Here is a 144,179-nt window from a genome sequence, read left to right on the forward strand (position 1 = left end):
CACTTTTATTCAACATAGCATTGGAAGCCCTAGCCATAGCAATCAGACAAGGATAATAAATAAAAGGAATCCAAACTGGAAAGGAAGAAGTAAAACTGCCACTGTTTGTAGATGGCATGATTCTATATAGAGAAAGTCCTAAAAAAAAAAAAAAGCCACCAAAAAATCTATTAGAACTCAGCAGAACTCAGAAAATCCTAAAGATGCCACAAAAAACTACTAGATCTCATCGATAAATTTGCTAAACTTGCAGGATAAAAAATGATATACAGGGCTGGGCGGGAAGATGGCGGAAGAGTAAGACGTGGAGATCGCCTTCCTCCTCACGGATACACCAGAAATACATATACACGTGGAACAACTCCTACCGAACACCTACTGAAGGCTGGCAGAAGACCTCAGAGCTCCCAAAAGGCAAGAAACTCCCCACGTACCTGGGTAGGGCAAAAGAAAAAAGAAAAAACAGAGACAAAAGAATAAGGACGGCACCTGCACCAGTGGGAGGGAGCTGTAAAGGAGGAAAAGTTTCCACACACTAGGAAGCCCCTCCGCGGGCGGAGACTGCGGGAGGCGGAGGGGGGAGCTTCGGGACCGCGGAGTGGAGCACAGCGACGGGTGCGGAGGGCAAAGCGGGGGGATTCCTGCACAGACGATCGGTGCCGACCGGCACTCACCAACCCGAGAGGCTTGTCTGCTTACCCGCCGGGGCGGGCGGGGCTGCGAGCTGAGGCTCGGGTTTCGGTTTTGGACGGAGCGCGGGGAGAGGACTGGGGTTGGCGGCTTGAGCATAGCCTGGAGGGGTTGGTGCGCCACGACTAGCCGGGAGGGAGTTCGGGGAAAAGCCTGCACCGGCCGAAGAGGCAAGAGACTTTTTCTTCCCTCTTTGTTTCCTGGCGCGCGAGGAGAGGGGTTTAAGAGCGCTGCTTAAAGGAACTCCAGAGAAGGGCGCGAGCCGCGGCTAAAAAGCGCAAACCCCAGAGACGGGCGCGAGCCTCGGCTGAGGGCGCGAGCCCCCGAGAAGGGCGCGAGCCGCGGCGGGAAGCGCGAGCCCCCGAGACGGGCGCGAGCCGCGGCGGGAAGCGCGAGCCCCAGAGACGGGCGCGAGCCGCGGCTGAAACTGCGGAGCCCAGAGACGGGCGGGAGACGCTGGGGCTGCTGCTGCCGCCACCAGGGGGGCTGTGTGCGAGCACAGGTCACTCTCCGCGCCCCTCTTCCGCGGAGCCTGTGCAGGCCGCCACTGCCGGGTTCCCGGGATCTGGGGACAGCTTCCCGCACGGCGGGTCTAAGGCTGGTGCAGCGTCACGCCGGCCTCTGCCGCAGCGTCACGCCGCCTCTGCCGCCGCAGGCCCGCCCCGCACGCAGTGCCCCGCCTTCCCCCATCCCCCAACCCCCGGCCTGAGTGAGCCGGAGCTCCCGAATCAGCGGCTCCTTTAACCCCGTCCTGTCTGAGCAAAAAAAACAGACGCCCTCCAGCGATCAGCGCGCAGGGGCAGGGCCGGGTACAAAGCTGAGCTCCTGTGAGCTGTGAGAGCAGGGAGGAGAGGGGGAGGTCTCTCCCGGCAGCCGCGGAGGCGGCGGATTGAAGCTCCACAATCAACTTGATGTGCCCTGCATTGTGGAATACCTGAATAGACAGGGAGTGAGCCCAAATTGAAGAGGGGGAATTTAGGAGCGAGATCGGTGATTTTTTTCCCTTTTCCTCTTTTTGTGAATGTGGGCATGTATGCTTCTGTGTGAGATTTTGTCTGTATACTCTTGTTTCCACCATTTGTCCTAGGGCTCTATCCGTCCATGGGTTTTTTTTTTTAAAAAAAAAAAAAATTTTTTTTTAATAATTAATTTTAATTGTAATAACTTTATTGAACTTTACCTTCGTTCTTTCTTTCTTTCTTTCCTTCCTTCCTTCCCTCCTTTAGACAACTAATCACCCCAAATTGAGGAGGTGGTCTCTGGGAGCAGGATTTATGATTTTTCCCCCTTTGCCTCTCTTTGTGAACGTGTAGGTGTATGCTTCTGTGTAAGATTTTCTCTGTATAGCTTTGCTCCCAATAGTTGTCCTAGGGCTCTATCCTTCCATGGTTTTTTAAAAAAAAAAAAAAATTTTTTTCTTTCTTAATAATTAATTTTAATTGCAATAACTTTATTGTACTTTACCTTCGTTCTTTCTTTCTTTCTTTCCTTCCTTCCTTCCCTCCTTTAGACAGCAAATCACCCCAGGTTGAGGAGGTGGTCTCTGGGAGCAGGATTTAGGATTTTTCCCCCTTTGCCTCTCTTTGTGAACGTGTATGTGTATGCTTCTGTGTAAGATTTTCTCTGTATAGCTTTGCTTCCAACATTTGTCCTAGGGCTCTATCCGTCCATGGTTTTTTTTTTAAAAAAAAAAAAAAAATTTTTTTTTCTTTCTTAATAATTAATTTTAATTGCAATAACTTTATTGTACTTTACCTTCGTTCTTTCTTTCTTTCTTTCCTTCCTTCCTTCCCTCCTTTAGACAGCAAATCACCCCAGGTTGAGGAGGTGGTCTCTGGGAGCAGGATTTAGGATTTTTCCCCCTTTGCCTCTCTTTGTGAACGTGTATGTGTATGCTTCTGTGTAAGATTTTCTCTGTATAGCTTTGCTTCCAACATTTGTCCTAGGGCTCTATCCGTCCATGTTTTTTTTTTTAAAAAAAAAAAAAAATTTTTTTTCTTAATAATTAATTTTAATTGTAATAACTTTATTGTACTTTACCTTCGTTCTTTCTTTCTTTCCTTCCTTCCTTCCCTCCTTTAGACAGCGAATCACCCCAGGTTGAGGAGGTGGTCTCTGGGAGCAGGATTTATGATTTTTCCCACTTTGCCTCTCTTTGTGAACACGTATGTGTATGCTTCTGTGTAAGATTTTCTCTGTATAGCTTTGTTTCCAGCATTTGTCCTAGGGTTCTATCTGTTCTTTTTTTTTTTTTTTTTTTTCTTTTTCTTTTTTTTTTTTTGTTGTTGTTCTAAATATTTTTTAGTACAATAACTATATTATACTTTATTTTATTTTTACTGTATCTTCTTTCTTTCTGTCTTTTTTCCTTCTTTCCTTCCTTCCTTCCTCCCTTCCTCCCTCCCCCCCTCCTTTCTTTCCTTCTTTGCTTCTTTCTTCCTTCCTTCCTTTCCTCCTTTCCTCCTTTCCTTCTTTCTTTCCTCAAACTTCTACTAATTCTCTCTACATTTTCTCCTTCTTTCCCTCCTACCTTCCTTCCTTCCTCCCTCCCTCCCTCCTTTCTTTCCTTCTTTGCTTCTTTCTTCCTTCCTTCCTTTCCTCCTTTCCTTCTCTCTTTCCTCAAACTTCTACTAATTCTCTCTACATTTTCTCCTTCTTTCCCTCCTTCTTTCCTTCCTTCCTCCCTCCCTCCCTCCCTCCTTTCTTTCCTTCTTTGCTTCTTTCTTCCTTCCTTCCTTTCCTCCTTTCCCTCTTTCTTTCCTCAAACTTCTAATAATTCTCTCTACATTTTCCCCTTCTTTCCCTCCTTCCTTCCTTCCTTCCTCCCTCCCTCCCTCCTTTCTTTCCTTCTTTGCTTCTTTCTTCCTTCCTTCCTTTCCTCCTTTCCTTCTTTCTTTCCTCATACTTCTAATAATTCTCTCTACTTTTCCTCCCTTTTATTCTGAGCCGTGTGGATGAAAGGCTCTTGGTGCTCCAGCCCAGGAGGCAGGGCTCTGCCTCTGAGGTAGGAGAGCCAACTTCAGGAAACTGATCAACAAGAGACCTCCCAGCTCCACATAATATTAAACGGTGGACATCTCCCAGAGACCTCCATCTTAACACCAGCACCCAGCTTCACTCAACGACCAGCAAGCCACAGTGCTGGACAACCTATGCCAAACAACTAGCAAAACAGGAACACAACCCCACCCATTAGCAGAGAGGCTGCCTAAAATCATAACAAGGCCACAGACACCCCAAAACACACCACCAGACGTGAATCTGCCCACTAGAGAGACAAGACCGAGCCTCATCCAGCACAACACAGGCACTAGTCCCCTCCACCAGGAAGCCTACACAACCCGCTGAAACAACCTTAGCCACTGGAGACAGACATCAAAAACAACGGGAACTACGAGCGTGCAGCCTGCAAAAAGGAGACCCCAAACACAGTAAGATAAGCAAAATGAGAAGACAGAAAAACACACAGCAGATGAAGGAGCAAGATAAAAACCCACCAGACCTAACAAATGAAGAGGAACTAGGCAATCTACCTGAAAAAGAATTCAGAATAATGATAGTAAGGATGATCCGAAATCTTGGAAGTAGAATAGACAAAATGCAAGAAACAGTTAACAAGGACCTAGAAGACATAAAGATGAAACAAGCAACGATGAACAACGCAATAAATGAAATTAAAAGTACTCTAGATAGGATCAATAGCAGAATAACTGAGGCAGAAGAACGGATAAGTGACCTGGAAGATAAAGTAGTGGAAATAACTACTGCAGAGCAGAATAAAGAAAAAAGAATGAAAAGAACTGAGGACAGTCTCAGAGAGCTCTGGGACAACATTAAACGCACCAACATTCGAATTATAGGGGTTCCAGAAGAAGAAGAAAAAAAGAAAGGGACTGAGAAAATATTTGAAGAGATTATAGTTGAAAACTTCCCTAATATGGGAAAGGAAATAGTTAATCAAGTCCAGGAAGCACAGAGAGTCCCATACAGGATAAATACAAGGAGAAATACGCCAAGACACATATTAATCAAACTATCAAAAATTAAATACAAAGAAAGCATATTAAAAGCAGCAAGGGAAAAACAACAAATAACACACAAGGGAATCCCCATAAGGTTAACAGCTGATCTCTCAGCAGAAACCCTACAAGCCAGAAGGGAGTGGCAGGACATACTGAAAGTGATGAAGGAGAAAAACCTGCAACCAAGACTACTCTACCCAGCAAGGATCTCATTCAGATTTGATGGAGAAATTAAAACCTTTACAGACAAGCAAAAGCTGAGAGAGTTCAGCACCACCAAACCAGCTTTACAACAAATGCTAAAGGAACTCCTCTAGATAAGAAATGCAAAAGAAGGAAACGACCTATAATAACGAACCCAAAACAATATAGAAAATGGGAATAGGAACATACATATCGATAATTACCTTAAATGTAAATGGACTAAATGCTCCCACCAAAAGACACAGATTGGCTGAATGGATACAAAAACAAGACCCTTATATATGCTGTCTACAAGAGACCCACCTCAGACCTAGAGACACATACAGACTGAAAGTAAGGGGATGGAAAAAGATATTCCATGCAAATGGAAACCAAAAGAAAGCTGGAGTAGCAATTCTCATATCAGACAAAATAGACTTTAAAATAAGGACTATTAAAAGGGATAAAGAAGGACACTACATAATGATCAAGGGATCGATCCAAGAAGAAGATATAACAATTGTAAATATTTATGCACCCAACATAGGAGCACCTCAATACGTAAGGCAAATACTAACAGCCATAAAAGGGGAAATAGACAGTAACACATTCATAGTAGGGGACTTTAACACCCCACTTTCACCCATGGACAGATCATCCAAAATGAAAATAAATAAGGAAACACAAGCTTTAAATGATACATTAAACAAGATGGACTTAATTGATATTTATAGGACACTACATCCAAAAACAACAGATTACACATTTTTCTCAAGTGCTCATGGAACATTCTCCAGGATAGATCATATCTTGGGTCACAAATCAAGCCTTGGTAAATTTAAGAAAATTGAAATTGTATCAAGTATCTTTTCTGACCACAACGCCATGAGACTAGATATCAATTACAGGAAAAGATCTGTAAAATATACAAGCACATGGAGGCTAAACAATACACTACTTAATAATGAAGTGATCACTGAAGAAATTAAAGAGGAAATAAAAAAATACCTAGAAACAAATGACAATGGAGACACAACGACCCAAAACCTATGGGATGCAGCAAAAGCAGTTCTAAGGGGGAAGTTTATAGCAATACAAGCCCACCTTAAGAAGCAGGAAACATCTCGAATAAACAACCTAACCTTGCACCTCAAGCAATTAGAGAAAGAAGAACAAAAAAGCCCCAAAGCTAGCAGAAGGAAAGAAATCATAAAAATCAGATCAGAAATAAATGAAAAAGAAATGAAGGAAACGATAGCAAAGATCAATAAAACTAAAAGCTGGTTCTTTGAGAAGATAAACAAAATAGATAAACCACTAGCTAGACTCATCAAGAAAAAAAGGGAGAAGACTCAAATCAATAGAATTAGAAATGAGAAAGGAGAAATAACAACTGACACTGCAGAAATAAAAAAAATCATGAGAGATTACTACAAGCAACTCTATGCCAATAAAATGGACAATCTGGAAGAAATGGACAAATTCTTAGAAATGCACAACCTGCCAAGACTGAATCAGGAAGAAATAGAAAATATGAACAGACCAATCACATGCACTGAAATTGAAAGTGTGATTAAAAATCTTCCAACAAACAAAAGCCCAGGACCAGATGGCTTCACAGGTGAATTCTATCAAACGTTTAGAGAAGAGCTAACACCTATCCTTCTCGAACTCTTCCAAAATATAGCAGAGGGAGGAACACTCCCAAATTCCTTCTACGAGGCCACCATCACCTTGATACCAAAACCAGACAAGGATGTCACAAAGAAAGAAAACTACAGGCCAATATCACTGATGAACATAGATGCAAAAATCCTCAACAAAATACTAGCAAACAGAATCCAACAGCACATTAAAAGGATCATACACCATGATCAAGTGGGGTTTATTCCAGGAATGCAAGGATTCTTCAATATACGCAAATCTATCAATGTGATAAACCATATTAACAAATTGAAGGAGAAAAACCATATGATCATCTCAATAGATGCAGAGAAAGCTTTTGACAAAATTCAACACCCATTTATGATAAAAACCCTCCAGAAAGTGGGCATAGAGGGAACTTTCCTCAACATAATAAAGGCCATATATGACAAGCCCACAGCAAACATCATCCTCAATGGTGAAAAACTGAAAGCATTTCCACTAAGATCAGGAACAAGACAAGGTTGCCCACTCTCACCACTCTTATTCAACATAGTTTTGGAAGTTTTAGCCACAGCAATCAGAGAAGAAAAGGAAATAAAAGGAATCCACATCGGAAAAGAAGAAGTAAAGCTGTCACTGTTTGCAGATGACATGATACTATACATAGAGAATCCTAAAGATGCTACCAGAAAACTACTAGAGCTAATCAATGAATTTGGTAAAGTAGCAGGATACAAAATTAATGCACAGAAATCTCTGGCATTCCTATATACTAATGATGAAAAATCTGAAAGTGAAATCAAGAAAACACTCCCATTTACCATTGCAACAAAACGAATAAAATATCTAGGAATAAACCTACCTAAGGATACGAAAGACCTGTATGCAGAAAATTATAAGACACTGATGAAAGAAATTAAAGATGATACAAATAGATGGAGAGATATACCATGTTCTTGGATGGGAAGAATCAACATTGTGAAAATGACTCTACTACCCAAAGCAATCTACAGATTCAATGCAATCCCTATTAAACTACCACTGGCATTTTTCACAGAACTAGAACAAAAAATTTCGCAATTTGTATGGAAACACAAAAGACCCCGAATAGCCAAAGCAATTTTGAGAACGAAAAAAGGAGCTGGAGGAATCAGGCTCCCTGACTTCAGACTATACTACAAAGCAACAGTAATCAAGACAGTATGGTACTGGCACAAAAACAGAAAGATAGATCAGTGGAACAGGATAGAAAGCCCAGAGATAAACCCATGCACATATGGACACCTTATCTTTGATAAAGGAGGCAGGAATGTGCAGTGGAGAAAGGACAGCCTCTTCAATAAATGGTGCTGGGAAAACTGGACAGGTACATGTAAAAGTATGAGATTAGATCACTCCCTAACACCATACACAAAAATAAGCTCAAAATGGATTAAAGACCTAAATGTAAGGCCAGAAACTATCAAACTCTTAGAGGAAAACATAGGAAGAACACTCTATGACATAAATCACAGCAAGATCCTTTCTGACCCACCTCCTAGAGTAATGGAAATAAAAACAAAAATAAACAAATGGGACCTAATGAAACTTCAAAGCTTTTGCACAGCAAAGGAAACCATAATCAAGACCAAAAGACAACCCTCAGAATGGGAGAAAACATTTGCAAATGAAGCAACTGACAAAGGATTAATCTCCAAAATTTACAAGCAGCTCATGCAGCTCAATAACAAAAAAACAAACAACCCCATCCAAAAATGGGCAGAAGACCTAAACAGACATTTCTCCAAAGAAGATATACAGAATGCCAACAAACACATGAAAGAATGCTCAACATCATTAATCATTAGAGAAATGCAAATCAAAACTACAATGAGATATCATCTCACACCAGTCAGAATGGCCATCATCAAAAAATCTAGAAACAATAAATGCTGGAGAGGGTGTGGAGAAAAGGGGACACTCTTGCACTGCTGGTGGGAATGTGAATTGGTTCAGCCGCTATGGAGAACAGTATGGAGGTTCCTTAAAAAACTACAAATAGAACTACCATATGACCCAGCAATCCCACTACTGGGCATATACCCTGAGAAAACCAAAATTCAAAAGGAGTCATGTACCAAAATGTTCATTGCAGCTCTATTTACAATAGCCCGGAGATGGAAAGAACCTAAGCGCCCATCATCGGACGAATGGATAAAGAAGATGTGGCACATATACACAATGGAATATTACTCAGCCTTAAAAAGAAATGAAATTGAGATATTTGTAATGAGATGGATAGACCTAGAGTCTGTCATACAGAGTGAAGTAAGTCAGAAAGACAAAGACAGATACCGTATGCTAACACATATATATGGAATTTGAGGGGAAAAAAATGTCATGAAGAACCTAGGGATAAGACAGGAATGGAGGCGCAGACCTACTGGAGAGCGGACTTGGGGATATGGGGAGGGGGAAGGGTGAGTTTTGACAGGGCGAGAGAGAGTCATGGACATATACACACTAACAAACGTGGTGGGGTGGATAGCTGGGGGGAAGCAGCCGCAAGGCACAGGGATATTAGCTCGGGGCTTTGGGACAGCCTGGAGGGGTGGGAGGGGGAGAGTGGGAGGGAGGGAGATGCAGGAGGGAAGACACATGGGAGCACATGTATATGTATAGCTGATTCACTTTGTTATAAATCAGAAACTAACACACCATTGTAAAGCAATTATACCCCAATAAAGATGTTAAAAAAAAAATAAATAAATAAATAAAGTATGAGGAAAAAAAAAAAAAAAAAAAAATGATATACAGAAATCTAAACTCTAACGACAAACTGTCAGGAAGAAATTAAGAAAACAATCCCATTTACAACCACATGAAAAAGAATAAAATACCTAGGAATAAACCTAATTAAGGATGTAAAAGACCCATACTCAGAAAACTATAAGACACTGATGAAAGAAACTGAAGGCAACACATACAGATGCAAAGATATACAGTGCTCATGGACTGGAAGAATTAATATTGTTAAAATGCCCATACTACCCAAGGCCATCTATCAATACATATTCAATGTACTCCTTATCAGAATACCAATGGCATTTTTAACAGAACTAGAACAAATAATTCTAAAACTTGTCTGGAAACACAAAAGACCCCAAATCAATCTTGAGGAAGAAGAACAAAGCTGGCGATATCAAGCTCCCTGACTTCTAACACTACAAAACTACAGTAATCAAAATAGTACTGGCGCAAAAACAGGCACACAGATCAATGGAACAGAATAGAGAGCCCAGAAATAGAGACACATAGATCAATGGAATACTTATATGGGCAAATAATGTATGACAAAGGAGGCAGGAATATACAATGGAAAAAAGATAGCTTCTTCAATAACTGGTGTTGGGAAAACTGGACAGCTACATGCAAAAGAATCAAACTGGACTACTTTCTCACACCACATATAAAAATACAATCAAGATCGATTAAAAACTTAAATGAAAGTTGCAAAACCATAAAACTTCTAGAAGAAAACATTGGAAGTACACTCTTTGAAATCAGTCTTAGCAAAAATATTTTGGACCTGACTTCAAAGGCAAGGGAAACAAAAGCAAAAATAAACAAATGGGATTGTATCAAAATAAAAAGGCTTTGCTTAGTGATGGAAACTATCAACAAAACAAAAAAGCCTGCCTACTAAATGGGAGAATAAGTTTGCAAATGATATATCCTATATCAGGTTAATAGCCAAAAGTATACCAAAACTTGTACAACTCAACTTCAAAAACACAAACTACCTTATTAAACAAATAGGCAGAGGATATGAATAAACATTTTTCCAAAGAAGACATATAGCTGGGGAAGAGGCACATGAAAAGATGTGCAATATCACTAATCATGAGGGAAATACCAATCAAAACAATAATGCGATATATCACCTTACACCTGTCAGAGTGACTATTTTTAAAAAGATAAGAGGTAATAAGTATTGATGAGGATGTGGTGAAAAGGGAACACTTGGGCACTGTTGGTGGGAATGTAAATTGGTTCAGCCACTGTGGAAGACAGTATGGGAATTCCTCAAAAAATTAAAAATAGAATTACCATATGACCTAGCAATTCCACTTCTGGGTGTTTATCCAAAGAAAACAAAAACACTAATTAGAAAAGGTATATGCATCCCTATGTTCATTGCAGCATTATTCACAATAGCCAAGATTTGGAAGAAATCTAAATGCCCATCAATAGATGAATGGATAAAGATGTGGCATATATATACAAACATAACAAATTAGAAACAGAGTCATAGATACAGAGAACAAATAGGTGGTTGCCAGAGAGTAGGGAGATGCGGGGAGGAGAGATATAGGTGAGGGACATTAAAACCTACCAATTTCCAGTTGCAAAATAAATGAGTCACGGGTATGAAATGTACAGTGTGGGGGGAATATAGCCAATAATTATGTAATATATTTATATGGTGATGGATGTAACTAGACTTATCATGGTGATCATTTTGAAATGTATAGAAATACTGAATCACTATGCTGTGTAATAGGAACTAATGTAGGTCATTTACTCTTCAAAAGGAAACCAACACAAACAAAGAAACACATAGAAAAGAGATCAGATGTGTGCTCCCCAGAGGTAGGGGGGTAGGTGGCAGAGGAATTGGAAGAACGTAAACAAAAGGTACAAACTTCCAGTTATAGTATAAATAAGTACTGGGGTATAATGTACAACATGATAAATATAATTAACACTGCTATATGTCATAAATGAAAGTTATTAAGAGATCAATCTGGAAATCTCACCACAAGGAAACAATACATGTTTAAAAATTTCTTAAATTTTTAAATTTAAAATTTTTTTAACATTCATATGTGAGAAGAGAGATTCCTAGTTTTGAAAGAATGGAGTGTTTACCATTCACTTCTCTCAAAAGTCCATTGTAGTAAGTGTACATTCAAAATTTACTTTGTGGAAAACAAAATAGATGGTATTTAAAGATAATTTATAACAGCAGAAACCACAACTCCATAAATACACTAAAGAAGGTTATGGTGAATTTGAGAGCATTTATTCCTGTGTAAGCTCTGAGAGGATCTAAATTTAGAACAGGCAAAAGAGAGGGAGTGGGCAATAAATCTGTTGGCAAGATAATATTAAATTTATGAGTTGCCTATACATACCATTATTTTACCAGTTTACCCATGCACCACAGCATCTGTCAACTATACTCTGAGTTTTTCTAAACAAAATTAATATTTGTCTTTGGACAATATTCAGTTTTTTATTGGAGGTAAAGCATAAAGAAGATAAAAGCTAGAGATAACTTTGGTCATTCATAATGAAAATATGGAATGCGGGAGAAAAAGTAGTTCTATTCAGATATAAAGACCATTAAAGTACTCTATAACCAGAAAATAAAAGTTTCTTCTTTTTAAAAATGTCAGGTCATAAATGTAAATATAATCTATGACAGCTACCTATGTACTAATTGATAATACATTCTTAATTTGTAAGTGTGAATTTAGACTCGGCTCATACTTGAGAAAACCATTAGATACAAATAGAAAGAAAATTATTGAAAAATAAATCAATCAAATAAAAGTGCTAACCCTACAGATGAAAGAAACACAATACAAAGAATCATATATAATTCGCTAACCCTGCAGATGAAAGAAACACAATACAAGGAATCATATATAATTAGAACATAAATTTAGTTACTTAGAAAGAGTCTAGAGTATATTGCCTACAAAAACAAGAATGAGTTGCTGTGAAATAAGCACTATTAGAGAATAAAAGATTTAATTGTCAATGTATAATATATTTACATATGTAGTTATAGGACAAGTGAAGACAATCTTACCAGGACTTTTTGCAATGAGAAGCCCAATTTAGATACTAATATTCCAAATGTGTCAAGAACAGATCTACCAAGCCTCAAAAATCTTAAATTCTAAACTGTTTATACCAGCACAAGGAAACAGAAAAACTTCAACTTGTACATATACAACTTAATTTAGAGACACTCATAGTTGGTTCCAGGGTCTAAAATTATTCTTTTTTAATGAAGGTGATATAATTCATCTTATTATGAAACAAAAGAACAACAAAAGTAAGTATGTAGTTTTATTCATTCAAAAAAATGTATTGAGCAGAATACCTGAACTTGAGGTAATAAGGGAACTAGGGGGAAAAAATCTCTGCTTAGTTAGGTACACTTAAATTACATGCAAAAAATATTGAAAAACTGTAACTGTTATTTGTAATCATATTGTATTTGGTGATATAAAAGCATAATCTGAGAAATGTTAACCTAATGATAGAGATGAGGAAGTTAGAGCAAAAACCAGAAGAGGAGAAATTCATTAGATAAAGGAAGAGAAACATTCTAGAAAGAGGAAACAGCATATGTAAAGGCACTTACAGTGAGATTGGATGTATGAGGAACAGGTAGAAAAGGCAGGAAGTGGCCAGATCATGCAAAGCCATCCACCATATTAATGATTTGTCTTTTTGTCCTGGGAGCATAGCAAACTTATTGAGGTACTTCAATCAGGTATAAAGGTCATGGGCACTGGTGTCAGCAATATAACCATACTTATATTTCTATAACATAACTCTGCCTGCTTTTAGGTGACTGTATTAAGGGTAGGCATGAATTGGCATCCTATTGCATTGCCAGCCTAGGGTCCTGGAGATGGGGATGCCTGGCCGTCTGAAACCATCCTTCCTTGACATATTCACTAGCTGTGCATGAAGGAGGAATCAAAGCCTTAGATCACTAAAATTATTAGTCATATTATAACTTAGTATGTACTACAAATATGTTCACTTATATTAATCAGAAAATGAAAAAATAATGTACCAATGAGGACAATATCAAAAACTCTTACACTTTTATCATTGATGAATAACTGTTTTACTTGAGAGTGATTCTGAAGAATGTTCAATTAGATCTGTCTGTGTGATCAAATATTATCCTTCCTTTTCCAGAAAAAAATCTCCCTGTCAGGTCACTGTTTTCCGTAGCTTGGATAAAAGCTTAGTTCCTGATTTGATGCTCAGATTCATTAAATTCAAACTCTAACTATATAGCTTCTTCCTTTCAATTAGGAAACTGACATATTTTCAAGTATTATCCTTCGGAGTGGGGATAACTTGGCTGGTAAAAACTTTTAGGTTCTTGGAAAATCCTGAATGCAAACATAATGTTGGCAATTCCTATACAAAACTGGAAAAAGCAAAGATCAAAAACCAAAAACATATCTGGGGAAAATTACTCCCAGAACTAATTTTATAACAGAGATAATATTTTATTAAATGATCTCAAAGAATTTGAGATTTTAGAACTCATAAAATATGTTAATGATTCATAACCAGATAAAAGAGCTTGATTGATCTCTTCAATCTCCATTATCCACTTTACTAGCTGTATTTAGATTTTAGGCATGAGAGTAGAAGATTGAGTTGCTCCCAAAACTTCAGAGGCTGAGAATGTTATAAAGCAATTCTGACATAATTTTCTCCACTTGTCCCTTATTCACTCTTTTTAGATAATAGATAGGCAAGCTATAGAGCAAGCTTATGAGAGAAATTTGAGTAATATCCCTGAGGACACATGTGCTCATTGTATACCAGTATATTCCATATCATGCACTTAATACCATCTATAAGAAAGTAATGGCAGTGACAATTTCCCCAGAGATGATACAGGTGCCTGCTGAGATGGATCCTCAACGGGCTGGTGTTTGGCCTATGCTATGATCCCACAGGGTGGCTGACGAACAACAAACTGCTCCTAATGCCACAAGTAGCATCCCCCTGCACTAACAGTGATCCCTCCTACTGCTGTGTACAAGCACAGCTGAAGAAGCTTTTGCTGTTCCTACGGCAGCCAGCAGTTTGAGTTTCAACTTTTTTCAAAATTTTATTTTGTCTTTCACTCATAGTTAGGAAGCTATTTTGAAATCCTAGGCAAGAAAGGGGAAGGTCACGCTGTGGCTTTTGTGGCAGCCATAAGCACTAAACTAAATCCAAAAGGCCTTTTGAGCCTGAGGGATGCATTGCAGCATATGGGCTTCTTCCTGTCATTGCTTCTTTTTTTTTTTTTTAACATCTTTATTGGAGTATAATTGCTTTACAATGGTGTGTTAGTGTCTGCTTTATAACAAAGTAAATCAGCTATACATATACATATATCCCCATATCTCTTCCCTCTTGCGTCTCCCTCCCTCCCACCCTCCCTATCCCACCCCTCTAAGTAGTCACAAACCACCGAGCTGATCTCCCTGTGCTATGTGGCTGCTTCCCACTAGCTATCTACCATCAGGCAGCTTTTCTAGGTCAGGCTCAGGCAGCTTTCTAGAGGATGCTGATTAAGAGCATGTTTCATTCTGGTATCTGGATTTTACTGGCAGCCTGTGTTCCATAGATACATACTTTTCTTTGTACCTTTATTTGATGTCAAGTGTATTCATAATTAAGCCACTTTTTTGTACACTCCTTAAACATTCCATTTCAAATCACATTTTGGTAACTAAAATTTTAATGGTAATGAAAAGCTTCTGCTGTGGCAAAGCTATTGTGCTATTGGGTAAAAATCTATAATAGCAAAATTATACAGCATCATCTAGAAAACTAAGATTCAAGTCTGAGCAAACTACCAACCAAGGACAAATTAATAACTATATCCTCACCTAAAACATTTATATAATTTACTTGCACTTGTACAAAAAGACTGATAATAATTTTATAAAGAAATTTGACTTTATAAGAGAGAGAGATCCTATTGATTCTATTTCGCTGGAGAAATATACATTCTCTCTTCTCCACCCTAGTCTCTATCCCAGGAGACTGACCCATGTGAACTTCATCAAAAGGCTCCCTTTCACTCTGGCTTCTGACAGAGCTCAGCTAACTAGGGGACTTGTCAAGAGATTGAAGGAAAGGAGGAGAGTGAGGTTAGGTATGCCTCCCTTTGGCTCTCTTCCTGCTGAGTAGCCACTGTATAACAGTGTCCCTTTACTGAAGGTCACTTCTTTCCGAATGCCCCTCTGTATATGACTCTCTCTTGGTTTCCAGGAACCACTTCCACCTCTCATTCTTTCTAGCCCCAGGTTGGTTACAATTCCACTAAAGCACAATGGCACTGATCTATTCTCTGTAGCACCCCTATAATGGGTCTACACTTTGGTATAATAGTCCTTTTATTAAAATCTCTCTTTAGTTTGCCTTTGTTGAGTGTGCCCCTGGCTTTGGGTGGGACCCCACTGATACACATGGTAACAGAAACCCTCTTAAGTTGCTCTCTTTGTTTTGTCTATATTATTTTATTAATGATGATGGGGCCATTTAGAGATCATCCTTTCTTAAGTGATATAGGAAATAGTCTTCTCCATATTTTACATGAGTAATCTCCTTAATAAAAGGAGGTTAAGAAAATAACTTTTGCCCTAGATAGTAGAAGATCATTTTCTACACATTTCCTAGTTAAAATTATAATGATATCAAATTTCAAAGGACTTATATGTGATTTCATTTGGTTTTCAGGGGGAAAAAAAGCTATCAAGAGATCCTTAGAATGTACCCGACTTTCATTACTTATTATAAATAACACAAATTTAATGAATAATTAAATTATATTTCCCAAGGAATAATGAATGAGATAGTGATACTAAAGGGATTAAATGTGTCTCAATATTCAATAGTTTCAGCCTCCAGCTACTCTTTAATATGTCAAAAATACAAATACATGTATATGCCACATGAATTTATAGAGTAATATAAAAGGCAATTCTAGTGTAACTTTGGAGTTTATTTCATAATTAAAACACATCCATTTTTCTATTCTTGCTATGGAATTTTACTTTCTGTTCTATATTCATATAAATTCTCTAATTTATGAAATTACTGAAGTTTTTCTGATACTGCCTTACTATTTATGGCTTTCATTTAACTGCTTAGATTTAAATAAATATTTTTTTCACTTCTGGTAGAAGCTGTACATTTTAAGTTTTAGTCAATTTTGTTTTCTGATAATATATTCTTCTTACTTGTATTTCACTAATTCCTTTAAGGAAAATGTAGAGCCCTTATAATAAAACATGACATCTTAAAAATAATTGCTATGGGGACTTCGCTGGTGGCACAGTGGTTAGGAACCTGTCTGCCAATGCAGGGGACACAGGTTTGATCCCTGATCCAGGAAGATCCCACATGCCACGGAGCAACTAAGTCAGTACACCACAACTAATGAGCCTGTGCTCTAGAGCCCACAAGCCACAACTACTGAGCCTGCGTGCTACAACTACTGGAGCCCGTGCTCCGCAACAAGAGAAGCCACCCAATGAGAAGCCCACTCACCACAACAAAGAGTAACCCCTGCTCGCCACAACTAGAGAAAGCCCGCGCACAGCAATGAAGACCCAATGCAGCCAAAACTAAATAAATAAATAAAATAAATTAAAAATAAATAAATAAATAAAAATATTTGCTATGCCTTAGTTTGTATACTTTCCTTTTTTGTAGTTCCTGACACAGTTTGAAAATAGTGATTATGCTCCTTGAAATAATGGGTATAATTATGTAATTTAATGTACTATATTATAATATTTATATATATATATTATATATTTATATTATAATAATTATAAAGTATTTGATTGGATTTAAAATCAACATTTTCTGAATTCACACACTGCATTTAGTATCAAGTTAATATGTTGATTTTCTTTTACTTCAATTCTCCTAATTTTATCTGGTTTTAAAAGTGAATTCCCATTCACCAGCTTTGTTGTTTGAAACACTTTCCCCCAACTAATATTCTCTATTCCTCTGATCTTTTTTCCATTCAATTGCTATAATCATTCTCTTTTTGTTTTGAAAAAAAAATCTTCAAAGAAACTATCCATTATATCTATATCCAATGATATTTTGTCTTCTTTATTTTTTCATTAGTTTTTTTTTTTTGGTAAGTTCTGCATATTGTTTTTTCCCTAGTACAGTATATACTGCTTTTTCTATTTCATTTTTCACTTTAGATTTCAATTATACTGAGAATCATAATTTCTCCATTTTATAATGGAAATCAGCAGAGAATTTAACAGAGAATTCACCAAATAAGGAATAGCAGATTTTTTTCTAAGTTTTCACGTATGTGAATATGGCCAAAAAGGAAATGGCTCTATTATAATATTGAAGCCATTTAATATTGGTTTTAATAGATTCTATGGACTGAATTGTGTCCCTCAAAATTCATATGTTGAAGCCATAAGTCCCAATGTAACTGTATTTAGAGATAAGACCTTTAGGAGATTATTAAGGTTAAATGAGGTTCTAAGGGCATACACCTAATCCAATAGAATTGGTAGCCTTAAAAGAATAAGAAGAGAGATCTGTGCCATGTGAGGACAAAGAGAAAAGGCAGTGTATGCAAACCAGGAAAAGAGATTTCACCAGGAATCAAATCGGCTTGTACTTTGATCTTGAACTTCCCAGCATCTAGTACTGTGATAAAAAATTCATTTCTGTTGTTTAAGCTACCCAATTTATGGTATTTGTTATGCCAGTCCAATATGACGAATACTACAGATAAAGAACATAGAAAAAATTTTGTATATTTATATGTATTTTTTTTTCCTAAGCCAAAGAAGTTTATTAAGTTGTCAGATGGAATGACTCAAGTCCTATACAAAGTATTATGCAAAAATTTTTAAATATCTTTATTGGAGTATAATTGCTTTAAAATGTTGTGTTAGTTTCTGCTGTCCAACAAAGTGAATCACCTATATGTATACATGTATCCCATATCCCCTCCCTCTTGAGACTCCCTCCCACCCTCCCTATCCCACCCCTCTAGAACGTCACAAAGCATCTAACTGATCTCCCTGTGCTATGCAGCAACTTCCCACTAGCCATCCATTTTATATTTGATAGTGTATATATGTCAATGTTACTCTCTCACTTCATCCCAGCTTCCCCTTTCCCCGCTGTGTCCTCAAGACCGTTCTCTACTTCTGCATCTTTATTCCTGCCCTGCCACTAGGTTCATCAGTACCATTTATTTTAGATTCCATATATGTGTGTTAGCATATGGTATTTGTTTTTCTCTTTCTGACTTACTTCACTCTGTATGACAGACTCTAGGTCCATCCACCTCATTACAAATAACTCAGTTTCATTCCTTTTTATGGCTGAGTAATATTCCATTATATATATGTGCCACATCTTCTTTATCCATTCATCTGTTGATGGACACTTAGGTTGCTTCCATGTCCTGCCTATTGTAAATAGTGTGGCAAACAACATTGTGGTACAAGTATCTTTTTGAATTATGGTTTTCTCAGGGTATATGCCCAGTAGTGGGATTGCTAGGTCATATGGTAGCTCTATTTTTAATTCTTTAAGGAACCTCCATACTGTTCTCCATAGTGGCTGTATCAATTTACATTCCCACCAACAGTGCAGGAAGGTTCCCTTTTCTCCACATCCTCTCCAGCATTTATTGTTTGTAGATTTTTTGATGATGGCCATTCTGACCAGTGTGAGGTGATACCTCATTCTGGTTTTGATTTGCATTTTTCTAATAATTAGGATGCTGAGCAACTTTTCATGTGTTTGTTGGCAATCTGTATATCTACTTTGGAGAAATGTCTTTTTAGGTCTTCCACCCATTTTTGGATTGTGTTGTTTTTTTTTTTTTTATATTGAGCTGCATAAGCTGCTTGTACATTTTGGAGATTAATCCTTTTATATGTATTTTTTAAGTGAAGAATACACAATATGAAGTGTTTGTGACAACCTGTAATTTAAATTTCTGAAATGTTATATTAGGATAAGATTTCTCTCTTATACATTGTTAACAATGAACTAAAGGTTAGTTTTCATTGAAATTTTATGTGAAAAGAACAATTTTATCATTACAAATAGTTGATCTTATCTGAATATGCATCTAGTGGAAGTATTGCCATTTTGAGTATGAAAAGAGCTATTCCTTAAACTTTGACTGGGTGTCATATAGATTGAAATGTAATATTATCAGAAAATATTGTTTTCTAAAATGCACCCTTATCTTTTTAAAAAATATAAAACTGATTTAAAATGAAACTAAATGGTATAGGATTATTTCTTGTGTATTTTATGAAAGCCACCAACAGCAATTTAAATAAACTGAGTATTCACTGACTAAGTTTCCAAAAGGAGAATGGTAAATATTGTGCTCCCTTTACTAGAAAATAAGAACATAAGACACCCAGTGTTTCTAGCTGGAGTTTTTGGCTGAGGTAGTGCTAGACTGCCATCTGGAGACTGCTTAACCCAGATGCATCTTGAATGACTTTATTAATTTTTACATGCTTAGGGCTTTGTTGTTATTGTTTGTGTCTTTATTTTTGTTTTTTTGCGGTACACGGGTCTCTCACTGTTGTGGCCTCTCCCCTTGCGGAGCAACAGGCTCCGGACGCGCAGGCTCAGCGGCCATGGCTCACAGGCCCAGCCGCTCCGCGGCATGTGGGATCTTCCCAGACCGGGGCACGAACCCGTGTCCCCTGCATCGGCAGGCGGACTCTCAACCAGTGCACCACCAGGGAAGCCCTGTGTCTTTATTTTTAAATGGGGTTTGTTATGTGTCTATCATATTTTGCTGATCACACTTGGTGATTTGTATTTGGCTTTATTAAAAACAAACATGGAAATGAAGAGATTTAAGCATTATAAAATATTTGAAATATTAGTTCCAAACTGATACATAAACATAAACAACACTATTGCCTGTGATAACATTTAATTCTACAGTCAATGTAATGGCCATACACAATGTGTTATGGTATAATTTGTTTCAATTGTTGAGTAATTTAAATATATATTTTTGAGATAGAGAAAATCTTTCACATATATGTTATTTTCTAAAGTACACACTTTTAAAGTAATTCTTTCTCTGGTAATAATAATCAAGTTCAGTCTTTTTTTTTAAGATTAATTATATTTATTTAGCACCATCAAATATAATTCCTAACGTCAAGATGCTCATGGTTTATTGACGACATAACGTGAATCAATGTATGCTCTGTAAAAGGCAAGTAGTTGCCTTTTTGTTGTTTATGAACATTTTTGTCTGAAATTCTTAATTATGATCTAGTTAAATTGATCTATCTTTTCCTTTATGCTTTGTGCTGCTTTAATAAATCTTCACTACACTGATGTATTGGAGATCTGATCAATTCCAAAATTAAGAGTAAAAAATTATTTCATTTAAAAAAAATTTTAAAGAGTGACTCCAGGATCACCAGAAAGGATGGAGAATCAGAGACGTTCTAAAATGTTCCTAGCATCTTCCGTGGGTTTCAAAATAAAAGGTATGTTTTTATTTTACCTAATTTTTATGGTGGCCATTCTCTTTGACAAAATTCATCACTCAATCCAACATTATTTCTCCCTATTTTTGGCTGTGCTACAAGGAAGCAGAGCTGAGTGGTGGCCACAACTTCCAATCCATCTGGATTATCTCCTGATAGAAGTATTCCATTTTTGGATTTTCAATGCTCCAAAAAGCAGATCCCAGAGTAACAAAGAAGATTGTCAGAAATGTTGAGTATGAGCAAAGTTTATTTTTCCCTTTTTTTATTGGAACATGGAGTATATATTTTCCATGGTATGAAAAGCAGTATATACTGGTGAATGTTTCAGAGAATATTTTGCAATCATTAGAATAGCACCTCAAACTTTCAAGATCTTTTCTCTGGACCATAGCTATAATGAACTTTAATAGGTCATTATAGCCTTCTATATAGCCATTGCTGGGAGACTGAGGGAACATAAAAGCTATGGGTCTTAATCAATTATCTTCACATTTAATTGGAAAATAATTTCTTTGTACAGAAGATTATATGAGAAGCAATAATGATCAAAATATTCAGAAAATCCAAGAATGGCACTGCTGATGATGTAGGCATGTTTGCAGATAAAGAAAATGAAAATCTAAATGTCTATTCCAGTGGAGACAGATATATGATCTTTCCATAATGAAAAGTGTCCAGTGTAACCAACATTTAACCAATTGGTTAGCTAGTTCTCCTGGAAGATATTACCATATTAGAGTGCAGGAGTGGATTTGCTGCTTATTAAAGGGAATGTCCACAGTACAGTGGTTTTGTTCATGTTGGGTAGTCATTTGTTGTCCTTGTATGCCATTCTCTCTCTCTCTCAGAGCCATATATCATGTCAAAATTATTTCTCAAAAATAATACATTTACTTGCCTAAAAGGACTGGAATCTCCACTATACTTGTCTTATTAGGACTTGCCTCAGGTTCTATGTACTTTCTCACTAGCTACAGCCATGTCAAGCACCATTGATTCTCTAGATAATAAGCTTGCTCTGTAGCCTACATTAGATTAAGAGACATTTCTTCTCCTTAAGAGTTGACAGGTTTTGAGTCAATTGTGCCGTAGGTTTGAATGGTTTTCATAAATATCACATATGAACATGAATACTGGAGGGCATGGATGGCTGGGGACCAGCTACCAGACTAAGTTACCAGACTAGCTATCAATGCTTAAATGACTTTTTCCTTTTGATTTTATCCTTATCCCCCAGTGATATGTTGAAATTCTGACTTTAGTTAGAAATCTACAGATGACAGATAGTTTTATGGTACATGAAAACAATTGAATATGTGAACTCAAAGGGAATTTTTAAGGCAATGAAACTATTCTGCTTATATATAATGGTGGATGCATGACACTATGGCTTTTTCAAAATCAGCTGAACTTTACAACACAGAAAATGAAGCTTAATGTATGCAAATTAAATAAAAATCATTTAAGAGATATGAGGTTCCCAGGAGGAAATAAAGTCTGTGACAAAGAATGTAAGTAGTTTTACAGAGAATGAAATAACCTCACTGAAGGAGGTAAAAGAAAAAGGTGCTGACCAAAATAAATTTGGAACTGAGTGAAGAATGTAACACTAAAGGCAAAGGGAACTGGATATAAGCACTGTGTTCTAGTTGATAAAGTTGTTTTCCACAGTATAATGATTAATAATTCTGAAACCATTATACATGCATATTGAAACTGAACCATTAGTAAGTGGATAGAAGATGGAGGAAGCCAAGTTTCATACTTTTAGAGTGACAAGCAATGCAAAAAATAAAAGCCTAAAATGATTTGTGTTGTAATAAATTAGAGTTGAAAACAGTAAAAAGATTGTACTTTCTACCTGATTGAACTCCATTTATGAAGCTATCCCAGAAGTCCAACAGAATATTTTTAATCATATCTCACGCATAAATTTATTTACATGACTGTACTTAGCTGCAAGAAAGTCTTGCATATGTGTTTAGCTGAAAGCTTTGCCATCCTTATATAAATTCAGGGTTCTCTTACTGAGGAAGAAAGCTACAATTTAACTGAGTGATACCAAATACTCTCTACCATAGATGCCTTCCTCAGTCATAAAAAACAAACAAACAAAAAAACAACAAAAAAACCCTCTAAATTGTTTGAAGGTATAATTATTTTTTTAAAAAAAGAAAAAAATATGCATAACTGTTTTTCTAATTTAGGATTGGTCACATACTTTTATGTGTAAGATAAGGAATTTTTATAAAACAAAGGCTGATAAATGTACTTACATAAAATTTCAAGCTTATTTATGCCCCCCAAATATTTAAAATTAGTAGTAAACACATATTAGAAAATACTTGCAACATATATTAAATATGTTCAATTTAATTCAGTATTCAATATGTCAAAAGCCCTTAAGAGTTACTAAAGAAAAATATCTATAGAGTCTATTCCACAAGCATTGGACCTTTCCTAAAGTTTTAGAGATGCTATAGCATGGCACCTGACATCATAGCACTCATCAGATTCATTATGAAATATTTTAAAATACAAAGAATTACCAAATGAATGCCAAATTCCTCACTTACTATTAGTAGTTCCTCTTTTGTTACAAAAACATGTTGTCATTCATTTATTTATGGCCAGTGAGAATTTATTGGATGTCTACTATATGGTTTGAAATTTTGGGTAGATTGGGAAAGGAAAAGTTGAGGAATTAATCATACTAAAAATGGATTAAGAAATTCTAGTAATATGAAGTTACAGTTTCTCCCAATGTTAGAAGAAGGAAAAAAAAAAAAGAACACAGATCATTAGAGAACTGAGATTTAGGATTAAAAAATTTTCCCGGGGCTTCCCTGGTGGCGCAGTGGTTGAGAGTCCGCCTGACGATGCAGGGGACACGGGTTCGTGCCCCAGTCTGGGAAGACCCCACGTGCCGCGGAGGGGCTGGGCCCGTGAGCCATGGCCGCTGAGCCTGCGCGTCCGGAGCCTCTGCTCTGCAACGGGAGAGGCCACAACAGTGAGAGGCCCGCGTACTGCAAAAAAAAAAGTCCCACTTTTCATGTTATATTAATATATGGTCATATTATATTTGATGCTCTTGAATTACTTCATATATCTAAGTTATTTCTCTTATCTGGATTTCTTAACTTTCACTCTTCAAAATCAGAGCCTCTAATTTCTTTTGTTCAATTGCTTTCACATGCCCTGATTCCTAACTTGTCATATTTTCTCCACTTTTGCTTTCCACTATCCTTCAAAATTGGTAAAGGCATAGTTTGTACTGAACTTTCATTAAGTGACTTTATTACCTTTCCTTCTTAAAGCAAAGAACTACAAGCTAAAAACTGTAATTTCTTAAAGCAGATATTTTGCCTATCACACAATTTAATAAGGATATCTTTGGAGTAAGATCAATGGCCAAGATTACATCCTGGAAGAAAAAGTTTTACTTATCAACTTGGTTTCCTTTCATTAAAAAAAAAAGAAAAATTCTCTTCAGGAACTTTCGGGTCTTCAGTGAGAAACCCAGCATCACAGAACATTATGTCTTTTATAGATTTGTGTAACAGTTGGATAAAATGTCATTTTTTGATGTAAGAATATTATATTAATACATTTTGTTTATATTTAAATGATTACATTTGTTAGTGCTGTGATAGAAAAATAAAGAATCCAAATTATGTAGTAAAAATAGGCTTTGGGGATGGTAATACCTCTCACAATAAAAACATACAAGAATTTATCTCACAGCTAAAGTAAATGACAATCTTCAGCTGAAGGTAATACTATTAGGGTACTTTAGATCAACTATGTGCTAGAATCAAGGAAGCAAGGGCATTACTATAAAGCAAGCAGCAAAGAGCTGTTGACTTTTTCCAGAACTATGCAAACATAGCAGTTTTTTGTGTTTTTTTAAATAAATTTATTTATTAATTAATTTAATTTTTGGCTGCACTGGGCCTTCGCTGCTGCACACGGGTTTTCTCTAGTTGCTGAGAGCGGGAGTTACTCTTTGCTGCAGTGCACGGCTTCTCATTGCTGTGGCTTCTCCTGCTGCAGAGCACGGGCTCTAGGCGCGCGGGCTTCAGTAGTTGTAGCTTGCGGGCTTTAGAGCTCAGGCTCAGTAGTTGTGGCGCACGGGCTTAGTTGCTCCGCGGCATGTGGGATCTTCCTGGACCGGGGCTCGAACCCGTGTCCCCTGCATTAGCAGGCAGATTCTTAACCACTGCACCACCACGGAAGTGTAAGAAGTTAATTTTCCTTTGTGAATTAGAAAAAATAAAACCACTAGATCAAGAAACTGCATAAATCAAAAGCAGCCCCAAATAAAAAAAGCCATCAGAGGAAATGAAATAAGGCATTCTTACAGGTGTACCATGTATAAAAAGAATAATTATGTAACATACATGTTAATGACCAAACTAATAAATAAAGGTAAATGTTTTAGTCATTGAAACAATTTACTGTATTTAAGCACTTAAGAACTGTGTTGTCACCAAGTTTCTGTTTCAAAATATACAGTAATACAATTAACCTAACACCTAAGACTGCATACTTTTAAGTGTTTGTTCTTCTAGGATATTAAAAAGGAACTGTGTAACAAACATTATCTGAATATAAATGATCAACACCAAACATAATATAGTTCTTATTTAACCCCCATTTGGTGTAGGCACAGTGGAAATGTTGTAAAAACTGGCGTGGGGGGATAAAAAGATTGGTCAGAATTTAAATTTCAGGCTAATCCCTAAGAATGTAGAACAGAAAAAAAATTAACAAAATAGTTGTAACTTGATATACTTTCCATTGGATTTAGTAGGCTATCATGAAGCAAACTCTAAACAAAACTATTACCTCAAAGTAAAAAGAAGAAAATGTAAATATCTTTGAGTCTTAGTTGAAGTTTATGTTCTGAAAGAAGGCTGATATTAGCTAGAACTGCAACACTATTTTAAAAAATTCTTGGTTTTTGCTTCATATGTGTATTTTAGTTATTAATAAGAGATAAGAGAGAAAATAATAGTAAATTATGAAGCCATGGGTAAGTATGTATGGCTGTTCATGAAATAAATTAAACTAAATGAATCAGTTGGATCAAGAATTTCCTACCACACTGTTTTTATCTGTAGCTAGCCATTGTCCAGTAATTCAGAAGATGTCTACCATTACCATGGACAGCACTTTTATAGTATATTAATTTTTTTCTATCTACTTTCCCCCTTACCACATAAATAATCATCTGACAAAAAATTTTATTTTGTAAATGATTTGTTTTAATTACTGAAGACGTGATTTAAAATTTAAGTAGATGCATCTGCTAAACCTGAGTTAATAGTGGTGGTGATGATGATGACTAGGGTAGTGAAAGCAGGAATGGTGATACTGATGAGAAAATTAAACCCAGATGGTTACATTTTTTCTGTTTTGTGCTTTTGTTTTTGTTTTTTTGAAGACGGTTGGTAAAATGAAAAGAATAGCCAAAATCATTGGAACAAAGCCTGAGTTCCAAGAAACTGCTTCCTCTACTGTTATAAGCTGCTATAGATTTGTTCCTTCTCTGATTGCTACAAATGAGAGGTGTGCACCTAAAATGAAAAATATAAAACATATAATAAAAGTCACCTTGTTTTTAAAAATTAAAATTTTCTGTGTGGATAAAATTTCAAATAAGACTACAGTGTTTTCCACCTTGGAAAAAAAATCACTAAATGTTCAAATCCCTACAAATTTATTTCCATGTATAGAACTCAGTATTTCACAATCACCTCTTAAGGATAATAAATTTTAAAACCCAAGAAAAGTTTCTAGAGAACAATTTTACAGCATTTATCACAGAACTTAAACAAATGTGCCCTGATCCAGCAATTTCAACTTTAGAAAATACTGATGTATATAAGTAGAGATCTAGTTTCAAGAATGCTTAACAAAGCATTATTATAGTAAGAAATCTGGAAACAATCTATCCCAAAACAATTTGAATAAGTTGTCTTTCATCCTTGATAGAATATACCTGAAATAAGAAAGAAGTAGTAGAAGATGTATTGACATGGAAAAATATTCAAAATATGAGTAAAATAGCTTATACAGCTTATACAAGACTAAGCAAGGAATGATCACATTTCATTAAAACTCAAAACTAATTAGAAAAAAATACTTTAAGGCTGAAGTTAACTGTCTCCAGCTAAATTCACCTGTAAAATGAGGAACTAGAAACAAACAAAAAACTTTCTTCTGATCCCATGAGCATACTGTTTTACAAAATTCAAAATTACCCACGCAGATGTAATTTTCAAGATTGTCAATTTTTAACTAGCAATAGACAAGTTATTTCAATTATTTTTTCAAGAAGATCAATTTCCATAAGTATTAACTGAAATTTTAAACTAATTCAGCAGACACTCAACATATGAGAAAAACCTGCTCTTTTTACTGGTATCTAAACAATTGAACTTAAACTGGAAGGAAAAGCAGAAAACTGTTACTAGAGAATCACTGAAATTCATGATACTGTATATAAATGAATCTTTGTGTCCACTGATTAACTGCAAAATTAAGTGCAATCTCCTTAAAAGTAAGAATTTTTGTTGATCCTTGCTTCTTCCACAATAAATGTTGCTTTCAATGAAATGTAAAATTGGGACCAATTCTCTACTGAAAATTAAAGTTCAATATTTCAGTATTTGAAGAGATAACAAAGGAGAAAATTAGTTATAAAAAGGCACCTTGATTTTTTTTTCCCTTCACCAGGAAAGACTGGAGTTTAAAAATCTTACTTAGTCCTGTATAATTAAAATAATACCCAGCAGAAAGTGCTCTTCTTTAAAGAGGTAAAACAAAAATATCTAAATCAACACAATCCAAAAGAAACTTCTGAGCATCTGTTTATGCAGTCCATGAACCATGACCCCAAATTATATATGATGGGGTACATCTGCAAGGAGTACCCAACCAAGCCTACATATGTAGGAGCTCTAACACAGCCTGAGTTGGGGGCCTCACCTAGAAAAATGTCAATTAAATGAAACAAAACAAAACAAAAAACCCTTTCAATGGCACAAGAGATATAATCACAGGCAATGTAATAAACTAATTTGGCAGATACAGTGTTATTCTCAAAATATAATGTAATCAAGATGTTCTCTTTTATGGTCAACTGGCTGTCACCACTTCACTGCTTTCTCTGCTAAGTATTTGTACACAACTTGTCCCTGAATTAAATAGAAGAGAAGAGGCACCAAGTCCAAAATATCACTAAGCTGAGAAAATCTTTCATACACCCAAAAGATGAAGAAGCTGCACAGAAAAAAATGGACACCAATATAAAGCACGACATTCTTGCTGACCCAGATTCTGTCCAGGCTACCTTCAGGTGTTCCACTGCCCAGCACCACAGGATGCCATGTCCTGCTGCCTGATCCCCCGCCACACACACACACACACACACTATTTCTTTATTCCAGTGAAGTAAATGGTCCTAGAGTTTCCTCCTACTTTGGACAAAATGTATTCCTAGCTTTGTACACTCTATCATACCAAGCCAAAAACAGCATGAGACATGGTAGATAGGCCACAGAAGGCTATCTAGTCAAGTATAGACAAGTTAAAGCCTTGCTTCAGAGTTCTGGGCCTAATACGCAACCAATATTTAAGTTTTTTTCTTTTTCTGGGCATTTTTCCTAAGTGCACACAACTTTGAGATAAAGAAAGCTGATTACCGGCAGGATCTAGGGGTCGTGGTTGCCATAATTACAGGTTCCTTCTCTTATATCTGACATAGTTTAACCGGGCAACTAATATTAATATACCCAAGGAGTTGAGAACTTAAAGAGGCTCCTAGGGCAATAATTCTCAATCCAGATGACAGAATATCTTTCGGAGAAACTTTTCAAACTATTCTCAAATCTAAATTCATATGCATTCTCTCACAACATTATTTTCTTCTCTATTAATGTTTCTTTTAACTGTGTTTACCAGACTTTTCTGAAGGAAATATGGTGCTTGGATTTAGAAAAATGGTTAGAACTCACTTTTTAATGTTTCAGGTTCTGCCTCAAGTAGACCTGGTGGGTATTTATTAATTTAATAAACACATATTTATTTAGCACTAATATTTCCCTAACACTGCTCTAATAGGTTTAGGTTATTAATTCAGTTAACCTTATAATAATCATAACTAATTACCACTTTTTCATTTTGCAGGTGAAAAATAAGGGATATTAGGATAAAGAAATTACCCAATGTCACACAGCTGGTAAATGATTGAGATGTATTTGAACTCAGTCTAAATCCCTGTGTCCATGCTCTTAACCCCAAACTTTGTTTGCAGTGTCCTGAATGCAGAAAGAAAGGTCTCTCATTAACAGTTGGAAAGAGCAGCATCGTCTAGACCCTCCGACAGTGACATGGTAGTCACCAGCAACGTGTGGCTATCTAAATTTAAATGCATAATCAAAATAATATAAAAATTTCTATGGACATCATACTATCCATATATCAAGTGTTTGATAAGCTACATGTTTTCAATGGTTAACATAATGGAAAGCACAAATAACGAACTTCTGTATCATCACAGAAAGTTCTACTGAACAGTGTTGAGTACCTCAGAACTTAGTTTATCAGCATTTGTTGTAGGAAAGTCCCACATCATAGGCATTGTTTCTACACTGGCAGAAAATCTGGTATACCAGTGCTTTTCAAGCTTCAGTGTGTATTTAAATCACTTGAAAATTTTGTTTAAATCCAGATTTTGGTTTACTAGGTCTAGGGTGGGGCCTGAGAATCTGTACTCTTAAAAAAAGAAAAGGTGTTGCCAATGCTACTGATCCATGGATAACACTATGAGTTGCGAGATAATAGTCAGAATCTTATCATGAGCCATAACGGATTACTTCTTCTTTTCTTTTTTTTTTTTTTTTGGTCTAAGGATCATTTTCCTTGGCTATCTCAGATTGCAGAAATATCATTGCTTCTAGAGGTCAGAGCCACTTTGGGAAAAGTAAAAAGTATCTCCAGCATCACCTCTGGTGGCTATTAATCCAGAAACAATGCTAGTCTTATCTAGGACCAGGACAATATGCCCCGACCACAAACAGAGATGGATACTCCATCTTTGCACCACTGAGACTGTGCACTTGTAGAGGTCATAGTGTTTTTGTACTAGCACACCTTTCCTTAGTTTCTTCTCTTCTCAATCAGGGCTTAGGAACTAATATAAAGAAGTATTAGTAGTGGGAAAAAATAAAAGAATTAGATTTTGTTTTTCTACCTCTGGAGAAAAGAAGTTTATCCAAAGCCCAGTGAATTTATAGTTAGATAAAAGTGAGCTTTAAGAGGAGTTTGAATTGCAGCAATAAGGATGTAACTAGAGATTATCATGCTAAATGAAGTAAATTAGAAAGAGAAAGACAAATACCGTATGATATCACTTATATGTGGAATCTAAAATATGGCAAATTGAACCTATCTACAAAACAGAAACAGACTCATAGACATAGAGAACAGACTTGTGGTTGCCAAGGGGGAGGGGAGGAGGGAGAGGGATAGACTGGGAGTTTGGGGTTGGTAGATTCAAACTATTACATTTAGAATGGATAAACAACAAGATCCTAATGTATAGCACAGGGCACTGTATTCAATATCCTGTGATAAACCATAATGGAAAAGAATATTAAAAAAGAATGTCTCTATGTGTATAACTGAATCACTTTGCTGTGCAGCAGAGATTGGCACAGCATTGTAAATCGACTACACTTCAATTAAAAGAAAAAAAAGGAGTTTGGTGAGAGGTAATGTGTTGTACACTTTGATTTGGGGTCAAAGACCAAGTTGTTGCTCTGCTCACCATTTTCTTGCAGAATACCATCCCCTCATAGGCCTCAAGAAGCAGGATTGCTCATCAGGTCAGATTCAGATATTCCTGTGTCCCCTGGCCCAAACTATGCTAATATTAGTCATTATCTCCAGTAATTACTTTTCTTAGTGAAGTATGATTGATTTACAACATTATATTAGTTTCAGGTGTACAACACACTGATTCAATATTTTTATGGATTACACTCCATTTAAAGTAATTATAAAATACTGGTTATATTCCCTGTGCTGTATAATATTTCCTTATAGCTTATTTATTTTATACACAGTAATTTGTATCTCCTAATCCCATACCCCCATTTTGCCCCTCCCTGCTTTCTTCTTCCCACTGGTAACCACTAGCTTGTTCTTTGTATCAGTAAGTCTGTTTCTATTTTGTAACATTCATTTGTTTGTTTCATTTTATTAGATTCCATATATAAGTGATAACACAGTGTTTGTCTTTCTCTGTCTGATTTATTTCACTAAGCATAATACCCTCCAGGTCCATCCATGTTGTTTCAACTGGAAAAAAATTCATTCTTTTTTATGGCTGAATAATATTTTATATATATACATATATATATATATATATATATATATATATATATATATATATACCCATGTGTGTGTGTGTGTATATCTATATATCTATATATCTATATATCTATATATATACCCGTGTGTGTGTATGTGTGTATATATATATATATATATATATATATATATATATATATATCCCATATCTTCATTCCTTTCTATGGCTGAGTAATATTCCATTGTATGGCATCTTCTTTATCCATTCATCTGCTGATGAACACTTAGGTTGCTTCCATATCTTGGCTATTGTAATTAATGCTGCTATGAGCATTAGGGTGCATGTATCTCTTCAAATTAGTGTTTTCATTTTCTTCTAATACTGCATATACCCAGGAGTGGAATCACTGGATCATACTGTAGTTCTACTTTTAGTTTTTTGAGGCAACTCCATACTATGTTCCATAGTGGCTGCACCAATTTACATTCTAACAACAGTGTACTAGGGTTCCCTTTTCTCCACATCCTCACCAACATTGTTGTTTTTGTCTTTTTGGTGACAACCATTATGATAGGTGTGAGGTGATATCTCATTGTGTTTCTGATTTACATTTCTCTGATGATTAGTGATGCTGAACATCTTTTCATGTCCCTGTTGGCCATCTGTATGTCTTCTTTGAAAAAAAAATCTCTTCAGGTCTTCTGCGTATTTTTTTAATCTGTATGTTTGTTTGCTTGATATTGAGTTGTATGAGCAGTTTATGTATTTTGAATATTAACTCCTTATCTGTCATATCATTTGCAAATCCTATACTATGAAAATTATAAACACTGATGAAGGCGATTGAAGATGATATAAAGAAATGGAAATACATTCCATACTCTTGGATTGGAAGAATTTAAAATGACCATACTACCCAAAGTTATCTACAGATTTAATGCAATCCCTGTCAAAATACCAAGGGCATTTTTCGCAATACCAAATTTTGCAATACCAAATTTCTCAATACCAAGGGCATTTTTCACAATCCTAAATTTTAGGATTTCAAATAATCCTAAAATTTATATGAAACCACAAAAGACCCCAAATTGCCAAAGTAATCTTGAGAAAAAAGAACAAAGCTGGTGGTATCATATTGCCTGACTTCAGACTATACTATAAAGCTACAGTAATCAAAACAGTATGGTACTGCACAAACACAGACACACAGATCAATGGAACAGAATAGAGAGCTCAGAAATAAAACCATGCACTTAAATGAGCAATTAATCTATGACAAAGGAAGCAAGATACATGGGGAAAATACACTCTCTTTAATAAATGGTGTGGGGAAAACTGGACAGGTACATATAAAAGAATGAAATTAGAACATTTTCTCACACCATGTACAAAAATAAACTCAAAATGGACTAAAGACCTAAACATAAGACCGGAAACCATAAAACTCCTAGAAGAAAATGTAGGCAGAATGCTTTTTGCCATAAATAGTAGCAATGTTTTTATGGATCTGTCTCCTAAGACAAAGGAAACAATAGCAAAAATAAACAAATGAGAACTAATTAAACTTAAAAGCTTTTGCAAAGCAAAGGAAACCATCAACAAAATGAAAAGACAATCTCCAACAATTATTAGTTAGGAATATACAATTTTATTGTGTGTGCGTGTGGGTGTGCATAGCTGTGTATAATATGTATAATATGTATAAAATAATATATATTTATATAAATAGTTTCACTTGTGTAAAAGTTTGATAAAATTGTTGTATTTGTAGAAAATATTAAATTGTCTTTTCCAAATAAAAGTATCCTCTATCTAAAGAAATGGGCTAATTATTTAGATACAATGTGTGCATTTTAATAGCTATATGTAGCAAATATTTAATTGTGATAGCCTAAATCTGAGTTCTGAGAAGGTTTATGAAAAGTCTGACGTATGAAAAAAATGTATAAAAGCCATCCCTAAAATCCTCTCATTTTCTCATTCTGGCAGTAAAAATAGGTAGTAATTTGCATCTCTGAAAAGGCTACAACAGTGCTAAGGCTTTCACTGTGATTATCATAAGCAAAGAAATATTATATTCCAATTACATACTCTTCCCTTAGAGGAAATTTGGATCTTGCATGTAAAAATAATTGTAGTTTGAGGTGACAACATTTTTGAAAAATTAGAGCTACCCAGTGTTTTCTGGGATCAATATCTATTGCTTAAGGCTAATTGCATCCTTTTCAGGATGATCACATATAGTAGTGACTTCCACACAAACATTATTTTTCTCTTGCAGGCTTATTTACCAGCTGTTGTTCACCTGGTCTTAAACGGATTTAGCTGATACTGAATGAGAGCAGCTGGACTTCACTCTATGCCAAATATTGGGTTCAAGTCAATTTCATTCCTTGCCACATTCTGGGACCAGTAGCTAGCTTGGCATGCTCTTCTCATGGTGGAAGACAGGATTGCAAGAGGTCAAACTAACCCACATGAGCACATACAAAGCCTTTGTTCACACAAAGTAAGTCACATGGATAAACATGTGGGATAAACTTTCAGTAGGAAAGTACACTCCTTCCATGGAAGGTGGAGGAGAAAGTTAATGTTTGCTGAGTATTAATATATTCTACTACACACGGTCTCTGACTTATGATTGTTCAATTTAGGATTGAACAACTTTACAAGATAAGAAAGCAAACACACTCAGTATAAACTCTGCTTTGAATTTTGAATTTTGATCTTCTCCCAGGCTAACAATATGTGGTAAGGACTCTTTCCTGGTGCTGGGCAGTGAGCCTCAGCTCCCAGTCAGCCCCACAATCATAAAAATAAACAACCAATACACTTACAACCATTCTGTACCTATTCAACCATTCTGTTTTTCACTTTCAGTCCAGTATTCAATAAATTACATGAGATACTCAGCACTTTATTATAAAATAAGCTTTGTGTTAGATGGTTTTGCCCAAGTGTAGGCTAATGTAAGTGTTCTGAGCACGTTTAAGGCAGGTGAGGCTAAGCTATGATATTCAGCAGGTTAGGTGTATTAAATGTATTTTCTAAAGATATTTTTGATTTACAAAGGATTTATTGGGTTGTAACTGCATCATAAGTCAAAGAAAATCTGTATGTTTACTGACTGTCACACTTTTTAAAGGTTGAAGGCACCCTCACTGCTGCCAAACTTGAGGTAATGAGTGTCAAGAACTGTGAAGGATCTGATATATTTATTCTGGTTGTAAGCTGGCGACTTAGCCTGCCACAGTTTCATAGAAGCTGGCAAAATAGGCAAGACTCCTGGATCAGCTGCCAAAGGCTTTATCATTCACAGTACAGCAAGCAGAATGAGCTTCATTTTTCTCATATGTTCCACTGTTCCCCTAAAGTCATACTGGGGAGATGAGATGGGCAGTCCAGGCAGATGCAGCACACAGAGTGGGTTTATGTTATAGCTAATGAACTCTGAGTTTAGGGAAACCCCAGTCTTTTAAGGGAACTACTAGCCAACCTGCCCAAGGTTTCCCTGAGAGGAAGACATTATCTTTATTATCCTACTCAGGAAATAAATCTGCTCTTCTTCTCCAAAAAAGGCACTATATCTTCCAAGAATTGTTTGTTATATAAATATCCTTGAATAAATATTCCAGAACAAAAACTGATACAAAACATGCATAAAGAACATGGAGAACTGTCTCTCAACAAGGAAACTGAAAGGTCTCTTACTTTCATGCCTTATATGCATGTCCTTAGAAATGTGATACCAGTTTATTATCATAGTAATAATATATAATATTGACTGTGAATTTATTTAATGCCAGGTATGACTTAAAGTACTTTTCATTAAGTTAGTGCTCACTATAACCCTATGTAGATGTACTGTCGTTATAATTTAATCAATAACAAAATTGAGTCAACAAACAATTAAGTAAACTCACCAGAGAAGCACAGTTTTAAAGTGATGGGTTGGGCTATGAACCTAGTTTGGCTCCAGGGTCATAGTCATTATGCTTCAAAATGGGATTACTTCCTCTTCTCCAGAGTTTGTTCAATAATGAACAACACAATAAAAGAAATTAAAAACAGAAGGAATCAATAGCAGAATAACTGAGGCAGAAGAATGGATAAGTAACCTGGAAGATAGAACTAGAAATAACTGCCAAAGAGCAGAATAAAGAAAAATGAATGAAAAGAATTGAGGACCGTCTCAGAGACTTCTGGGACAACATTAAACACATGAACATTTGACTATAGGGGTCCCAGAAGAAGAGAAAAAGAAAGGGTCTGAGAAAATATTTGAAGAGATTATAGTAGAAAACTGCCCTAACATGGGAAAGAAAATAGTCAATCAAGTCCAGGAAGCACAGACAGTCTCATACATGATAAATCCAAGGAGAAACACACCAAGACACATATTAATCAAACTATCAAAAATTAAACTCAAAGAAAAAATATTAAAAGCAACAAGGGAAAAGCAACAAATAACATACAAGGGAATCCCCATAAGGTTAACAGCTGATCTTTCAGCAGAAACTCTGCAAGCCAGAAGGGACTGGCAGGACATATTTAAAGTGATTACTTTACCCAGAGGGGATCTCATTCAGATTCAACAGAAAAATTAAAACCTTTACAGACAAGCAAAAGTTAAGAGAATTCAGCACCACCAAACCAGCTTTACAACAAATGTTAAAAGAAATTCAATAGGCAGGAAACACAAGAGAAGGAAAAGACCTATGAAAACAAACACAAAACAATTAAGAAAATGGTAATAGGAACATACATATCGATAATTACCTTAAATGTAAATGGATTAAATGCTCTAACCAAAAGACACCTGGCTGAATGTGTAAAAAAAACAAGACCAGTATATATGCTGTCTAAAAGTCACCCACTTCAGACCTAGGGACACACACAGACTGAAAGTGAGGGCACGGAAAAAGATATTCCATGCAAATGAAGATCAAAAGAATGCTGGAGAAGCAATACTCATATAAATAAAATAGACTTTAAAATAGAGATTATTACAGGAGACAAAGAAGGACATTACATAATGATCAAAGTATCAATTGAAGAAGAAGATATAACAATTGTAAAAATTTATGCACCCAACATAGGAGCACCCCAATATATGAGGCAAATGCTAACAGCCATAAAGGGGGAAATCGACAGTAACACAACCATAGTAGGGGACTTCACACCCCACTTTCACCAATGGACCGATCATCTGAAATGAAAATAAATGAGGAAACACAAGCTTTTAATGACACATTAGACCAGATGGACTTAGTTGATATTTATAAGACATTCCATCCAAAAATAACTGAATACACTTTCTTCTCAAGTGCTCATGGAACATTCTTCAGGATAGATCATATCTTGGGTCACAAATCAAGCCTCGGTAAATTTAAGAAAATTGAAATTGTGTCAAGTATCTTTTCCAAACAGCGCTATGACACTAGGTATCAATTACAGAAACAATTTGTATCTGTAAAAAATACAAACACATGGAGGGTAAACAATATGCTACTAAATAACCAAGAGCTCATTGAAGAAATCAAAGAGGAAATCAAAAAATACCTAGAAACAAATGATAATGAAAACACGACGACCCAAAACCTATGGAACGCAGCAAAAGCAGCCCTAAAAGGGAAGTTTACAGCAATACAATCCTACCTCAAGAAACAAGAAAAACCTCAAATAAATAAACCTAACCTCACACCCAAAGCAACTAGAAAAACAAGAACAAAAAAACCCCGAAGTTAGTAGAAGGAAAGAAATCATAAAAGTCAGGCCAGAAATAAATGAAGGAAACAATAGCAAAAATCAATAAAACTGAAAGCTTGTTCTTTGAGAATATAAACAAAATTGATAAACCATTAGCCAGATTCATCAAGAAAGAAAAGAAGACTCAAATCAACAGAATTAGAAATGAAAAAGGAGTAGTTACAACCGACACGGCAGAAATACAAAGGATCATGAGAGATTACTACAAGCAACTGTATGCCAATACAATGGACAACCTGGAAGAAATGGACAAATTCTTACAAGTGCACAACCTTCCAAGACTGAAGCAAGAAGAAGTAGAAAATATGAACAGACCAATCATAAGCACTGAAATTGAAACTGTGATTAAAAATCTTCCAGCAAACAAAAGCCCAGGACCAGATGGCTTCCCAGGTGAATTCTATCAAACATTTAGAGAAGAGCTAACACGCATTTTTCTCAAACTCTTCCAAACTTTACCAGAGGGAGGAACATGCCCAAACTCATTCTATGAGGCCACCCTCAACCTGACACCAAAACCAGACAAAGATGTAACAATAAAAAGAAAATACAGTCCAATATCACTGATAAACATAGATGCAAGAATCCTCAACAAAATACTAGCAATCAAAATCCAACAGCACATTAAAAATATCAAACATCATGATCAAGTGGGGTCTTTCCCAGTAGAGCAAAGATTTTCAATATATGCAAATCAATCAATGTGATACATCATATTAACAAACTGAAGGAAAAAAACCCTAGGATAATCTCAACAGGTGCACAAAAAGCTTTTGACAAAATTCAACACGCATTTATGATAAAAACTCTCCAGATTTAAGGCATAGAAGGAACTTTCCTCAACATAATAAAAGCCATTTGTGACAAGCCCACAGCCCACGTCATTCTCAATGGTGAAAAACTGAAACCATTTCCTCTAAGATCAGGAGCAAGACAAGATTGCCCACTCTCACCACTGTTATTCAACATAGTTTTGGAAATTTTAGCCATAGCAATCAGAGAAGAAAAAGAAATAAAAGGAATACAAATTGGAAAAGAAGAAGAAAACTGTCACTGTTTGCAGATGACATGATACTATACATAGAGAATCCTAAAGATGCTACCAGAAAAGTACTAGAGCTAATCAATGAATTTGGTAAAGTAGCAGGATACAGAATTAACGCACAGAAATCTCTTGCATTCCTACATACTAACAATGAAAATTATGAAAGAGAAATTAAGGAAAACTCCCATTTACCTTTGCAAAAAAAAGGAATAAAATACCTAGGAATAATGCTACCTAAGGAGACAAAAGACCTGTATGCAGAAAACTATAAGACCCTGATTAAAGAAATTAAAGATGATAGAAATAGATGGAGAGATATACCATGTACTTGGATTAGAAGAATCAACACTGCGAAAATGACTATACTACTCAAAGCAATCTACAGATTCAATGCAATCCCTATCAAACTACCAATGGCATTTTTCACAGAACTAGAACAAAAAATTTCACAATTTGTATGGAAACACAAAGACCCCAAATACAAAGCAATCTTGAGAAAGAAAAACGGAGGTGGAGGAATCAGGCTCCCGGACTTCAGATTCTACTACAAAGTTATCAAGTAATCTACTTGATTACTACAGTAATCAAGACAATATAGTACTGACACAAAAGCAGAAATATAGATCAATGGAACAGGATAGAAAGCCCAGAGTTAACTCACATATATATGGTCACCTTATCTTTGATAAAGGAGGCAAGAATATACAATGGAGAAAAGGCAGCCTCTTCAGTAAGTGGTGCTGGGGAAACTGGACAGCTACAAAGACACTATAAAACTCTGAGAGGAAAACATAGGCAGAACAGTCTATGACATAAATCACAGCAAGATCCTTTTTTGACCCACCTCCTAGAGAAATGGAAATAAAAACAAAAATAAACAAGTGGGACCTAATGAAACTTAATAGCTTTTGCACAGTAAAGGAAACCATAAAGAAGACAAAAAGACAACCCTCAGAAGGGGAGAAAATATTTGCAAACAAAGCAACTGACAAAGGATTAAACTCCAAAATATACAAGTTTAAACAATAAAGTTTAATCAATAAACAATAAAACAAACAACCGAATCCAAAAATGGGTGGAAGACCTAAATAGAACTTTCTCCAAAGAAGATATACAGATTGCCAACAAACACATGAAAGGATGCTCAACATCACTAATCATGAGAGAAATGCAACTCAAAACTACAATGAGATATCATCTCACACTGGTCAGAATGGCCATCATCAAAAAATCTACAAACAATAAATGCTGGAAAGGGTGTGGAGAAAAGGGAACCCTCTTGCACTGTTGGGGGAATGAAAATTGATATAGCCAGTATGGAGAACAGTATGGAGATTCCTTAAAAATCTAAAAATAGAACTACCATATTACCCTGCAATCCCACTACTGGGCATATACCCTGAGACCATAATTCCAAAAGAGACCTGTACCACAATGTTCATTGCAGCACTATTTACAATAGCCAGGACATGGAAGCAACCTAAGTATCCATCTACAGATGAATGGATAAAGAAGATGTGGCATGTATATACAATGGAATATTACTCGGCCATAAAAGGAAACGAAATTGATTTATTTGTAGTGAGGTGCATGGACCTAGAGTCTGTCATACAGAGTGAAGTAATTCAGAAAGAGAAAAACAAATACCATATGCTAACACATATATATGGAGTCTAAAATAAAATGGTTCTGAAGAACATAGGGGCAGAAGAAGAATAAAGATGCAGACATAGAGAATTTACTTGAGGACACAGGGAGGGGGAAGGTTAAGCTAGGATGAAGTGAGAGAGTGGCATGGATATCTATACACTCCAAAATGTAAAATAGATAGCTTGTGGGAAGTAGCTGCACAGCACAGGGAGGTCAGCTCAGTGCTTTGTGACCACTTAGAGGAGTGTGATAAGGAGGGTGGGTGGGAGGCACAACAGGGAGGGGATTTGGGGATATATGTATACATATAGCTGATTCACTTTGTTATACAGCGAAAGTAACACAACATTGTAAAGTAATTATACTCCAATAAAGATGTAAAAAAAAAAAACTCCTGCCCATCAAAAGTTGGATTTTTTTAGATTGCATTTTCATGTTTCCTATCTTGGTACTGTATATGTTTCTTTTTCTTTCTGTTCTCTTTGAAAATAGTTCATCAACTTAAACCATACATTTTACCAGAAGTTTAATTTACAAGATGTTTGTATCTAATTATTTTTTAGATTCTTTACTTGTTACAGATACAATATTCTTATTAATATCATTAAGAATATCTTGGGGTTTTTATGTTTCTCTGAAGATTTTATTTTGTTTATTTTGGACTATATGTTCTGTATTCCAAGTTTTCCTCAAATACCTTGCGATTCTACGTTACTTAAGAATGAGTCAACAAATATGGTTGCAAATGGGATTTTGTAGGGCTGGTCTAGAGATCTTCACTTTGGGGCAATTGGTCAAAAAATGGCCATTGCATTGGAAACTCTTAATGTCAAAATGCTGAGGTTTTTGTAAGAGGCTATTATTTTTTCCCTGACTGCAAAGTGTACTTCTAAGGTACTAGGAATATAACAGTCTGTTATTTTACATATTAACTTCCAACTGATTCTCTATTCTTAATCTTCCATCTCAATTCCACATTCCATATTGCCTGTTCATCCTCTCAAAGTTCTGAGTACTATCAATGGGGCCCATATACCACTGATTTCTTTCTGACATATAGCACCCATTTTTTACTCTCAACTAAAGACTCAGTCTTATTTCCACCTTATGAATCCTTTTCAATGGAAGTGTCTGCTGATGGTGTGGCCCTCTGTTACATTCTTAAGAGCTTAAACCATTTAAAATATTTCCTTGCTCTTTGTGATCTTTAGAGAATTTCCTGCCATTTTGAACATGAAGTTAATTTTTAATTTTTAAATGGAAAAATTTCCTTGCAAAAAGGAAAAAAAGCCATAATTACGGAAGTAAATAATTTTATGATCACACTGTCCAATCTACTATTTATACTTTCATTCAAAAATATTAATAAATATTAATGTCTACACACTCAATATTCCTGGTTACTACTACTATTTTTAATTATTCATATCTCATCAACTTCTTTGGATCCTATATGCTTAAAACATTTAATGTCAATAATATGTCTCAGCACATCTTAATGGCTAAAAAATGTATTTATATAAAAAGGCAAAAAGTATCTGGAAAAAAACACATCTGGTCTAGGCGGTCTATTTTATGAAAATTTCTAAGTAACAAAAGCTTTAAATTACTGAATATTTTTTGAATATGCTTAGTCAGACATGTTTAGTGTTTTACATTGATTATCTCACTTTAATATCTTTAGTAGAACTGATACTAGAAAGTATTATTCTTATTTAAAGATGTAAAATCTTAGTCTTAGGTTAAAAAACATGTTCCAGGCTACAAAGCAGATAAAGATCAAAGCAAAAACTGGAACTCAAGATAACAGTTTCTGCAACTTCTGTTCATATCACATTATATTAAAATGTATTCAATTCATATAACAACCTTTAAATAAGTTTATCATTAGTTTTATAAACCAATAAAAAACATAATTCCTAAGTAGTATACAATAAAATGTATTTTAAAAATAAGTTAGCAATATATAAAGCACTTTTAAATAGCTTTTTATCTTCTAATTTAAAGGATATCCTTACATTTAATAATACTGATTATGAATCTCAGTTGTCAGTCTTTCTATCATCTGACCACTTTCAAACAAATAACAATGAACAATATAAATATACAGCAATCAAAATGTTTTATATAAAAATTAGACATCTATAAAGATACCAAACATGGAAAAATACATGTCTCTATTACCACAAGAAAAGATAATATGTGATTAAAATAAAGTCACAAAAAAATTAGAAATGTATTCACAAACTTTCATAGTAAAGCCATCAGTTCTTATTCATTAAAACTAAGATATAATGGAAAACATTTTACTGTAGCTTGTGCCAAAAATATTCACAGTAAAGCAATTTGTTCTTGGAATTGTAAATACATGCATAGGAAAATAAGGTAATCGGGTAGAGCAGTAACTTGGTGCAGAACACAGTCATGTTGGCATTTTTGAATGCACAATTCCTGAAGTGATGCTATAGAGAATAAACTTTTCTGCAAGTGATGTGTCATGTGGTAAAAAGAAAGCTCCCACTGAAAAATGCTCATCCTTTTCTGCATTCATTATATCCTGAGATTGTTTAATTTTCAGGGCATATTTTTTCCTATTTCCACTCAAACTATGCTCTTTTTTGTAGTGCAGCCACATTAGCAGACACAGCTTCAGACTCTTCATGCTGACAGGGATGTTGAAAATACTGTTGCTAAGCAACTGGATGCTGCACATTGGAACTCCATTTTTTCTGATGAAAGTGACAGGAGAAAGATAGTGACATCAATGGCTTTCCGATTTTTTTTAACTTAACAGCTGCAGTGAAAAGAGAAGATGATGGGCACAATGAAAGAAAAAAGTCAAAAGACTGAAAAAGAGGAAGTTTGGACATCAAGAAAAGAACTGTGAAAGGAATGTTAAAAGAAGATTCGATTCATAGAAAGGAACAGAAAAGTATTAGAAACCAATCCAAAAAACAAATGAGAACTGTGTATGTAGAAACTGTCTTTGTAAATTAGATGGTCTACTAAGAAAACCAAAAATGAAATACAAAGTCTTGATCCTGAAGTTGAATGAATTAGTGCATCGAAACTTCCCCTAGCCCTTCCAGATTCCACCTCTTTTCTTTTATTATGCTTCCAGGTATAAATTTTATCTCTGAATCAGAAAACATGTCTGCAGTGAACATTTTTGGCCTTTGAAATTTACCAGATGGTACAAAGGAGATTCTGAAAAATAATAAAAAGTTAATAGGGATAGATAGCTTTGAATCTCTCCAAGAAATTGAAAATCTGCACTCTTATTCATCCTAATGAAGAAAGATCATCTAAGTAGTAATGACTTAGAAAGAGAGAAAAGAAAAGCCTTTGAATGGTTTTCAGTGCAATTGGACATGTACTGAACTGTGGATAACAAAGCTGTGATAGTCACGATAGATAGATGACTCTTCTTCCATTTCAACTTGAATGACTATAACATCAAACCAAAGTTGCAAAAAAAAAAGATTAAAAAATCACAAATACCATTAACAGTAAGCTAAAAATGATCTGTTTGAGATATTTTAGATATGTATTTGTTCCTGATTTTAAAACTTTCTATGTGTTATTTAACTTCTCTCAACTTCAGTTTATGCCTCTGTAATATGGCAATGACACCTAATTTTTAGGGTTTGAGTTGTAAATGAAATAATATGCCAAGCACCTACCACATGCCCTGACTTCTTTCACCAAGAAGTGCAATATATTCACTAATGCTTATAGTATATAATGAAGTATTGAATATGTGATGTGCTACATTTTATTAATTTTGTCCATTAATATTGTTGCATACTCTACCACTGTTGGTTGAGCTGTGCAGCTAAGAAATACTATTCATTGATAACCTAAAGTTACAATTTCTAGTGAAAAAGTTCATCCTATTCTTCACTGGGAAAAATGCAGAAAAAATGCAGTGCTAAAATTTTAATTTATGAAATACTACATTCCCAGCTCTTCAATTCTTAAATATCTGGACTGTAAATTTGGTTCAGGAACTTTATCTCTTCTGGTTGGTCCAGCTCTGCCTTGAAACAGTGACTGGTCCATGTTCATGATAAATTGAAAGAAAATTAGAGACTTAGGAAGACAAATAGCAAACTATTGATTTCATTCTAATTATCTTTGTAACAGTTCGTTCCTGGCTTGGGTTAGTATTAATTACTCCTTGCAAACATATGGTATGTTATGTTCCTGGGACATGGCTCTCACCACCCTAAAGAAGGTGCATAGAATTAGGGTATCTGATTCTGGAAGCTAGATCCTTTGAATGGAGGCTTCTAAGTTACTGTAAATTTAAAAATTGCCTATCTCTTCAAGTCAAGGATGAGACTTGACTGTAGATGGCATTTAACATTTTTCAAAGTTATTTATAATTATTTAATTCATTTTTGCTAGTAACCTAGAGATATAAGCTATTTTCTATATTAACTATAAGTAAAGAAAGAAATATACGGAGTAGACTCTGTTTTCTGCAAACCTTTATTTTTCTGTGTTCTAAATCTGCATTGTTTTAGCTGTCTAAATCTACTTTGATTTTGATAGCTTTGGGGTCTTTGTTTTCCTCTACTCAAGATGCAAGTGTAATTTTTTTCATCAATCAACACACCTTTCATTTCGCTAATCAAAATCACTGTTTTCAACTCATTTAATCCTCATATCACCCCCAGAAATAGTAATTATTATTATTGTCAATGAATAGATAAGTAACTGAGAAAGCAACTTCTCCAAAGTAACAGGGAAAATAAAAAGCAAACTCATATAGCCTGCTCCCCCCAAAAAACCATGTATTTAATTAACTATGCTAAATAGCAAGTTAAGCAGTTGCCATGATTGACTTCTATTCATTTTGACATCATAATATATTCAAGAGGTTGAGTTTGTTTTTACCAATACCAGAAGTTATTTTCTTCTTGTGTAAGTAACTGTAACTTCTTTCTGTTAATTATTAAGGTCGATGAGTGATATGGTAGCAAGTGAAAGTCCCTGGCTCTACCCCTACTTGCACTCTTTATTCCTGTTTTCCTCAAGTACACTTAATCAAGTGCTTCTTCTGCATAATTTGCACACATCTTTGGGAATATGAAGATAAATGTGAATTAGAATGTGACCCTAATTTTGAGGAGCTCCCCAGATTGTTAGGGGCAATAAATTTGAAAGCAAATGAGTATAAGAGAGTGATACTGAGTTACAAGCATTGAATATATGGATGTGATGATTAAATTTGTCAACCTGACTGAGACACAGAATGCCCAGATATTTGTTTAAATATCATTTTGGTGTGTCTGTGAGGGTATTTCTGGATGAGATTAACATTTGAATCAACAGACTCAGTAAATCAGATTGCCCTCCTCAGTGTGGGGTGTGGGCCTCATCAAATCTGTGGGAAGCCTAAAGTGAACAAAGGAAAGGTAAGGGAAAATTCTCTCTCTGCCTGACAACTTAAGCTGGGATATGGGTCTTCTTCTGTCCTCAGACTGGAACATACATCATCAAAGTTCTTGGTTCTCAGCCTTTCAGACTACGACTGGCTTTCCTGGGTCTCCAGCCTGCAGATGGCATATTATGGGATTCCTCAGCTTCTATACTTGCATAAGCCCATTCCTTATAATGAATCATGTATGTTTTGTATTTATATAAATATATATATATAAATATATATATATATATATATATATATATATATATATATATATATATGTATATATATTTCTCCTATTGGTTCAGTTTCTCTGGAGAACCCTGACTAATACAACTGAAAAGTAAGAACACAGACATAGGGAGGGTCAGTTCCAAATCTGGGAGAAAGAAGGAAAATGATGAGGGCAGTTTTTATAAAGGAGGCCAAAAATGAATTAAATTTTATAGTGAAGTATTCATTACCAGAATTCCTTTTTTTCATACTTGTCTTTTTACCTTTCTTTTTTCTTTCTTCCTCCATTTCTTCACTTCTTTTCCCTTCCTTTCCATTGACACTTCCTTTGAGGTTTTGGTATATCACACCGTAGTGGATAAACCCTAAGGTGACTCCATTCAGTTCTATAAGCTTATGTAATATTTCCCCCTGAGTGAAAACTGAACCTGCAATCTTCTTCTAGCCAATAAAATATGGTAAAAAGTGAAGGCATTTTGAAGACATAATCAAGATTCCAAATCAGTTCATTTTGAGATCATAAAAAGGAAGACTGTCCTGAGTGGGCCTACCTTAATCAGGTGAAAAATTCTTAAGAGAGACTGAGGCCTTATCTGAGGTCAGAGAGTCTCAAAAAATACAAAGAAGTCTTAATTCACACAGGAAACCATGTGAATTGACACTTACTTCAAAAAATAAAGCAAAGAATATTTATTTTCACTTCTAAGTTTTAAGTTAATTTTATATATTACTATATGACTTAAAATCTAATTTGCATTTTAGTACTATTGATCTATATCCTATTTTAAAATATAAATGGGAAGGAGTTAAGATACAAATATCAAAATTCTCATGAGTCTTAAAATCAAATCCTTTTCTGAACCTAGCATACACCCAACACAAATAAGAAAATGCACTCTATCATAACTGGACATATAATTGGTAACTAAATAAACAAAATACATATTTCATTTATTCCAATAAAAAGAATCACCAATAAAGGGCCATAGGTCCCCCGGGGAAAGACCGGAAGAGGGATTAATTGTATAAATATGTGTCGGTATTGCAGGTTTCTTTTTTAAGGGATCATGTCTTCCTCTTTATTCAAGGAATTCTGGGTCTTGAACTAACTCTAGTTTGAGAATTTATTGGAACTTTGACACTGTTATCTGGTGACTCAAGTCAGAATTCACTAGGTCTAGAGCTTTTCTTTTAAACAGATCAATTTGGACTGTAGCAGACTGCTCAGTTCTCAGGACACCATTATCAACTAGCCAAAGCCAAAGGTCTGTGAGAGTCAAATTATTTTAAACTGCTTTCCTTTGTGGAAATAAAGGAACACCAACCAAATGACAATGGCAGCGTCTATTTATTGAGTGCTTGCTAGAGCAAGAGAGCCACCCATCATCAATTATCTTTTGGCAGGGACTCAAAGGTAGGCAGGGGAGTGGGACAGCTTTATAGTGGAAAAAAAAGGGAAGGTTTTGTGTATGCCCTGATTGGAGACCGTTGGCATGGGCTGGAGGTGGGCTAATTAGAAGTAGAGTATTCTATGTGATTGGTTAGGAGTATGTACTTGACTTTCTCTGGTTGGTGCTAAGTTGGAAGCAGGGCCAAAAATTAGGGAAGCTGTCAGTCTTTAATAAAGTCCTCACCATTTGGGGGCCAATTGCTACAGAAGTTATTGTTTACCCTCCTGGATTGTTACTACAGACAGAAATCTGCAATTATGATTTACATCATGTTGGTTCCTAGGTTGTTTATTGTATATAACGGGTTGGTTTCCTGGGTAGATTGCTGCACAACTTCAGGTTATGGGTCATAGGTCTATTTATATATATATATATATATATATATGATTTGACCATTGTCCATTTGTATATTCAGCCTCTCAGCTTCACTCTCCTTTATGGTAAGTAAGCCCATATTTTCCCTGGTGATTAGTGTGGACCCTGCTACCCCAGGATTCTAAAATTTCCATTGAATATAGGGATCTCAGTATGATGGAAGCAGATCTCACTGTGGCCTACAGAGAAAAGTCACCACAGATATTCAAGGGTGCTGGGGCTCCCCTCATGAATTTCTTGCAGCTTTGATGAAGTAAATGCTCTCTGGACTTTCCCAGAGGATATAGTAAAGGGAAAAGTAGAGCAGGTCTTGCATGATAAATCTACTCAAGTATTCCAACAACCCTAAGCCTTTGGATACCTTTCTAAATATCTTCTGACATTTTAATTTATTGTAGGTAACTCTTGGGTTGATAATTCAGTCACCCAACCAAGCAAACTACTAGAGCCATTACCAGCTTCTCAAGCCTAGCCATGAATTCAGACTTTCTGCTTATGATGCTATATCAATAAATGTGTGCTGATTCAACTTATGTATTATTTATACTCTGACCCCACATCCTTAGCAACCACAGAATTCTGTCACTATAAATTGGCAAAGTGATGCACTTCTCTTGTTATGTAGCACATCTTCTCATGGGTCACATCTTGTATCTCACTCTTTAAGGCATGCTGGGAATTCAATCTAGTTAAAGATTTAGAAGCAGGAAAATGTGGTAGAGATAGATACTGGAAAGGATTAGCAAGCTATTGTAATGAAATCACCATTGGAGAAACAGGTTCTTCGGGCAAGTAGGAAATATCCTCCATATGGAGGAGATGGAAAGGCTACTTCTGCTGGCAAAGAAAATTCTGTAGAATTTAATAGTTCAGGTTTTCCAGTTTCGTTGAAATCTGCCCATTTGGTCACATTCAAATTTTTAAGATCTCATCCCTTCCTGAGATACATTGTATGCTTAGGTGTATAATTTGTATTGTAATTCAGTCACCTGAAGGATAGATTTTGGATATTATGTTCAGAAAGCATAGCCTTGTGTCTACAAAAGGTAAAATTACTTTTAGAGTAATCACAGAAGCTTCTAGGTTCCTTATGTAGAACTTGAGTTGAGAACTAATGTAAAGGCTTGAGCTTAGCATTTTCTCTCCACATGTTCTCCAGTGCTCTTATGAGATATCAGTATAATCCTTCTACTTACTGACATTCTCTATGGCAACAAATGCCCTGTCACTAAGAATTTTGCCTTTTGTTGGTACTTGCATTAGATTCTATTCTGTCAGAAACACTATCAATACCAAAGTTTGTATTAGAGTTCTATGGAAGAAGCATAACCACTCCAATACATGCAGTGAGAGATATATTGCAAGGATTTAACATTATGCAGTTGTGGCTGCTGGTTAAATAATCTCTTTACTGCTGTTACCTTTGTGTCTGATACTGAATGTTGAAGTCCAAAGAGCAGAAAATCAAGATATTAAGAAGGAGAGAATAGAGACAAGCTTAATCTCATGAGAATAAGCTAGGACCCACAAGCACAAGAAGACTGGAATCTGCAAGGAAAGACTGGAAATTTATGTTCATCCTACCATCTCCAACCTTATTAACCAGACATCCTAAAGGAGATGTTGGAAACTGTCTTTACAGTGCTAAATACACACCTGCTCCAGGAGACAGAGAAGCTGAAAGAGGTGGATCAGTTGCTGGCCCAAAGCTTTTCTACCCCAATGAAGTAAGGCAGCAGATAAGCAAAGATGTGTGAGGTACAACAAACACCTTCCCCAAACTTCATGCATTAAAAACAAGATGGCTGTTGCTTCACTACTGATCTCTGAATCTCATGAAAAATGTCTCTTGTCACCCAGGCTAACTAGAAATGTGAAGGGAAGGGAATTCAAGGAAATAGAGTTCAGTCTAGCCAAGTTGACATATTACAAAGAGAGCACTGTAGAGAAGCAAGGTTAATCATGCACAAGTAAGTATGCCTAATAACTAGCCAATTAATTAAATTTACAAATTACCAGCATGTTTACCATAACCTGTGTTCATAATTGCATACTGCAACCCTTTCCTTTGAATTCCTTTAAATATAACATACTAGTATTTTCTGGAAAATTTATAGAAATCTTCTGCCAGTCTAGTTATGTCAATTTGTCTTTTGTCTAGTGTTCCTTCTAACATTTCTCATTGATCTATTTTACCACTGTGCATTTAGGTATGGAATTAATTCTTATTAACCATCTAGGAATTAAGTGTATCTTTTTAATCCAACATATGTGCCTTTCATCAAATCATTAAAATTGGCTGTCACTATCTCATTTAATATGGCTTCTACCATGTCCTGAGGTAATTTTTAGGACTCTTCATAAATATACTTCTCCTCTTTTCTGTACATGTTAGAATTGCATACCACATCCCTCTTGAGTTAAGCTTGGATGTGTGACTTACTATGGTGAATGTACTCTGCCAAAAGTGACACGTATCACATTTCAGGTGAGGCTTTAAGGTCCAGTGCATAATTTCCCTGTTAGGAAAAGTGGCATTGCTCCAGATGATAGAAGTTCCATTAGTTTATGTGGGTAGCTGGGATAATTGGCCATGACCTTCACAACTGACCTAAACTTCCAGATTTCCCAAAGGCAGTGTTCTGGCTATAATACCCCGCATTTTCAATGCTAAGGTAAGCCCTAAATTCTTACTATTAAATGGTTCCCTTTGCTTTTACTTCTGCTTTCCTAATTTAAAGATTGGCTAAAACGTTAACATTTTATAAAATGCTGGAAATTTAAGGAGTAGTGAACATAAACCTAGCACGTGTGTGTTTCGCAAAAGCTGAGATAGAAAGATCTCCTTGAAAACTTTTCTCTACATGGTATGGATGTTTAAGGGCTAGAAACTACCTCAGCCAAGAATCAGATGACTGCACCTGTACTCTTTATGGTCAGAGACGAGAACATAGCAATCACTATTTGTATAGATATCACTTACATTTTCTCATTCCATCTAGAGAAACTCTGTCTAACACAGAAATCACTAGTCACATGTAGCTATTGAGTATGTGAAATGTGGCCAGTCCAAGTTAAGCTGTGTTTTCGATATAAAATACATATTAGATTCAAAACCTTAGGACCAAAAGAAATAATAATAATGTGAAATATCTCATTGTCAATTTTTTGTATTGAGTACATGTTAAAATGATGGTTTAGATATAATTGCTTAAATAAAGTTTATGATTAATATAAATTTCATCTGTTTCTATTTTAGATTTAAGTGTTTCTATGAGAAAAAATTTAAATTATGAACTTGACTTACATTATATTTCTATTGAATAGCATTAGTCTGGACATTGAGGATCAAATATTTCTATTATCTACAGAATGATTTCTAGTGAATTTTCCATTAAGTAATCATCACACTGAAGTTTAAAGTTTTTAGTACTTCTTCTTAAAGGAAACTCCTTTAAGAGATTTATTTATTATTGAGAATAAATTATTATTTATATATTTTTGAAAATTCTAGGGTAGTCTGAGTAGTATATATGTCTGAGTTGTGTTTACAGAGCATTTGTTAATGGAGATGTTTGATATTTTATACTAGACACCCCAGGAATTGCTATACTTCAAGGTTTTATTAAAAATGGGATTAAAGATATCCAAAGTCGGATTTTATGTCTAGAGTTTCAATATCAGACTTCTAAGATGTACATTTCATTCCCTGTCACTCAAATATATCTTTCAATTTGACTTAAAATTTATGACTTTCAAATTTGATCAGATGGCTGAAATTGTTTCTTATCCTTCACTGAACTTATTAGAAGTCCACACCACAAAGTTAGTGATATAAGTAATTGATCCAATTTCCTCTCTTCTCAAGTATCTTCACCTATATAACCCAAGTGCCAAATTTGAATTTTGCTGAGTGATCTTAGAAAGAGAAAAAATACTGTAAAAAGTATCTTTATCTGATAACAAATTGCAAAGTTTATGAAGGGATTTTCAGATTTCTTTGATAATGTTATATGCATGATATATATTCTATTTGTGTAATGAAAATATTGAGTGTTTTCAAAGTTATTCTAATGCTGGATAGAAATAAACATACAAACAATCTAGACTACTGATAAGAGTATCTCCTAGAAAACAATATTATGGCTAAGTTTAACTTTTGTATAACACTTTTTGCTTCTTCAAATTACTTTCACATATTTTCATAAAATAATTCACTTTAAAAACAGCATTACAGGGCTTCCCTGGTGGCGCAGTGGTTGAGAGTCCGCCTGCCGGTGCAGGGGACATGGGTTCGTGCCCCGGTCCGGGAAGATCCCACATGCCGCGGAGCGGCTGGGCCCGTGAGCCATGGCCGCTGAGCCTGCGTGTCCGGAGCCTGTGCTCCGCAACGGGAGAGGCCACAGCAGTGAGAGGCCCACGTACTGCAAAAAAAAAAAAAAAAAAAAACAGCATTACAATAAACTTCCCTCTTAGAACTGTTTTTGCTGCATCCCATAGGTTTTGGGTCATCATGTTTTCATTGCCATTTGTTTCTAGGTATTTTTTGCTTTCCTCTTTGATTTCTTCAGCTATCTCTTGGTTATTAAGTAGTGTACTGTTTACCCTCCATGTGTTTGTATTCTTAACAGATGTTTTCCTGTAATTGATATCTAGTCTCATAGCATTGTAATCAGAAAACATACTTGATGTGATTTCAATTTTCTTAAATTTACCAAGGCTTGATTTGTGAGTTTATAGCAATACAATCCTACCTTAAGAAACAAGAGAGGAGCTTCAAGATGGTGGAAGAGTAAGACATGGAGATCACCTTTGCTCTCACAAATACATCAGAAATACATCTACATGTCAAACAACTCCTACAGAACACCAACTGAATGCTGGCAGAAAACCGCAGACCTCCCAAAAGGCAAGAAACTCCCCACGTAGCTGTGTAGGGCAAAAGAGAAAAGAAAAAGCAGAGACAAAAGAAAAGGGATGGGACCTGCACCAGTGGGAGGGAGCTGTGAAGGAGGAAAGGTTTCCACACACTAGGAAGCCCCTTCGCTGGTGGAGACTATGGGTGGCAGAGGGGGGAAGCTTCGGAGCCGCGGAGGAGATCGCAGCAACGGGGGTGCGGAGGGCAAAGCACAGGGATTCCCGAACAGGCGATCAGTGCTGACCAGCACTCACCAGCCCGTCTGCTCACCCGCCGGGGCGGGCAGGGGCTGGGAGCTGAGACTCGGGCTTCGGTCGGATCACAGGGAGAGGACTGGGGTTGGTGGCATGAACACAGCCTGAAGGGTGCTAGTGCGCCACGGCTAGCTGGGAGGGAGTCCAGGAGAAAGTCTGGACCTGCCGAAGAGGCAAGAGACTTTTTCTTGCCTCATTGTTTCCTGGTGCAAAAGGAGAGGGGATTAAGAGCGCTGCTTAAAGGAGCTCCAGAGATGGGTGCGAGCCGCGGCTATCAGCGCGGACCCCAGAGACAGGCATGACACGCTAAGGCTGCTGCTTCAGCCACCAAGAAGCCTGTGCGCAAGCACAGGTCACTGTCCACACCTCCTCTCCCGGGAGCCTGTGCAGCCCACCACTGCCAGGGTCCCACGTTCCAGGGACAACTTCCCCGAGAGAACACATGGCGTGCATCAGGCTGGTGCAATGTCACGCTGGCCTCTGCTGCCGCAGGCTCGCCCCGCATTCCATAGCCCTCCCTCCCCCAAACTGAGTGAGCCAGAGCCCCCGAATCAGCTGCTCCTTTAACCCCATCCTGTCTGGGTGGGAACAGACACCCGCAGGGGACCTACATGCAGAAGCGGGGCCAAATCCAAAGCTGAACCCCAGGAGCTGTGCGAACACAGAAGAGAAAGGGAAATTTCTCCCAGCAACCTCAGGAACAGTGGATTAAAATACTCCACCATCAACTTGATGTACGCTGCATCTATGGAATACCTGTATAGACAACAAATCATCCCAAATTGAGGAGGTAGACTTTGGGAGCAATGATATATATATATATATATTTTTTTTTCCCTTTTTCTCTTTTTGTGAGTGTGTATGTGTATGCTTCTGTGTGTGATTTTGTCTGTATAGTTTTGCTTTTACCATTTGTCCTAGGATTCTCTCTATTTTTTTCCTTTTTTTTTTTTTTGTATAGTTTTTCGCACTCGTTACCATTGGTGGATTTCTTTTTTGGTTTGGTTCTTCTCTTCTTTCTTTCTTTTTTATTTTTTTATTACTTTAAAAATTTTTAATTTTAATAACTTTATTTTATCTTCTTTTCCTTCTTTTTTTTACTCCCTTTTATTCTGAGCCATGTGGATGAAAGGTGCTTGGTGCTCCACCCAGGAGTCAGGGCTGTGCCTCTGAGGTGGGAGAGCCAACTTCAGGACACTGGTCCACAAGAGACCTCCCAGCTCCACATAATATCAAAAGGCAAAAATCTCCCAGAGATCTCCATCTCAATGCCAAGACCCAGCTCCAGTCAATGACCAGCAAGCTACAATGCTGGACACCCTATGCCAAATAACTATCAAGACAGGAACACAACCCCACCCATTAGCAGAGAGGCTGCCTAAAATCATAATAAGGCCAGAGACACCCCAAAACACACCACCAGACGTGGACCTGCACACCAGAAAGACAAGATCCAACCTCATCCACCAGAACACAGGTTCTAGTACCCTCCACCAGGAAGCTTACACAACCCACTGAGCCAAACTTAGCCACTAGGGGTAGACACCAAAACAATGCGAACTACGAACCTGCAGCCTGCAAAAAGGAGACCCCAAACACAGTAACTTAAGCAAAATGAGAAGACAGAGAAACAAACAGCAGATGAAGGAGCAAGGTAAAAACCCACCAGACCAAACAAATGAAGAGGAAATAGGCAGTATACCTGAAAAAGAATTCAGGGTAATGATAGTAAAGATGATCCAAAATCTTGGAAATAAAATGGAGAACATACAAGAAACGTTTAACAAGGACACAGAAGAACAAAAGAGCAAACAAACAGTATTGAACAACACAATAAATGAAATTAAAAATACTCTAGAAGGGATCAATAGCAGAATAACTGAAACAGAAAAACGGACAAGTGACCTGGAAATTAAAATAGCAGAAATAATTACTGCAGAGCAGAATAAAGAAAAAAGACTGAAAAGAATTGAGGACAGTCTCATAGACCTCTGGGTCAACAATAAACACACAAACATTCAAATTATAGGGGTCCCAGAAGAAGAAGAGAAAAAGAAAGGGACTGAGAAAATATTTGAGGAGATTATAGTTGAAAACTTCCCTATTAAAGGAAAGGAAATAGTTAATGAAGTCCAGGAAGCACAGAGATTCCCATACACGATAAATCGAAGGAGATGCATGCCAAGACACATATTAATAAAACTAACAAAAATTAAATACAAAGAAAAAATATTAAAAGCAGCAAGGAAAAAACAACAAATAACACACAAGGGAATCCCCATAAGGTTAACAGCTGATCTTTCAGCAGAAACTCTGCAAGCCAGAAGGGAGTGGCAGGACATATTTAAAGAGATGAAAGAGAAAAACCTACAACCAAGGTTACTCTACCCAGCAACGATCTCATTCAGATTTGATGGAGAAATTAAAACCTTTACAGACAAGCAAAAGCTAAGAGAATTCAGCACCACCAAACCAGCTTTACAACAAATGCTAAAGGAACTTCTCTAGACAGGATACACAAGAGAAGGAAAAGACCTAAAATAACAAACCCAAAACAATTAAGAAAATGGTATTAGAAACATTCATATCACTAGAGTCTGTCATACAGAGTGAAGTAAGTCAGAAAGAGAAAGACAAATACCGTATGCTAACACATATATATGGAATTTAAGAAAAAAAAAAACGTCATGAAGAACCTAGGGGTAAGACAGGAATAAAGACACAGACCTACTGGAGAACGGGCTTGAGGATATGGGGAGGGGAAAGGGGAAGCTGTGACAGGGCAAAAGAGAGGCATGGACATATATACACTAACAAATGTAAGGTAGATAGCTAGTGGGAAGCAGCCGCATGACACAGGGATATCGGCTCGGTTCTTTGTGACCACCTGGAGGGGTGGGATAGGGAGGGTGGGAGGGAGAGAGACGCAAGAGGGAAGAGATATGGGAACATATGTATATGTATATGTATAACTGATTCACTTGGTTATAAAGCAGAAACTAACACACCATTGTAAAGCAATTATACCCCAATAAAGATGTTAAAAAATAAAAAAAATTTTTTTTTAATTTAAAAAAAGAAACACTCATATCAATAATCATCTTAAATGTAAATGGATTAAATGCTCCAACCAAAAGACATAGACTGGTTGAATGGATACAAAAACAAGACCCGTATATATGCTGTCTACAAAGACCCATTTCAGACCTAGGGACACATACAGATTGAAAGTGAGGGGATGGAAAAAGATAGTCCATGCAAATGGAAATCAAAAGAAAGCTGGAGTAGCAATTCTCATATCAGACAAAATAAGACTTTAAAACAAAGACTATTACAAGAGACAAAAAAGGACAATACATAATGATCAAGGGATCAATCCAAGAGGAAGATATAACAATTCTAAATATTTATGCACCCAACATAGGAGCACCTCAATACATAAGGCAAATACTAACAGCCATAAAAGGGGAAATCAACAGTAACACAATCATACTTTGGGACTTTAACACCCCACTTTCACCAATGGAATGATCATCCAATGAAAATAAATAAGGAAACACAAACTTTAAATGTTACATTAAAGAAGATGGATTTAATTGATATTTATAGGACATTCCATCCAAAAACAACAGAAAACACATTCTTCTCATGTGCACATGGAACATTCTCCAGGATAGATCATATCTTGGGTCACAAATCAAGACTTGGTAAGTTTACGAAAATTGAAATCGTATCCAGTATCTTTTCCAACCACAACGCTATGAGACTAGATATCAATTACAGGAAAAAATCTGTAAAGAACACAAACACATGGAGGCTAAACAATAAAGTACTTAATAACCAAGAAAACACTGAAGAAATCAAAGAGGAAATAAAAAAATACCTAGAAACAAATGACAATGAAAACACGACGACCGAAAATCTGTGGGATGCAGCAAAAGCAGTTCTAAGAGGGAAGTTTAGAGCAATATATTCCTACCTTAAGAAACAAGAAACATCTCAAATAAACAACCTAACCTTACACCTAAAGCAATTAGAGAAAGAAGAAGAAAAAAACCCAAAAGTTAGCAGAAGGAAAGAAATCATAAAGGTCAGATCAGAAATAAATGAAAAGGAAACAAAGAAAACAGTAGCAAAGATCAATAAAACTAAAAGCGGGTTCTTTGAGAGGATGAGCAAAATTGATAAACCATTAGCCAGACTCATCAAGAAAAAAAGGAAGGGGCTTCCCAGGTGGCGCAGTGGTTGAGAATCTGCCTGCTAATGCAGGGGACACGTGTTCAAACCCTGGCCTGGGAGGATCCCTCATGCCGCGGAGCAACTAGGCCGGTGAGCCACAACTACTGAGCCTGCGCGCCACAACTACTGAGCCTGCGCGTCTGGAGCCTGTGCTCCGCAACAAGAGAGGCGACGATAGGGAGAGGCCCACGCACCACAATGAAGAGAGGCCCCCACTTGCCACAACAAGAGAAAGGCCTCGCACAGAAACAAAGACCCAACACAGCAAAAATAAAATAAGTAAATTAATAAACTCCTACCCACAAAATCTGTTAAAAAAAAAAGAAAAAGAAAAAAGAAAAAAAGGAAGAAGACTCAAATCAATAGAATTAAGAAATGAAAAAGGAGAAGTAACAACTGACACTGCAGAAATACAAAGGATCATGAGAGATTACTACAAGCAAATATATGCCAATAAAACAGACAACCTGGAAGAAATGGACAAATTCTTAGAAATGTACAACCTTCTGAGACAGAACCAGGAAAAAATAGAAAATATGAACAGACCAATCACAAGCACTTACATTGAAACTGTGATTAAAAATTTTCCAACAAACAAAAGCCCAGGACCAGATGGCTTCACAGGCAAATTCTATCAAACATTTAGAGAAGAGCTAACAACTATTCTTCTCAAGCTCTTGCAAAATAAAGCAGAGGGAGGAACACCCCCAAACTCATTCTACGAGGCCACCATCACCCTGATGCCAAAACCAGACAAGATGTCACAAAGAAACAAAACTACAGGCCAATATCACTGATGAACATAGATGCAAAAATCCTCTACAAAATACTAGCAAACAGAATCCAACAGCACATTAAAAGGATCATACACCATGACCAAGTGGGGTTTATCCCAGGATGCAAGGATTCTTCAATATATGCAAATCAATCAATGTGATACACCATATTAACAAACTGAAGGAGAAAAACCATATGATCATCTCAATAGATGCAGAGAAAGCATCTGACAAAATTCAACACCGTTTATGATAAAAACTCTCCAGAAAGTAGGCATAGAGAACCTACCTCAACATAATAAAGGGCATATATGACAAACCCACAGCCAACATCATTCTCAATGGTGAAAAACTGAAAGCATTTCCACTAAGATCAGGAACAAGACAAGATTGCCCACTCTCACCAGTATTTTTCAACATAGTTTTGGAAGTTTTAGCCACAGCAATTAGAGAAGAAAAAGAAATAAAAGGAATCCATAATAAAAAGAAGTAGTAAAGCTGTCACTGTTTGCAGATGACATGATACTATACATAGAGAATCCTAAAGATGCCACAAGAAAACTACTAGAGCTAATCAACGAATTTGGTAAAGTAGCAGGATACAAAATTAATGCACAGAAATCTCTAGCATTCCTATACACTGATGATGAAATATTTGAAAGAGAAATTAAGGAAACACTCTCATTTACCATTGCAATAAAAAGAATAAAATACCTAGGAATAAATCTACCTAAGGTGACAAAAGACCTGTATGCAGAAAACGATAAGACCCTGATGAAAGAAATTAAAGATGATACAAACAGATGGAGAGATATACCATGTTCTCAGATTGGAAGAATCAACATTGTGAAAATGACTATACTACCCAAAGCAATCTACAGATTTAGTGCAATCCCTAACAAGATACCAATGACATTTTTCACAGAACTAGAACAAAACATTTCACAATTTGTATGGAAACAAAAAAACCCTGAATAGGCAAAGCAATCTTGAGAAAGAAAAATGGAGCTGGAGGAATCAGGCTCCCTGACTTCAGACTATACTACAAAACTACAGTAATCAAGATAGTATGGTAATGGCACAAAAAGAGAAATATAGATCAATGGAAATGGATAGAAAGCCCAGAGATAAACCCACACACGGTCACCTTATCTTTGATAAAGAAGGCAAGAATGTATAATGCAGAAAAGACAGTCTCTTTCATAAGTCTTGCTGAGAAAACTGGAGAGCTACATGTAAAAGAATGAAATTAGAACACTCCCTAACACCATACACAGAAATAAACTCAAAATGGATAAAAGACCTAAATATAAGGCCAGACACTATGAAACTCTTAGAGGAAATCATAGGCAGAAAACTCTATGACATAAATCACAGCAAGAACCTTTTTGCCCCACCTTCTATAGAAATGGAAATTAAAACAAAAATAAACAAATGGGACCTAATGAAATTTAAAAGCTTTTGCATAGCAAAGGAAACCATAAACAAGATGAAAAGACAGCACTCAGAATGGGAGAAAATATTTGCAAATGAAGCAACTGACAATGGATTAATCTCCAAAATTTACAAGCAGCTCTTGCAGCTCAGTATCAGAAAGCAAACAACCAAATCCAGAAATGGGAAAAAGACCTAAATAGACATTTCTCCAAAGAAGATATACTGATCGCCAACAAACATATGAAAGGATGCTCAACATCACTGATCTTTAGAGAAATGCAAATCAAAACTGCAATGTTGTATCACTTCATACCATTAAGAATGCCCATCATCAAAAAGTCTACAAACCATAAATGCTGGAGAGGGTTTGGAGAAAATGGGACCCTGTTGCACTGTTGGTGGGAATGTAAATTGATACAACCTCTATGGAGAACACTATGGAGGTTCTTTGAAAAACTAAAAATAGAACTCCGATACGACCCAGCAATCCAACTCCTGGGCCTATACCCTGAGCAAACCATAATTCAAAAAGAGTCATGCTTCTTTTTATGGCTGAGTAATATTCCATTGTATATATGTGCCACATCTTCTTTATCCATTCATCTGTTGATGGACACTTAGGTTGCTTCCATGTCCTGGCTATTGTGAGTAGAGCTGCAATGAACATTTTGGTACATGATTCTTTTTGAATTATCGTATTCTCAGGGTATGTGCCCAGTAGAGGGATTGCTGGGTCGTATGGTAGTTCTATTTGTAGTTTTTTTAAGGAACTTCCATACTGTTCTCCATAGTGGCTGTATCAATTTACATTCCCACCAACAGTGCAAGAGGGTTCCCTTTTCTCCACACCCTCTCCAGCATTTGTTGTTTCTAGATTTTTTGATGATGGCCATTCTGACTGGTGTGAGATGATATCTCATTGTAGTTTTGAGTTGCATTTCTCTAATGATTAAAGATGTTGAGCATTCTTTCACGTGTTTGTTGGCAATCGGTATACCTTCTTCGGAGAAATGTCTATTTAAGTCTTCTGCCCAGTTTTGGATTGGGTTGTTTGTTTTTTTGTTATTCAGCTCCATGAGCTGCTTGTAAATTTTGAGATTAATCCTTTGTCAGTTGCTTCATTTGCAAATATTTTCTCCCATTCTGAGGGTTGTTTTTTGGTCTTGTTTATTGTTTCCTTTGCTGTGCAAAAAGCTTTTAAGTTTCATTAGGTCCCATTTGTTTATTTTTGGTTTTATTTCCACTTCTCTATGAGGTGGGTCAAAAAGGATCTTGCTGTGATTTATGTCATAGAGTGTTCTGCCTATGTTTTCCTCTAAGAGTTTTATAGTGTCTGGCCTTACATTTAGGTCTTTAATCCATTGTAGTGAGGTGGATGGACCTAGAGTCTGTCATACAAATTGAAGTAAGTAGAAAGAAAAAAACAAATACCGTATGCTAACACATATATATGGAATCTAAGAAAAAAAGGTCATGAAGAATCTAGGGGTAAGACGGGAATAAAGACACAGACCTACTAGAGAATGGACTTGAGGATATGGGGAGGGGGAAGGGTAAGCTGTGACAAACTGAGAGAGTTGCATGGACATATATACGCTATCAAACGTAAAATAGATAGCTAGTGGTAAGTAGCCGCATAGCACAGGGAGATCAGCTAGGTGGTTTGTGACCACCTAGAGGAGTGGGATAGGGAGAGTGGGAGGGAGGGAGACACAAGAGGGAAGAGATATGGGAACATATGTATGTGTATAACTGATTCACTTTGTTATAAAGCAGAAACTAACACACCATTGTAAAGCAATTATACTCCAATAAAGATGTTAAAAAAGAAAAATTAGAAACTAAAAAAAAAAAAAAAAAAAAAAAAAAAAAGAGTCATGTACCACAATGTTCATTGCAGCTCTGTTTACAATAGCCAGGACATGGAAGCAACCTAAGTGTCCATCGACAGATGAATGGATAAAGAAGATGTGGCACATATATATAATGGAATATTACTCAGCCACAAAAAGAAACAAAATTGAGTTATTTGTAGTGAGGTGGATGGATCTAGAATTGGTCATATGGAGTGAAGTAAGTCAGAAAGAGGAAATAAATACTGTATGCTAGCACATACGGTTATGAAGAACCTGGGGGCAGGACAGGAATAAATACACAGACGTAGACAATGGACTTGAGGACATGGCGAGGGGGAAGCCTAAGCTAGAACGAAGTGAGGGAGTGGCATGTACATATACACTACCAAATATAAAATAGATAGCTAGTGGGAAGCAGCCGCATAGCACAGGGAGATCAGCTCAGTGCTTTGTGACCACCTAGAGGGGTGGGATAGGGAGGATGGAAGGGAAATGCAAGAGGGAGGAGATATGGGGATATATGTATATGTATAGCTGATTCGCTTTGTTATAAAGCAGAAACAAATACACCATTGTAAAGCAATTATACTCCTAATAAAGATATTTTTAAAAAATAAAAAGAGAGCAGAATAACTGCATGCATTTCTCTTCCCTTTCAAAATGTCAGTAACCTGACAGTAATAAATAAAGAATAAATAAAGAATAAAGTATTGCTTATACATATAATGAAAATAGAAAAAAAAATAGTAGGCATGCAATTTCAATAAATTTTGAATAAGGGAACAACTGGCAGAATCTGTTTTAACTTATGAAAGCAATTACAAACTTAATGTTTGGAGTGAGAGAGACAAGTGAAAAGGGAGGCAATAATACCTACCATCCCCTGAAGTTCTGGCAATTGGTGGTCCACATACCACAAAATCAGTGGTCAGGAAACGGCCTAAACATCAGTAAATGTGTGAAAGTTTTGTGGTCAAACAGGACCACCTATCACCCTCTCTCTTCCAATGGAACTGATAAACTATCACCAACAGACTTCACATGTCTTGCATGCAAAATCCTCATAGTATAGTGTCTATTTCAATGCAAGACTCCAGACTTCTGAACTTAAACAGAAAGATAAAAATACAAAAAAGGCAGAGAACATCTCACAGGAAAATCTGGCTTGCCACCTAATCACCCTGTAGTAAAACCATTCACTTAATAAACTTAGCTCATGGCAGTTCCAATCTACGTTTAAAGCCTTACTTTTGAGTTAAGTGCTTTAACAAAGATAGCCAGATATTTGGGAAAAGGCCTTTATCATAAAGCAAAGAAACTAAAGCAAAGAAATTAAAAAGGCAGGCAATCTGGAGGAAATATAAAAATGTAGAAGGTAGAAAATATCTTTTTAAAAGTCAAATCTATAATTGATATCCTTAGAAAGATAAAGATGTTTTGTTCACAAAATAAGAATAAAATACAGAGATTAACAAGGAACTTCCAGATATTAAAAATAGGATGTCTATTTTTTAAGTAAAAAGATAAAATTAATAAACAAAATTAGAGTAAAAAGACAAAGACTTTTATTACAGGATTTCCAACAAGAAAGAGGACAGAAAGAGAAAGAAATGACCTAATCAAAGGAATTTTACAAAAATATGTCCAAGACTTGAAGTCCAAATGTACTAATTGAATGGGCACACTTAATTACCAACTAAATGATTGAATGTAGATCACATCGGTGAGAAAGCTTGAGTTGTAAATACTTTGAACCAAAAAGTATACAAAGACTCACAAATAGTATTCAGAATGGTATCCAAAAGTTCATTAGTATATTTTACCCTAGAAGACTTTGGAAATAAGCCTTCCGCATTCTGATGGAAGATTACTTCATCTTAGAATTCTATACATAGACAACATAGTGATGTCTAAAAAAGTAATTTTGTTATTCAGCAAAATGAGAGAGTTAATGAAAATGAAGATAGGATTGAGGAGACTAGGGATTCAACAGATGGTCACGGAGTGAAAGAAATAGCAGGATGAAGATTTGCAGAAGGCTGAGAGAGATCCCAATCCACACTCTAGCATGAAGGCAGGGAAATATGTAAGCAAAGACTATTAAAAAATAATCTCAGTTGATAGATTATTGATGTTTGGGGATTAAAAATGTATTGGTATTTGGAAAAATATTTGACAGGAGTTTTGGACTCAAAAAATTAACAAACTAAGCAAATACGGAAAAGTGAAATAATACTTAATTCAAGGAAAAAGAAGGTTGTATAACAGAGGAATTACAGTACACTAATATTGTTCTTCAAAATGTGGTCCCCTGACTGGCTGCCAGTCCTCAACTGTGCATTACCATGTAGTTAAGAGATAAGTAGCTTCAGCAAATCAACTACATCAATAAGCACTTTGTTTTATTCCCAAAGGTATTCCTTTTTCATATAAGATTTTCTCTAGGAACGAAGTGTATCGATTTTATTTCCTACCTGGGCTCCTTTTTCTGTTGTAGCCCCTGCAGTTTGAGTATTAGTATAGCTTTCTGGCTATGAGTTTAAACAAAAATTCTGACAAAAGTATTGTGAGGATTGAGGGAAAAGGAAATAAAGACAGCTAATGGTGAAAGAGCTATATTTTCCAATTACACAGCAGGAAGTTAACACTTACCTAAAATGTATGAATTAAAAACAGCAGTATAAGAAAAATATTAAGATATGCTGAAGAAAGTTTTTAAAAGCTAATGCTAACATTGGTTGTCTTTGCAAACATTAGTGAGGGTAAGTAAGAGTTGGGGAGGACAGTGATTGCTATTTTTCATTAAAGCTATTTAGCACTAATATATCTTCAACCATATACATTTATTACTTTGATTAAAATTTAAATTGAGTTTTTAATAAGAGTTTATAAAAACTTTATTAATAGTTTGTTTATAATCAATTTCACATATATTGACAACTTATTTGCATATCAAATATCTGAACATTTTATGAAGGAAAAGAAAATAGCTGAACTATGTTTAAGAACTTTGACCAAATAAAAAAAGTAACAAAACATTAGATGAATCAGATATAAAAATAGAACTGCTAAGTAGCACTGAATAGCTAGAAGAACCATTTGAAGATGAGAGGAAGAACAAAAATTATTAAAATTAAGGAGAGATGCCATAAATAAATAATCACTAGCTTATAACAAATACAGAGAAGTATAATACAGGAAACATGTCTTAGAATCCTAAGTATTACAGAAATATATTGGGGACAAGAGTTAAACACATTCCATAAATATGAGAGTACTTTGTCAATAACTACTAAGAATTTCTGAAATAGCATACCTTGAATATTAATATAGAGCTTGTCACAATTTTATAACTACTAACACCTTGGAGCAAACACAAAACTTACTAAATTTAGGAGCCTGGATTTAATGGGAAAGTAAAGAAAAATATTTATTTAAACATGTGACTAGATTCTAAAATCCCTATGGAGAAGGACTCTTATTCTAAGAACTCTGCATCTTCTAAAGACCCAACCTAAAACAGCAACTTCAGTCTCCTGCTGAATGCTGACTAGATTAATTAAGGTAGGTAGAACCGACTGCTGTAATTGAATTACAGTCTTTTCTAAGAGTGGTTGTTGCCTTATTCTCTGTATTTTATCGACTGTTTTATGAGTTCTACTGCTAAATCAATTCTAATCACTGCATCAACTGCAAAAAATTCCACTTTCCACTGCCAGATCAATTACAGTCACACAATCAATAGCTGGTATGAAAGCCAAAAGAATGTTAAAAAAAAAAAGAAAGAAAAGAAACTAAAACAGAACAAAAAAATAATTCTATTCTGTATTAAGAGGAAAGTAAATTAATTTAACACATAAATATTCACATTGAATATAAAGTTCAATGATAAAAATTACTTGCAGTGAAATAGTATTTTCAAAGTAAGTATTTAACCTATCTTGATTTACCCTTAGTGAATCATTTCACAGTTTACAAAATTTTCTTGTGGCAGTTATATACATCAGATTGAAATTATTTACAATACCTAGATTTCACATTGAGCTTGGGACCCGCTGGCTCCTCTTCTATTTATTTCATCATTTCTTTGTCTATGTTGTCTCTCCAAAAATTATCTCCTTTCAAGGCAACACCACCCTTTCTTTCCCTGTTAAGAAGTAACTGCTAGGATGCATTCCCATTATCCTCAATGGTATCAAAACTTGATTAATAGGTTTCATTTCTTTTAACTTTTGTTATCCTAAATGACTGCAGTACCTTTTTTTTTTTTTTTTTTTTTTGCTGTACGGGGCTCTCACTGTTGTGGCCTCTCCCGTTGTGGAGCACAAGCTCTGGACACACAGGTTCAGCGGCCATGGCTCACGGGCCCAGCCGCTCCGCGGCATGTGGGATCTTCCTGGACTGGGGCACGAACCCGTGTCCCCTGCATCGGCAGGCGGACTCTCAACCACCGCACCACCAGGGAAGCCCTGCAGTACCATTTTTAACTCACTAATAATGTACTTGCCTTGAACGTCTTTAATCTCGTCAAATATAATGACATTTACTTATATGACATAATTATAACTCAGAACATCTGTCAAATTTCCAACACATCAAATTTCATATTTTATTTTAGCTTTTGTGACTGTAAACACCTTACTGCTTATATTTTCTTCTCCATGCTATCACTGAAAATTTATTAAGATTTCTGTTCAGTATCACAGTAATTTTCTAGCCACGACCACTTGCCTAAGTGGCTTGACTCCTGGAAGAGTCAGAAACCGGTAGAATTTCTTCCTTGATCTGCATTATTTTGATGAGCCTCAGGTAGCACCATTCTCAGTTCTGACATGCTAAAGATGGTACACTCATAAATAACATTAAAAGGGCATCGCACCATCAATTGTGTTCCCATGGTGCCCCAATATTAGTTAAAATACACTGTAAACATTTCGGCAGCACATAAGCAATTCTTACAGGGAGTCCTATATCATCACCAAACACTGTCTATCTTCTCTGGATTGCTGAGGTTCACAGAAACATAGAATTAGTGAATTCTGGTGAATTATCTTGGCTTAGGCTTTCTTTAGAATGTTACAAAACAAAACAAACAAACACAGAAACAAAAAACCTTACCACTTAGAGTTCTTGGTGAGATTAGGCTATGTAGCACCAAAGGTATTCTTCTAGTACTTGCTTGATATACTCAGTCTAGTTATCAGTTTGTGGGTGGTGTCTTGTAGAGTGGTGGACGAAGACATGGAATCCTGGAGAGCACCCAACAGTTTCTCTCTCTGCCATTTTGTCAACATATATTCCATAATATCCCATTCAGTAACATTATAAAATTCTAGTTAAATTTATATCTTTTTAAAATATTTGAATAAACTTACACAAAATAAGAGATGTCCATGTCCTAATCCCTGTAATCTGTGAATATGTTATCTTAGAGGGCAAAAGGAACTTTGTAGATGTGATTAAGCTTATGGACCTTGAGATGGAGAAATTATCCCAGATTATCCAGGTGGGACCAAATCTGATTACATGGGTACTTAAAAGAAGAGAACTATTCCCAGTTGTGGTTAGAAGGAAATGTTATAAGTAAATAAGGTTCATAGAGATAAAATGTTGCTGGCCTTCAAGATGGAGAAAAAGGGTCACAAGCTAAGGAGATGAAAAAAATAAGGAAATGGATGCCTTTCCAGAGCCTAGAGAAAGGAATGCATCCCTGATGACGACTTAATTTTAGCCCACTGAGACCCAGGTCAGATTTGTGACCTCCAAAAATGCAAGATAATAAATTTATACTATTGAAGCTTCAACATTATGGGAACTCATTATAGCAGCAACAGAAAACTAATATAGCCAGTAAGAAAGTGAATCCAGGGAAGAGATTCTGACTCTGCAAGATACCTTGAGGGTACCTAAAATATATAGTGAATAAATGTTTTGGTTTTAATGCGATATAAAGAGGATGAGACAAATATTTGAGTCCCTCTAGAGTGGATAAACCAAAAATAAATAAAGTTTCAAACTTCAGATAAAAATTAGAAAATCTGTCTAGGTAAGACTTGGCTTTGATTTGAAATAAAATGAAATTCTCCCCTGGGGACTAGTTGCTGAAGGCCAGTTATTAAAAGGATAGCAAAGTTGAATTTACACAACTTATAAAAATAATTTTAGCAGTGGAGGCTAACACAACATTGTAAAGCAAGCATACTCCAATAAAAATTAATAAAAAAAAATTTAAGGCTAAGGCAAACCACAGTCCAATCTTAGAATGCTTTAGATATCAATATTATCAGATAAAGGACATACAATGAGTAGTATGTACATACTAGAAGAAATAAAGAGGGAATAAAAAAGATAAATAGGAAAAGCCCAATAAAATTACCAGATATGATTTAAAAATATAACTTCTATAAAGGAAATATAATATCTGAAATTAGACCTAAGTGAAGAGAAAGTTAATTACTAAAAGATAGAATAAAAAAATTACCCCAAATGCAATAGAGGCAAAGAGAAGGAATATATGCAGAAGAAATCAAACAACTTTTTTCTTTAATGTAATTTATTTATTTTTATACAGCAGGTTCTTATTACTTATCTATTTTATACATATTAGTGTATATATGTCAATCCAAATCTCCCAAATCATCCCACTACCACCACCACCCTCTCCCCACTTTCCCCCTTGGTGTCCATACGTTTGTTCTCTACATCTATGTCTCTATTTCTGTCTTGCAAACCGGTTCATCTGTACCATTTTTCTAGATCCCACATATATGCGTTAGTATACGATATTTGTTTTTCTCTTTCTGATGTACTTCAGTCTGTATGACAGTCTCTAGGTCCATCCACGTCTCTACAAATTACCCAGTTTTGTTTCTTTTTATGGCTGAGTAATATTCCATTGTATATATGTACCATATCTCCTTTATCCATTCATTTGTCGATAGGCATTTAGTTTGCTTCCATGTCCTGTCTATTGTAAATAGTGCTGCAATGAACATTGGAGTGCATGTGTCTTTTTGAATTAGTCTGTTGATGGGCATTTAGTTTGCTTCCATGACCTGGCTATTGTAATTAGTGCTGCAGTGTACATTGGGGTGCATATATTCTCTGGGTATATGCCCAGTAGTGGAATTGTTGGGTCATATGGTAATTCGTTTTTATTTTTTTAAATTTATATTATTTATTTTTTATTTTTGGCTGCATTGGGTCTTTGTCACTGAACGCAGGCTTTCTCTAATTGTGGTGAGCAGGGATTACTCTTTGTGGTGGTGCACAAGCTTCCCATTGCAGTGGCTTCTCCTGTTGCAGAGCACGGTCTCTAGATGCATGGTTTTCAGTGGTTGTGCTGTGTGGGCTTCAGTAGTTGTGGCACATGGGCTCAGTAGTTGTGGCTGATGGGCTCTAGAGCACAGGCTCAGCAGCTATGGCACAAGGGCTTAGCTGCTCTGCGGCATGTGGGATCTTCCCCGACCACGGCTCAAACCCGTGTCCCCTGCACTGGCAGGCGGATTCTTAACCACTGTGCCACCAGGAAAGCCCTCATATGGTAATTCTATTTTTAGCTTTTTAAGGAACCTCCATACTGTTCTCCATAGTGGCTGTATCAATTTACATCCCCACTAACAGTGCGAGAGGGCTCCCTTTTCCCCACACCCTCTAAAGCATTTGCTGTTTGTAGATTTTCTGATGATGCCTATTCTAACTGGTGTGAGGTGGTATCTCATTGTAGTTTTGATTTGCTTTGCTCTAATAATTAGTGAGGTTGAGCAGCTTTTCATGTGCCTCTTGGCCATCTGTATGTCTTCTTTGGAGAAATGTCTATTTAGGTCTTCTGCCCATTTTTGGATTGGGTTGTTTGTTTTTGTAATATTGAGGTGCATGAGCTTTTTATATATTTTAGAGATTAATCCTTTGTTCATTGATTCATTTGCAAATATTTTCTCCCATTCTGAGGGTTGTCTTTTCGTCTTGTTTATAGTTTCCTTTGCTGTGCAAAAGCTTTTAAGTTTCATTAGGTCCCATTTGTTTATTTTTGTTTTTATTTCTATTACTCTAGGAGGTGGGTCAAAAAAGATCTTGCTATGATTTATGTCAAAGAGTGTTCTTCCTGTATTTTCCTCTAAGAGTTTTATAGTGTCCAGTCTTACATTTAGGTCTTTAATCCATTTTGAGTTTACTTTTGTGGATGGTATTAGGGAGTGTTCTAATTTCATTCTTTTCACATGTAGCTGCCCAGTTTTCCCAGCACCACTTATTGAAGATACTGTCTTGAGAAATCCAACAACTTGTAATTACAGTTTCAGGACAGAGATAAAAAATGTTGGGGAGGGAGATAAAACATTTGAGGAGATTATAATTGATGATGTTTTCAGAATGGATAAAAGACATTTCTTTAGACTCAATAAGCACAGAAAATTCCAATAAGAACAAACAAAATATCTTCACCTAAATGCATTATAATAAAAACACAGAATACCAAGTATATTGAGGCAATAATAATAGATATAGTAAGAATAACATGAGCTATTAATAATAACATGTAACAGCTAAATACTTCATATGTCAGAGAAAAAATCAAGTGAGAAAATATCTATAATACATAAATACATATAAGGTCAATGAAAATATGACTTATAAAACTTTGTAGGATGCATCAACATCTGTACTTGGTGAGAAACATATAACATTAAATGATTATATTAGAATAAAAAGATGTTAAAAAATAATGACTGAAGAAACCAACAAAATAGAAATTAAAAGAGTAAATGAAAGTAAATAAAAGAAAACACATACAATTAATATAACAGGGTAATATATAATAAGGGGTCGTCCAGAACTTGGTTCTTTGAACTGATTAATAAATTTAACATAGCACTGGGAAGACTGAACAAGGATAATAAAGAGACAATCCTCAAAAAGGATATTTTAGAAAAAAAGTGGGACATAGCCAGACATATTTGCAAATGATGCAATCAACAAGGGATTAATCTCCAAAATACACAAACAGCTCATGCAGCTCATTATCAAAAAAACAAACAACCTAATCAAAAACTGGGCAGCAAAAAAAAAAAAAAAAATGGGCAGCAGACCTAAATACACATTTTTCCAAAGAAGACATACAGATGACCAAGAGACACATGAAAAGATGTTCAACATTGCTAATTATTGGAGAAATGCAAATCAAAACTACAATGAGATAGCACCTTACACCAGTCAGAACGGCCATCATCAAAAAGTCTACAAACAGTAAATGCTGGAGAGGGTGTGGAGAGAAGGGAACCCTTCTACACTGTTAGTTGGAAGGTAAATTGGTGCAGCCACTATGGAGAACAGTATGGAGGTTTCTTAAGAAACTAAAAATAAAGCTACCATATGATACAGCAATCCCACTCCTGGGCATATATCTGGAGAAAAGCATGGTTCAAAAGAATACATGCACCCCAATGTTCATTGCAGTGCTGTTTACAATACCCAAGACATGGAAACAACCTAAATGTCCAACAACAGATTAATGGATAAAGAATATGTGGTACATTTATGCAATGGAATATTACTCAGCCATTAAAAAGAATGAAATAGTCATTTGCAGCAACACGGATGGACCTGGAGATTACCATACTAGGTGAATTAAATCAGACAAAGACAAATATCATATGATATTGCTTATGTGAGGAATCTAAAAAAATGATAGAAACAAACTTATTTACAAAACAGAAACAGACTCAGAGAATGAACTTACAGTTACCAGAGGAGAAGGGTGGTCGGGGAGGGACAGATTGGGAGTTTGAGATTGACATGTACACACTGCTATATTTAAAATAGATAACCAACAAAGACCTACTGTATAGCACAGGGAACTTTGCTCAATATTACATAACAACTTAAATGGGAAAAGAATTTGAAAAAGAATAGATACACTTATATGCATAACTGAATCACTTTGCTGTACACTGGAAACTAACACAACATTGTTAATCAACTCTACTCCAATATAAAGTAAAAATTTTTTTTAATTGGACAGAAGAGCTAAATAGACATTTCTCCGATGAAGACATACAGACGGCAAAGAGCACATGAAAAGATGTTCAACATCACTAATTATTAAAAAAATGCAAATAAAAACTACAATGAGGTTTCACCTCACACCGGTCAGAATGGCCATCATCAAAAAGCTTACAAATCATAAATGCTTGAGGGGGTGTGGAGAAAAGGGAACACTCCTACACTGTTGATGGGTATGTAAATTGGTAAAACCACTATGAAGAACAGTATGGAGGTTCCTTAGAAAACTAAAAATAAAACTACCATATGATCCTGCAATCCCAATCTTGGGCACATATCCAGACAAAACCATACTTAGAAAAGATACATGCACCCCAATGTTCACTGCAGCACTATTTGCAATAACCAAGACATGGCAGCAACCTAAATGTCCATCGACAGATGAATGGCTAAATAAGATGTGGTACATATATACAATGGAATATTACGCAGCCATAAAAAGAATGAAATAATGGAATTTGCAGCAACGTGGATAGACCTAGAGATTGTCATACTGAATGCAGCAAGTCAGACAGAGAAAGAGAAATATCATATGATATTGCTTATATGTGGCATCTAAAAGAAATGATACAAATGAACGTATTTACAAAACAGGAATGGACACACAGACTTAGAGAATGAACTTATGGTGACTGGCGGGGGAAGGGAGGAAGCGAAGGGATAGTTAGGGAGTTTGGGATTGACATGTACACACTGCTATATTTAAAATGGATAAACAACAAAGACCTACTGTATAGCATAGGGAACTCTGCTTAATGTTATGTGGCAGCCTGGGTGGGAGGGGAGTCTGGGGTAGGATGGATACATGTATATGCATGGCTGAGCCACTCTGCTGTGCACCTGAAACTATCACAACATTGTTAATTGGCTATACTACAATATACAATAAAAAGTTTAAAAAACAAAAAGAATGAAATAATGCCATTTGCAGTAACATGGATGGACCTAGAGATTATCATACTTAGTGAAGTAAGGCAGACAGAGAAAGAAAAGTATCATATGATATCACTTACATGTGAAATCTAAAAAATGATACAAATGACCTTATTTACAAAACAGAAACAGACTCACAGACTTAGAAACCAAACTTATGGTTACCAAAGGGGAAATTTCCGGGGAAAGATAAATTAGGAGGTTTGGATTAACATATACACACTATTATATATAAAATAGATAATCAATAAGACCTACTGTATAGCACAGGGAACTCTACTCAAATATCTACTCTGTAATAACCTATATGGGAAAAGAACCTGAAAAAGAATAGATATATGTATATGTATAACTGAATCACTTTGCTGTACACCTAAACTAACACAACATTGTAAGTCAACTCTACACCAATCTAAAATTTAAATGTTTTTTACATAAAAATAAATGGCCTTTCAAAAGGAAAAAATAAGAAAAAAGAAGAAAAGTGGGACATAGTCAGACATACAGCAAAAATGTTTTAAATAACAAGACAATTCAGTGGACTAATTTTCTTTCTCTGAAATTTTTATGATATATGTGGACATTGCCTAAAGAGAACAAAAGTTGTAATAGGTACAATAAGAAATATTTGATTTTGTTTTCAATTTAAAATACCATAAATTGGAAAATGGGATTGTAATATAACTAATATATGGATATCAGCTTTTTAAACTATATTTTCTTCCCTCACTTGCCGTAGAGCACTGATGTATCACATTTAGAGTGATATTCCCAATTTAATTAATTTAACACTCATCTATTATTTCCGGTCTTCTCGCTCTCCTCTGCATTACTCTCCTGAGATATTTTAACGTAACCAGGGGAGGAGTGGAGAATTTGGAATACGCTTATATATCTGTATATGTATACATTTCTCTGGACTGCTTCCTACTGTTCCTCACTGTGTTCCACTGGCCCTTTTTTCTACACCTCATGATTTCCTCTCCATATCACTGTCCTTGAAAAAGTCTTTTTTGAATTACTGAACCCTTTCATTTCTGATTAACAGCTCCTTCAGTGGCCTTTTCTCTAGCAGTATTACTGCCTCATCTTCATTCCATTCTTTCTTTTATTCCACACCTCTTCTCTTCTGTATGTTATTTAGACCTTTCAGGGATGGGCTAAACCAGGAAATGGCAAGAAACAGCTTTTAAAGTACATGTGAAATCACTGTTCTCTCCTTCACTTGAGGCTTGCTGCTGAGTGCGGCCCACACTCAAAACCTCTTCAAATTTCTCTCAGAAGTTCTATGCCCTTTTAAGTCTGGCCTACATATCAAATTTCTTATCCATCCAAGAGGTGTGTACACATCTTAAAAACAATTTTGAACTGGATTAAATTAGGAACTTTTTCACCCCAAGAAAATCAATAGTTGTGGCTATCACAATGTCCTAGAACTCTTTTCAACAGGGAATAATCTCCCTAAAACCTCTATGACAATAGGCAGGTTATATCTAAAACACACAACATTTCTGCCCTAGTTAAAACACTGTACTACAATAGTGATTATTTGTCTTAGCCAAAATATGCAGATTTAATATGGGAACTAGATTATACTCTAACTTCTGTGGCTTTCTCTTATACTCATTCTATTTTAGACTCTCTGGCGGGGGTAGAGAATTTGTCATCTTTCACATTTGCTCCATGCAGCGAGAAAGAGAAAACTCTGATGACAGAAGTGAACATAATTTGAAAATTCACCAAAATGTCATCTCTTGAACAATATTGATCCCTCAAACTTGCTACAGAAGTGAAAATTCCATTTTTAATAACTCTCTTTTGATAATTTTTTAAAGTCATAGTACAAAAAAACATATTTGTTGGGGTTTTTACTGTGTATAAAACACTTTTGAGGAACTTATGGTCTATTAATTTCTACAAGAATCTTCTGCAGTAGAACAGAGTAAATGCTTTGCACAAGATCAGTCAAGTGGATAGTGGCCAGAAAAAATAGAATTTAGAGCATGTGTAATACGCAACACCTTATAGTAACCTACTTTAATTTTACTTGCACTCAGCCCCCAGCTAAATCCTGTTGTAGTTCTTTAAACTATATTTTAATAATTCTTCCTATTCATCTATATTACCAGCCCTTTATTTCATATCATTATCAACTTATAGCTAGAGTACTGTTGAGTAATAACCAGCTAGCTGTTTTCTCCCTCCCTCCCCCAACAGCAGCTCCAGTTGTGTATCATGGCAAAGTTAAATCTCCCTACGATGCTGTAATTATCATGTGACTTCCTTATTGAAATCCTTCAATGTTTCATTATTGCCTAGAGGATAAATTCTACACACCTGATCCTGACTTTCACCTTCTCCTTAGAGTGTTTAGTGTTGCAATATCACTAATTGTTTCATCCTGGAGAGTCAAGAGAGTATACTGTGAAAGATTATTAACTTCGGAATCAGAGTAAGCTCAGCAAAATCCTCCTTCTGCCTCTTCCAGCTACTGGACACTAGCATGTTTGTATCCTCAATTAACTCAACTGTAAAATGAGGCTAACTGTTCGTAAGTCATAGTATTGTGTGGTTTGAATTATTATTTATCAAGGCTTATTTTCTACTATTCCTTGACACCAAATTGTTTCATTGTATAAACTTAACGAATCACATAGAAATATTTTTTCTTGCCACATATATCACCCTTATTTGCCTACTTGCATTATGTTATGCCCAATCAAAATAGAATAGAAGGAGGCAAAGAAAAGTGTAAAATTTAAAAAATAAAAAAAGCTCAGGTGAAATAGCTTTGAGGATTGTATTATTTAGCAATTTTTATCATAATAAATAAACAAAATGAATAATGAAATCAAAAGTATCTTTTTACACATTTAAAATATACTAACAACAAAGGTAAATTTTTTTTACCAATTTCTACGTTGGATAGAAGTTATTCATAGTAATGCTAACAAATATGCTCAAAATGCTTGCCTTAAATGTCAGGAAAAAAAATGAGGAGAAAAACAACTCTTGATATGGTCAAGTATGATGAGTTTTGGTTGTGAAATCACCAACCAGGGGAAGATATTAATCTTTGCTATAATAAATGTAAAAGTTATCAGTGAATAACAAGATGACTTTCAGTCTATTCAAATATTAGTTTGCTGCATCCATCTGCCTACCACTTTTTTTTTAGTTCCTTAGAATGGTAATGATATATTTCTTCTAGCCTCCATTAAACTTTTATAAGCTCAGTGATCCCAGATAATGGACATCTTCATTGGTTTACCGATTGCTTATTTTTATATTCTATCAGTAAGCATATTTTGCATTTACTAGCAATAACTCTAAATGTTTTGGTAGCTCACGGTCCATTAAATACAATTAGTATAAAATGTCTGCAGATGACAAAATGAGAAATTAAGTTATTAGCAAATCAATCAAAGAATATTGCAAGGATAGCAGAAGTGGATAATAACAGTTCCATGGCTGAGGAGCCCTTGTAAAAGCAAGTATGATTGTTTCAGCATCTGAAGATGGGGAACACTAGAATTACAGGTCCTATTTTGAAAATGACTCCCACATTAGATGACACTTTATAGAAGTAGGATAGAGAAGTATCTTCACCACAAGGAAAATAGGTAGATTTTTATCATGGTAGAAAATGGTTATATGAGATAATGTGGTGAACATGACCCTCTTAACTATACGAGGTTCAATACTGAACTAAAATATTAGCAATTTTTCTCTCATCCTTATAAAGCTTAAGCAGAATTACAGAACTCTTTTTTTCTGCTCATTTTCTGGCCCAAGCCAGCTGTGTACACAACCTTCCACATCTCCTTAATAAAAACTTTACCTTTCCAGTTGTTCAGGTCATAAAACCAGACTTATCTTTGACACCTCTCTTTCCCTCACAAGCCTACATCCAATCTATTAGAAAATCCCCCTGGCTCCACCTTCAAAACATATCCAGAATCTTTTAAGTTCTTACCACTGCCACTGAAACCATCATGACCTCAGCTTCCGCATCTATCCCAGCCTCCACTGATCTATATGCCCCTAAGTTTGTCCACCTCTCACCAATCATAACACAGCATCCAGAAGGATATGCTAGAATATGTCGCATCATGTTCCTCCTCTGTTTGAAACTCTGCAATAGGGAACCATTCCAATCAGAATAAATGAAACATTCCTTACAGTGACTTCTGATCACATCTTGTACTACTCCAGCCTTGCTCACTCTTGTTCCAGACACTCTGGCCTCCATCCAGTCCCTAGGATAGTCTAGTATGCTGTCCACATGCTTAGGGTCTTGATTTTAGCAGTTTTCTCAATCTGGGACACAATTTTCCCCAGATATCCATGAGATGAATTTCCTCACATCCTTCAAATCTTTGCTCAAATCTCCACTCTGACACTGTCACTCATTTCTTGTACTTCCATTCCTTGCTGCCTTGTAGGCCCTACACTCTCTATTCCCTCACTCAGCTGTAATGTTTATGTTTCCACAGGACTTACTTCACTTCTGTCTTCCGTGCTGGAATGTAAGCTCCATGACGGCAGAAGTCTTTCTTAGTTTGTTCATTGATATACCACAAGCCTCCAAACAGGAATTGTATTTGAGGCATGTAATATGAAGGAATGATTGGTAAATTTATTAACTCTGTGTTAATAAAGTTTGATAATGCTATTTGTGCAAGAATCCCTACTAAGTGACAATTTATAATTCTCCCTTCTCTTCTCTGCCCAACAATTAAATGCCCTATCAATTTACAAAAAAAAAAAAAAAGAGCTCCATCCATTCACAGGAAATACACACAATAAAGAACTAGAAGTCTAACTTTTCAAAGACGGCATAACATTCACTGCTGTGTAAAATTCTAAACTGTATTAATTAAACAAATACAATAAAATATATAAAATGAAACATACTATACTACATTATATACTTCATTCTTTTTTTCTTTTCTTTTTTTTTTTTTGTGCAAGGTACTGATCCTTGGAATCTTATTAAGTCATCTTATTTCATTCTCACAACAATGTCTAAAGCTATTATCAGCTTTTAAGTTACTATATGTGTACAAGTCATCTTGCCTGGAAGCAAATGAATGGAAAAAGGGAAGTTTAAGCAGAGAGGTGATATTTGATTCCTCCTTAAAGAATGAAGATTTCTCCAGTCAAATAAATGGAAAGCTTACCGGAGGGATACAGAACCAGCTGTGCAGGGCATGCTGGCATGACTAGTGTGTTTGTAGAATTTCAAACATTTGTTTATATTATGTGCCCAATAAACAGTAGTTACTGGAGTGCTGACTGTTTTTCCAGGCTAGCATAAAACTTCATTCTTTTTCTTAAAACTTTTATTGGAGTATAGGTGATTTACCATGTTGTGTTAGTTTCTGCTGTACAGCAAAGTGAATCTGATATATATGTGTGTATATATATATATATATATATATATATATATATCTCCACTCTTTTTTAGGTTATTTTCCCATATAGGCCATTAAAGAGTACTGAGTAGAGTTCCCTGTGCTATACAGTAGGTCCTTATTAGTTATGTTTTATATATAGTAGTTTGTATATGTCAGTCTTCAAAGTGATTTTTACCCCTGAGTATCCTCTTATTAGAGAGTTGATAATAGTTCAGTGAGATGACGAATTAGTGTCTTTTCCCAGTTTGAAGCAGATCTAATGAGATTTACAATATGAATACAGAAGACCAGGTACTTTTGAGGTACCAGAAGACCAGGTACTTTTGACTCTTTCTCAAATAATATTGCTATTATTACTAGAATATCTTGTTCCTCCTGCTGTTGTTTTGTTTTCCTTTCTACTTTTTCTTCCATCCTGATTTTGTTCTTCTACACTCTGTACTTGCAATGCAATCCTCTTTTCTACACCTATCCTTTCTCTTTCTCTTCTTAAACTCTTCTACCCCTTGTGGCTCAGACACAAGCTATTGCGTGTGGTCTTCTCAGGGTTTACCTATCTACAGTTCTAAGATTAAATAGTCTTTCAACGGCATACTTATTTCCATTTGGATATAGAAATTCAAATCTTCTTCATGGGCTTTAAAGCATCACCAGCACAATATTTGTAACATCTCATTGCTTATAATCCTTTTAGGTACACTACATAAATAATACAGATCTTCTTTAAAATACTGTCTATTTAATGCATTTCCTTTTTATCATCTTTCTATTATACCAATTAAGTTTTGCATTGCAACTGTAGTCTTTGCCCTCCCTTTATTCCTTTTAATAATCCAAGAATTCATAAAATCCCAGTGGTCTTTTAAAGCAGAATATTTGTATAAACATTCTTGCAGAGAGTTGAATTCATTGGCAAATTATTTCTCTTTGAATGGCCTTTACAGTTGTGGATATATACATGTGTATGTGTACATAATATATAGGAACACACTCTATTATTATTTACTTGTATCTTTTTATGCTGCCAAATGATCTGATACAAAATTTTGTTTGGACCACTCCATCTCCTTTAGGTTATATTAAATTGTTCATCATCTATGGGTTTTACAGGAAACAATGACAGCAATTCCAACTTCCTTTTACTTAATCAAGAGATTGACTAATATTATATCAAATGATACAGATTACAAAATAATGGTAGGTATAATAACAGTGAACTATTATTAGATTGTCAGATTGTTTGGAGTCTAGCTGACATTTCCCTCTTCTTATTATTTCTTCATAGTCATTCAAAGCTAGGTTCATCTCACCTCTGGGATGCTGCCAATATCAAACAAACAAATAATCAAGCCTCGATTATGAAAAGACGTTTGCTCACTAGTTCTTGTGGCATATGACTATATAAGCAATGATCAAAGTATTATCCAAATATCTCAGTGAATAATACATCCTATTTTTTCTCTTTTTGCCAAGACAATTCTGCAGTATTTCTTTAGGCTGAGAACTTGTTTATTCAGTTACAAAGTCCAATTTAAGACTGTAACAGCAAACACCTTCCTAGGCAATTGAAATGATAGAGACTATCTGTGTATATTTATTTGTCTAGGTTTTTGTCTGTGCATAAATTAATAAATATCACTACATACCCCCTCACAATTAAGATAACTAACCATTGTAAGATGCACCAGTATTTTATATCTTCTAAGAGAAAAAAATGCTATCAGTTATAATTGTCAGATGCCACTGATTGTGAGATGCAAACTGCTTTCAGAAATGTTAAAATAAGAAAAAAAACTAATCTAAGCTTGGATGATTCAAAGGAAAGAATGTTACACCTTTCTCTTATGAATAGAAAACACATATTTAGTAATACACAAATATGATTCACCTGAATGATGCTCAGATTGCAATTGGATATCATATTTTAGATCATATATTTGAAATCTCTTGAATATTAACCTCACCAACTTTAAGCTCAGCAGAATCTTATGACACAATATTTTTCATTCGAAAGTATATCCTAATGTGACCACTTCATCTTAGTTTGCTCAGGATTTTGTCAGTTGTCATACTGAATGCCCTGTACCCCAGATGTGTTAGTCAGCTAGTTCTGCCATAACAAAATATCACAGACTGCATACTTTAAATAACAGAAATATTCTTTTTCACAGTTCTGGAGGCTGGAAGGTCCAAGGTCAAGGTTTTGGCAGGGATCAGAGTCTGATGATAGCTCTCTTTCTGCCTTGTAGATGACCACCTTCTCACTTCATTCTCACATGGCCCTTGCTCTGAGTGAGAGCAGAAAGAGAGAGATCTCTCTTCTCATGAGGCTAGGGCCTCACTTTTATGACCTTATTTAACCTTAATTACTTCCTAGAGGCCCTATCTCCAAATACACTCACTCTGGGGGTTAGGGCTGAAACACATAAATTTTGAGGGGACAAAATTCACTCCATAGCACCAGGAAAACCCTCAGTCCTGGGCAAACTGGGATGGTCAATCACTAAATTATGTTTTATTACATGAAAGATTAAAAAGAAAATAAATTTGGTTTTAACTCTTCCATGAAATCATTTAAAAATTAATGTAATCTTAATCAGAGATAAAACAGTTCTCTACAACTTATATTTTTCTTTGATTAATTGACATTTACATTATTTAAATACACAAATAACATTTTACACGTAGGATAGAAGACATAGGACATAGATTTAATAATCACTGACCACAGGGTAAATCATTGTGCCAGGATGTGTGAACCGTTCTTTCTCTCCTCAACACTCTCCTTGTTCTGCAGGGGCAAGAAGGCTAAAAAATGTACATTTTATAAGCTCCATTGCCAGCAGGGTTCCAATTTAAGTTTCTTTTGTAGAGAGACTTTGCACAAATTTTGCAAGACTAGATGAAGAGAATAAGATGTCATTATTGTCCCAGAAGCTTATAGCCAATAACTTCTACTGTTCTGCTGGAAAGAATGCACTACTTGTTGCTGGCAGCTGAAATCACCAGTAGTTTCCTGGGATTCCTGTTTTCTCATTTCCTGCACCCTATCAGCAGCTTTTCTGACCTTCACTCCTATAAGCTATTAATTCTTTCTGTTAAATAGAAAGAGGGTCCCTTGAACTACCTAAAGTGCTTTCTACTGTGGTAAAGGAATTATAATGAATAAAATTATGTAAATTACTTTTTGGAAATAATACTGAAATAATTTTGTTTGGTTATTTGACTTTTCCTAATAAAACATAAGAAGAAAATATTTTAGTTAATTTAGTGAGGATGAGTGTGATACTGGAAGATTGTTTTTCTCATACAACTTATGGCCTCCTATATTTCCTAAAGGTAAGGTAAAAATGTAAATTTTTGAAAAATAAAGCTATGGGTTTTAAATAAAGAAAATCAAAAGAATTATTTTCCTCACTGTGTTCAATACAATTATTTTTACTTTTTAAACACTAAATTTTATTTTCCAGAAGGAAAATTAAACTAATTAAAAATCTTGACAAAAATCATACACACAAAATAGGTTTTCCCATTTACTCCATCCCATCAACTTTTGCCCTGAGAAATGAGGTGTCCATCTAAATATCTTAGAAAATGAAACACCAGCTTAGAAAATGACAAGGAATCATATTGCTAGAACTACTTATTTATATATGATTTCCATTTAAATCTGTTTCAAATCAGTTTATTCCCATTTGAAAGAATCAAGGCAAAGAATCTCTCACTCGAATTGGGAAGATCAGCCCACTGTAGTAGGTAGGATATCTTCAGCAGTATCTTCTTATGTTTGCTTATATCTAAGAAATGATATCTTAGTTTCAAAAATAATTTCAAAATATTCCTATTATAACCTAATTTTCCCTATGCCCATTCCTCAAAGGAGAACTTTCTGCCTCAGAAATGAAGCAGAGCCTTTATTTTTTTTGGACACAGCATGCAGGGGTCTTATTTCCCCAACCGGGAATGGAACCCGTGCCCTCTGCATTGGAAGCACAGATTCTTAACCACTGGACCACCAGGAAAGTCCTGAAGAAGAGTCTTTTAAATAAAAATATTAATCAAGACAAACTGCTTGAAGGAGAAGCTCTTTTCTAGATTTTGTCTTGTCAGCATCAAGCCAGCACAGCAGGACCACTATTTAGTATTGAATTATTTTATTTACTTGTCATTAGTCACTCTGGCATTGTGTAGACTTGTTTGCATACTAACATGCTTAATTTAATTCAAATAACTTCCTACATTCCATAGCTCATAATCTTGTTGAAAGACTCTTTTCTCTGGGTTATCAATATAGATGATGCCATTAGCTTTGTAATACAAATATATATCTCAGTTTACTTGTGATATTTTCAAATGTTACAACAAAGGTAAGATTAATATTCAAGATACAATTATGATTTGCTACCACATACATATCTCTCTAGTAGTCCTCCATAAGTTATTGTTTGTTTTGAAAATTATAAGTCAAAAATCACAATCAGAAAACAAATTACACTTTTGAAATGGAGCCAAAGAGAAACTAGGCTAAAATTGCCTACATCATTGGATATTTTGGAAAGGATTTCATAGATTTCTTTGTGTGTACAATTACAGTTTATTTTTATACTGTTGACTCTCAGTTACTGTTGCTAAATATGGGAATCAAAGATATACATAGGTCAAGAAAGTTTATTCTCTAAATGTCATTTATGGTTTATTCTGAAATTTACAGTGTGACATTTTAATGCATCACCTTCTTAATCTCATTTGTATAGACTAATATAATCGGAACACTTGAAGTAGCCAAAATTTTAATTTGAGTGTCTCCAAAATCAGCTATTTCAAACTAAGGCAAGACTTAATTTGTATTGTACTTGTATAAAATCACACGTTCTCAGATATGGCACCCCATCCAAACTTAAGCATGTTATTTTGCTGATTGCTGGGGAAAAAACGTAGTATTTAGGGGACTAGTACACATCACAGTATATGGCATGGAGGTTAGGTAAACAGAGAAACAGTCTTCTCCTTTCATATAGGTTATAAATATACATACATTTGATGGAATTATAAATATCTGTTCTCTTGTTTACATGTAGAAAACTGGATTGAAGTATGACTTAGATTGTAAATACAGGAAAATACAAATATTTCATATGATTCCATACTTAAATTTACTTTATGTTTATAACAACGCTCTGAGAAACAAATTGATGTCATTGTTTAAAAGACAGGATACCAGCTATCTGCAATGAAATACATACACTTTGTCAAAAAATTAGGACTCTTGACAAAAACTGATTGGTAGGCCCTAATCAAAAGGCTACACATGCACCTTGCCCAGGCACTAAAGCTAATTATAATTACTTGGAGTAGTCTATTTTCCCACTTTCTTTTCTTTTATTTTCTTTTTAAAATTTATTGAGGGAAGGACGTATTGGGAGGAAATATGTTAAATCTCTCACTATGTTTCACACAAACAATTTTTCATTCTTTAAAGTAGATCACTAGGAGAATATCACTTAACACTTACTTAGCTAAAATGTTAGACAAGCCAACACCACTAGCCCATTTCTAGAAGCAAAGCAGTTTTTACAACAATATTAACAGTAACAATAATTACTAGCATGTATTGAGTACCTGCTGAAAAGCCAATATTATTAAAGCATTTGCATGCATGATCTCTTTTTGCTGTCTCAGAAATCCTGCCAGTGAAGTGCTATTATTATTTCCATTCTGTAGATAAAGAAAGTAATAGAAAGAATATTAGAGAAAAAAAGCCAAAGTGCTGTTCATACAGTATTCAACTTCAGAAGCTGAGCTCCTAGAGCTCTGTAATAAGCAATAGAGTTTATTCATTATGACAGTGATATATCTCTCTTAAATTATTGTGCTTTTCCTTATCCTTGAAAAAGAGAAGTCAAGTATCATCGAGAAAAACGGTATCTTTGATCAGTTTTAAGATCCTAGCAAGTGTGTAGCAAGGGAATGATTTTAAAAGGTAAGCATTGTGAAGAGGGGCATTTCCAAATTCTAAATCTCCTGTTTGACCAAGACAGGCTTGACTAAACATTAGACAAGCTTTGTCCTGACTATAGGCCCCTTGATGTCTCTTTTTATACAGCATTTCCCTTAGAAAACTTGGAATTATAAATTCTTTCTCTGCCCCTTTCTCATTTAAATCGTCTACAACTTGGGAATGTCCTTCTCAAGGACCTGGAATCTATTCCTTTGAAATGCAATCATCAGGAAAGATAGGGACCCTATCTCCTAGTCTCTGTGGAAGCATAACTTCAATAAGGACAATTAGCAAACACGGATGGCCTAATTGCAGTGACCTCCTTCCCTCTAATATCTTCCGATACTTCCCATTAGCTTACCCCAGGGTTTCAAAATTCTCCCACCTTTTGTTCCAGCAGAGCTGAGTTCAATCTCTTTCCCCTATTGCAGTCACCTCAAATAAAATATTATTTGTTGTTTTTTAACATGTTCAATGCATTTTTATCCCTTTACATGCTTTACACACCAAGAGCCAGGTCCTGAAGGCTGTAACTTAGTTATTATTTTCTTTTCCATGAAGGGAAACAGTGCAGAGAATCTGGATGAGGCTAGTGAGATGAGAATCAAACTCCATGTTAAGAGTTTTGGTTTTCATTCTAAGAGCACCCACTGAAGGTCTTTAAGTTTTGGGTGCAGAGTGAAGGGGGAAAGGAGTTGACTGTGACATAATATAACTTTCATGTTGAAAAAAAAAAAACAGACAGTATAAGTAGAAGGAGCCCAGAGTGGTTTAAGTGTATTTGTAGGCTGTGATCAATCAGATGAGAGAAGATGATAGACCCAGGTAAGTCAGAATTATAAGTATACAGTATATATTTAAGAGGTAACTCTAAGGGCTGGAGGATGGGATTGAAAAAGGGATGAGGGAAAATAAGATGAAAGTTATTCTGAAATACAGTCTATATGCCTGGAACATTTATTTAGTATCCCCAAACTTACACGTTTTATATAAATCTGGATGACTGATGTGTTAGTCAATATTCTCAAAGCATTTTATACAAATAAGTAAAGGAAAATTAATTTCTAGAAAAGGTAGTCACATAGATTAATCAAATCCATGTCAAAATTTGATTTTTCTAATTTCCTAAAGGTACAGATAGAATTTAATAAAATAGAATTAAGATTCTAATTTATCTCATGAGCAATTTTTTAAAGTTCCCACAATAAATCTGAAAGTTGCTTTTAGCATCCTTAACTAAAAAAGCCTTATAAAATATGACACTTCCACAATCATAACAACTGTCCTTTTTTCCCAAAGTTATGCATATTGATTTCTTTAATATTCAGAAACATGGGTTACTATGAATAATAAAGTAAAATGGATTATGTGAATATTTACTGTTTGATGAATGGAGTGTGTGATCATCTGAATCAGAGGAAAGACACTAAGAACACAGCATATCAATGCACATTATTATTCATATCATAAAAGAATAAAAATGTGAATGTGATTAATATACTTTAAATATGAGAGCTGTGACTCCCCTATCCTTTCTTTCTTTCACTAAATTTTGTCATAAATAACCTTTCATGATCTCCTATAAAGGACCTAAAATTAAAAATATAATTGTGAGAAATTAAGAAAGCCCATTATCATTTCTAACAGAAGACTGAATACCCTTCAAAAGTCATTTACTGATCCTTTTGATTTGAAATAACATGATCATTATTCCGCAAATGACCCATGCATACAAACCAATAGAGAGGCCTATCCCTCAGAGTTCTATGATGAAACTGCATTTATAACTGTACATAACACAGCACATCTTAAAAATGAATAAAATCAGAATTTAAAACTTATATAACATGGTTTCACTTATGCCTAGTTTTTAATCTCTAAACAGCAGATTTCATCCTGCAAAATCCTTCCACGATGTTTCACATATAAACTTAGTTTCAATAATTCTAAAATACACTCATAATCCTTCCTCCCTACATACTTTATCACTGTTTATTAAACCACCTTGCTGCTAGTAACTAGGCCTTAAAATTGTTGATTCTCTTAGATGTTTCTCCATCCTTTAATATTTTATCAATTCCCAAATTCTGTTAATTTCTCTTTTTCACAATATTGTTCACCTCCATTTCTCCTTTCTCTCCCTAAACAGAGCATACTAAATGAAACAGGTCCAAGTCCAAATCACTGAATGAGCACCTATTATATTTATATATGTGTGTCACAAAGTACAAAGATTAAGACCTAGCTACTTCTTTCAGGGGATTCATGCTCTAGATTTAGGTATGTAGGGTTTGTAATCTGAGAGATTACTATGCTGGCAAATTTGCCACTTTGTTAGGTCAATTTTTTCAAAATGATTGGGCTTCTTGTAGAAAAAGTATATAACCATTTCCACCTGGAAGGGTTTTTAAAAAACAAAGAACAAAAAGGAGAGGAAGAAAGAAATAGAATGTGTGCAATACTTAGGAGGACATGAAACAATAGAAAACAGGAGGAAACAGACAATGGGGGGAGGGAAACAACATAAAAAAGAAAAAAGAGAGTCAGAGTTGTCCACTGGAGTCCCTGAAAGCCCCCAAAGTAAATCCAACAGGAGAATAAAATGGCTTTAGATGTAATAATTATTTCAGCAAGAAAGTTAAGTGGACCATCAAAGGAAATTTCTATTTAAAAACAGCATAAGACAGGAGAGAGCTAAACAGCTGACCACCTGGTCACATCTTTTCTAATAAACTCTTTTGTCAGTTCTTTATTTAAAGACGGAATATAGGTTTAATGAAAACTACAGAGATTTCAGAGGCCTAGTAAATATGAGATATGAACAATATGAATATTTAATTCAAAAGATTAATCAATGTTTGATTTAATCTCAACCAAATAAGGTATGCATTGTATTATGTTTAAATTACTATTTTTAATTAAATCTTCATTTAAGATTGATATCTAATGTTGATCTATGTCCACTATTACTCATTGATTGGCTAGAAGAAAGATGGGCAGAGACTCACAGGTGCAGATTTGATCTCTCTGACTGTTGAAAATCCTCTAAGAAATTATCGGATTAATACAGTTTGGTCAAATTACTGACTCATCTCACTATTTCTCCACATAAATTCTTTTTTTTTTAAAAACATCTTTATTGGAGTATAATTGCTTCACAATAGTGTGTTACTTTCTGCTTTATAACAAAGTGAATCAGTTATACATATACATTATGTCCCCATATCTCTTCTCTCTTGCATCTCCCTCCCTCCCACCCTCCCTACCCCACCCCTCTAGGTGGTCACAAAGCACCTAGCTTACCTCTCTGTGCTATGCGGCTGCTTCCCACTAGCTATCTATTTTACGGTTGGTAGTGTACATATGTCCATGCCACTCTCTCAGTTTCTCCCAGCTTACCCTTCCCCCTCCCCGTATCCTCAAGCCCATTCTCTAGTAGGTCTGTGTCTTTACTCCCGTCATGCCCCTAGGTTCTTCATGACTTTAAAAAAATTTTTTTTTAGATTCCATATATATGTGTTAGCATACGGTATTTCTTTCTCTCTTTCTGACTTACTTCACTCTGTATGATAGACTCTAGGTCCATCCACCACACACAAATAACTCAATTTCGTTTCTTTTTATGGCTGAGTAATAATCCATTGTATATATGTGCCACATCTTCTTTACCCATTCATCTGTTGATGGACACTTAGGTTGCTTCCATGTCCTGGCTATTGTAAATAGAGCTACAATGAACATTTTGGTACATGACTATTTTTGAATTATGGTTTTCTCAGGGTATATGCCAAGTAATGGGACTGCTGGGTCATATGGTAGTTATTACATTTACATTCCCACCAACAGTGCAAGAGTGTTCCCTTTTCTGCACACCCTCTCCAGCATTTATTGTTTGTAGATTTTTTTTTTTTTTTCTTTTTTTGGGGGACGCAGGCCTCTCACTGTTGTGGCCTCTCCCGTTGCGGAGCACAGGATCCGGACGCGCAGGCTCAGGGCCATGGCTCACGGGACTAGCCGCTCCGCAGCATGTGGGATCTTCCCAGACCAGGTAACGAACCCATGTCCCCTGCATCTGCAGGAAGACTCTCAACCACTGCACCACCAGGGAAGCCCATGTTTCTAGATTTTTTGATGATGGCCATTCTGACTGGTGTGAGATGATATCTCATTGTAGTTTTGATTTGCATTTCTCTAATGATTAATGATGCTGAGCATTCTTTCATGTGTTTGTTGGCGATCTGTATATCTTCTTTGGAGAAATGTTGATTTAAGTCTTCTGCCCATTTTTGGATTGGGTTGTTTGTTTTTTTGATACTGAGCTGTATGTGTTGCTTGTAAATTTTGGAGATTAATCCTTTGTCAGTTGCTTCATTTGCAAATATTTTCTCCCATTCTGAGGGTTGTCTTTTGGTCTTGTTTATGGTTTCCTTTGCTGTGCAAAAGCTTTTCAGTTTCATTAGGTCACATTTGTTTATTTTTGTTTCCATTTCTCTAGGAGGTGGGTCAAAAAGGATCTTGCTGTGATTTATGTCATAGAATGTTCTGCCTATGTTTTCCTCTAAGAGTTTGATAATGACCTTACATTTAGGTCTTTAATCCATTTTGAGTTTATTTTTGTGTATGGTGTTAGGGAGTGTTCTAATTTCATTCTTTTACATGTAGCTGTCCAGTTTTCCCAGCACCACTTATTGAAGAGCCTGTATTTTCTCCACTGTATATTCTTGCCTCCTTTATCAAAGATAAGGTAACCATATGTGCATGGGTTTATCTCTGGGCTTTCTATCCTGTTCCATGGATCTATATTTCTATTTTTGTGTCAGTACCATACTCTCTTGATTAGTGTAGCTTTGTAGCATAGTCTGAAGTCAGGGAGCCTGATTCCTCCAGCTCCATTTATCTTTCTCAACATTGCTTTGGCTATTCAGGGTCTTTTGTGTTTCCATACAAATTGCGCAATTTTTTGTTCTAGTTCTGTGAAAAATGCCAGTGGTAGTTTGATAGGGATTGCACTGAATCTGTAGATTGCATTGGGTAGTACAGTCATTTTCACAATGTTGATTCTTCCAATCCAAGAACATGGACTATCTCTCCATCTATTTCTATCATCTTTAATTTCCTTCTTCCACATCTTATAGTTTTCTGCATACAGGTCTTTTGTCTCCTTAGGTAGGTTTATTCCTATTTTATTCTTTTTTTTGTGATGGTAAATATGAATGTTTTCTTAATTTCACTTTCAGATTTTTCATCATTAGTGTATAGAAATGCAAGAGATTTGTGTGCATTAATTTTGTATCCTACTTTACCAAATTCATTGATTAGCCCTAGTAGTTTTCTGGTAGCATATTTAGGATTCTCTATGCATAGTATCATGTCATCAGCAAACAGTGACAGCTTTACTTCTCCTTTTCTGCTTTGGATTCCTTTTATTTCCTTTTCTTCTCTGATTGCTGTGGCTAAAACTTCCAAAACTATGTTGAATAAGAGTGGTGAGAGTGAGCATACTTGTCTTGTTCCTTATCTTAGTGGAAATGGTTTTAGTTTTTCACCATTGAGGACAATGTTGGCTGTGGGTTTGTCATATATTGCCTTTATTATGTTGAGGAAAGTTCCCTCTATGCCTACTTTCTGGAGGGTTTTATCATAAATGGCTGTTGAATTTTGTCAAAAGCTTTCTCTGCATCTATTGAGATGATCATATGGTTTTTCTCCTTCAATTTGTTAATATGGTGTATCACATTGATTGATTTATGTATATTGAAGAATCCTTGCATTCCTGGGATAAACCCCACTCGATCATGGTATATGATCCTTTTAATGTGCTGTTGGATTCTGTTTGCTAGTATTTTATTGAGGATTTTTGCATTTATGTTCATCAGTGATATTGACCTGTAGTTTTCTTTCTTTGTGACATATTTGTCTGGTTTTGGTATCAGGGTGATTTTCCACATAAATTCTTAAATGTATTTAAAATTCCATGATCACTGCCCTACCTTTTTTCCTGAAGATCCAGCTTTGTTAGAATAAATCTCTTTCATAGCCTTTAAGGAGGTAAATAATCTAACTGAAGAATTGGATACCAAAAAATATTTTAAGCCCAATGGTATTTATACAGGCTTTCTCCCCCCCAAATGTTAGAGTATTTTCTTTCAAATTAACTAGCATATGCTTAATGTGTACTTCATGCCAGACTCACAGAGGTAGAGAGTGTGGTCTTATCTAAAGCCCCTCCCTGTGGATATGCCAAGAGTGGGATACAGGGGCCCCACTGTGACAAAATCCTTCTCCTGCACTCTTATTTTACATATTTTTATAACTCTTTACATTTTCCTCTATCTCATCCTTTTGTAAAGAGGCACTAAAGAACTGGTGTGAACTCTAATTATTCAAAATATTACAAAATATACTTTTTATACTTCCCTCAAAATCTCTCTTGATAAGAATGCATTTAAATAAGAAACAATATAAAAATTAAACTCACAAAATATTTAATCATTGTGACTTTCAAAAACAAAAAGTTTTAATACTTAAGAAAAATAATACAAAATTTTCAAACTATAATTTATTCAAGCTTTTCAACATAAAATCCTTATTCAGCTAGATCTGTCTTGCATGATATGAAGTTTTCAGTCTATAACTGTGTAATAAGAGAAGGTGATTCAGATCCCTTGAGGCCCTTTTCATAAGCTAAAATATATTTTTCTGCATTTGTAATTTCTTTCTAGCAGGTATTCTATAACCCTAATATATGCTTCACACAGTAGCCACATCTGTTCCACCACAGGTGATATGGGAAATCTTCCACAGAATTGCTCTAACATTCAATAAAGCAGTTAGGCAGATGTCTTTGAGTTTCTTTGGTGAACAGTTTTGTTAGATTTCATGCTGATTATGCAACAAACAACTGCTGAAAGTGTGCAATGGTGAAATATTATTGACAATATTTTGAAAAGCTGAATTTAAATTTCAAATCCAACTTGTACAGCTACTTATACAGTGTGCCTAAAAGAGAATAAAAATAGAAAGATTGACTCTTTGGTGAGCTGTGTGGAAGAAAATTAGGTAATCATATAAAGCTCTTATATGTACCTACATATTATTAGGTATGTCAGAACTTTTTAAATGTGGCATCACACTCAACTAATGTTATCATTAAAGAAGTGGGACTTGATAGCTAATGTTGGTCTATTTTTACGTACTAAGATGAAAATGAGATAAAGAAGCTCATTAAAGTGTCTGTCTCTATTCCCCAAGCTATCCTGATAATGGTTAATAGGATCTGTGGTTCCCCTTATAAGAGTGCAAAGCCTGGGTAATAGCTTAGAGTTCGGTGAACAGTGTTACCTTTTCTTTGTCTGAGTTGCTCTATATATAACTGAATGGATTAATGGCTTTGCATTGATGCCAACATTTTTTAAAATAATATCAGACATATTACTATGTCCTTACTCTGAGAGGCTTAAATTGTCTGCATAGTATTTTTTTTTTTTTTTTTTTTTTTTTTTTGCGGTACGTGGGCCTCTCACTGTTGTGGCCTCTCCCGTTGCGGAGCACAGGCTCCGGATGCGCAGGCTCAGCGGCCATGGCTCACGGGCCCAGCCGCTCCGCGGCATGTGGGATCTTCCCAGACTGGGGCACGAACCCGCGTCCCCTGCATCGGCAGGCGGACTCTCAACCACTGCGCCACCAGGGAAGCCCTGCATAGTATTTTTAAAGGTAAGAGAAAATGATCTTAAGAATTTAGATTTTTGATATGATTGCCTTTTATACTTGACCTCTGAAGTGTGCTGCTCTAACTTTAGAGAAAGGATGGAAAAATTCTTCCATCTTGTTTTTCATCTTGTATGCAGATATTGTGGATTGAACACACTTTTATAAAATTACAGAGCTGTCCTATAGTTTCTTTCCTTCTGATTTACTGGTGCTAATGATATGCAAACCAAGGGTTCTAGTTGTTATTCATTCATAATTGAATAATTACTTTCTCCTTGAATATTCTATATTTAAAAAACTAAAATAAAACCTTAACAGAGAAACTATCATTAAGTAATACGTTCATTAATTCATTTAACAAATATGTATTATGTGCCTACACTTTGCTAGTTACTACTCTAGGAACTGAGAACACAGTAGAAAAAACATTGATCTCCCCATGGAATTTACATTTTAGTGAAAGATGACAGATGATACGTATAGGTAGAGATAGACAAATTATGTAGCTATATATATATATATATATATATATATGTTACGTATGGTATTTAAATAAATATATGTTAAATTTATATATTATAAATATATAAATAACATGTAGTAAATGTTAGTGAGTGCAATGTAGAAAAATGTAGAGGGGAACAGGAGAGATGCCAGGGTTAGAGAGTTGCAAAAAGATAATTACATTTTGGAGTCAAATGATTTGTAAAAATAATTTGGAAAAAGAAAATAATGCCTGTAATTAGTCAGTTTTACTGTGTATGTATGTATACATATATGAATATATATTTTGAGTATCAATATATAAATGTAATTCTTCCATGCTTTATTCAGTTCAAATATGTCAACAAAATTGCTCTTCCAGTTCTAGGGGAAGTGTCTGAAAGGCATGACTTCAAAAGAAAATCAGAGTACAAATAGAAACTATAAGATTAGAATTCCTCTTCTTCTCCTAAGCAACCTGGAAATTTAGAGTCAGAGTTAGGAGAAGAAATACATAGGGCTGACTGGTACTGGTAATTTTAGATAGTTGAAAAGTGAATTCAGAATCTCTGAACTAGGTGAAATTAAGTTCAATATGAAAACAAATGAAGAATCAAGCAAGTCTAAGGGACTTGGTCTACAAACAAGCCCAGGGAAGACATGAAACAGGCTAGGGGTCTGTTCTGGAAGAACTCTCCAGAGTGGAAGCTTTTTTATGCCACACCCACTTCAAGGCTACTAAAGGGACAGTACTTGTTGGAACATCAAATATGGAGGTATATCAGGACTTCTATGTAACAGCTCTAAAAGACTTCAAAGCAGTACCTCAGGGTCACCTTGGAACTGAGAAAGGTGCCATGAATAGACAAGTTCCTTGAAATACTACCCTGATCCAATCTGGCCATCACTCTTCTATATTTTTTGCTCATTTATGCTACGTTCTTTTGAAATGTATTTGTTAACATTGCAAAATTGCTTGTATGGAATAAAGATAAAAGAAATCAAAAGAATATGTAATCAATCAAGTACAATTTTCAGACACCTAGTTAAAGTATTATATAAACAGAATTCCTGTAAAAGTAGCTGTTCTAATCTCAGTTTTACCTTTTATCTAGTGATAGGTTATACTCTATAATAAATTCATAAGAGAGAATCTAAAATTTTATTTCCACAATAAACTAATTGATAGCAATTTTATGGATATTTTTATGTTTCTTCATAGAGTTAACAAAACTTTAGTATTTGTAATAACACTTAAGGCTTCAAGTTCAGAGTCTAAGGTTGTATACTCAAAAATCAGGAAATTTTATATTATCTTTTTAAGTGAAAACGCTGGTTACAAAGAGTATGAGAGTAGTTTAGTACACACATATAACACACACTCATACATGCATACACACACTACAAGGATCTATAAGTTTATGTATTAGTGGATTAATAGTTATTTCCCCTGGTGAATGTGGTTATGGATACTTTAATGTGATTTTACTATTTTCTGAAACATACTTCTTTATAAAAGGAAATAAACAATTAAAATGATAGGGGAGACGGATGTGAGGAACCCATTCTATAACAAAAGTATAAGGTCTAACCTTCTTTACATTTCTGTGAGACATGCTTATCTGTTTCTTAGTTAAATGGTTTGTATGATTCAATGGATGCACTGCCTAGATTTTCTTTGTGTCCTAACAGCACTAATATGCTGTCATTGTTCCTGTTATAAAGAATTCTCATTTACTTTCTTCACACCAACTAATTTACATTTCTCTCACCATGTATCATTAATTTCTTCTCTAAAGTCAAACCATAATTTTCATTTTCATGTTGTTATTAATAGTTGCAGGAATCCCATAAAAATACTTTTATTCCCAACCACCTGTAAAAGTCATAAAATATTTAAATATTCTAAATTGTTAAAAACAATAACCCCATAAAACCCTACTATATAATAACATCAAAATAACTAACTTTGATTCCTGATATGCCACTTCCTTTCTGAACATTTTGCAACACGATGCCAGAGATATTATTTAACTAAAACACTGCTGATTTGAACTTTCATTTTTAAGTACTTATATATTCTTCCTAAAATATAATTTGATAAAGTATTCTTAGCACTATATTTTGAGTCATCCTTGATAGATTGTTGGGAAAATTTAATTTACTAAAAAATCAACTTTTGCTACAATGGAATCCTCATAAAGTATGCTTCAATAACTTAGAAGTGGCAAAAATAAATTTGAAACGTCATAATTTTGTCTCCAAAGACAAGTGACCTTAATAATAATAAACAATGTGAATCCTTCCAATGTTCAGTAAATTGGCTTTGCAGAAAAATGTTGATTTTCACATTAACAAAATGAAATCCAGGTAAAAGAGGGAAAAAGTTTCACACTCTCTGAAATGGCTCTGAATACACAACCTCATTAGTTAACTAAAAAGGGAATCCTAAAAGGGATAAAACTTCTGTTTGCATCAAAGAGGCACAATTTATCACAATAGGAGACAAGTTTCCAAGGGTGCTTCAGAGTGAATGACAGTTTCATATTGTTGCATTCTTAAAAAATGAAATCACTACAAATAACTCAACTGTTGTGTAAACAAAATATATTCGCTCATTGAAGATGTTTTATCACTTCTGTTTACAAAGCAGAACTGAAGCAGACAGCATGAAATTAAGGTCAGAGTTGGATCTGAAACCAGCAATATGGTAATAATTGAATAGCATATATAGGATTCTTGTTTCCACTTCTCAGGAGAGCAAATTTCACTCTCATAGGCTTTACTTTTTTTTTTTTTTGCGGTACGCGGGCCTCTCACTGTTGTGGCCTCTCCCGTTGCGGAGCACAGGCTCCGGACGCACAGGCTCAGCGGCCATGGCTCACGGGCCCAGCCTCTCCGCGGCATGTGGGATCTTCCCGGACCGGGGCACGAACCCGTGTCCCCTGCATCGGCAGGCGGACTCTCAACCACTGCGCCACCAGGGAAGCCCAGGCTTTACTTTTTATTCTTTTGGAAGGTTTAAACCTTTGATATCATATGTAAAATGATATAAGATGTAAATTAATTTTAGTGTAGAATTGTTTCAAATAAGCCCTCTCAAAGCTAGGTGAATATGTAACTCATAAATGTGCAACTACCATACAGAAAATGTGTTGCTACAGTACAATTTACTCAATTAAATAGTGAAACATGATTTATATGATGTCAATTAGGTAAGCAATAATTTGTGGAAATCTTGTCACAGAAGAAAAATGTTTCTACAAATCAGTTTTATTTCTATGGATCTAGTTTGGAAAAAAACTGGAAAGTTCAAAATATTACTCAAAATGTGCAATGTTCCACAAGATTATATCTTAGCACATAATTATTTTACACATTTTATTATTGGCATATTATATCTGTCTCTATATGACAAAGTGGTTTTTAAACAATATTCTAAAATAACATTTATATTAAAAATACATGGAATGGTTACTTTCTTTTTTTGAAAATGTTCCAGAAAATTTTTTTCATTTTCATTACACTGAAAATACAATTCTGCTTACATATTCAAAAATCAAGCCTATCTAAAGTCAAATACATATATTTCTGAGATACAAATAAAAGACTTACCCATTGAATAGGGGTGAAATGTCCAAGTGAATAAGAGAGTTTAAGAATTCATTCATGTATTAATACAACAAAGTCTGCTAAGAAAGATCTAAATCGATGTTGCCTTTATTTTTATCTTACCCAACTGTTTCTCTTTATAAGGAATTCTAAGTAGTACCAAATTTTATAACATATTTCATAAGTTCCATTAAAATATTTCAAGTATATTTCTTATATCTATCCATGTCACTCAGAGAAATTGAAATTGTTTGAATTTATCTCAAAGATATCTATCTATATTACTCACAAAGTGAAACTGCCTTAAACTTATCTCTGAATTGTTTATTTATAATTAGAATTTCACCATTATAACAAATATCTTCACTTTATCAAATTAACACCATTGGTTTTTCACCTAACTTTTATTTTACCTAAAATAACAAAATGGATTCCGTAAGGGGAGGGGTAAGAAAATATGTCTTGACTCATATGCTGAAGCAATAGTCAATCAAAAGCTGATTAATAAAAGAATGCATTTAACTAACATGATTAACGTAATGAATTTTCATTAATAATCTACTTGTGACTTATGTATAGAGCAAATCTAGGATATACAACATTTTGGCAGTCAGACTGACTATGAAGCGGCCAAATATGGCCTGAAAACACAATATTTTGGCCTATACTGTCTTTTAAATTCACATCTAATGCCCTTATTTGACACATATATGCTTTATTTACCAGTACTCCTTACCACAACCTTGTACTTGTGACACACACTGCCTTCTAAATGTGGTTACACACTTTCTTTACAGCCCTGGTCCTTGACAACATTTGAATTTGGGATGCACACCAGAATCTGGGCCTATAGCAGTGATGAAGATACATGTCGGCCATCAAGGGTTTACAGTCTTATGTAGGGGACACCAAAAATAGCTGGTAAGTAAGATGAGAGTAGCAAGGATATGGTGCTTTGGGACCATAGAGCATAGGAAACTTACCCAACCATGAGAAATCAGGAACATCACTCTGGTTGAGTGATAGCTAAGGTTAAAAAAGATCAGGACTTGGTCATATCCATGCAATATAGGGAAAAATGATATCTAAGCAGAGGGAAAAATGCAAAAGCCTTGAAAAAAACATGACAAGTTTGGAGAGATGCATAGAGTTCAGTGAGGTGTGAAGAGAAAGGGCTCAGAGAACAGACATGTTAAGGGAATGATCCACCAGCCATACCATTCACAAGGAATTCTAACTTTCGCTTGAGGGCAATCAGTGATGTTGGTACAGTCAGGAATGAGGATGAGATCTGATAATGTATATTGAAGGAGTTTCTGTAGGAGGATTCCAGTTTTAACAAGATCATCTTGACAATAGATGAAGAATAGCCCAAGAAACAAGACAGGAAGGAGAGAGAGGTTACAAGCTCTTAACTTTTGTAGGCAAGAGATAATGATCGGGATCTTAATAAAAATCATAACAAGCAGAACAAATTGGAAAGATTCAGGAAATATAAAGTACATAATCTCAACAAGACTCGGTGCTTAATGTTGTATGTCAGAGTAAGAAAGAAGCAGAAATTCAGTACTAGATTCTAATTCTGGTTTGGTAATTCACAATACCATTCACTCAAAGAGAAGTAGGGTACTGGAGAAGGTTGAAGAAGATGACGTTTTTGAAGTGTTTGATTTTTACTTTGAAGTTACATGCCTGCAGAAAAAGAAAGTAGAGCTGTCCCTAGGGAATAGATCATCCAAGTCTGAAGTTTGGGAGAGAGACCTGGGCCAGAAGTATCCATTTGGGAGTAAATGATATGTAGATGGTAAATGAAACTACAAGAGTGGATGGAGTGAATAAGAGACACTAATATAGATAAGCAGAGGAAAAACAGCTCATATAAAAACATCAAAAACGATAGGCAGAGATGTAGGATTAAAAACTATAAGCATGTGGATATAATATAGGATTCTCTATTCATTTGGAATTGTAAACAAGCAGGACCCTATGAGGCTTTCCCAGAATAGACCCCCACCCATGTCTTATACCTGCCTTTTGTCTGTAGCAAAACTGTAGTCAAAGAATAAATTTAATCAGAGAAGTGAGAAAATGACTGTTTTCAGAAAGGAAAACAGTCAAGCAAGACAAAATAGTAATACCTTAGCCATTAAACAAAGTCAAAGACCTTTAGTTCTTCCCCAACGACTATAGATAATATCCTGAGCCATGTCCTTTGAGTTGTTTTACAGAGACTGAAACCCCCTCCAGGTGGAAGAATGTATGCTGCCCATAAGCACGAAGACCCCAGACTGGTTGAATGCAGGTTGATGATGCCGACTCCCAATTACCTCACCACCAAACAATCAGAAGAATGTCCATGAGCTGATCATGCCCTGCTCCTTGAACACTATAAGACTCCTCACTACCCCCTCCAGGGTGGGACACACATTTTTGAGGACACTAGCCCACTGTGGCCCCCTTTGCCTGGCAGAGCAATAAAGCTGTTCTTTTCTACTTCATGTAAAACTCTGTCTCCATGTTTCAATTCTGCATTGGTGAACAGAGGCCAAGTTTCGGCAACAGAATCCGTACTTTCTATCAAACAAAATAGATTTTCTCCATTAATTCCTCCTGACAAATAAAGGCAATATTAGTTTGTGTCCTAATTCTGATATTTGAATTATTCTCTGGCTCATAGTCACTCTTTGGATTTTCTGAAAATGACAGCAACAAATATAAACACCTATCACTTAAGCAAGAAAAGACTGATTACACTTTTCACTACAAATGCAGAGCAACACAGATCTAGAAGATCGTTAACTACAGCTAAAGCAATCTCATTGATGTCCTCTTAGCTCTTTAACTATCTTTCATTTCCTTCATCCTATTTTAGGTATTCAACCTCCAGAGTGTAGTCAGCAAATGATGTCAAAATTGATTATATGGTTCTAGTCTCCAACCCTTTAGATGTCACCCAATTAAGTTACATGTTTCAATTATATCATTACTAGAAGAGTTAGGGTTGCTACTCCAAAATGCCTCTAACACCTAGGGCTATTGACTATTACCAGTGACCACAAACTTGGTGGCTTAAAAACAACAGAGATATAGTCTCTCATAGTTCTTAAGGCAAGAAGTCCAAAAGCAAGGAGTTGATAGGGCTGCTCTCCCTCCAAAATTCTAGTGGAAAATCATGTCTTGCCTCTTGCAGCTTCTGGCAGACTCAGGCATTCCTTGCCTTGTGGCTGCATAACTCCAATCTCTGTCATTGTCTTCACATGGGCTTTTCCTCTGCTCCCCGGTCTCTCTTTTGTAATCTTTTATAAGGATTTTTGCCATTGGATTTAGGATCCACCAGAATAGTTCAAAATGCTGTCATCTGAAGACCCTTAACTTAATTATATTTGTAAAGACCCTTTTCCAAATAAGATCACAGTCACAGGTTATGGGGATAAGATACAAACATATCTTTTGGAGGGCCACCATTCAACCCACTGCAATACCCTATATACAGTATTAGATCAAATCTGTCTGATGGTATGGGCTGTTCTTTCAATTACTGGTAATTAGAGAGAAGACTAATTTTAGAGTGTAAAGGGATCCTGAGATGCCAAAATTTGAGAATAGCTGCACAGCCTCGTGGAATGAGTTGCATAGCTTCAAGAGATGAATAATTAATGCATTGATTTTCCAGTTTTTTATTTTTCAACATATTTAGTGTAGGTCATAAATGTCTAATTACTGCTTTCACTGAAGCCAACATGTCGATAGGTAGTAATTTTTATTTTTATTTATTTATTTATTTTCTGTACGCAGGCCTCTCACTGTTGTGGCCTCTCCCGCTGCGGAGCACAGGCTCCGGACGCGCAGGCCCAGCCGCTTCGCGGCATGTGGGATCTTCCCGTACCGGGGCACGAACCCATGTCCCCTGCATCGGCAGGTGGACTCTTAACTACTGCGCCACCAGGGAAGCCCGATACGTAGTAATTTTTATATCATTCAGTTCAAAATAGTTTCTCATTTCAATTTTGATTTCTTCTTTGACCTATGGGTTATTATATAATGTATTTTTAATGTCCAAACATAAGCACATTTTGAGCTGTACTTTTGTATTAGATTTCTAGTTTAATTCTATGTGGTCAAAAATAAACAAAGTTGATTGCATTCCTTTTAAATTTGTTGAGAATTGATCATAACGAATTATTTGGTCATTTATTCTAAATCCTTCTTATGCTTGAAAAAAACTATTTTATTTTTTAATCTTTTATTGAAGTATAGTTAATTTACAGTGTTGTGTTAATTTCTGGTGTACAGCAAAGTGATTCAGTTATACATATATACATATATTATTTTTCATATTCTTTTCCATTATAGTTCATTAAAAATATTGAATATGGTTCCCTGTGCTATACAGTGGGACCTTGTTGTTTATGTTTTATTTACAGTAGATTGTATCTGCTAATCCAAAACTCCTAATTTATCCCTCTCCCTCCCCCTTTAGTAACCATAAATTTGTTTTCTATTTCTGTTTTATAAATAAGTTCATTTGTATCATATCTTAGTTTCCACATATAAGTGATATCATATGGTATTTGTCTTTTTCTGACTTACTTCACTTAGCATGATAATCTCTAAGTCCATTCATGTTGCTAAAAATGGCATGATATCATTCTTTTTTATGGCTGAGTAATATTTCATTGTATATATATATATATATATATATATATATATGTATATATATACATATACCACATCTTCTTTATTCATTCATCTGCTGATGGACATTTATTTATGCTTCCATGTCTTGGCTATTGTAAATAGTGTTGCTGCGAAGATTGGGGTGCATGTAAAAAAAAGTATATTGTAAATAAATATATAAATATATTCCTTGAACATATAAAAGCTGTTAAACATTTAGCTTCCATTTACCCATTTATTCCCTCCAGTAACACCTTTACCCAAAAGTTTTTGTGTTTGAAAGTCTTTTCTTTTTTGTTTCATTTTAACCTCACTTGACTTCATTATTACTTTTTAATACAGCTAATCTTCAAATCATATTGTTTATATATTTACCACTTATTTTGCTCATCATTCTGTTTTTATTTTTAGACATTTCCTCTGGGATCACTTGTCCATTCCTGAAAATATATTGCTTAAGTAAAAGACTTTAGGAAAAGTTCTCAGTTGACAAACTTAGATTTTGTTTGTGTAATAAAGTCATTATTTTCATTTAATTTGATATTTTTTTCTGAGTATATAATACAGTTTAGCATTTATTTTCTTTCAGATCACTGAAAATCTGTTTCACTGTTTAGTGACTTGTACTGTTGCTATTGAGGGGTGTGCCAACCAATTATTTTTGCTTTTTCTATTTCCTCTATTATTTTTAATATTTATCTTTTAAAAATTTTTATGTAGCTTTCATTATGATTTGTCTTGATGTATATTTAATCTTTACCTATTATGCCTGGAATTTGTCAGACTCCTTTAATGTATGGGTTATAATCTTTCCTCTTGCCATTAACTCTTCAAGTATTGATTCTATGCCATTCTTTCACTTCTCTCATTTCTTTCCTTCTGGAATTCCTATCAAAAATATGTTAGAGGGCTTCCCTGGTGGTGCAGTTGTTGAGAGTCCACCTGCCAATGCAGGGGACACAGGTTCCTGCCCCGGTCCGGGAAGATCCCACATGCCACGTAGTGGCTGGGCCCGTGAGCCATGGCCGCTGGGCCTGCGCGTCTGGAGCCTGTGCCCCACAACTGGAGAGGCCACAACAGTGAGAGGCCCACGTACCGCAAAAAAAAAAAAAAAAAAAATGTTAGATTATCTGATTCTGTGGGTCTCCAATCTTGTCTCCTATAGATTCCATGTTTTTCCTTTCTGCTTATGGCTAATTTCACGAATCTATCTTTCAAATCACTAATTCTTAATTCTATTCTCAGAATCTGCTAACATATATCCAACAGATATTAAATTTCAGTTATATTTTTATTTATTAAAGTTCTGCTTGATCCTTATTTACACTAGCCATGTCATTTTTACAGTTTCCTGTTTCCTAGAGATATTTTCAATTTAATACATTTTTGAAAATTGAAATATGGCTTGTTTAAACTCTATTTTTGGCAGTTCCACCATTTTAAGTCCTTTGAAGGTGTGTTCAGTAATATCTATTGGGTTTGTTCATATTTAAACATTCTGTGCTGGTAATCTTTGACTGGTTGCTGGATCTATACTTGTATATTTATTTGTAGCAACACCTAGAAACCATGGATGAATGTGTTATCCTCTTTAGAGGATTTGCATTTACCTTAAAGACTAAAAGCTCTGGGCTTCCCTGGTGGCACAGTGGTTGAGAGTCCACCTGCCGATGCGGGGGACGCGGGTTCGTGCCCTGGTCTGGGAAGATCCCACATGCCGCAGAGCGGCTGGGCCTGTGAGCCATGGCCGTGCAAGTAATGCTTGTCTCAAATCAGGTTCAAGCCCTTGAGGGCCCTTCTGTGTCACTACTCAGACATATGCCCAGAATTGTTTCTGTCATTTTCTTCTTTGCTTGTTTTTATAACTTTATTGAGGTATAATTCACATAACAAAAATGTGAGGAAAGGGAATTTAAATCTTTTGCATGTGAATAGCCATGTATCCCAGCACTATTTGTTAAAATGACTACTCTTTCACAACTGTATTATCTTGGCACTCCTGCTGAAAATCAATTAGCCATAAATGCAAGAGTTTATTTCTAAGCCCTCAATTCTATGCCACAGATCAAAGTATCTACCCTCACACCAGTCACACATTGTCTTGATTACTTACTTTGTAGTAAGTTTTAAAATCTGGAAATATGAGTCCTCCAACTTTTCTTCGTTTTCAAGATTATTTTGGCTATCCTAGATCCCTGCATTCCCTTATGTATTGTATGATCAGCTTGCCATTTTCTGCAAAAAGGAAGCTGGGGATTATAAAGATTGTGTTGTTGTACATCAAATTGGGGAGCATTTCCATTTTAGCCAAATGGAGTTGCCCAATAAATGAGTATGGGATATTTTTCCATTCATTTAGGTTGTTGCAAAGGTGTTGACAAAAGACTGGAACAAGTTAATAGGCCACAAAGCTTACCATTCTTACCAAAATTCAGTAATTGTTCTTGATTAAACACTTTGTGAGTTTTTGCAAACACTTGGTTAATTTTAGAGCTCTGAAAAAGTTAAATTTTAAAAATTTCCCCTTGGTTCTCATTATTTTACCAAGGAGTGGAATTTTGAAGATTCCTACCTTGCCATTCCAGAAATGCTTCTTCCTTTCATTTTTAATGTCCTTTTGGCAAGGAGTGATTTTGTAGCCCAGATATAATGCCCCCCCACCCTAAAGTCATTGTCTCCTCTGACCCAACTCATTAAACTGTTATCTCTCACAAGACTTCCTACTCTAAGTGGCTCTGGTCACAATCTTTGCAGGAAACTGTAAAAATGACATGGCTAGTGTAAATAAGGATCAAGCAGAACTTTAATAAATAAAAATATAACTGAAATTTAATATCTGTTGGATATATGTTAGCAGATTCTGAGAATAGAATTAAGAATTAGTGATTTGAAAGACAGATTCGTGAAATTAGCCTTAAGCAGAAAGGAAAAACATGGAATCTATAGGAGACAAGATTGGAGACCCACAGAATCAGATAATCTAACATATTTTTTTTTTTTTGCGGTACGCGGGCCTCTCACTGTTGTGGCCTCTCCCGTTGCAGAGCACAGAGCTCCGGACGCGCAGGCTCAGCAGCCATGGCTCACGGGCCTAGCCGCTCTGAGGCATGTGGGATCTTCCCGGACCGGGGCACGAACCCATGTCCCCTGCATCGGCAGGCGGACTCTCAACCACTGCGCCACCAGGGAAGCCCTGAAAATGTATTTTATACAGCATTGTTTGTTATTATCCATGAATGGAATAATCCCTGAAAACTGAGTAAGATCTCCTCAGGTGGAGGATATGTGGAAAGAGAATTTTGAACAGAGAAAATAATATGAGGGGAAAAAAAGCAAGTTTGAAAAAAATCTTTTTTTTCCTGAGTGTGGATAGACAAAGAGGCAAAATACCATTAATGCAACGAATAAGGATAGTGGTGGCAGAAAATGTGACAGTAAGAAAGAAAGATTTTACATTAATATATTATCCTTAAAATAATAATTATCTAGGTCAACATTTTCAAAAGCTGTTCTGCTGATTAGAAAGGGAATTCAATATGGTAAAAATACTTACGAAGCACTTTATTTTCTTTCTCTAAGATTTCACAATGACAATAGCCTATAAGTTAAGGTTTCTAAAACTTATTTATTAGTATTCTAGTTCAATAGTATTTACCTTAGGAAAATCTGGTTTGGTTATTGCGTACCAGATAATTCTTCTGATTCTCTAGGTTTTAAGTAATATGTTTAAATTTTGATGAATTAAACATTAAAACACTCATTCTATTTTTTTTTTTTTAGGTTTTATGTGATGGTTTATGAATTACAATTTTACTGAAGACAAGACCTGAGAAGCTGTGTCATCTGAACTTAGGTCATTGAAGCCTTGTTAACAGATGTTATTTGCAATGGTATTGTTGTTTTCATTTTGTAAAGGTATTATCAGAGTGAGAATTCTACAGAAAGTGTACACAGTCGAGTTCATACAAAGTTCAATGCTTATAATAGACCCACTCAGGAGACAAATGCACATACTATGTATTTATCTGAGTCAGTACTATTTTATGGCCATGTGTTTCTATAAGATGAATAAAACACACAGGTGTGAATTATCTCTCCTTCTCCAGTGTTTGATAGTTTGAAAAAAAATTGAACCAAAAGGGGTGGCATCTTTTTCTTTCATTGCAGCTAATTTAATTACATGTAGTAAGCTTGACAACTCAATTCTCCACGTGCTTATTATTTATTATTCCAACACTTTCATCTTCATCTTCCCTTGGAGAAATGGGTTTATGTGGTTTGCCCAAGTCAATATGAATTTGGAAGTTATGACAATTAATTCTATGCTTTTATAAAATATTTAACTATTTTGAAAAACACTGCAAACTTTCAGATAATTTTAGTACTTTTTGCTTTGCTAATTAATCATACCATTTTGATACTTAAGAGAAATGCAAGAAAATGGTCACGTCCAGTATTAATGTGACAATTATACCAAAGTTTTTCTTTTAAAGGTTATTTTCTCCTACATAGTTTGATAACCACATCCAACTGGTTTTGTGTTTTTGAATTATATTCCACCATACTTACCTTTTACTATAAGCTGAACAACTAAAAATGTCAACACTTTAAACCACAAAACCACATGAGATATTTTGCCTGGAAATTTGCTTTTATTAAAAGTGAAAGCATGGCACTTCCCTGGAGGTCTAGTGGTTAAAACTTCACCTTCCAATGCAGGCAGTGTGGGTTCAGTCTCTCGTAAGGAAGCTAAGATCCCATGTGCCTCAGGGCCAAAAAACCAAAAATCATAAAACATAAGCAGTATTGTAACAAATTCAATAAAAACTTTAAAAATGGCCCCCATCAAAAAAATCTTTTAAAAAAAATAGTGAAAGATTTTCTCTTTATATCATTAGAAAATATGCCTCATATTAAAAGAGTAGAAAAATGTGTCAGGAGTTTCTCTTTCACTCAGGAATTGCCATGGGAAAGTAAACAATTTACTTAAATTTATCTTGGAATGAAGGCTTTATGGAGTTTATATTCATCTCAAAGCGAGGTCTTGATATCTCAGAGTATATCTTTTCATTAGCAGATTTCACTCACCTTTCAGAAGAAAGATTTTAGACATTTTGGAGACAATAAATGGCCATTCACTTAAAAACAATTTTCCAGCCACTTGAAGCTAATTGTCCCCAAAGCATTAAATTGGATAATTTTTGCTATATTAAACTTCCTTATTGAACAAGCTGATATTAAAATACCACTAAGTATATTCACCTCTGTACAAAGATACAACTTTTTGACCTCTAAATCTTGCTGATCATAATATACAACTGAGAGTTGAATGACTGTCCTTGCTCCAGTCAAGTTCCGATTTTCTTTTATCTCCTTACTCTTCTCTCTTAATTTTATCTAAATCAAAGATTATGTACAAATTATGTTTCATTGAACTACTTAAAATTAATCTTTGGAAATACTTGAATTCAGGATTAATAATAATTAAGAGACAGATGTGCAGTATCTTACATTAACAGATTTTTTATAAAAAATCAATAATTTTTTGGATATATTATTTTTAAGGCACAATCCTAATAATAAATGACTTAAAATAATATCCTTCAAAATATTTTTGCATAATATTTAGTAAACAAGGAGTAGAAATTATGTTTCTTGTGAAATCTGGCTGCTTTGCTGTAAAATCTCTTGGCTATTTCTGAGATAATTAACCCTGTGAAGAAAATGAAAAACATCTTGCTTTCTGGGAATACTGTTTTGTGTTGTTTTGTTTTTTCCACAGATTCCATCATTGGCCTTCTCTTATTTTTATTATCTTGTTGTGACTTTCTCCCTTTCATTTTAAAAATATAAGTTGTAATTCAGGGCAATTCAATTCTCTCTCATGGTTTAAACTGCCATGTATACATTGATGTAACAAATCATAGTTCTATCACTTCCTCCACTGTGCCACTTACTGACTCCTAAATTCAAGAACTAATCCTCAAACTTGCTTTGTTTAATCTTCATTTAAGGGGAACATAATGCTAAAAATCTGACAATTGTTTTAAAGCATTTCTCTCTTCTCCATTACTCAAATATTACGATTTATGCACTATTGTTTCTCATTCTGAGTGTTTCTCCTATTTATCTTCTCCTTTTGGTCTCACTTCTATAATCCAGTTTGGGTCTTCATTATTGTTTGCTTTGACATGTATAAAAGCCACCAAATAATTTTCTCTGCTTCCAGTTCCTTCCTCTCTCCAGTTAATCTATTAAAGACTACTAATGTTATATTTCTAAAATATGGACCTGATTATATTTTCACATGATAATTATAAAAGAGAAGATTTTAATGGCCCTTTAATATCTGGAGTAAATATTGTTAATCTTAAGCGTAGCCTATATTGTCTTCTATATTCAGGCCCCAAAGCTAATGCTCTATATACTGATATTTCCCCATCAATCCATTTCAATTAACCTCTAGCAAGTTCAGGATAATTGCTATGTTTTGGTCTCATGCTTCCATGCAGTTGATGATATTTTATTTTCTACACAAAGTATTTTATATATAAAAATATAATTCTACCCAACATCTCAGGTCATACATTATCTTTGTAAAGCCCTTCCCTTTTTTTTCATAGAATTAATTGTCTCTCCCTATGCTTTCATAGCATTTGTGTGTAGCCTCTCTAAAGCACTCATCACAAAATATTGGTGAGTTAATTTCTTTTTTTATTTGTGGTAACAGGGTTTATATATTATTCATAGTCTATCACCTTAACATAATGCTTACCAAAAATACACATTTATTTCATAAAAATATATTTAAAAAATTTTTAATCTCATGACAAGTCTTGACATCTAAAGATAGTTACTGTTTATATTTCTATTCAAATGCTTTCTAAATGGTAATAGATACAAATGCTGTTTGTAGTGAAAAAATGTATTCTTCATTTAGCTAATAAAACCATAGCTACTGCCTAAATTACTTAGCCTCCCTCAAAGTTTCTGAGTACAAACCAGTAAACAATTAGTAAATTAATATATTAAAATGTACAATATTTTGTCATATCCTAACAATGTCATTGTTGAGTAAAAGTATATTGCAGAGGAGTAAGTGAAGGAGGGCAAGAGTGCCAGTATGTGGTTAGATATTTCGGGTGAGTAGTCCTCTGGTTAGCATTCTAGACATAGGAAATATTTTAGTGTGCTGCCTTGTTTCTGAAGTTTCTTTTTCTTTATTCAGTTCAGTATACCCTGGCCCTCCATTCAGTTCAGGACACCTAGGCCTTGGTCTCTCTGGCTAATGCAGCTTAACTAAGCTCATAAAAGGTGCTATCATTTTTATCAGTAAAGCTACCTCATTTCTTCCTTTTCAGAACAAACTTATAAGGACATCGAATTAAGAGTCAAAAACATGGATTCTTAAAACATGCAGTAGACAAGAACAGGAAGTAGCACAAGAGCTACTTCCCAATCTTTTAATATTTACAAAATGTCTTCGTAAGCTTGAATGAGATGTAGATAAAATAATATATAAATATGTAACAAAATAATCTGACATTTAATATGCAAAGTTACATATGAATATAATTCGTTATAATTGAAAAGTACAAAGGGCTTGAAGCAGTCTTGTTATTTCAAAATTTAAGTTTAGGTTCTTCTAAAATATTTCAGAATTATTGGAGAGATTTCAAATGGATAGAACATTTCCAATAAATTAATAATTATCCAAGAAATGTGAACTGCAATTTACAATGACTGGAAATGTTTTAGCACTTTTTCTTAAACTCTGAAAAGCCTTTTAAGTTATTTTGTGTCACTCTTTGTACTATTTTTAAAGATATTTCAATTTCATATTTATGCTAATGAGATTTCAAATATAAGGAGCTCTTCAGTTATTCTTATTGTTTCATTACTATTTTCTCTATCTATGGCAAGAGAATGCACACATGCTTAACAAAATATTTACAAGTTCCAAATGTATGGTGCAAAAGGTTGATTGAACAAAGGCAAATTCTAAAAGATGTTCCTGTATTCTAAGTGTGACCTTAAAAGCGATTGACCTCTTTTCAGTTTAATCATAATGCATTAATTGTCTTATTGTTTTCTTTCCATAACATTTTCCGTTTTCTTTTTGTTTTGAAAGTAAGCATGTTTTCTATAGTAAGTGAATGGGAAGAGGAGAATAAAAGAAAAAATTTACAGTATCTCTACCTAACTTCTCCAAGTCTACTCTCTTAAAATAATGAATCTAACAGTTTGGTGTGTATGTACCTATACTATACCCCATAAACATATAAAACATATACACGTTATTTATCTATCTACCTAACAAGGATTCTTATTTAATGTTTAATGAAGCACAACACATATGTGTAAGATGTTTAAAAATATACAACTCAATGAATTATGACAAACAAATACCCATATGACCATCACCCAAACAAGAAACAGAACACAGATAGAGCCCCTAGAAGCTTCCTCCTGCTCTTATCAATAACCATCTTTAGCCACATTCCAATGTTAATTGCTATGCTGATTTCTAAGACTATATTTTAAATTTCTCTGTTTTTTTAGGAAACTTATCTAGCAATATTTATTAAGTATGTATATTTTTGTGTCTGCCTTCTTTTGCTAAATATGTTTGTGACATACAGTTGTTACACAGAGTGATGTTTTATCAATTTTCATTGTTGCTTTGTTATTCCATTGTATGATATACCACAACTTAATTATCACTCTAATATTCTTGGATATTTGGGATGTTTCTGGTTTGGGACTTCTTATGGGTTGAATTGTGTTCCCTCAAAATTCATATATTGAAGTCCTAACCCCAATACATCAGAATGTGATTTTATCTAGCAATAAGGTCTTTACAGAGGTAATCAAGTTAAAATAAGGTCATTAAGAAGGTCCCTAATCTAATATGACTGCTGCCTTTATAAAAACTGGAAAATTGGAGACAGATACACCCACAGGATAAAACCCATGTGAAGATGAAGGCAGCAATCTGGGTGATACTTGTATAAGTCAAAGATTGCCAGAAAACCACCAAAACCTTGGCAAGAGGCATAGGAGAGATTTTCTCTCGGAGCCCTCAGAAGGATGCAATACTGCCAACACCTTGAGATCTTGGAGTTTTAACCTTCAGACATATGAGACAATTATTTCTGTTGTTTTAACCATCCAGATTGTGGCACTTGTTATAGCAGCCCTAGCAAACTAATACAGGACCACTATAAATAATGTGACTGTGAACATTCTTGTATCAGTCTTATTATATGCATAAACATGGATTTATATTGGGTATATAAATATGAGTGCAATTGGTGTGTGACAGGGAATTTTTGTGCTCAACCTCAGCAGATAATGCCAGTTTTCAAAATGTCTGTGTCAATTTACTACAAGGTGTGTGAAAAGATTTCCATTTCTTTCTATCTTTAATACAACAAGATTATAATGTATTTAATCTTAGACATTTTGATGGATGTTTTACTGTGTATCATAATGATTTTAATAAAACTCCCATAGTTACTAATAAGGTTGAATACTTTTTCATATTTTTATTGGACATTTCATATATTCTTTTATGAAATACCTTTTCATATTTATTGCCTATTTTTCTTTTGTAATATTGTTCTTTTATCATATTGTGAAAATTCTCTATAGAGTCAAGAAATGAGCTCATTGCCTGTTATATATCTTACATTTTACATTTACATTTTAAGATATATCTTGTATCTTCTCCTTATCTATATCTTGCATTTTCATTCTCTTAATAATTTCTTTCAATGAATGAAAGTTTTTAATTTTAATGTAGTCCAATCACTTTAAGAAAATAAAACAAAAATTGTCAGACTCCCAAATCCTAAAAATAGTCTCCTTTTGTAACTTATAGAATATTATTTTGTGTTTTGCATCTAGCTTTTTCTTTCCTGTGTGATATATAGCAGTGATCAGATTTCATCAGTTTGCATATGGATATCTAATTTGCCTAGCATGGTTTAATACAAAGTTTTTTGTTTTAAATCAAATTTTCATATATGCATGGCTCTGTTTCTGGATTGTCTAATTAGTTCCAATTTTCTATGTGGGTATTCTTGTACTATAAAAAGCTACCTTCCTACTATAGCCTTTTAATGTCTTTAAAATAAATCTTGATAATCAAATTCTCAGAAAATGTTTCCACCTTCTTCAAAAGGGCCAAAAGGGCCATACCAATTCTATTTTTGACGTTTTGCATCTCTATAAATTTTTGGAAACATCGTGGCATTTTACAAATACTCACACACACTCTACTGAGATTTAATTCCTACCAAGGTGAATCCATAGATCACTGGTAAGAATTGATAGCTTTACAATATCGAATTTACTAATTCATGAACAAGGATCTTCTCACACTTAGTTAAAATTTTTAATTTTTTTTTATGAAACTTCATTGATAGTTTCTGTGTAGAGGTATTGCACATATTTTGTTTGACTTATTAATTGAAGCTCTGTGCATTTGATGTTATAAATGGTAACTTTACTTTTTATTTCATTATAAATATTTATCTGTACACACAAAATATTTTTCTATTTAACCTGCATTGAGAAAACATGCTAAAAATCATTTAATTCTAATAAGTTAACTGCTTATTCCTTTAATATGTTTACATAAAAATGATTTTATCTGCTACTTGTGGAAAAACTTTTTTTGAAATCTTTAAGTCTTTAAATTTGGGTTCTTTATTTTTGCCTCCTCACTGATTAGAATATGCAGTGTGAGGAACAGTAGTGTTGTTAGAGGGTACACTTGTCTTTGAACATTTCTTCTTAAGTAAGATATTTGCTATTTACATTTTACAGATATCCTTAATCAGAGGAAGAATTTTGTCTCTAACTTCTACATAGTCAGTAGTTTTAATCACAATTAGATGTGAAATTTATTAATCATTTTTCTGCATCTATTCCCATAGTTATTTGGAATACAGGCATACCTTGTTCTACTGCATTGAACTTTATTGCACTTCACAGATACTGTGTTTTTTACAAATTGAAGATTTGTGCCAACACTGCATCAAGCAAGTCTATCAGCAACATTTTCACAACGTTTTCACTTAGTGTCTGTCTTATATTTTGGTAATTCTTGCAATATTTAAAACTTTTTTTATTATTGTACTTGTTATGGTGACCTGTCATCAGTGATCTTTGATGTTACTACTGTAATTATTTTGAGATGCCATAAACTGTGCCCATATAAGAAAACAAACTTAACCAAAAAGTTTTGTGTATGTTCTGACTGCTCCTCCAATCGGCCATTGCCCCATCTCTCACCTTTTCCTTGGGCCTCCCTATTCCTGAAACAAACAATAATAACATTAGGCCAGTTAATAACCTTACAATGACCTCTAAGTGTTCAAGTGAAAAAAAGAGTCCCACACATCACTCACTTTAAATCAAAAGGTAGAAATGATTAAGTTTAGTGAAGAAGGCATGTTGTAAGCCAAAACAGGCCAGAAGCAAGGTTTCTTGAGCCAAATAGTTAGCCAAGTTGTGAATGCAAAGGAAAAGTTATTGAGGGAAATTAAAAGTGCTACTCCAGCGAACACAGGAGTGATAAGAAAGCAAAACAGCCTTATTGCTGATATGAAGGAAGTTACAGTGGTCTGGACAGAAGATCACACAGCCACAGCATTCACTTAAAAGCCTAATCCAGAGCAAGGCCCTAACTCTAATCCATACTAGGAAGGATGAGAAAGGTGAGGAAGCTGCAGAAGAAAAGTCTGAAGCTAGCAGGGCTCAGTTCATGAGGTTTAAGGAAAGAAGTCATCTCCATAACATAAAAGTGCAAGATGAAGCAGCAAGGGCTGATGTAGAAGCTGCAGTAAGTTATCCAGAACATCTAATTTAGATCATTAATGAAAGTGGCTACACTACACAATAAATTTTCAATGTAGATGAAACAGTCTTTTACTGGAAGAAGATGCCATCGAGAACTTTCATAGCTAGAGAAGAGAAGTCAATGTCTGGCTTCAAAGTTTCAAAGGACAGGTTTACTCTTGTTAGGGGCTAACGCAGCTAGGGACTTTAAGTTGAAGTCAATGAGCATTTACCATTCCAAAAATCTGAAAATTATGCTAAATCTACAGCCTGTGCTCTATAAATTAAACAACAAAACCTAGAGAACAGCACATTTGTTTACAACATGGTTTACTGAATATTTTAAGCCTACTTTTGAGACCTACTGCTTCGAAAGATTTTTTTTAATGTCACTGCTCATTGACAATGGCACCTTGTCACCCAAGAGCTCTGACGGCGATGTACAATGAGATTCATGTTGTTTTCCTGCCTACTAACACAACATCCATTCTGCAGCCCATGGATCTGGAGTAATTTCAACTTTCAAGTCTTATTATTTAAGAAATACATTTCATAGGCTATAGCCGTCATAGATGGTGATTCTCTGATGGATCTAGGCAAAGTAAATTGAAAAACTTCTGGAAAGGATTTACCATTCTAGATATCATTAAGAACATTTATGATTAATGGGCTGAAGTAACAGTGGCAACATTAACAGGGGTTTGGAAAAAGTTGATTCTAACCCTCATGGATAACAAGGAAGGGTTCAAGACTTCAGTGGAGAAAACAACTGTAGATATGTTAGAAAGAGCATGAGAACTAGATCCTGGAGATGTGACTGAATTGCTGCAATCTCATGATAAAACTTTAATAGTTGAGCGGTTGATTCTTATGGATGAAACAAGAGAGTGGGTTTTTTGAGATAGAATCTACTCCTAGTGAAGCTGCTCTGAAGACTGTTAAAATGACAACAAAGAATTTAGAGTTTAGGATTACATAAACTTAGTTAATAAAACAGTGAAATGATATGAGAAGATTGATTCCAATTTTGAATGTCCCCCTGTGGGTAAAATACTATCAAACAACACTGCAGGCTACAGAGAAATCTTTGGTGAAAGGAAGAGTCAACTGATGCGGCAATCATCATTGTTGCCTTATTTTAAGAAACTGCCACAGCCACCCCAACCTTCAGCAACCACCACTCAGATCAGTCAGCAGCCACCAACACGGAGGCAAGACCCTACACTCACAGAAAGTTTATAACTCACTGAAGGCTCAGATGACAGCAATTTTAGCAATAAAGTATTTTTAATTATAATATTACACAGTTTTTTTAAACATAATGCTATTTCATACTTAATAAACTACAGTATAGTATAAACATAACTTTGTTTGTGACTCACTTTAAGGTGGTATTCACGTTATAGCAGTGGTCTGGAACTGAACCCACAATAACTCTGAGGTATGCCTGTATTTTATCTGTATCTTAATCTTAATTTAGTTACTTTGCTTAGATGTATTTTCTAATTTTGAAGCAAACTTCTTTTCTTGCAAAAATCTAATTTGGTTTGTGTTATATGTGTGTGTGTTTATGTGTATATGTATGTTTGATTATACATTTTATATATTGTCAGATTTGATTTGACAATATTTTATTTAGAATTTTTGCATCTATATTCAGGATTGAGACTGGCCTTTAATTTTCTCCCCCATTTTTTAAATCCCTTTCAGCTTTTGTTGTCAGAATTGTATTGAGCTTATAAATTAAATTAGGCAATGTTTTCTCATTTCCTATTCTATTTAAGTGTTTCTGTGTTTAACATTATTTAGTCCTTAAATATTTGAAAGGAGTCCCTGGTGACATTATATGTGCCTGAAATCTCCTTGAGGAAAAGTTTTTAATAATATATTCAATTTCTGTAATCTCTCGAATTTTCACTTTCTTGTATTGTTCAGATATTCTATCTTTCCTTCTGACAGTATTTATATAGAAGTGGACATTTCACCTAAATTTTCAAATTTACTGATATAAATTTACTTATGATATCCATTTATGGTCATTTTAATTTGTACTGATATCCCCTTTTTATCACTTTAAGGGTTTTTTCTCCTTTATCTTTTCTCAATTTTCCTTCATTAGGTAAGTGTATGCCTTTTTGAAGAAACAACATTCTTTTTTGGTATTATTTTCTTTTATATCATTAATGTCAACTCTAATTTTTATAATTTCTTCCATCTTTTATGATGTTGAATTTGCTTACCCTTTTTTGAGACAAATATTAATGCATTTTAATTTTTTTCTAATGTATGCATTTAATTCTTCAAATTTTTTTGAAGCACAGCTTCAACTCATCATATGCTTTTAATATGTTGTGTTCTGTCATAATTTATTTTAGAATATTTTTTAAGTTACAATGTGATCCCTTCTTAGAACATGATATTTAGAGGGTATTTCCTTTCCAGAACATAAAAAGACCCTCTGTTTTTAATATTTAGCTTAACTTCATCCATAAGTTTAACTGTACTCATAAGATGTTCTTTTTTTAAAAAAATTTTTATTGGAGTATAGTTGATTTACAATGGTGTGTTAGTTTCTGCTGTACAGTAAATTGAATCAGTTATATATATATATATATATATATATATAATAAGATGTTCTTTTTGATTCCATTCCTTAGAAATATGTTGAGATTCTTTTTAAAGCACCACACATTTTAATTAAAATATGATATGTTAATGTAAACAGTAGTGGAGGCATTCTCTAGCTATTGAGCTCATGTGGCTCAATATGAAATAAACAAACAACCCAATCCAAAAATGGGCAGAAGACCTAAGCAGGCATTTCTCCAAAGAATATATACAGATGGCCAACAAACACATGAAAGGATGCTCAACATCACTAATCATTAGAGAAATGCAAGTCAAAACCACAATGAGGTACCACCTCACACTGGTCAGAATGGCCATCATTAAAAAATCTACAAACAATAAATGCTGGTGAGGGTGTGGAGAAAAGGGAACCCTCTTGCACTGTTGGTGGGAATGTAAATTGATACAGCCACTATGGAGAACAGAATGGAGATTCCTTTAAAAACCAAAAATAGAACTACCATATGACCCAGCAATCCCCCTACTGGGCATATACCCTGAGAAAACCATAATTCAAAAAGCAACATGCACCCCAATGTTCACTGCAGCTCTATTTACAATAGCTAGGACATGGAAGCAACCTAAGTGTCCATTGACAGATGAATGCATAAAGAAGATGTGGCACATATATACAGTAGAATATTACTTAGCCACAAAAATAAATGAAATTGAATTATTTTTAGTGAGGTGGATGGACTTAGAGTCTGTCATACAGCATGAAGTAAGTCAGAAAGAGAAGAACAAATATCATATGCTAACAAATATATATGGAATGTAAAAAAAAAAAAAGGTTCTGATGAACATAGAGGCAGTACAGGAATAAAGACACAGACGTAGAGAATGGACTTGAGGACACAGGGAGTGGGAAAGGTAATATGGGACAAAATGAGAGAGTTGCATTGACATATATACACTACCAAATGTAAAACAGATAGCTAGTGGGAAGCAGCCGCATAGCACAGGGTGATCAGCTCAGTGCTTTGTGACCACCTAGAGGGATGGGATAAGGAGGGTGGGAGGGAGATGCAAGAGGGAGGAGATATGGGGATATATGTATATGTATAGATGGTTCACTTTGTTATAAACAGAAATTAATACAACATTTTAAAGCAATTTTACTCCAATAAAGATGTTTAAAAAAAAGATGGGCACAAATATTAGTTTGAATAGGGAAATGGGAACTCTTTCTCTGAGCTCAAAAAGGCAGACTTAAAGCCATGATTACGGCTGAACAGTTATTCCAGAGTATAGGTGTAGGAGAGAAAAATTAACCTAGTGACCCACATGTAAAACAGACCATAACCAAGTGAATGAGATTTGAGGTTAACAGAGAGTTATCTTCTAAAATAAAGGAACCAGGTTATGACAGTAAGAAATATGTATTTGGTTTCTATCCCCAGCTCCTGCTCAGAGCTCCTAAAACCACTGTAATTTCCTAAATGATAAGAATGACAGGAGCATCTTTTGCTATAATATCAATAAAGATGAAAGGAGAATCTTTTGTTATTCATATCAAGGCCCTTTCAACAACACCTGAGTTTGTTAATGAGGTGACGTCTGCTAAGCTCCTAAGGATAGGGGGCTGGTTATAAGAGGAACCAATCAGATGATTAGAGGGTTGGAACTTTCATCCCCACCCTCCAACCTCCATGTAGGGGAAACTGACTGGAGGTTGAGTTAATCAGCAAAGACCAATGACGTAATCAATCATAACCTATGTCATAAAGCCTCCATTAAAAACACTTACTAAAGGTATTCAGAGAGCTTTCTGATTGGTAAACACAAGAAGGTGCTGGGATGGTGAGACTCCTAGAGAGGGTATGGAAGCTCTGCATCCATTCCCCATTGTTTGCCCTATGTATCTCTTCCATCTGGCTATTCCTGAGTAATGTCCTTTATGATAAACTGGTAATCTAATAAGGAAAAAATTTTCCTAAATTCTGTAAGCCACTCTAGCAAATGACTGAACCTGAATAGGGGGTCATGGGACCCTCCAATTTGTAGCCTGCTAGTCAAAAGCACAGGTTACGACCTGGGCTTGAGGTTGGCATCTAAAGTAGAGTGGGGATGGGGCACATCTTGAGCCCTTAACCCATGGGATCTTACACTATCCTTACGTAGATAGTGTCAGAATAAATTAAATTGTAAGACACCTATCTGATATGGCAGAATTACTTGGTGTGGGGGAAATTCTATACATATTTGGTGATGAATATTGTCTAAAGTGAAGTATTCTGTGAGTTGAGTATTGACAGTAGAGGAGAGTAGAAGGTGTTTTCCCAAAACAAAGAAGCATCCATAAATGAATAAATGATGCAACTTATTTACAAATTTCATATGATGCTTCAAAAAATTATCTTTTAAGATAATTCCATGAATAAGTTGATCATTTTACTCATTAGAATCAAAACTTTGGAAGTTCATTTTTCTAAAAGTTAAAATAATAGACTCCATGATAACTACTATTGTAAAGTCAGTTAAAATGTTCTAACAAAAATTTTTGTAGTGAAAATATGAATGCAACTTTGGTATATCTTGGCACTATAAGAAATGCCATGTTCTTACTAAATTAATGTACTTTGAATTGGTTGTGGTACAAACATAATTTGTTGCATCCAAAACATGACATTCTACCAATAAACACTGGAGTTATTTTCAAAGTGTAAAAATATATTATGTATACATAAAACAGTTGAACTACAATTTTTGTGACAAAGCTAATATTGAAATATATATTTGCTAGTTTACATTTTAAATAAAGAAAAATAATTTAAACTATTTTATGAAAAAGAACCACATTTTATTTAGAATTAAGAATAATAAGTCTCTTTGGATTAATATATACACCATTAGATAATTTGCCTATCTCTAATAATGATAGCTAAAAAGGAATCCAGGGTCTTAATAAATGAGTAGATTTATGCCAATAATTTGTGGCTGATATTGGCTTCAAGCTCAGCAGGAAGATAGCATTTTGTTCATTCACTAATTCAAAAGTTAGTTATTGAACTACTAACATATTCCCAGTACTGGGATAGATTTTGGGGACAAAACAGTGAACAAAAAGACAAAAAGCCATGTTCCCATATCTCTGTGGAGCTTATACTCTAGTGGTTGGAGATAGACAAAAAGCACACAATGTGTAAATGATATAGGATAGTAGGCAGTAAATGCTCTGGAAAAAAATAAAACATAATATGGGGATTGGGAGTGATTGAGCATGGGCAGTTTGCAATTTAAATGGAGTAGTCAAGATAGGGTTAATGAAATGTTTGACATTTAAGAAAAGGATTACAAGAGGAGAGGGAGAGTTTCATGAAGATAGCTATGGAAGAGTGTTCTAGGAAGAATAACAGATGTTTACAGTTGCTTTATTCACAGTTACCAAAACTTGGAAGCAACCAAGATGTCCTTCAGTAGGCCAATGGATAAATTAACTATAGTACATCCAGATGATGGAATATTATTCAGTGCCAAAAAGAAACTGAGCTATTAATCTATGAAAAGATATTGAGGAACTTTAAATGCATATTACTAAGGGAAAGAAGCCAATCTGAAAAGGCAACATACTGTATGATTGCAATTCCATGACATTCTGGAAAACGCAAATCTGTAAAAACAGTAAAAACATCAGTACTTGCCAAGGGCTATGGGGTGGGGAGGGATGAAGAAACGGAGAGTGAAAGAATTTTATGGCAGTGAAAATACTCTGTATGATACTCAGAACTCAAACAGTTGCTTCATCAAAAGTAGATCATAATGGTAGGCTCCACATGCCCAAGGACATTATCAGCAGACACACACAGAAACCCGAATGGAGCTGACTGGTGAAGATCTGTCTCTGTCAAAGCAGTCCTATAAAGTTGTAAAGAGGAACCTGATTACCCAAATGTGTAGATACCAAGGTAAGGAATCAAGGACAATGAAAACTCAGGTAACTATGATATCACCCCAGGAAATTAATAAAGCTCCAATACTCACCCTAAAGAAATGGAGACCTATGAACCGTCAGGCAAAGAATTCAAAATAATCTTCTCAAGGAAGTTTGGTGAACTACAGAAACATGCAGACAACTAAGCAAAATTAGGAAAATAATGCATGAACAAATGAGAAATTCGACAAAAAAATAGAAACCATAAAATAAAACCAATCAGAAATCTTAGAGTTGAAAAATATAATTAATAGAGACTTTCAAAAGTAGACTCAACCATGCAGAAGAAGGAATCAGAGACCTGGAGAATAAGACATTTAAATTTTCTGGTCAGAGGGACAAAAAGAAAAAAAAAAGTAAAGAAAAGCTGCAGGATTCATGAAACACAAGGAAAATAAACAGTATTCGCATTATGCAAATTCCAGAAGGAGGAGAGAAAGAGAAAGGTACAGAAAGTACATTTAAAGCAATAATAGCTGGAAACTTCCAAAACTTGGGAAGAGAAATAGACTTTTCTTCTCTTATAGAGTTAGTTTAAATAAAACTTAAACTAAAAAAATAAGGTAATTTAAGAAAATAGTAACCAATAAAAAACAGGGGTAGCTATACTACTATCAGACAAAATAGACTTTAAGTTAAAAATCCAGATCCAGGGACTACCCTGGCGGTCCAGTGTTTAAGACTCCATGCTTTCACTGTAGGGGGCACAGGTTTGATCCCTGGTTGGGGAACTAAGATTCCACATGTCATGCTATGTGGCCCCCGCAAAAAAAATCCAGGTCACTGAGCCCTAAAGGACACCAAATAGGTTGAACCTGAATAGGGCTATACCAAGACATTATAATTAAATTGTCAAAAGTCAAAGACAAAGAAGGAAACTTAAAAAGAAGAGGAAAAAAAAAAAAAGAGAGAGAGAGAGAGATGTTATATACAAGGGAATCCCCATAAGACTATGTCAGATTTCTCAACATAAACTTTCCAGACCAGGAGAAAATGGAATGACATATTCAAATACTGGAGAAAAAAAAAAGAAACTGTTAACCAAAAATTCTATACTCAGAGATAAAGAAGGGGTAAAGAATTTCCTGAACAAACAAAAGCTGGAGAGAAATCATTATCACTAGACTTGACTTACAAGAAATGCTAAAGGGAGTTCTTTAAGTGGAAGTAAAAGGACATTAATTAACATCATAAAAACATAAAAAGTTAACACAAAATTCACAGGTAATGGTAAATATACTGTTAAAGTTAGATTCTGTAATATGTTATTAGTGGTGCATAATACTTTTATGACTCCAGTTTAAAAGTTAAAAAATAAATGTTATAAAAATAACCATAACTGCAATAATCTGTTGTTAGTTACACAATACTAAAATATATAAATTGTACCAGCAATAACATAAAATGTGAGGAGAAGTAAAAGTTTAAACTTTAGGAATGCTGTTGAACTTAAGTTGTTATCAGCTTAAAATTGGGTGTTACAATTTTAAGATATTTCATGTAACCCTCATGGTAACCACAAGGGAAAACCTTATGGCTATTACATAAAAGAACATGATAAAGAAGTCAAAGCATACTGATACCAAAAGACATCAAAACACAAAAAAAGGCAGCAGTATAAGAAACAAGGAATAATGGATCTCAAAACAACTAGAAAACAATGAACAAAATGACAATTGTAAATCACTGTTTACCAATAATTACATCAAACATAAATGGATTAAATTCTCCAATCAAAAGACAAAAAAAGGCTGAATGGATAAAAAAAAGCAGGATCCAAAAATATGCTGCCTACCAGACACAGACTTTAGCTTTAAAGACACACAAACCTACAAGGAAGGGATGGAAAAAGACATTTTAGGTAAATGATAACAACAACAAAAAGCAGGGTAGCTATACTTATATCTGACTTTAAATGAAAAATAGTAAAAAAAGAAGACAAAGAAGGTCATTGTATAATGATAAAGGAGTCAATCCATACAGAAGACATAACAGTTGTAAATATCTAAGCACCAAACATTGGAGCACCTAAATATATAAAGAAAAAAATAACACAGCTCAAAGGAGAAATAAACAGCAATACACTAATAGTTGGGGATTTTAATAATGCACTCTCAAGAATGGATAAGTTATCCAGACAAAGACAATAAAGAAACAGCAGACTTGAACAATACTGTAGACCAAATGAACCTAATAGACATATAGAACATTGTATCCAGCAACAATGGAATACATACTGTTCTCAAGTACACATGAAACATTTTCTAGGATAGACCAAATGTCAGGCCACAAAACAAGTCTTAGCAAATCAAGAAGACTGAAAGCATACCAAGTATCTCCTCTTATCACAATGGCATAAAACTAGAAATCAATAGCAAAAGGAAAACTGTAAAATTAAGCAACATTCTTTTGAACTACTAATGAATACAAAAAAGAAAAAATTAAAGGGGAAATTAAAAAGTTTCTTGACACAAACAGAAATGGAAATACAACATACAACAACATACAAAATACAACAAAAATACAACCAGAACTTATGGCATTCAGCAAAAACAGTTGTAAGAGGAAAGTTCATGGCAATAAATGCCTACATTAAGAAGCAAGGAGGGCTTCCCTGGTGGCGCAGTGGTTGAGAGTCCGCCTGCCGATGCAGGGGATGTGGGTTCGTGCCCAGGTCCGGGAGGATCCCGCGTGCCGCAGAGCGGCTGGGCCCGTGAGCCATGGCCGCTGGGCCTGCGCGTCCGGAGCCTGTGCTCCGCAGTGGGAGAGGCCACAGCAGTGAGAGGCTCGCATACCAAAAAAAAAGAAGCAAGGAAACAATCTAACTCTACACCTTAAGGAACTAGGAAAAAAAGAACAAATTGAGCCCAAAGTTAGCAGAGGGAAGGAAATAATAAGATTAGGGCAGAAATAAATAAAATAAAGAATAGAAAAACAATAAAAAATATTAACCAAACTAAGAGATAAACAAAATTGACAAACCTTAGCTACACTAAACAAGGGGGAAAAAAAGAGAAGACTGAAATCAACAAAAGTATAATGAAAAAGAGAACATTACAACTGATATCACAGAAATACAAGGAAAATAAAAGGCTACCATGAAAAACTATACACCAACAAACTGGATGACTCCTTTGAAACATACAACCTACAAAGGCTGAATCAGTAAAAAAGAGAAAATCTAAGTAGCCTAATTACTAGTAAATAGATTGAGCCAGTAATCAAAAATCTCTCAATGAATAAAAGCCCAGCACCAGATGGTTTCATTAGTGAATTTTACCAAACATTTAAAGGATTAATACCAATCCTTCTCAAAATCTTCCAAAAACTTGAAGAGGAGGGAACATGCCCAAACTTATTTTACAAGGCCAGCATTATTCTGATAACACAGCCAGATAAGGACAATACTAGAAAATAAAACTATAGGCCAATATCCCTGATGAATATAGATGAAAAAAATCTCAACACAATCCTAGCAAACCAAACTCAGCATCACATTAAAAGTATTATTCATCATGATTAAATGAGATTTATTCCTGGGATGCTGATGGTTCAACATATGCAATCAATCAATGTGATATATTGCATTAAAAGAATGAAAGAATAAAAATTATTTCATCATCTCAATAGACAAAGAAAAACTATTTGACAAAATTCAACATCCATTCATGATTAAAACATTTTAAAATTAGGCATAAAAGGAACATAGCTCAATATAATAAAGGACATATATGACAAACCCACAGCTAATATCATACTCAATGGTGAAAGGTTGAAAGCCTCTCCTCGAAAATCAGGAACAAGACAAGGGTGTTCCTCTCACCATACCTATTCAATGTAGTACTGGAAGCCCTACCTAGAGCAATCAGGCAAGAAAAAGAAATAAAAGGCATCAGAATTGGGAAAGAAGAAGTAGAGTTAACTCTACTTTCAGATTACATGGATTTATATATTTTAAAAATCCTAGAGACTGAACCAAAGAAATTGTTAAAACGAATCAATGAATTCTGTAAAATTGTAGGATATAAAATTAACATACAAAATTCACAGTGTTTCTATACACCAACAAAAAAATTCCTTAAAAAAAAAGAAATGATCACATTTACAATAGCTTCAAGAACAGTAAAATACTTAGGAGTAACTTTAACCAAGAAAGTGAAAGATCTCAACTCTGAAAACAAGACATTGATAAAAGAAATCAAAGAAGGCACTAATAAATGGAAAGGTATCATGTGTTCATGAATTGGAAGAATTAAATGTTAAAATGTCAATGCTACCAAAAGATATCTACAGATTCGAGGCAACTATCAAGATTCCAATGGTAATTTTTACAGAAATAGAAAAAACACTCCAGGGACTTCCCTGGTGGTCCAGTGGTTAAGACTCTCCACTGCCAATGCAGGGGGCACAGGTTTGATCCCTGGTCAGGGAACTAAGATACCACATGCCACATGGTGTGACCAAAAAAAAAAAAAAGAAAAAGAAAAAACACTCTAAAAGTTTATGTGAAACCACAAAGACCCTGAATAGCCAAAGAAATCCTAAGATAGAAGAAAACAGGAAGTAACACATTTCCTGATTTCAAGCTATATTATAAAGTTATAATAATTCAAACAGTATAGTACTGGCATAAAAACAAATAGACCAACAAATCAACAGCCCAGAAATAAACTCAAGTGTATATGATCGACTAATATTCAACAGTTGAGAAAAGACAGTCTATTCAATAAATGGTGCTGGGAAAACTGGATAGTTACATGTAAAAGAATGAAACTTGACACCTATTTTACACCACTCATAAAAATTAACTTGAAACGGATTAAAGACTTAAATGTAAGACATTAAACTCCCAGGAGAAAGCATTAGAATAAAGCTCCTTGACATGGGCTTTGGTAATAATTTTTTGGAAATTACACCTAAAGCATAAGTAAAAAAATAAAAAAGTGAGACTACATCAAACTAAAAAGCTTCTGCACAGCAAAAGAAACCATCAACAAAATGAAAAGACTACCTATGAAATGGGAAAAAAATTTTGCAAACTTTATATCTGATAAGGGGTTAATAATAAATATATAATAGCAAAAAATTAAATAATCCAATTAAAAATTAGGCAAAGGAAAAGTGAGTGGACATTTTTTTCAAAGAAGATACACAAATGGCCTACAGGCCTAAGCATACCATGGAGATATTGGGGGTTTGGTTCCAGACCACCACAATAAAAGCAAATATCACAAAGTATGTCATATAAATTTTTTGGTTTTTCAGTGCATATATAAAAGTTATGTTCACACTATACTGTAATTAAGTGTACAGTAGCATTATGTATAAAAAAACAATGTACATACCTTAATTAAAAAATACTTCATCGCTAAAAACTGCTATCCATTATCTGAGCCTTCAATGAGTCATAATCTTTTTGCAACAGTAGAATCAATGATCACTGATCATATCACCACAACAAGTATAATAATAATGAAAAAGTTTGAAATATATGTGGGAATTACCAAAATGTGACAGAGAGACACAAAGTGAACAACTGCTGTTGGAAGAATGGTGCCAGTAGAGTTACTCAATGCACTGTTGCCACAACTTTCAATTTGTAAGGAATACAATATCTGAGAAGACCAACAAAACAAAGCACAGGAAAGCGAGGTATGTCCATACATGAAAAGATGCTCATCATCACTAGTCATTAGGAAAATGCAAATTAAAACCAAAATGAGATATCATCTTATGCCTGTTAGAATGGCCATCATCAAAAAGATAAGAGATAATAAATGCTGGTGAGGATATGGAGAAAAGGGAATCTTTATGCACTATTGAAGGGATTATAAATTGGTACAGCCACTGTGGAAAGCATTATGGAGGTTCCCCAAAAATTAAATATAGAACTACCATATAATCCAGCAATTCTACTTCTGAGAGTATATCTAAAGGAAATGAAAACAAAAACTCGAAAACATAGTGGAAAATTCAAGTTCATAGCAGCATTATTTACAATAGCCAAGACATGGAAACAACCTAAGTGTCCATCAGTGGATGAATGGATAAAGATGTGGTGTATATATACACAAAAGAATATTAGTCAGCCATTTAAAAAAAAGGGGGAAATCCTACCATTTGTGATAACATGGATGGACCTTAAAGGGATTATGCCGAATGAAATGTCAGAAAGAAACAAATATTGTATGATCTCACTTACATGTGGAATAATAACACACATACACATCCAACTTATAGAAAAATCGATCAGATTTGTGGTTACCAGAGGTAGTGGGTGGAGGATAGGGAAATTGGAGGAAGGTGGTCAAAAGGCACAATCTTCCAGTTATAAAATAAATAAGTACTAGAGATGTACAACATGTTGACTATGGTTAACACCACTGTATGACATCCAGAAAAGTTGCTAAGAGAGTAGATCCCAAGAGTTCTCATTACAAGGAAAAATTTTTTTCTCTTTTTATTGTATCTATATGAGATGATAAATGTTAACTAAACCTACTGTGGTAATCATTTCACACTATGAGTGAATCAAACCATCAAGCTATACACCTTAAACTTATACAATGATGCATGTCAATTATCCCTCAAAACTAAAAAAAAAAAACTAAAATAAAAAACAGTTTAAAATAGTCTCTGAAAAACATATATACATTTATTTATGTAGATAAATAAATATATATACATATATTTTTATATGTAATTTTTATATAATTATGGAGTTTCTACATAGCTTTTCAACATCTCCTTTTGATCCTCTCCCTTTAAAATCCTATGTTCCAGACATATCAAATTATTGATACATGCTGAATGTAACATGCTATTTTCCTCAGTATTTTTGCAGAGATGTTACATGTACCTAAAACACCTTCTACTTTCCTCCTCCACTCACCCACATTCATCTGGCTCATCTTTGATTCCTATAGTGCCTAACTAAAAAAAAAAAAGAATATATTTTTCTATATTCCATTTTCCAATTCACTTTCTATAGTTTATTTTGGTATCAGTGCTCACTGATACTTGGATTATCCATGAAAATACCTGATATAAATTACTTTTAATACCAAATAAATATAGCATAAAATGAATGGGAATATAGAACTACATCTTATGTATTTCTTCAAAGTGATAATTTAAAATAAATAGTTCAGAACTGAAAGTGAATATTTTGCTCACTTTTTTCAATTTGCTGGCCTGAGTCCTCATTTTGTTTAAAGATTAAAAGCCAATTTCACTTCTCCCAGTGTCATTAAAAATAAATTAATATTTGTGAAGTACATTTTAACATTTATTTCAAATTAAACCTAAAAAATTGTAACTAGTAGAAATCCAGAGACAAGAGCCTCATTTTCATCATGTATCATTAAAAGGAGATTTCACTTAAGAAAACAAAAATAAATACACATACACACACATGTACACACGCAAAATAAAAGAATCTGATATCTGGTACACATACACACACATGTACACACGCAAAAGAAAAGAATCTGATATCATCTGATATCATTGAAATCTGAGATTTCACTTAAGAAAACAAAAATAAATACACATACACACACATGTACACACGCAAAATAAAAGAATCTGAAACATTTTAACATTTATTTCAAATTAAACCTAAAAAATTGTAACTAGTAGAAATCCAGAGACAAGAGCCTCATTTTCATCATGTATCATTAAAAGGAGATTTCACTTAAGAAAACAAAAATAAATACACATACACACACATGTACACACGCAAAATAAAAGAATCTGATATCATTGGTATGGCCTTGACTTAGACAACCATTGAGGAAGTTTCAGGACCTTGGAAGTTCACTAAAATGCTGCAGCTTTCCCATAATACTTGCTCTATCAATGTAGTCAATTTTTCTCCTAAAAAATAGAAATAATTCTCAAAATATACTAGATATTTGAAACTAAATTTTAATGTTTATTAAATGCCAACAAGGAAAATAATTGTTAAAGTCATTATGAAACACCCTGCTTAAGAGGAATTGTTTCTAAGATTATAGATTCATTTTTACTTCATAGACATGTGATAAACCTGATTATGACTGAGGTCATATTTTAAGTCAACAAAAGGAATTTTCAATACAAATACTGGCCTATAATCAAATGCTACCTTCTCAACCAAGTCTACTCAAACCACCCTCCTCCATATACCCCAAATTCTTAGCCCTTAGCCTGTTCTACTTTTCCCCATAGCACTTTGCTTTCTAATATCCTACAAAATTTATGTACTTGTAATATATATTTTTATTTATGTTTCCTCACTGCTATATAAGCCTCAAAAAGGAAGGAAATTTTGTCTATTTTACTTTCTGATGTAGCTAAGAACAATATAATAGCGCTTCTGAATAAAATTAGGGCAAGTCAATCAAATTAAAGAATAAAATAGCAAAAGGGATTTTCTCTTGGTTGAAATCTAATATAATAAGCAAACAGAACTGTACTGATCCTATATCATGTCACAATCTAAACTTCTCTGTCATTAGAACAAGCCATCACCACCCATTACTCTACATCATCTTAACACAGCAGCAGAAGTAACTGTGTTTAACATGTCCTGGTTTCTGCACTTCAGAATACCATGGATTTACTACATCAGATACCTAGGTCATTTCATTTTTGTTTACTTTTACTATGAATTCTAAAAGTTTAATAGTAAAACCTACAGGTATAATGTGTATGACTCCTTCTAAGATCCTCAAATTAAATGAAATTTTTACCCAGAAAATTTTAAAATATTGAAACTTATCTTTTTCTTGTTGAAGGTATCTTTGATTTATCAGTTTTAAAACTGTAATGAAGCAAGAAAATTACAATTATAGAAGAGGACCAAGATTTATTATTTGCTCTTTTTGATATGATGGATAGAAAATGAATCTTAAACTATAAAAAATTCCTAATAAAATTGCCAAAATTTTTATGCTTTCCAAGCTAATAATTAGAAGACTAAAAGAACATCAGTACTTGATAGATGGAATAATCCTGTTATTTACACGTCAAGGTTTGTTTGACATTGAACAGAAACAGTGTTGTTGATGGCTGTGCTTAAACTGTAATAAATATGCCACCCATGTTTCATTATTGAAAAGAAGCAAAATATGCCTGTGTTTGTTGGTTGGTGCATTTACTTTTTTTCTGAGAATTTTCCAGACATTTTACATCTTACTATTAACTCATTTTGAATATACTGCTTTGATTTGAAACACTAAGTCCTTCATCATAAGCCAAAGTGAGATTTATACAGATGAGATAAATATTTCCAAATATTACCTCATGAAAATATTAATATCATAAAAAATAAAGGTGGGCATTGGTATGCTTCACAATGTTGAAAGTGGTGATAAAGTTCAACATTAAACTTGATAAATATTTTTTCTCACATATGGAATATAATTAAAACAAGATACATTTGCTGCTATATTCTGCTATTAATAAAGTGGTGGCAGGGATAGAGGTAATCCATGAGCTCAGCATGTGTACTTCCAAGACCAACCTAGCTACAGACAATGCTGAGTGCCCAATATGACAGCAGCAGAAGCCCACACTAAGCCCTCGATATGGCACCTTTATCCAGGGGTGATCAGCCAGCTACCTTGTAGCCAGTTAATTACATTGTACAGCTTCTGTCATGGAAGAGATTTTTTTTTTTCTCACTTGAATAGGCATTTACCCTGGGTATGGATTTGATTTTCCTACATACAGTGCATTTGCCACAACTACCATCTGTGGACTTATAGAATGCCTCATCTACTGTAATGGTATTCCACATAGCATTGCTTCTGATCAAGTAACTCACTTCACAGAAGAATAAGTGCAGCAATGGGCCCATACTCTTGAAATTCACTGGTCTTACCATGTTCTGCACCATTCTGAAGCACCTGGCTTGAGAATGGTAGAATAGCCTTTTAAAGACTCAGTTACTATTTCAGTTAGGTGACAATATTTTACAGGCCTGGGGCAAGGTTCTCCAGGAGACTGCATGTGTTCTGAATCAGTGTCCAAAATATGGCACTGTTTCTCCCACAGCCAGGATTCACAGGTCCAGGAATCAAGGTATGGAAATGGAATTGGCACCAATCACTATTACCCCAGTGACCCACCAGCAAAATGGTTGCTTCTTATTCCCATGACTTTATGTATTACTGACCTAGAGGTCTTAGTTCCAAAGGGAGGAATACTTCCACCAGGAGACACAACAGTGATTCCATTGAATAAGCAGTTAAGATTGCTACCCAGCCACTTTGGGCTTCTCATGCCTCTGAATCAACAGGCAAAGAAAGGAGTTACTGCTCTGGTTGGGTTGATTGATCCTGACCACTAAAGGGAAATTGCACTGCTACTCCACCATGGAGATAAGGAAGAGTATATCTGGAATAACAGGAGATCACTTAGGATATTAGTTTTACCATAACCTGTAATTAAAGTCAATGGAAGACTACAACAACCCAATTCAGACAGGACTACTAAAGGTCCAGACCGTTCAGGAATGAAGGTTTGGATCACCCCTACCCCCATCCCAAGTAAAGAACTACAACAATCTGAGGTGCTTGCTAACTGTAAAGGGAATATGGAATGTATTGGATAATACATAATAATAATGGAAAAAGGCAGTTTATAAATACCAGCTATGACCACGTTACCACTTACAGAAATGAGGACTGTTACTTTCCTTCCTTATTTTTTATGAATATGCTTGTGTTTGTGTGTATGTGTATGTCTGTCTACCTACCTATCTAGTAAATACCTTTGTTTTTTCCCTCTTTTATTCACTTATCATATAACCTAAGATGTACTGACTTTACATCACAGTATTTAAATTACAGGATATCAAGGAGAAGAGTAAACATTACCCAAGGACTTTTCATCCTCTGCTGTACAAACGGTTAGTGTGTTTTCAGTTGTACACAGGATAGTTGCATCATGTTAAACAGAAGTATGATATTGTCATTTTCTTTAGAGATTAAGTATGGTTTAAGGAAGTGCATATGAGTATCAAGTTGACAAGGGGTGGATTCATCATGACTAATTTTATGTGAACTTGGCTAGGCCATGGTCTGTAGACTTTGAATAATGTAGATTACTATCCTGAATACGGGTAGACTTCATCCAATTGATTGAAGCTGCGACAAAGTGAGAGAGTGTCAGGGACATATATACACTACCAAATGTAAAATAGATAGCTCGTGGGAAGCAGCCGCATAGCACAGGGAGATCAGCTCTGTGCTTTGTGACCACCTAGAGGGTTGGGATAGGGAGGGTGGGAGGGAGGGAGACGCAAGAGGGAAGAGATATGGGGATATATGTATATGTATAGCTGATTCAGTTTGTTATAAAGCAGAAACTAACACACCATTGTAAAACAATTATACTCCAATAAAGATGTTTAAAAAAATTTTTAAAAGAGAGAAAAGAGGCAAAGCTCCCCTTAAAAAGAAAGAATTTGCCTCCAGGTTGGATTCAGACTTAAGCTGCAACATTCACTCTTCCCTTGGTCTCCAGCCTGCTAGCCTACCCTACAGAGTTTGGGCTTGGTATCCTCCAAAATTATGTAAAGCAACTCCTGAAAGTAACTCTCTCTCGGCATACACATGCACACACGCACACAGTGCCTGCACACTCCCTATTAGTTCTGTTTCTCAGAGAACCCTGATTAATATAGGAAGTTATCTCTATTTTATGGATAAAAAAGAAGTGGATGAGAATGAGTTGATTGACTTGCTTCCAATTATCTATTCAGCATCACCTTCCGGCAAATTACCCCCAAATAAGTTCCCACCCCAAAAAGCCATGCTTCTGCAATTTTGTCCATTCTCCTACCATTCACTGGAATGTATTCTGCCACTCCTCTGGAAACCTAATTCTCGTCCTTTAATGTTCAGCTCAAGCAGCACTTCCCAGCATGGTTCCTTGACATCTTCCCCTGTAGTCCAAACTGGGTTACTTGCCATTCCTATAGAATGGCAATCTTTTGAAAACTGTCTCCTCTCCATTATCAAAGTAAACTCTAATTACTTGCTTTATTGTTGGTCTCCTTTAGTGACTTGTGATTTCCTTTGAATTAGTAAATTATTTTATTTCCCTAGTATTTTCAGTGCTTATGTTATTGTACTGTATGTTATAACCACTCATTCTTATGAATGCTGAATGAAAATAGGCTTAGAAAATGATTACACTCATTATACAGCTCTCTGTCCTAATTATACTGATGGTAATAAGATACTCTGCCATCCCTGTTTTTAATGGGTTGGCCTTCTAGTTATTCATGTGTTTTATTCCATTATCAGTGAAGTATTGTTAGGTTCTACTCTAGGATAAAAGAACATCTATTTTACACCATAAGCTCTTTTGTTTCTCTACCCTGATATTATGGCTGAACTTGAGTAAAGTTCAGGCAAAAAGCCCAAAGTAGCTACTGAATGGAATAAACGTTAACAATGTTTAGCCACATTTCTGATGTAGGCAGAAATAAAATTGTCTAAACTATCTGAATCTAATCCCAGGTACCCATGAATAGAGCCCTGTTCCAATATTGGCTTGAGTTTTATGAAACTGTTAAAGAGTATTGCTTAATAAATATTCTCATTAATTGGCCTCCTGGTCAGCTCAGTTTCTGCTTTTTAAAAATCATCCTGTTCCTATATGGCTTCCTATAGTAAAAGCATTAAACTTTCTCAAATGTTTCATGCTCTTTGTATTAATATTGCAGGCATTGTCAGAGCAAGTGATAATAATGGTGAAAATTCCAGCATTATTTTAAGGAAATAAAAGTCATATAGGATATAAATCCCTATCTTTCCATTCACAAGCAAAGAAAATCAATCACATTAAGAATGGTTGTACAATTTTAGATCTAATTAGGTAATGATGATATTGCAGTCATTAGAATTTATAGAGTGTTTAGGGCTTTTAGGCATGGGTAAACGAAGTTCCAAATATATTTTCATTAATCAGCTCTCACCTCCCTACCTGAAGTCACACCCAGTTAACACTTAAAATCTACACTTTCTTGTGATTTGATATCTTAGAATATAATGAATTTGTGAAATGAATCTCTCTATGGAGAGTGTTTCCTGAGATCGCTTTCATCGTCAAAGGAATTAATTTGTTGACTCATTTTCCTTAAAACATAACAAACCTATTTTTAAAAAATCTAAGAATCCAATTGTCTTGTAGTATATCCACATAAGTTTAGGCTGGGTGAACTTCCAAATATTTAGAAAACTATATTAGTACTCTACATTATATGAACTAGACAAAAATGGAACTCACTTATCAATAAAAGTATTAAAAGAAATTTACTGGCTATTTACAATTGGCATACATTTCATATTTCAGAAGATTGTTTCATACATTCTTTCTGAAATGTTATTTAGCACAGAAATCTCCATAGAGCATGTAAACAAAATCTGATTCCCAAGTATGTCAATCCTTGTTTGAAAGAGACTGGATTAGATCTGAGTATTCATGATTCTATAAACATTTATTTAACCTTCCATGATTAGTTACAGTCATATTATTGATACTTTTGTATAGCTGTTTTAGTAAATATATAACTCTATACATTTGGGCTATATACCTCTAGAATGTAACCCACCTGAGAATAGCTGGGACTGTTCACAACTTCAGCAGTGCCTAGGACATCTCCGGACATAGTAAGCACTCAGTTTATAAACAGTACTTTATAATAATGACTAATGTTATAGCACCAATGGCTACATTCATTTGAAATCATATAGTGTTTATGTAAGCATTGGGTAAACAAAGTCTGAATTTTTGCTATAGTATGTAGTCATTCTAAGGTTTTGGTATTTTGTTTGGGGATTTTTTGTTTCTTTGTTTTTTTCGGAGCCACTATATAGAAAACTGAACTGAGAAAGGTAAAAAGTAGAAGTCAAATAGTCTGTCTTCAACCAGGTTTCCCCTAAAAAGTGTAAAAATAAAAACATGGATGCTTAAGTCCATCGTTATATAGCTATACCAGCTACGCTTTGAAAAATACTATCTAAATGCTCTGGTGGCAGATTAATACATGACAGTCCTACTAAGTTTCAGAAATCAAACAAGCAGCTAGGGAAACTAGTGAAATTTCGCTAAAGGATACCTGCAGTTAAACAAACTGTACTTTCCATCTATAGCTTACAGAGCAGTGGACATCATCTCTTAATTCCATTCAGTTATTGAAATCCTCTAGATGAGATTAAATAAACAAGTTTAGTTTACTCTCTTCCCTCCCTCACAACCAGGACTCCAGATTCTAAATGATTCTGACCAATGGCATGTATTAAGCAATTATACCCAAATTAGCCATTATATTGAAATTATCATTATTTTCCATTTCAGCAATGACACAAATATCTCAATAACATGAAGTTACAAAAATGCCTGTTGGCATTATACTAATACTGAATACGAAGGAAGCATCCATAAATTGATTGTATTTAAATTTGACTGTCACTTGCTTCGTTAGCCTCAACTCCAACAAAATGCCCTGAAGCACAACTGAGCCCTTGTAGTTTCCAGCAATAAAGGATGCTCTGCCCTGCTTCAATATCTTCACATACCTCCCATCTGTAAAATCACCTTAATGGTTTTTACCTAAATTCTGATTGCCCTTTTAGATTGGGCTCTGGCATTGGATTTCCTAAAAACAAGTGTCTATCTCAATTCCTAACTTAACCTGGCTTAAGGATCCCTGTTAGGTGCTCCCCTGGGGCTCAGTGTTTCCCTTATCAGAGATGTGTCATAGGGTTCTGCACTGCTGTTAACGTGCCCCTTTTTCCCACAATAAGTGTCCTGAAGTAAAAGAAAAATATTTCATCCATCTTTATATTGAATGTAATGAGAATAGTCTAAACTCAGTCTATGAATAAAGATCCAGTTTCTATGTTATTACTACCTAGAATTGTATCCTGGAAACTCTTAAAACATTCTAACAATATGCTAAACTTTAATGTAATCTCAGCAATGGTTAAAGAGAACTTCTCATTATATGATACTGGGGTTCACAATTATTTATCTTATTTAATTTCAGCCTAATATAGATTGATATATTAGGAACCACATATGAAATTTGTGATTACCATTAGTTTGTTGGGGTTTTTTATTATTCTTTTTTTTTACGTTTGGTAGTATATATATGTCCGTGCCACTCTCTCACAGCTTACCCCTCCCCCTCCCCATATCCTCAAGTCCATTCTCTAGTAGGTCTGTGTCTTTATTCCTGTCTTACCCCTAGGTTCTTTATGACTTTTTTTTCTTAGATTCCATATATATGTGTTAGCATACGGTATTTGTCGTTCTCTTTCTGACTTACTTCACTCTGTATGACAGACTCTAGGTCCATCCACCTCACTACAAATAACTCAATTTCATTTCTTTTTATGGCTGAGTAATATTCCATTGTACATATGTGCCACATCTTCTTTATCCATTCATCCAATGATGGACACTTAGGTTGTTTCCATCTCCTGGCTATTGTAAATAGAGCTGCAATGAACATTTTGGTACATGACTCTTTTCGAATTATGGTTTTCTCAGGGTATATGCCCAGTAGTGGGATTGCTGGGTCATATGGTAGTTCTATTTGTAGTTTTTTAAGGAACCTCCATACTGTTCTCCATAGTGGCTGTACCAATTCACATTCCCACCAGCAGTGCAAGAGTGTTCCCTTTTCTCCACACCCTCTCCACCATTTATTGTTTCTAGATTTTTTTGATGATGGCCATTCTGACTGGTGTGAGATGATATCTCATTGTAGTTTTAATTTGCATTTCTCTAATGATTAATGATGCTGAGCATTCTTTCATGTGCTTTTTGGCAATCTGTATATCTTCTTTGGAGAAATGTCTATTTAGATCTTCTGCCCATACCATTAGTTTTTAATAAAACGTAGGTAAGAGCTAACCCAACTACAGGTTTCATAGAGTACTAACATTCCAAGTGTTTCAAATCCTAACCTATTATTTAGATGTTAAGAGTCAGCCTGTCCCTATAAAATGTTTACCAAAGGTCTAAGAATTAGAGGGAAGTCTGATGCAGCTACATAGTAAATGCTCTTAATCTCATTCTCATGACCACAGAACCTCAAACTCTTCTTTAAAGCTCCCTAAGAGTGGGAACAAAATGGATGTAGTATTTTTAAAATAAAAACTTCATTTCCATTTCACCAAACCAATACTATGATTATAATTTTCCTGTCGCCTTGACCATATTTTATTGAAAGATCAACAAATACAGACAATCAAACCAGGGAAATAGCTGAAGTTAAATAATATACAAATATATTTATTCTTATGAATAAATATTTTTCAAAGTCCCATGGACAAATATGCAAATATAATTTTGCTAAGACTCTAGCTTACATTACACATTACTTCCTAATCAATATCTTCCATGCCTTTCAAAGGAAATCACGGCTGAACTACCCACAGTTATATTACAATTTTTTTTAACAATTAATTTTGTTAAAAATATATTCACACAAAATATACTTCAATTGCTTTTCGGGGGGACTAAAATTTTTATCTTAGATCTTTCTGTTAAAGTATCCCATCCAGGATATTATGTTACTTTTACTTCTCATATCTCCTTAACTCATCTTGACTATGACAGTTTCACAGACTATTCTTATTTGTGATGACCTTGACAGTTTTGAGGAGTACTGGTCAAATATTTTATAGATTGCACCTCAGTTGAGTTTTGCTTGCTGTTTTTCTCGCTATTAGACTGGGGTTACTTTTGGGGGGAAGAAGACCACAGAGGTAAGTTGTTATTTTCATCACATCATATCAAAGGAATCTTCTATCAACATGATTTATCACTGTTCATGTTGACCTTGATCACCTGACTAAGGTAGTGTTAGGCAGGTTTTTCCACTGGAAAGTTATTTTCTTCCCCCTTTCCATACTGTATTCTTTGGAAGGAAGTCACTATGCATAGCCCAAATTTAAGAGGTGAGGAGTTATGTTCCACTTCTTTGTGGATGGAGTTTCCACATAAATAAACGGAAATGAACTGATCAAGAGATTATTCTGTCCCCTCCAATTATTTATTTATTCAATAATTTATATATATCAGTGTGGACTCATGGATATTTGTTTTATATTTTGGGTTATAACCTAATACAACTTAATTTGGGGTGGAGAGAGGATTTACTAGGGAAATAAGTCTAGTTTGTTGTTGCTTAAGTTTTTCAAATTGTTCTTTAGCTTTGGCCAAGTATTCTTTTTAATAAAGCAATTTTTGAATCAGAATTTTGTTTGGAAGACTCTGTATAATAATTAATACTGTCCATTGTGCCTGGGAAATCTTATTCCCTTTCTTTTCTAAGGAGTTTCTCAAACAATTTTGTTCAAATTAAATGTTTCCAACAGATCATTCTTGTTGACATTATGTCATTTAGAGAAATGGAAATAATTAGGATTGTAATGAGAGTATACACAAGAAGCAGGAGATTTTTCCTGGAAGAGGACAGGATTTAGACTTACAAGACCCCATGAAACGTACTAATGGTAACTCTAAAGCAATATTTGTGTACTTTATGTCTTGGTCCCCCAAACTCATCACCAGCCACCTCCAAATACAGACCTAAAAATTTGCACCACCCAGTGCATGGAAAACTAGAGAAGATGTTCTTATTCTATCATCACCAAGCTCTCAGGACAAAAGTTTGAGGTGGAAAATTAACCTCATCCAGTTTTATTGGTGTCCCAGAGCAAAAGGTTTACTCAAATAGATACCATTTTGATGAGAACCACAAACTTAACCAGTCTGTAAGGCCAGCTCTGACAACAAGCTTATAAGGCCTATGCCTAGTTTTAAACTGTGATTCAACCTGTGATTCTCTTTCTGATGACATGCAACACTGTTTTGTAGCACAATACAAAAATGGAAGCACAAAAGAGCAATATTGGAGGAAAAAGAATTGCCTCTTTCTTCCAAGGACGCTAAACAAATTGAAACGAATAACGAAACTTGAGTACCAAACTGAGACAACAGCCGAGGATTTTAATGCAGAGAGACTAGAGTTCAGACCTGAAGTTGACTTAGTACATAGCAGGAAGTCTACAAGCCAAGAGCAACAAGATGCAAGTGGCCTCTGTGAATATCATACCTGGTTGAAGATGAATCCACAGCAATGAGCAGTACAGACAGCATCTCCATGGAACCTCCAGGAAAACTGTGGAAATAAAAAAGACCACCAAATGAGATTACACAGAGGCTATTTATTCAGAGCTTGCTATATTAAGGGAATCAGCCATCATGACTTAAATTTGGCAGAAACGAAAAAAAAAAGCCAGGAGAGAGGGGGAAGATGGCAGAAGAGTAAGACGCGGAGATCACCTTCCTCCCCACAGATACATCAGAAATACATCTACGCGTGGAACTACTACAGAACACCTACTGAACGCTGGAAGAAGACCTCTGCCCTCCCAAAACGCAAGAAATTCCCCACGTACCTGGGTAGGGCAAAAGAAAAAAGAATAAACAGAGACAAAAGAATAGGGACGGGACCTGCACCAGTGGGAGGGAGCCGTGAATGAGGAAACGTTTCCACACACTAGAAGCCCCTTCACGGGTGGAGACTGCGGGTGGCAGATGGGGGGAGCTTCGAAGCCGCGGAGGAGAGCACAGCAACAGGAGTGCAGAGGGAAAAGCGGAGAGATTCCCGCACAGAGGATCGGTGCCGACCGGAACTCACCAGCCGAGAGGCTTGTCTGCTCACCGGCCGGGGCGGCCGGGGCTGGGAGCTGAGGCTCGGGCTTCTGTCAGAGCGCAGGGAGAAGACTGGCGGCGTGAACACAGCCTGAAGGGGGCTAGTGCGCCACGGCTAGCTGGGAGGGAGTCCGGGAAAAAGTCTGGACCTGCCGAAGAGGCAAGAGACTTTTTCTTCCCTCTTTGTTTCCTGGTGCGCGAGGAGAGGGGATTAAGAGCGCTGCTTAAAGGAGCTCCAGAGACGGGCGCGGGCCGAGGCTATCAGCGCGGACCCCAGAGACGGGCATGAAACGCTAAGGCTGCTGCTGCCTCCACCAAGAGGCCTGTTTGCGAGCACAGGTCACTCTCCACACCTCCCTTCCGGGGAGCCTGTGCAGCCCGCCACTGCCAGGGTCCCGAAATCCAGGGACAACTTCCCCGAGAGAACGCACAGCACGCCTCAGGCTGGTGCAACGTCACGCCGGCCTCTGCCGCCGTAGGCCCGCCCCGCACTCCTTACCCATCCCTCCCCGCGGCCTGAGTGAGCCAGAGCCCCCGAGTCAGCTGCTCCTTTAACCCCATCCTGTCTGAGGGAAGAACAGACGCCCTCAGGCGACCTACACGCAGAGGCGGGGCCAAATCCAAAGCTGAACCCCTGGGAGCTGTGAGAACAAAGAAGAGAAAGGGAAATGTCTCCCAGCAGCCTCAGAAGCAGCAGATTAAAGCTCCACAATCAACTTGATGTACGCTGCATCTGTGGAATACCTGAATAGACAACGAATCATCCCAAATTGGGAGCAATATAGATTATTTTTGCCCCTTTTCCTCTTTGTGACTGTGTATGTGTATGCTTCTGTGTGAGATATTGTCTGTATAGCTTTGCGTTCACCATTTGTCCTAGGGTTCTATCCATCCTTTTTTTTTTTTAATTTAAAAAAATTTTCTTAATAATTATTTTTAAAATAATTTTATTTTACCTTAATTTTATTTTCTTTTATCCTCTTTCTTTCTACTTTTTCTCCCTTTTATTCTGAGCCATGTGGATGAAAGCCTCTCGGTGCTCAAGCCAGGAGTCAGTGCTGTGCCTCTGAGGTGGGAGAGCCAACTTCAGGACACTGGTCCACAAGAGACCTCCCAGCTCCACATAATATCAAATGGTGAAAATCTCCCAGAGATCTCCATCTCAACACCAACACCAAGCTTCACTCAATGACCAGCAAGCTAAAGTGCTGGACACCTGATGCCAAACAACTAGCAAGACAGGAAAACAACCCCACCCATTAGCAGAGAGGCTGCCTAAAATCATAATAAGGCCAGAGACACCCCAAAACACACCACCAGACATGGACCTGCCCACCAGAAAGACAAGATCCAGCCTCATAAACCAGAACACAGGCACTAGTCCCCTCCACCAGGAAGCCTACACAACCCACTGAACCAACTTTAGCCACTGGGGACAGACACCAAAAACAATGGGAACTACGAACCTGCAGCCTGCAAAAAGGAGACCCCAAACACAGTAAGATAAGCAAAATGAGAAGACAGAAAAACACACAGCAGATGAAGGAGCAAGATAAAAACCCACCAGACCTAACAAATGAAGAGGAAATAGGCAGTCTACCTGAAAAAGAATTCAGCATAATGATAGTAAAGATGATCCAAAATCTTGGAAATAGAATAGAGAAAATGCAAGAAACATTTAACAAGGACCTGGAAGAACTAAAGATGAAACAAGCAACGATGAACAACACAATAAATGAAATTAAAAATACTCTAGAAGGGATCAATAGCAGAATAACTGAGGCAGAAGAACGGATAAGTGACCTGGAAGATAAAATAGTGGAAATAACTACTGCAGAGCAGAATAAAGAAAAAAGAATGAAAAGAACTGAGGACAGTCTCAGAGACCTCTGGGACAACATTAAATGCACCAACATTTGAATTATAGGGGTTCAAGAAGATGAAGAGAACAAGAAAGGGACTGAGAAAATATATGAAGAGATTATAGTTGAAAACTTTCCTAATATGGGAAAGGAAATAGTTAATCAAGTCCAGGAAGCACAGAGAGTCCCATACAGGATAAATCCAAGGCGAAACATGCCAAGACACATATTCATCAAACTGTCAAAAAGTAAATACAAAGAAAACATATTAAAAGCAGCAAGGGAAAAACAACAAATAACACACAAGGGAATCCCCATAAGGTTAACAGCTGATCTTTCAGCAGAAACTCTGCAAGCCAGAAGGGACTGGCAGGACATATTTAAAGTGATGAAGGAGAAAAACCTACAACCAAGATTACTCTACCCAGCAAGGATCTCATTCAGATTTGATGGAGAAATTAAAACCTTTACAGAAAAGCAAAAGCTGAGAGAGTTCAGCACCACCAAACCAACGTTACAACAAATGCTAAAGGATCTTCTCTACGCAAGAAACACAAGAGAAGGAAAAGACCTAAAATAACAAACCCAAAACAATTAAGAATATGGGAATAGGAACATACATATCGATAATTACCTTAAATGTAAATGGATTAATTGCTCCCACCAAAAGACACAGACTGGCTGAGTGGATTCAAAAACAAGACCCATATATATGCTGTCTACAGATTCAATGCAATCCCTATGAAACTACCACTGGCATTTTTCACAGAACTAGAACAAAAAAATTTCACAATTTGTATGGAAACACAAAAGACCCCGAATGGCAAAGCAATCTTGAGAACGAAAAATGGAGCTGGAGGAATCAGGCTCGCCGACTTCAGACTATATTACAAAGCTACAGTAATCAAAACAGTATGGTACTGTCACAAAAACGAAAATATAGATCAATGGAACAGGATAGAAAGCCCAGAGATAAACCCATGCACATATGGTCACCTTATCTTTGATAAAGGAGGCAGGGATGTACAGTGGAGAAAGGACAGCCTCTTCAATAAGTGGTGCTGGGAAAACTGGGCAGGTACATTTAAAAGTATGAGATTAGATCACTCCCTAACACCATACCCAAAAATTAGCTCAAAATGGATTAAAGACCTACATGTAAGGCCAGAAACTATCAAACTCTTAGAGGGAAACATAGGCAGAACATTCTATGACATAAATCACAGCAAGATCCTTTTTGACCCACCTCCTAGAGAAATGGAAATTAAAACAAAAATAAACAAATGGGACCTAATGAAACTTCAAAGCTTTGGCACAGCAAAGGGAACCATAAAGAAGACAAAAAGACAACCCTCAGAATGGGAGAAAAGTATTTGCAAATGAAGCAACTGACAAAGGATTAATCTCCAAAATTTACATGCAGCTCATGCAGCTGAATAACAAAAAAACAAACAACCCAATCCAAAAATGGGCAGAAGACCTAAATTGATATTTCTCCAAAGGAGATATACAGACTGCCAACAAACACATGAAAGAATGCTCAACATCATTAATCATTAGAAAAATGAAAATCAAAACTACAATGAGCTATCATCTCACACCAGTCAGAATGGCCATCATCAAAAAATCTAGAAACAATAAATGGTGGAGAGGGTGTGGAGAAAAGGGAACACTCTTGCACTGCTGGTGGGAATGTGAATTGGTACAGCCACTATGGAGAACAGTATGGAGGTTCCTTAAAAATCTACAAATAGAACTACCATATGACCCAGCAATCCCACTACTGGGCATATACCCTGAGAAAACCATAATTCGAAAAGAGTCATGTACCAAAATGTTCATCGCAGCTCTATTTACAATAGCCAGGAGATGGAAACAACCTAAGTGTCCATCATTGGATGAATGGATAAAGAAGATGTGGCACATATATACAATGGGATATTACTCAGCCGTATAAAGAAACGAAATTGAGCTATTCGTAATGAGGTGGATGGACCTAGAGTCTGTCATACAGAGTGAAGTAAGTCAGAAAGAGAACGACAAATACCGTATGCTAACACATATATATGGAATCTAAGAAAAAAAGTCATAAAGAACCTAGAGGTAATACAGGAATAAAGACACAGACCTACTAGAGAATGGACTTGAGGATATGGGGAGGGGGAAGGGTAAGCTGTGACAAAGTGAGTGGGTGGCATGGACATATATACACTACCAAACGTAAAGTAGATAGCTAGTGGGAAGAAGCCACATAGCACAGGGAGATCAGCTCAGTGCTTTTTGACCACCTAGAGGGTTGGGATAGGGAGGGTGGGAGGGAGGGAGACACAAGAGGGAGGAGATATGGGAACATATGTATATGTATAACTGATTCACTTTGTTATAAAGCAGAAACTAACACACCATTGTAAAACAATTATACTCCAATGAAGATGTAAAAAAAAAAAAGACAGGCAGAGGAGTAGGATAGCTGTAGAAAGAGAAAGAGACAGAGACAGAGAAAGACAAAGGAGAGAGATGCTTCAAGTATGCTCCGATTTAGGTTGCACATATAGTGAAACTGGAAGTGGACTAACTAGAAATGGGGCAACTTATGTGATGGGTTTCGGGAACATATTTGGCTGTATCTGGTTGGTCCTGTGTTGGAAGCAGGGACAAATTTGGCAAATCATTGAACAAGTACTGCCCATTCCAGACCAACTGCTGCAAAGGTTGTCATTTGGCTTCCTGGGCTGGTTGCTATAGAGGTTGTAGGTCATATGTTGTCATATATGGTCTGACCACTGTCTATTTGTATATTTACCCTTCTGTTTTTCCAGATAAAATTTTGTCAATTTTAGTCATATTTAAGAATTATTTAACTGGAATAATTTACCTGGCATATATTAATATCCTTACAATACTAAGCATCCCTTATCAAATCAGTCAGGTTCTCCACATAAACAGAACCAGTAGGATATATAGGGAAATATACACACAGACACATATGTATATATGTATGATTTATTTCAAGGAACTGGCTTATGTTCAAGGTTTGGCTTAAAAAATCCATAGGACATGCCAGCAACCTGGAAATCTTGGGTAAGAGTTCATACTTCAGCCTTGAGGGAGAATTTCTTTTTTTTTTTTTTTCCTCGGGAAAGCAGTTTTTCTCTTAAGGCCTTTCAACTGATGAGGCCCATCCATATCATCAAGAAAAATCTCCTTTACTTACAGTCAACTGATTGTAGCTGTTTATCACATCTACCAAACACCTTCAACAGCAACATGTAGATTAGTATTTGATTGAATAACTGGCTACTATACCCCAGGAAATTTGACACATAAAACTAACCATCACAGTCCACAACCTGGATTATTCTTTCCATTTGGTCAATTCTCTCTTTAAAATGATGGTTTTATTATTTTAAGTGAATTTTTAGCATTTTTTGTAGGTTTCACTTTTCCTGTGTAAATTTCTTCTGAAAATGTGATGGGATCTTTACAAATTGTATATTATGACTGGTTATTACATTGGACAGTAATTTTAATGTAGTTATGTTGAACCAGCCACCTATTTGGAAAAGTAAATTTCATAAAAATGTTTGTCTGGACTTGGAAATGCAGGTGCATCATTTGTTGAATTCTAACTTTTTTATTATATAAAGAGACATTAATAATTTAAATTATGACAGGTGCATTTAAATACCATTAGTCTCATCCAAAAAAAAAGAGACAAAACTAACATGTGAGAAATTTTTGTTAAAATTCTGGGAGTCTTTTTCTCTTTTTGATTGCTTTTCATTGAATTTTTATATGTGTAATAGAATACAGAATAATGGAATTGATGGTGTTCTAGAACAAATATATCAAAAGTTAGGTTACTATAGACACTTTCCTGAGTTGAATAGTGCAGAAAGCAGGCGATAAGACCAAAGACAGAGAGTAGACACCATCTCCTGAATATTAACTTCAGCACAGCATGAACATCCCTGAGACATACCTGCAGGGGGTTCGAATTTTCCACAAGACAATGAGACTCCATTACACCCTATATGAATTTTAATTCCATTGGCCATATTTTAACTCTTGATAATATGAACTCATTTTCATTTAGTTTTCTCTCCTCAGATTTTGCCATATATTAGTAGAATATAGATAGATGACCCACATTCAAATTTCTCAAGAACAATTTGAAAATAATTCTAAAATTTACTTCTATTTTTGGAGAAGCAACAAAATAAATGCCAAAGACCTACAGATGGAAAAAAATCTTTAAATTTTATTTTATTTCCTTTCAATGTCATTTATTACTTTCCACAGAAAGACAGGTCCTAAACATAATTCTAGAGTTACTTAAGTCTTAGACAAATTCAGACACTCCTCCCAAAAAAGGGTAGTAACATATGGTAATAAAAATCCCCAAAGTTAGAACTTCATTTTGCATCATTGCCATTTCTACATGGTTTTGAAAATAATACAAAAGTATGACTAAAGGAGGGAGCAATAGAATTACCATCTATATAGCTTAAGAAAACAGATGGTGTTGGAAAGCAACAGGATAAATATATAGAGTAACATATGGGGCGAAAATATTGTGTGTGGTGGTAGAGAAGCAGGGGGAAGGGAAGAAAAATACATGTGGTTATTTATATGTTATGTATATTCTGAAGTACCACAAGCAAGGTGCCATAGTAAAGAAGGGGAATTTACACTGAACCTGTTGTTTGAGTGCAATTCTCCAAATAAATGGACTTTTTAGTGTTATTGGAGAGGTCACTTTACATGGCCCAACCGGTTATTAAGAAAAGAACTGGAAAACTGTTCCTTCTACTGAACCCATTTGAACAGGAATTATAGACAATATACCAGTGAGAACTATTTAACCAATGATTGTATTGGAAAGTACTTGCTCTACAAAGAGATATTCTTTGTAGATATATTCTCACAGTGTTTTCGTGAAGTCCCTAGTTTGCTGAGCTTGAATTAGATGCTTTTTTTTTTTTAGGTTTTAAGACTTGAATCTCTGATTAGTAGCCATGGGTAAGCTACAGACAAAGAAAGTGAGACAAGTTGAATGCCCATGGCCATCAGAAAACCCACTGTCTACAGAAACACCTAGATTAGGGCACTAATTTTAGTGTGTAAGTGGAGATGCTTCTTGAGTAAAAAGATTTCAGTGATGTTTCCTGAGTTTCTCCCAGGTGATGATGGTACAACTGTCAGAGGAATGGGGTTACACCGCCCTAAATCTGTCCCCTCAGTATCTACCCCCTTCTAACCTTTACTTTGAGGAATCATTCTAGAAAATCCTACCAACGTACAAGATTCTGAAAGCCTTCTAAATTACTGAAGAATAAATACAGATTTTAAGTTAGGGTTTTGGGGTAAATATATTGCTGTTCTTTGATTGCCATCAATCATGTTAAGACATAGATAGTAAATATTAGTCAGAAAATATCATTCCCCATTATTATTTTACTAAACTTATGATAAACAATAATTTTTCAATTTCAGCTAATTTGCTCTCATTTATCATCTACCCACATTAAAAAGGCACACATAAAAAATGATCCATCCCAACAACAAAATGAAGTAGGAT

Source organism: Phocoena phocoena, chromosome 2, assembly GCF_963924675.1.
Source record: "Phocoena phocoena chromosome 2, mPhoPho1.1, whole genome shotgun sequence".
Classification (NCBI taxonomy): Eukaryota; Metazoa; Chordata; class Mammalia; order Artiodactyla; family Phocoenidae; genus Phocoena; species Phocoena phocoena.